Genomic DNA, 142,228 nt, shown 5'->3' with positions numbered 1-142,228 from the left:
GTCTCTAGGCTTAGTTCTTACAAAGCTGCCACACACAATCTGCACACGCATACCTTCGACTTCTCGTGCACGCGTGCATGGAGGTTCAATCCCTAGCACTGAACTTGCTGGATCAAAGGACGTGTGCATTTTAGATGCCGCGTGTTTGCCAAATTGCTCTCCAGAGTCATCCTATCTGCCCGTGTCTGTGCCACTCTCCGAGGGTTGCCTCTTTGGCGGCCAATGCAAAAAGTCTGTACCAAGAAAACAAAGGCAAAGGACCAGGCAAGTTCACAGGCAAACACAGTCTCACCGACAGCACTGGGGGGCGTGCCTGAGTCAGAGCTCGGGTCAGACGAGGTTTGAACAGCAGTCATCTCAGCCAAAGGTGACGTTTTGTAGGCGAGAGCAGGGCATGAGGCGGGCCCAGGGACAGCGGTCCTGGGGCTCCGCTTCAGAATCCCTGGGCTCCTGTGGAAAAGTCACGCTTTGTCTCTCAGTAGCTGTAGGTCACTGGCCGGGGGACCCAACCTTGCGCGCCAGGAAAGATGCTCATTTAATGGGAGAACGATGCTATCACTGAATATGTACTGAGCATCACAAAGACTCCCAAGCCACTCACTGCTTCTCAGTGCCAGAGTAACAATATCTTACACGAAAACTTTGTACAACCTTACGTTTAAAACCAGACAAAATATATACCTCATGGGGAAGGTTGCATTCATATATATTCATACATATGAATGAAGAAATAGAGAACTTTTTCATGCTAATTTTTTATGCCTCCATAAAAATAGGAACTGCTCTAAAGAAAAAAAGAAGTAAAATAAAATAAATTAAACTGCATGCCTAAATTTGAGTCAGAAGTCTAGGTCTTCCTAGCAGGCTTAACTAGAAACATAATTGGCTCTGTACTGGACAGACAGGGAGCTGTCGAGCTGATATTTCATCTCCAGGATCTCTATCAACATTGTCAAAAACACAGACTGCCATGACTTTATCCACAGACCATCAAGAGTCCCATTATTTATTGATATTTCTTCAGTCATGTCAGGAGCTGAAGGCAATGGCTTCCTCCCCGCGCTCCATCTAGAGAATCACACAGGCACCCAGGCTCCGAACGCTCCCCTAAGGCAAAGGCCTGTCACCAGAGAGGAAGCTGTATCCATGTAATAATTCATAACATCATTTGTTTCATTTTGATTAAGATTTAATAATAAAATTTACACATGCCGGTTGAAATGGTACCCACCGTGAAGATGTGTTTGTATCTCCCCTGGAGAGAAGAGAAATGTGGTTGTCAAGATCGCGTGGAAATAAAGACCTCCTTAAGCTCACACGGTACCCAGAGCTCCCTAACGGATCAATCAGGAACGCCGCCCCAGAGAGTTGGCATGGTAACTGGGGTCTGCGGTAGCTCCCGCTGCCCGTGCTCACACTCGTCTAGACATCACGAATCATCATCCCACGCAAGCAGGGGGACATGCTGATTAATAAAATGCCACCCAAATAGTACCCATTCCAGGACCCCCGTGGTTCCAGCGAGTGCCACAGTCACTGATCAGAGAGTCGCCTGCTTTCCGATCGAATCACAGCGTCACTGACACTGCCCTCCACCACCCACTGTCCCAGAGCGGAGCAGAAGGGACGCGTCTGATCAACTCAAGCTAACGTCGGAAGCCACAGACAACGCGACCCTCAGAACGCCTGACATCGTGGCCGCAGATGGGACGAGACAGCTGCGCAGCGGGCGTCCGAGGGGTCCGCCGGGGCAGGTTAATAAGGTGCTTTTTTCCCGCCTGGAGGGAGCGCGTCCGCAGCGCGTGAGCCCCACGCCACCCAGCAGCGTTTCCTACCTGGCCCAGCAAGACCGCCTCTCTCCCGCCGGCTCAAGGCAGGTTGCCCGCCCACGTGGCATGTCACCCGGGCAGCCACCGTCCACAGGGGACCGGAGTCCGCCCTAGCAGCAGCCCAGCAAGGGTGGGCCAGATGTAACCCCAGGCAGAGACCAGAGGGAAAACGCTCCCTTAGGCCCGTTTCTGACAGAGGAATCGCGGCACGGATAACACAGTCCAGCAAACTCAGGGTGAGCTCTGACAGGAAACCATTTCCTGTTTCAAAAAGGTCCAGGCTCCCAGTGAAAGGATGCCAAGCCCACGTCATCCGTCCCTGGTAGTCACTGTCACGAGATGCATCTGGGGGCCGATCACAGCACGGGGCGGAGGAAGAGATCTGTCCGTTCGCAAGGCACCTGTGGGCCTGCCTCTGCTGCCCAGAAGGAGGAAGAGCGGGCATCGGGGGGTTTTCTCAACACACACGTGTAGAGAATGACCACGCTGATAGCTTTGTATGGTGGCCACTGGAGTTCCTGAGGCCTCGTACGACTAAGGGCATCCGCCCCTAAGGACGATGACAACACGGCCATTATCACTAGGAGGTGCTCCTAGGCCCCAGTGTCAGCTTGCGGGGGCTTCCACAACCATGTCCCACAGACAGGGTGGCTTAAACAAGACATGTGTTTTATCACAATTCTGGTGACAGGAGCCTGTGCCCCGTCACACCTCTTTTAAGACCCGTTTGGAATGTCCCCCATACACGGGCACAGAAGGAGAGGCTCCCTGTTCCCAAGGACAGTGCTCTTCACGGGTATTAAAGCTGCCTGTTTTTGTCACCCAGGTGACTCATTTCTGCCCTCCTCTGCTGCCTCTCCTGTGAGACGCAGAAGCCCCTGTACATGACGCTCACCGTCCAGAGCCATTCCTCCCCAAAGGCCACTGGTTGTCAAACAGTCAGTCCCCCAATGGCCAAGAGCAGCTCTTAAAAGTCACAAATGGAGGAAATCATTTTGAATGGTTCGCTCAGACATTCTAAAGTGCTACCAAGGCTACCTAAGGTGAGACCCAAGAACACTGTCCTAAAACACCATCCATGAGCCACCCTCAGCTCTGGCTTCCATGAGAGCAGAAAGAGAGAGCTCACCTGGTTCTCAGTGTTCCTGGTTTGTGGCCAATCACATGAGAAAACAGAGCCAAGCAGGCCAAAGAACAGTTGAAGAACCAGTGATGAAAATAAGTAAAGTTCTTGGTAAAGAGGAACTCAGGTTATCAAGGGACATGACTCAGTAGTAAGCTGAAGCGAAGAAAAAAAAGTCTGTCTTGGGGCATTACAGGAATTCTTGCTTACTTCCAGAAAGTTCTCTTTTCAAAGAGCATCTTGAATCTGTAAAAATCTGAACAAAATACACAGTGAAGAGAGAGTTTTGCAGGAATCTCCACGTTTGATAGCATCAGCAATTACAGCTGGGGAAGGAAGTCGCTGCGGGGGTCACAAGTTGGGGCTCTCGCCCCGGTTTACTGCCGGTTACTGAGTAACCCCATGAAAATCACCCCCCCCCCACTCTGGGCCTTATTTTTCTCCACTGTCAAGAAGGAAAGGTAAAGACCCAGAACGCCTTTCTCTCCCCAATAGAAAATGGTTTTCAGTATCCTTAGGATCTGCCCCCAAACCCCCCACCCACTGAAATGGGTGGCGTGACAGCTCGCTTAGGATCGGGCGGGTTAATTGAACAAATGATTAAACGGAGCGAATCAAGCACGTAAACACGTATTTTTCCTCCAGTAACCGGTTCCGACGTGACAGCCGCTTGAGATGCCCTGTGTATTTGGATCGCTCTCTTATGAAGTATTTTGTTAACATAGTTACAATATAGAATATAAGGGGGGGCTGGGGGAGCCAAGGTCAGCTGTGAAATCAGAAGCTGCCCTTCTTCATCCGCTCACAGAGCCGAGTACCCACTGTGCCGACGTGGCCCCGCGAGCGCCCACGGACTGATGGAGCCTCCGCTAGCAACCCACACGCTCCCGGCGGTCGGCAGGCCGTGCTCCGAGCATCGTGCGCTGCAGGCATTTTCCCTACCTTGCAAAGATTGCATACGGCACAGAGGCTTGGCCCTCTTTGGTTTTTGCTGTCTTTTAATCTAGTCATAATCTAATTGCTGATGCTAAGAGTCCTCTAGCATTTAGAGAAAGCTGAATTGACTTTTAGGAGTTCCTTTATGGACACTTGATTTCAAGAATAGGTATTAAATGGTAAAAATCATCGTACATCTAGAGCCCCTTCCCCGGATTCGGTCTGGCCACGGGCCCACAGGCATGACCTGGAATGTTAGTTCCGTGTCTTGGGGTCTATTTGCTTCCATCCCACCGCCACCGCCACCACGGGCTCAAGGTCGGCCGGACCTTCCTGCCCCCTCCCTGGCGCTGTGCCCTCTGCTCCCACCCCAGGCTGGTCTGTGATGACGGGTTCCAGCCGTGCACGCTACGGGCAGGTGACCGTGACAACCCCTCGGCTGGAAAAGACTCACTCTTGAAGTGTGATCAGGGCCTGGGAAGGTCGCCTTCACAAAGTGGCCCTAACCCAGGTCATGCGGGACAGCCCTCTTTGCCATAATATCATCAAAGAGGCGGGGTGGGGCCCAAGGGAGAGAAAAAGTAGTCTCTGTGCACCAAAGCCAACTGAATAGAGTTCAAAATCCAAGGCTCCCGCTGAGAGCATAGGACTTCTGACATGAACTTTCCACTGGTAATTCATGGGGCATCGTTCCCGGCCAAAAGGCTCTGCAAATTAGTTGTTTTCAAGGGAAAATGTTTTTGTCTTCTGAGTGGTGGCAAACGATTAATATGACCCCTTACACATTTTTCTTAACATTACTCCTCCTCAGATCTTTCCCCTGAAATTCCGTTTGGAGAAACTGAACTCTCCCAGATCACAGGCAGCCTCCGCCCTGAACAGAACGTCAGACAGAAACCGGAAGCGTTAGAATACGGACACTTCCCTGCAGACTGCTCAGGGTACGAGCGCCTCAGCCCTTGGAAACGCTCCCAGCTTTTGCAGAGCTGCACGCAAGCAGATCCCACCGGCTCTAACAGCGTATGAAAAGGAGGGCCCTGAGCACTCTTGGAAATGGAAATGGCTCGTGCTGGTGGACCGTGCCACGGCGCGCTGCGGAAATCTGTCACGTCTGCACGCTGCGTCTCTCACCCTCTCCAGGAGTGGCTAGACATGGGGTAAAATGCATTCTCTGGTGTGAAAACCCCTGATGTCTTTAAGAAAGAATAAAAAGCTTTTAAGAAAAGCATACTGGGCTTCGGAGGTTCCAGGGAGAATAATATTAATCAGGAATTAAATGCCAGCTAGGTTTCCCGGGGGACGTGCAGGCAACTCAAGCAGGCTGACATTTAATTTCATGCACAGAGGCCTCGTTGCAAATGCCTTGCAGCCCTTCACAGCGTCGGCGTGGGGGGGAGTCGGGGAGACGCCAGAAGACGCTGAGCAAGGGCCACAAACGCGCAAGGGCAGGCGGGGGTGGGGTGTCAGGAACCCCTACGCACGCATGTGTTAGGTCAGCAGCGTGAGTTTCAGCACAAACTTCCCACTGGCGCCACTTTCTTAGAATATCTAATCCGAGGAAACAGGGGATCAAGGAGATAGAAAAGCTGCCCCACATCGGGCCCCCAGGGCTGTGCCCAGGCCAGACTGCCAGCTCCGCTGTCCTGGGCCACGCGCCCCAACGCCCGGCTGCCCCCACACATGGCGGGGAGAACCCACTCCGGAAACCCGGGCGCCAGGACTCGGGCCTCTGAGCCGCCACGTGCCAACCCAACACGCCAGCGCAGGCCTGGCTTCTTGCACTAACGTTACCTCGTTTAGAGTGGGGACGGCGAGTGGGAGGTGGAGAAAGAAAGAAACTGTGGACGCCGGCCCACGCCCGGTGTGTTTCAGGTCGACAGAGTGCCTGCGTTCTTCTAGTGAGTGAGTTGGGACCCTGGGCACGGGGCTGGGCAAGGCATCCACTGACAAAGACCCTTTCTTCAAAGTGTCTGCCAAGCACAGACCACCAGTGGCGTTCACAGGTGAGGACACTGAGGCCGAGAGGAGCTCACGCAGGTCACACGGGTAGCAAGTGGAAAACCCAGGATTCAAATCCAGGCAGGCTGACCCCGGGGTCCATGTTCCTGACCATAATATACAAGTGATATCAACAAACATATGCTGGCGAGGATGGGGAGAAAGGGGGACCCTTTGCACTGCAGGTGGGAATGCAGACTGGGGCAGCCGCAGGGGAAAGCAGTGTGGAGACACCTCAAAAAACTAAAAATAGATCTACATTTAGACCCAGTGATTCCTCTTCTGGGAATATATCTGAATGAGCCCAAAACACTAATTCAAAGACCATGAGCTCCCCTTTGTTCATTGCAGCATTACTTACAATCGTCAAGATCTGGAAGCAGCCCGAGTGCCCAGCAGCAGCTGAGCAGATAAAACAACTATGGACATTGACACAGTGGAATACTACTCGGCCATAAAAAAGGAGGAAACTCTACCCTTTGAGACAGTGTGGATGGACCTGGAGAACACTATGCTAAATTAAACCAGCCATAGAAAGACAAATAGCTATGACTTCACTCATATGTAAAATATAATGAACTCACAAGCAAAACAGAGACAGACTCATCGGTGGGGCGCAGATGAGAGCTGGGGGGTGGGGGACCAAGGGAAAAGGAAAAAGGCCTCATGGACGTGGACACAGTGTGGTGACTGCTGGGGGGGACATAAGGGGACTAAATGGTAATGGGAAAATACAATGAAGAGAAAAATAACTACATACGTGATTCAAAATCAAAAAAAGATCATATTTTAAAAGAAAATGTAGATGACTAATTCTTACTATAACGGCTTTGTTTTTATGTTTCGATAAACTAAATTGTAAATGGAAATCTGAGGGAAATGGGGCTTCAGGTATGACGTCGTTCGGGAATCTCGGGAAAACCTGACGTGCGGGGGGGACCCTCCCTGGGCGTCCTGCCCGTTCAGCTGGGAGAAGCCGCTGAGTGCCTGCTGCCCGGGCCAGGGAGGGAGAAGCCGCAGAGGACAGGGGCCAGGGACGTGCCGCTGTCACCGGCAGGCCACCCCTCCTGTGGGGTGTGATGTTGGCGCTATGTGACTACCTGACTGGGGTACCCATGGGTCTGCCTCAGCCTCCCTTCTGGGTGGGTCTGTGAGGGCGTTTCGAGGGGAGAGGAGGGGAGGGGAGGGCCCAGCTCTGCAGACGAACCCAGACACCCCCCGCGGAGCGTGGCAGTGTCCAGGCTGCTGGAGGAGCGAGGAGGCGGAGGAGTGAGGGAGGCTTTGCTCCCGCCTCCCTGCCGGAGCCGCACACCGGGCTGCCGTCCTCCCGGGCCCCTGGGTCCCCAGCTCACAGGCGCGGAGAGGGGACATCTCAGCCACCAGGATCGCGCACGGGGGCCCATTCCGTATAATAAACCTCGCCGCAGAGAGATAAAGACAGAGAGCCCGAGGGAGGGTCTGCTTTCCTGAGGAACCCCAACACACGGGCCCCCCACCCCCATTCGCTCCCCCCGTACACAGACCCTCCCTTGCGGTTAATAAAGGCCTTTCGAACAATTGTACGCCAACCACAGCTCCTAACTGGGGCCGGGGTGGAGGCGGAGCACATACAGCGTGTGAACTGGCTGATCATCGATCACTTTGACATACAAAATGGCATTTTCATGAGCTTCAACTCAATCAGGTGTCTTTCTGGATTGACCCCTGCCCGGTGGAGCTCACGGCTCCTCGAGAGCTGAAGTCCAGGCTGCCCGCGTCCCTCCGTCACCCAAGGACCGTCTGCCGTGGCCCACGCGCCCCAGGCCCCGGGGACCCCCCCCGCCGGCCCCCCTCAGACTCCCACTGCTGCCGGGTGACGAATTCTAACCACGAGCGGAGCTCGCCAGCTTTAGAGAGAAAGCAATTTTCTATCCACCTGCCTAAGAAAAGTCAATTCATTTCATGTTGGGTAGAGTTAACCTGCTATCACAAAGCTCTGTCAGAAAATCCAAAGTCATTTCCGTGGCAGAACTTTGCAGAAATTCCAGGTGGAAATGTGAGCTGCTGAAATTGTGTCCCCTCGCTATTACTCATGTCTCTTCCTTCAATCCCAAGTCCCTTCTGTGCTGCACCCAGAGCCTCTCCCTCTGAGCGGTCTCAGGGACGGGACGGCACCACCCACGTGACCCATTAGACGGGACACACACACACTCCCCCGCCCGATCCCCAGCTGGTTGGCTGCCTTGGTTATTTTAGCTTCTCTCCCTTTTCAAGTGTCAGGATTCAGACTGAAAAACCAATGCCAGTGAAAATCTGGGAAGACAGCATTTCCTCTTGCTGACAGGGACATCAGCCCAGTGCCCTGAAGATGCTGCCCAGAGACACATTTGGCCCTCTGGTCTCCCACTTGGGACATTCCCGGGCACTTCTGCCAGCAGACAGAAAGGCTTGCAGGGCCCTGCCTCGCCAGCGAGCAGCCCCGGGCCTCGGTCTGAAGTTGCTATCGATCAACCTGCTATGGTTGAACTTACACCTGCCATTTGGGAGTGAACAGTCGTCCCATGCAGCACACAGCGATCTGTCTCACTCTGATGAGAGGGCAAAACTTAGCAGGTGCAGTGGAAGGTTTTATTTTCTGTTTTCTACATAAAAATAACACAGGGTTCTGTGTTCCTTCTAGAACCTTCTCTACCAGAAACATTTTAAAAAGGAGGCAGAGATATTCAAGATGTGCTTTTGGGGACTGGCTGGGGGCAGCCCAGCAGCTCATGTGGACAAATTGGTATCACAGGCTGACATGAAGCCACTGTGCCTTCTGGTAAGACCCCTCCCCATATTCCAAATTGGGGTTCACTTTGTATGTCCTGTGAGTGGAGGGGAGGGTGGTGTTATTAATCCTTCTATCAATATTTCTTTATCTTTTCCCATCATCAATTTTTTTGGGTTACCAATAACAATTTAATATCAGCGGCAGGACTTAAAAGATTATAGAAAACAAAATCAAGAAACAAAACAAAAACAGAAAATATGATGCCTATAATAGGCTGAATTGCGTTCCCCTCAAAAAAGGTATGTTGGGTCTTAACTCAGCACATAGCAGAACGTGACCTCGATTGGAGACGGGGTCCTCGAGGGTTGAGGTAAGCAAGTTGAACTGAGGGTCTCAGGGTGGGCCCTGGTCTAGCAATCCCTGATACATTCGGGTTTTTGATGTCACCAATCATGAGAACCTCTAAACCTCTAGATCAGCATCACAGTCATGGTGACATCAGCCCCAGAAATGGCGCTGAGACAGACGATGCAACCAGAGTCGGTACCGGCCTCCTTCAGGGGGACGGGGGGCATGGCCGGGCCCTGCTTGGTGTCACGCGGGTTTAGGGCCCCTGCAGGAGACAGAGACAGCCTCGCCCACGTGGGCTGGGCAGGTCTGAGTGGCCCCCGTCTCCTGGGACCCTACAGAGCAACGTCCCCTCCGGAAAGCAGGGCGAGCAGCCCGGGGCTTCGGCGGCAGCTCCGTTTCCCAGCTCCCGGTCCGCTGGGACTTATTTTCAGGGATGGCGCCCGCGGGGTGATTGACTCGTCGCTGTCCCGGTTGCCTTTTTAGGTTGAGGTATTAGTGTAACAAACACCCACAGCAGCCACGCTTCTGCTCAAGTGGACCAAAAAAAAATATCTAAAACGAAACAGCGGCAGAACCTTCTACTTATTAAAAACATCCTTTAGCCCGGGGAAAGGTCAGAAGCAATATCGGAAATGGGGAAATAGCACTAATCACTGCCACTTCTTAATCAGGAGCATTTCTGCAGGGCTTGCTCTGCGTGCAGCTCTTGGCGAGGCGCCCAGGGGACCGTCTCTGGACTCGGCCTCCTGGGACACACAGCCATTGGGACACCAAGCTCGCGCCAGGCCACAGAGGGGACGCCGTGTGCACAGGTGAGCCGGCTTCCCGGTCTCGGGCCGGGGACTCACACCCAGGACTTGGACCTGAGTGCGGGTCTCGGCCACCACGTCACAGCAAACATGTCCGTGCACCAGACAGTGCACACGGGGCATCTCTTCCCCTCAAAGCCGTTCTTCACAGTGGACACTGTCCCCATTTTACCAGTGAGGGGACCGGGAGTCAGGCTCAGGTGACCTGCAGAATGTCCCAGGATGACCCAGCACCTTCTCCTGTGAAGTCTTTGCTTTGGGCTCCCCTGGCACCACACTCTGCAAGGGTCCCCTTCCTCCCTGCCCCCCTTCGCTGTCCACCGTCCCCTCTCGGTGACCTGTGCCACACACAGCCCTGCAGGCCACCCGGGACGCAGCACCGGGCCCTGAGCAGCGCACCTTCCGCAGCGAGGCTCCTGCCGCAGGTCCCCAGCCTTCCTGCCCTCACCCACCCAGAGCAAGTGCCCCAGCCCTTCTCAGCAAAACTGCTCCCTCCAGATCCACACACACGCACACACATGCACATACTCAGCAGACACGCATGCGTGTGCTGGAGTGTACAGTACTTTAGTTTGTATCTTACTATTTTTATTATTGTGTATTCATATTTATTATAAATCTATATTTAACATGTCACATATATATTAAATGTTGCATATCATTTAATATGTAGAGTATGTTTATTTACATTTATCACTGTCTTATAGTTTATGTTATATGCTATTTTATAAACCACAGCCTGGCACCATGCACCAAGTCTATAGAGAATTGTAAAGTCCGGCTCCTGGAATCAAAACTCCCCTGACAGAAGATGTGACTAAAAAGTAACATATGTGAAAAGATCCCGCAGCTCTAAACATCTTTATGCTCAAGACGGGTCACCGTGCCATGATGAGCCAGACAAACCAACTCGCGTCAGAGCCAAGGGACAGTCACAAAGCAGGAAGGGAGCCCCGTCTGGCCTGAGCTGGCCGGCCCCACCCCGGCCACCACCGGGCCGGCCGCCGCAGCGCCTGAGGCAGGTGTGAGCACCACCATCCGGGGCCCGGCCACCAAGGGCGGGATGTGTCTGAACTTGTTGGGTAAGAAGTGATGGACAATAAGAGGAACAATCCTGCGCCAATAAGCCAATGGAGGCCTTGTTAAAACAGAGAATTGTGAGGACGTTGTATATATAGGTTTGTGGGAAATTTACCAAAACATCAAAAATTTAGCCAGCCGAAAACGATTTCAATGAACTCCCTGTTTTGAAGACTCTCCTTCCAGAAAGGCCTGGTCTGCTGTCAGACCTTCAAGAACAGTCATTTCACAAGACATTGTGTACCCAAAATTCTTCGAGCCCGGGGTGGTAAAATCATTGATGTAAACAGCACACCCACAAATTACTCACCCCCCAAGTGCCAAAGCCACGTTGGGCATTGCCACACTCCAGGAAGCGCGTGGGCATCCCAGATGGTACGTGCAAGATCCGGTAAATAACTCCTTTTCCCAAGGACGTCTCATTGAGACGGGAACTGAACTTAATTCTTGTTTCAGCTCTTGTTTCTTCTCAAGTAAAAGCATGCGTGTATGAGTGTGTGGGTGTGCTCGCGCGCATGTGAGAGAGGTGTGTCCGTGTGCGTGTGCATGCATGTGCGTGTGTGTGAGTACTGTTGACAATGACCTGAATTTACCTCTCCCTTAATATCTCCTCCATTCCACTTTCCGAGTCTCGGTGAGGATGTCGCCATTTTCTCAATTCCCCTGGTACCCTTGATAGTCCCTCCGGCTTTCTAGCTGGCCCTTGGCTTCCAGTATGAAGCCCTTTCAGTCCCTCCTCCTGTCTGCCACCAAAGTGATTCTCCTAAACGGCAACCCTAGACACATCATAACTCTCATCAAAGCCTTCACAGTTCCCTGTAACCTTCGTGGCAGAACCCCAGTTCCTTACCAGGGCAGGGAGGGCCCCTTCTGACTGAATCGTCAGATTAATTCCCTCTGGGCTGCCCTCCCCGCTCCTGGCTGCAGCCCCTCCAAGTCTTAAGACGTGTGTCCTACCCTCCCTGGTAACCAGCTCCTGACCCCCAAACGCATCGTCATGGCACCAAGCGCTTTCTCTAGACCTCTCAGCTCACAACAGGTGCATCATAACGAAGACTTAGTCGAATCTCAGCGCAGTCAGAACCGGAGTGTAGATACCTGGAGAGGTGTCAGGACACAAGGCTGGAAAACATCATGTCTTCAAAGGGAATCAGTCTCCCAAGGACAGTGAGGAGAAAGTCTGGGGTGCGTGAGGAGGAGCCTCTTCACACCAGCGATGCTGAATTCCACTCATAGCTGGGGAGGACACGGATGAGTGGGACCCCCCAATTCAGCCCTCAGCGGTTGGTGAGAGGCCTCTCCGGGACTCATTTCAATGGCTCTGGAGGGAGCAGTTTCTAATACTTGATTTCTCTTCCTTTAAGAATATTGTCACTCTGTCTCGTATGTTTCTGAGCTCTAAGTCATGACCAGGATACCTGACGCAAAGGTATCTTCCAGACCCCAGGGTCACACCCGGCTCCTGCTACCCCCGACACCCCACCAGCACCACCCCCGATGCCCCTCTTAACCTGTCGGTCACATGCAGGTGATGGTGCAAACTTTTCTAAATAAAGCACTACTAGCTGTTGCTCACTGTATCTTCCCTTTCCATGGTTTGAACTCAGATTTGTGTTCCAAAATTCCCAACTTTCCGTTACTTTTGCAAGAGGATTATTTTTCCCCATTTATTTCCTCTGGGGCCAGAGCTGCCATTTGAAGGCTATGAGCAGTTTCTGCTTTGTCCCCAGCTGAGTGGGCTCCCCATGGGCTCCCCCCCCCCAGGCCTTCATTCAGGTAAGCCTCAGCATGGCTCCGACGTCTGTCCTTACAAACCTGAGGTGCCGAAACTGTGTGTCCTGGATTTATGCCTCTGACTTGCGGGGGTTCCCGGCACACACTGTCCCATGGGACGGCTCTCCGTGAGCGTGTGGCATTGGGATGGTCCGTTAGTTGACAGTCTTTTGTCTTCCATTGACACAACATCTCTCTTCCTTGTTCCCTTTTCACGTGCCCGGAGTCCCTCACTATAGCCTCGGCTTTTCCTGAAGTCTCCCATCCAGGGGCACATGTTTTAAAACCCCAAGTCTCGCTGCTCTTGTGTTTCCCTGGTCCCTGCTCCGCGACGCGGGTCATGGCCACTTCCCGCCCTCAACCTCCCGTGACGGGCCACCCCTCTGCTGTCCCAGCGCCCCGCACTGCGTCTGGGGTCCGCACACAGACCCGTGTCCCCCCGCAGGACGGCTCCCGTCCCTGCTCCCTTCTCCCGCTGGCTGAAGCCAGCAGCTCGAAACCAGCCGACTTCTGTACATTTTAAATGGAACTCTCAGGGGTTCTTCCAAGATGCAGCCGAGCTTGCCGGCGGAAAGCAGGCTCTTTAAAAACTGCTTTCAACTCAGAGTTTCCTCCATGTTGTTGTTTATTGCCCCAAACTATCTTCCAGCAAAAGCATTTTTCTTACATGAATAAAAATTTCAAACACTTTACTGGGAACATTAAATTCGGCTTCACTCGGCTCTCCCAGCTGCCAGAGGCGTTTCATCAAAAGCCCTGGCGGGAGCTCAACCCACCCCTTTGCCTTTTTTATTGCAAACATGTTCACAGACATCTGTGACATGAAGGGTCCCACAGCCGCACACCCCGGTCAGGTGACCGAGGGTGATTACATTTAACCTCTGTGATTCGGGCGGAGGGGTTCAGCAAGTCGTCCCAGCAGCGGCCAAAGGTGACGCGCGGTGTGAATGCCAGAGACTGAGCGTGGGGGGTGGGGGGACCGGCCCCAGTGCCGTGTGGTTTTATATTCTTCCATTCCTTTGGCTGTGCTTACAGAAAATAAATATTATTCTCACCACAGTTAAACAGCTCATCATTCTTCTTTTAGATTCCACTACAACCATTAAAATGTCTCCTAATTCCAAAATATCAGTGACATCACCTCCAAATCAATATCAAGTGAAAGGTTACCGTCGCTGGGAGTAAAATAAAACTTCCTGGGCTTCTCATGGGGACAGCTGTGGTAAGAAAAGTCTCCTGTAAGGACAGTTCTGAAGGCAGATACCCATTCTTGCTTCCTCACGCGGCCCTAAGGGGGAAGAGCCCTACGTTTCTCAGGCCGCCCCCCTGGGCCACGTGCCCGAGCGACCTACCCCTCCAGTGGGGACGCTGCCCCGGGCTTTGCTGAGCCTGAAGGAACCATGTGGCTTTGTAATCGAGGGTGTCACCAAACCAGGCCATGGAGTCACGGACAGCCAGCGCTGTGACTTGTGAAGTGTGTCACGTGCCCGTCACCAGTCATTCCTTGTAACATGGGTCAGGAACTATCTTTTTTAATTATTTTTAAAAGCACAGATTTTAGTAGGCTTTTTGGATCACACTTCTGGTTTCTTCCTCAGAATTTCTGTTTGGATTCCATTTTTCCCCTCCCTTCTCCATGCACATCTGCCTGCCGCTTGTAGCCTGTCCCAAGGCCGCTCTGTCTGGGAAAGCCCCAAGCTCATCCACGCTGGCGTTAAAATCTCTGGTGGAGAAGACCCTGTGCAATGACTGACGATCTGGCCTCCAACGGTCCCAGGAGGCCCCTGAAGCCTTGGTGGCAGATCTACAGCCGCGAGATGGGAAGAACCAGCTGCAGACTCGCCCAGACAACCTTCGTGCACCTGGGGGCACTGCCTTCCCGTGTTCCGTTTTTTTTTAAAGCTCTGGTGCACAGTTTTTACACCATGCACTTTAGGGCTTTTAAAGTAGTCGGCATGTCTTCCTCCCACGCCCTCACTTTGTAAGCTCAGAGCGATGGCGGAGGTCAACGCGCCACGGAGTGTGGATGCGAGACCAGAGCAGAGGCGCGTGACTGTTACAGCCGTCGGAACGCGGTGCTGCGTGGAAACCGCTGCCTGGTTTTTCAGGTGCAGCGGTGATTACGTGCAGACAGGCTCGAAAGAACGTTCTTGTCTCCTTTTAGGGTCGCTAACGCCGTCCCCTCTAACCCTGTTTCGGCACAGCCTGCCCCGGCGTCAGCGGTGCACACGCACAGAAAGAAACACAGCGTCCCGTGGCCTCCTACCAAGGACGGGGCAGATCCCGGCTCCCACCCAGACACCAGCAATGCGGCCCGTTGACAGGACACACTGGAGGTCAGTCGGGCTGCCGGAGAGCTGGCACCTCCTCCCACCCCCGCCCCAGTGGAAGGGAATTCTCAGGGACTCGTTCATTGCTTAGAAAAAGACGCAGTGCGTTCATGTCGCTACTGGACAAGAATCTTGCCTGAACTAAGGTTGAGAGCACATCTCGTCAGAGCTGTCGATACCATCAGGTGACATGGCTCACGTCGGCGAGCGCTTTGTACCTGACTCTCCATACGCCAGCGCCACGCCCGGCAGCCCTCGGTGGGCAGCTCTCCATGTCTGCTCTAGGACGGGAGGCTGGTGGTATCGGCCGACAGAGGCTAAACGCGTTTTCTTGGGGGAAGAGGCCATCCTGATGCTCTTTGATGTTAAAATCAACCCCTGAGCAGAAAAGTTTCGCTTTCCATCAGGAAAGGATGGGCCATGAACCTCCTTCACCCACTGCAGAGACCACGCCTTCCACTCCCCGTGACTCTCCACTGGCTATGGTCCGTCCTCTACCTGCAGGGTCCTTGATCCATGTCCCTGGGCCGGTTCTTGGCTGGAGGAGAACAGTCGGTGGGGACAAAGGGAGCGCAGGGAACGGGAGAATGCAGGGCGGCGAGGAGAAGCACTTCCAGAGGCTCCGACTCCGTGATTCACTGTAAATGTCCCCTCATTGATCACCGTGCCACCCGGAGTAGCAGAATGAACTGCCTCGCGCTCTCCTGGATTAATAACCATCTCTGACTGTGTTTAATGCAGCTCCTCTAGGTCAACACCGAGGCGCGTTTGGGTCTTACCCAAGCGCTGAGGGTCACCGCCCCCGCTCTAACCATGTTGGGGTGCGGCCACTGGCCGAGCACAGCATTTGAGCCCTCCTTCATCTCTGCAGACACTCACCGAGTGCGTGACGTGGCAGAGTAGGGAACTCTGGAGAAACCCACGGGGCGCAAATAACAAGCCTTTGTGATCAGAAACACTAGATTTCGAGCCAGAGACATGAATTCAATTACCAGCTTGCCCATCTGGAAGCTGTAGGACCTCGATCTCACTCCATCACTGTTTCTTTTTGTACAAAGGATGGTCATTGTCCCAGCTCACGTCCAGGGGTTGTTGGGAGGGTCACCATGGAGCATCATGAATATGGAGATTCTGCAGGCCACAGAGGGCAACGCAACACGCGGCACCCTGGTGGGAATAACAGCAGGTCTACATGTGCCCTCTGCAGGGAAGGGGAGGATGTGTCCCCACCACTGTCCTTCCCACCGGAGGGCTCCCCCGTCTACCATGTAAATGAGCCAAGGACAACTGAACCTGGGGACTGACTGCGCTCACTCCAGCAGTCAGGGACAGTCACAGGGGACTCTCAGTGAGTCAGTGCTGGTCATAACTGCAGCACTTAACTTCCCCCTCTTTCCAAAAGAGAGTGTGTGTGTGTGTGAGAGAGAGAGAGAGAGAGAGAGAGAGAGAGAGCGCGCGCGAGCATCACATGTCACGCTTTGGGGGTCTCTCGGCAGCTTCGCTCCGTGCTGGTTCACGGGAGGTGTAGACATACAAAGCGTTGTGCCTGCCACCCACGCCCAGGGCAACGGTGCCATGCTGGCTGCTCGGAAGCGTGTTGTCACCCGGGCGTGAAGAGCCTCCAAGCACACGGTCCACAAGGACAACATGAAACAGCGAGTGTCAGCCAGGAGCAGGGGCGCGCGGACCTCGCAGAAGGCGTCCCAGCCCCGCTCAGCCCGGGGCCCGGTGGCAGCTGGAGGAAGAGTCAGCTGTGACGATGGTCACATCCCATGTTGAGAGCAACAGAGCTGGATGGGAATGAGACTCCCCAACTCCCACCATCTGGGGGCTCAGGCGCCGATTCCAGGAATGATCCAAATGGGGTCCTCGCATCCAAGTGAGGCCTCCACACCCCGACCCCGATCAGACGCTGGCCTGCCCCCACGGCCCGTGTGTCTGAGGAAAGGCTGGGGCAGCACCGACTCCTCCCTCACGTCCCTCGTCACCAGGACTGTGAGCACCGCACAGACGCAAATTTCTCACACTTTTCACTGCGCTGGGCACAGCCAGGCTCGTTGACTAGCGGAGTAAATAAAAGGTAGAAATGGGAGCGCAAACATCTCTTAGGAACAGAGCGCAGGAAAGTTTGCTTTTAGGAATTTATCTGGGAGAAAAACTCAGGTGAGGGTTTTTTCTGAGTGAAGACATTAGCATGAAAGGAAGAGGCATGTTAGCTCACAGGACAAGTGTTCTTTTTCTGTTGAATGGTTCCACAGTAAATATTAAGTAATACTCAAGCACAGCCTCTTGGTAGGCGGGCGTCTACAGGTCAGTGTGAAACATCGCGTCCGTTTGAAGGGCAGCCGCCTCTCCTTGCCCTTGGGGAGGACGTGAAGGACTTGAACTCACCACTGAATGGTATGAAAGGCAGGCAGCAGCCGCTGAAACGTATATGTTGAGAGAGAGAAGCAGGGCCACGAGCCAGGGCACACTGAGAGGGGACACCCCAGCCGCTCGAGCCCCCGCACGGCCATGCGGTAGCAGAGGGGCCATGGAGGGAGCCTGAAGGGGCTGCAGGAGGAGATGAAGCCCGTGAGAAAAGACTGCTTGAGAAGCCAGGGTGACACCTGGCCAGCAGTCTGCATGGCAGAGGACAGAAAATCGTAGCAGCACAGCCCACCGGTCACACGTGGTGACAGCCAGCCTTGTTCCAGGACAGAGAGAATGACTTCGTCATGGGGTCTAGTCCCAAAGCCACCACGTGATCTTCCAGTGCCAGGCCTAGACCTGTGGCCCGGGAAGCATGTTCTCTGTGAACATGCTCTCGTCACGAGCGCCAGGCAGGCAGGTAGCCGGTTCCTCCCAGTCCCTGTCTAAAGCTTGTACTGCTTACAGCACAGGAAACAGCAGTGAATGGTTAGTTATAGTTCATTGTTTTAGTAAGAGGATCCTTAGGTCAAAGCAAATCAAAGGGCAGAAATGTGGCTGCCACACCGTGAAGATTCCATTCCATTCCATAGACCTGGCTGGTCATACCTTCCAAGGTCCCTGACCCCCAGGAACAAGGAGGAGCTCTGAGCTAGAGTTGAACCCTCCAGAGCCAAAGCAGGGTGACCCCAGACACACTGTCATAGGTCACATTGCTCCCGGCAAAGGGGAGGGCTGGCCCAGTGGGCATGGGGCTCCCCTCTCCTCCCCAAATTAGTTATGACCTTGCAGCTCCCCACAGGGGGCTTGCAGCCATGAAGACAAAGACTCCTGCTGGGACAGGAGGTGCTTGACACAGGGACTACGCCCCGGCAATCTCCTGTCCCAGATGCGCAAGGTCACGGTAGGTATCAAGGTCACCGGTGGGTATCCTGTAAAGTAGTCGCTGGATGAATGGTCTTAGCAGTTGAAAGTGCTTTGCAAAAAAACACACGAAACATAATTTCATCTCGTCTTCCGAGAAATGTGGGACCAAAACCAAAACCACAGATATAAATGATGATGCTGTGATTGATGAGTGTCTCACTCTACTGTCCTGAGTGAGCCATCAGAACAAAAGTGTTCTTTTATATTCATCACCAAGAAGCCACGCAGCCCCCTGAGACTCCCGCCTGCAGGTGCCCCAGACATCGGACACAGGGTGACTTTCCTTTTTCCTTCCCTTTTCATCCTCACTGAGGACATGTTTGTTGATTTGAGAGAGAGAGGAAGAGAAATATCAACCAGTTGCCTCCTGCATGTGCTCTGACCAGGAATCGAACCCATGACCTTTTGGTCTACGGGACAATGCACCAAGGGAGCCGCCCCGCCAGGGCGAGGGTGATTTTTCTTAAACAGAGCACCTGCCCGATTTGTCCCATTTTCCAATGATTGCCTGACTCCCTTCAAAATGATCTGAAGGAAAACGGAGAACTGCGTCCTTGGTGGAGAAGCCTCCCAGCGAGCGTCTCAGGGGTCCCCCTGGAAACGGAGGCCACAGCAGAGCCCCTCCCTGCCAAATTCAGATGCCGCTTTGAGCAGACCGAAAAGATCAGCAGCTGAGTTCTGAAATGCATTTTTTACTTATGAAAAGCCATTGATAAAAACACAGAACCATCTTCAGCTAATTCAAATTCCTAGGGCCTGCAGAGAGCATACTTTAAAAAATAAATATGTGAACTCCGAGAGGAAGAGCGCTCACAGCCCGTTCTCATAACAGTCTTGCCAGTGATGGCACATCTCCGCGTCACGGAATTGTAACCGCAGCCAAGAAGCTGGGAGACGGCATGCCCAGCACCCTTCCTGGGAGCCGGGGTGCACCCCCACCAGCACCCACCACCCGTCACCGCCCGGCCCTACCATGGGCTTCCAGGCCACCAGCAAAAACTGCCTAGGTCCCCTCCGACCCTGCCTGCCCCTCGCTTGCTCTGGCTCTGACCCTCTGTGCCTGACCTTGACCTTGGCATTCCACATCCACACCCCATGCTGCCCAAGGCACACCCCCTCCGGGCCGCTCTGATCCCACCTCCCAGCCGGGGACCCAGCCGGCCCGGCCACCGCCTGGCCTGGGAGGTCAGAGAAGACTGCTCTTGATTCTGATCCTCCTGCTGCCCACCAGCCTTGTGACGTCACTTCCTGTGTCAAGTCCTCCTCTCTCTGGGCTTGCATGTTGTCACCTGCCAAGTGGGAACAAGCGTACAAGTACCCAGATTGATGGCAAAGGAGGGCGTGACTCGCCGATAAGCGGAGCTGCAGTGTGCACATCGATACAGAAACTGAAACGAGGGTTTCTCCTTCGCTCCTTAACTAGGCCTGGACCAGAGCTCCGACCTACACCGGGAAATGCAGTCTCTCCTCCTGGACTCCGATCGCCGCGGCTCTGCCCCTCCTCCCAGTGCAGGACGGTGGTGAAGGTCATGTGTAACTTAAAGGTCGGTCCCTACAGCCTTCGGATGCAGGGGGAGCTCTGAGGTCACACAGGGCCCCCTGCAGGCAGCCCTGTAGCTGTCTAGGGATTTGGTGATGGGGGGCGGGGGGCCCTCCAGGTCACACAGTGGAAGCACAGGGCTCCAGGCTTGGGGGCCAGGCCCTACATGGAGCCTCCTCCTCAGTGGAAACCTTCCTGTGACCAGCAGCATGGGACCTAGTGAGCAGCAGTGCCCTCGGCAGCCCAGCGACCAGAGAGGAAACGCTCCCAGGGACAGGTCTCCCGTTACCCTCCCCCATGTTGCTTCTTCGCCCAAAAATAAATGTTGAATCATAGGGGGAAAGACAGGACTTATTTTAGGCCCTGTTAGAACACAGAAACAATGGGCAAGAAGCCTATAATTTCAAAGCGGGATACAAGAAGAAACGCTAAGTGTTTATTTTCAGACGTGACAACGTAGTACTGTATTTAGCGGTCACAGCAAGAACTTAAGGCGATTATTTTACTTGAGAGCAGCGGGAAGAACAGCCAACATCTGCACACCAGCATCCCCTCCACCGCTTCCTAAGGCGCGCACACCTCCAGCTCTGGGGACTGCATGGAGCCGGCGCAGAGGCACAGCGGTTTGGGGGGGCGGGGCTCACCCTGTACTCAGTGAGCAAAGTCAGAAGGGAGACTCCTGACTTCTGACTCTTGACCCGCACACACTGTTGGTTCCTGGCAGTCAGCACCTGCTTTAGGATAACCCCCCCTGATAAGACCAGAGAACAGGTCTCCTCCTCCTGGTGCTGAAGTTCCTGCTCCGTGTAAGTGACACCCCTGCCACCAGCCCTCTGCGTCTCTCCCAGAAGCCCACGTGCATTGTGTACCCTTCCATGAGCCCATGAGGATTTCAGTTCCTTGTTCAGGGGTGACAGGGAGATGTCACCCCCTTTCCTGCCTGGACAACCCAGTTCCGCCCCCAGGTATACACATGAGCAAGAACGAACTTCCATCCCAAATCTTAGACACCCTTCCCCAAAGCGCAGGTGAGAGGAAGGCTCCCTGACAGCAGAAAGTGTCTCCCAGCACGCTCACTGTCGGTCCCTCCAACTTCCACTAGTCCTGTAATTGCCGAGGCTCTTCTGTCCCCTCACCAACTTTCCGGGTGGCCCTCGGCAGCTCAGTGAGCCTCCTTTTAAAGCCTGGAGGGCAAAACCGAGACGCTTAGCATATGCAAACCCACCTGTATCCAGGATGCCAAATGCCTCAGCAAAGTTGTCCCTCATACTAATAACCCACAAATTGTAGAACGTGAATAAGTGGCTGTCATGATTCTAACGGAAGCGGGGAACACACAGAACACGCCACTCTCTTCCTGAGGGGCTGCTGGTTTTCCACACCCCAAACGCAAATGACAAAATCCTTGACACCATCCCCGGGATCTGTCCCTTTGCCCTGTGACACCTGAATCCTCAAGGCCCCGAGAAATCCACGAGGAACTCCGGGGAGCAGGTGCCACTGCCACCAGCAAGGATGGAATGAAAGGTCTGAACGGGAACGTCACAGACCTGAGACACACCACATTGTCAGGTCCATCACGTGCCTGCCCAAGGGCCCCTGTCTGAACCCCGACTCAACATTGATGACAGGCCTCAGGGGGAAACATCCCCCGTGCAAATACTAGACCACGGAGATCTCAGGGGTCTGAAGCCCACGGTGGTCTTCCTGAAATGACGTGGGTTCTTTTTTTTTTTTTTTTCTTTTTCAAAACGGGAAAAGCTTCTTGCTAGATCTCTAAGTGAAGTAAAATCGTGATAAAATTTTTGAGCAATACGTAGAAGTTTAAATAAGTACCAGTGCCCTAAAATACTCCTAATCCTAAAAGAACAAGCATTAACCCTTGAGTTAGTTTATACGCTGCCCTGCAAACACATGGGCACACAGAAAAGAGAATTCTGTCGCAGATGACAATTCTGTTCGTATGGCTGTTTCCCTCCCCACTCGGCTGTTTGTGTTTTACAGGAAAGAGAGAAGATGTTCCACACATGTCTTTCTAAGCCATCCATCAGCTGTCTGTCTGTGTTGCGTGCATGCAGTCTGTCTTTCCCAGCTTCCGGATTTCTCGTCTCCCTTACACGGTTTCCTCAATTCCCGGTCACGTGAATTATCCTTTAAGACGTAAGTGGCTTTCGATATTTTCACTTAGGTTTGGAATTGATCTGAAATTTTGTTTGTATATGAGGTAAGAGTCTAATTTCATTTTCCTCTTAATAACTTTCCATTTGTGCTGGCAACATTAAAGGAACACTGTGCATAACAATTGAATTGAAACGGTAACCTTGTCATGCATTGAATTTCTGTCCATCTGGGGTCCCACTGTGGTTCTCGGTGACTTTCACTCCGGTTGGGGCTGGGTGGTACCTTTGACATCTGACATTATTTTCTTGTTCTTTCTCAGATATTTATCTTCTGTGGGGAGCTTTTATCTAAGTTTAATTTAAAAGCTCTATGGGAGGCTTTTAAAAGAAGAAGATATTTTTTAATTTACTTATCTTTAGTACAATTTTTAATGTATTTAAACTTTTATTTTTGCTGATTCTATTTTCCTACATTCTTTAATTTTGTTCTAAATTAGCAAATGAGCAAAATTTCCTTATGTTCTCAAGGCATTTAGGGACAGCTGCTTCACACACCCGACATTTTTTGTGTCATGTTCTTCTTCATACCTGTTAATCCCATGTTACTTAAGAGCTATCAATTCAAAATTACATTTGATTATTATCTGAGAACATGTTCTATAAAGCATCTTGGTTATTTCGGTAAGGTTTTCCTCATGGTCAGTGTGTGACCCATTTTTTAATATTTCCCTAGATACAAGGAAGAAGCAAACCTTATTCTTAATTCAAAGATATATGTTATACATTCACATTTGGTCATATTATTGTTTATCTCTGTCCTTAAGTTTTACCTACTCACCCTGGTTCTGAAAGAAGCACATTACCATGGCCTACTATTTTAATCCAGTCCTTGTTGCCTTCCTAGAAGTTTATATTTATTTAATTATTATGCTGATTGGTGTGTGTAAGTTCACAAAGTTTCTTTCTAATGGCTGGGTATTTTAAGACTATAAACACCCCGCTTGGTTATGTTTAGTGTTTTTATCTTTAAATTTCACCTTGTCTGATACTAATATTGTCATTCCTGGGTTCTTTCTGGTTCCCCTATTTTCCTGGAATCATTTGTCCTTCATTTCTGATTTTGACCTTGTTTCTCCCATCTTATATTTGTTTACTTTCTGGTTTTCTCTCTCTTTTTATTCTGTCACTGAGGTGATCAAATAAATCCTCATGTCCTGTCTGTTGTTAATTTTAAAGGTCCTACCTTCAGCCACTTTCCCACTCGAGACCTCTCCTAAAACTCATTGTGAAACACACTGCTTTTGTCTTATGGGAAAACCAGCCATCAGACAGGCTCTGCCCAGGCGTCTGTCCTCCCAGCTTCCCCTGCCCCTCCCCTCCTGTTGTGTCCAATAAAAATCTGAGCAATACTCCTACCTCCTTCTGCCTACCCCATCTCTCCCCACACCAGCTCCTCACTTTTGATGATATAGTATCTTTAGTCCTTTTGTTTCAGGACTGTTACCAGATTTTAGAAATTACCATATTGTTCACCCTATAAGATGCACCTGACCATAAGATGCACCTGGGTTTAGAGGAGAAAAAACAAGAAAAAAAATATTCTAAACCAAATAGTGTGCTAAGATATTTAATAATATATCACAATCATATTTCAACCATGTAAAGTGAACAGCAGTCAACAGCATAGTAAGAACCATCACCACTGTCATTAACGAACGAGGAGAGACTTGAAGGGTCAAGTGCTCTTCTGGTTTCCTGGGAACCCCAAGAACTCATCATCGCTGGTGTCAGAATCTATGAAGCCCATTAGCTCACAATCACTGATATCACTTTCTTCGCTATCGTCATACTGACCGGACGCCCTGAGATTCAGCGGTAAAGTGGGACCCCTAAGTGTCCCCAGGGGTTTCGCATGGGCCCACCACTTCCTCTTCTAACAGCTGTCGCCACCGCTGACAGGCCAGGTCATACACGTCACAGTCTGTGACGCAATATTCGCTCCATAAGACGCACAGACATTCCCCTGCACACACTTTTGGGGGAAAAAAATGTGTATCTTATGGTGTGAAAAATATGGTAGATTGTTTCTTCTATTTCAGAATCCTTATTTCACACACAGGCCCTAGTCACCCGCTGGGACCTGTTCAGGCTGAACTAACTAGATCCAACTTCCGCGGCCCCGTCTCCTTGGAATCCTCTCCCATGTTGAAGTCTGCGTGGTGAGTCACACGTTGTTTAGTTAGAGGCTATTCTGGGGTGTTGCCTGCAGATGGGGTGTGTGGATGATACAATCTCTGTACGTTTCTTTCACCCTGGCGGGTGATGATATCTCTGCCACCAATAGTATTCTTAGAACAGGAGATTTTTCTTAGAAATCTACACATATTATCTGAGGAGCTTCCAGAGCTGCAGAAGAACACCTTCTATCCTTTCTTTTTTTCCCTTGTAAGTGACCTGCTCATTCATCTTAAAGTATCAAGATTTCCTCTTTGTCACCGGGCGTCAGAAATTAACCAGAACCCACCCAGTTGTGTGTCCTGCTCGTCAGTCCTGGCTGAGTCTCAGTTACACTTTTCACTCTGCAGCCTCGAGACCTACTTGAGCTCAGGGCGCTATTTCATGATTATCTGTTTCATTGTTGCATTTGCTCCCTGCTGTCCTGCTACGGCAGGTGACACTTGTATGTCACATTCCCAGAATGTGTCCTCTTCATCTCTTTGTATTCTCGTTCTGTGTTTTGAGATAGTCCTTCCTCTTAATCTTCCCAGCATCAGCTCCATTCTCAACAACTTTTCCTTCCATCTAATGTCACCTTTTTTTGTTCAGGGGGCCTTCTGTGTGGTCCCGCATCTTCTTATATGTTCTAAGTAGTTGTGTGACTTTGCTTGTCACCTCAGTTTCCTTTCCCTGTCTGTTGCTTAGTCTTTGTTTTTACTCACTCACTGGGGTTCCGATAAAGCTGTTGAGGGGCTTCAAGCCAGGGCAGTCATGCCTCTAACAGAGCATGTGCGTGTGTGTACACGTGGGGGCAGAAATCTACCCGTTGCCCCCCGATCCAGCAGTGTCACCTCCCGCAGGTGAGCTGTCTCCCCTTGTCTCTGGTCTGCAGCCTAGAGAAGGAAGGACAGAAGAGACGTGGCCCCAGCGCGCAGCAACTCTGCTTTCTGGAAGTGTAGCAAATCCTTCTAGGGGTTCTTGTATATGGGAAACCTCTAGCCATCTTCTGAAATGGTCACAGGTCCTTAAAAGTGGAGGCTTCTTGTGACCCCCCCCCCCCCAAATTCCCACTCGAAGGAGTTTTTCCATCTCCAGGCACAACCTGGTGGGTAGGAGGGCTGACAGAGCCAAAGCCTCACTCCCATCTCCCAGGCCACTCCTTCCGATGCCCCAGCGCCCCTCTGACTTGGGACCGGTGTCCAGAGTGAACAGTTGGGACAAGAGGGCATCAGGGATCCATTCAGCTTCTGTCCTCCCACAAATACCTGCTCGCCCCACAGTGAGACAGAGAATCCCGGGAACAGGAGGGAGTGTGAGCACGTTGAACTAAGGAGAGAATGTTCAGAAAGGAGAGGGCAAAGGTAAAACTAAACCCTTCATGGTTTCCTCAGAGCAATTAGGGAGGAAATGTTCGTTTAAAAAAAAAACTCTGGAGACTTTGGAGACTTTCATCATCGTCAGACTTACTTAGGTTCCTACAAGCTCTTCCCTGCACGGCACGCCTCGACTGTGTAACATTTCATTCAGCGGTGTTTCTCTCCTAAGTGGTATCTAATTTAAACATACGAAGTTGCTTCGTTCCAGGAAGACTGAAACTTGGCTCATCACTGCTGGCAGAGCACTTCGGACTTACCCACTTGTAAGGAGACAGAAAAACCAGAAATTTTACTTGAGTGCTGCTTTTTTCTGGGGAGAGACCTCACTTCGCCCGCTCGCCCCATCCATCACGCCTAAGTGCTTTTTTATGAGACAGAAGAGTCAACATTTACCTGGAACTAACATCCTTCGATTTTCATCTGGAATCGAAAGTCATTTGTCATGAAGAGTAAGTAAAAATTTAATCAATTTGAGATCCTTCATGTTTTTTAACGTCTGAGCTGCCACTGTTCCTGCACACGTCGGGAATAAAACCCTGGATACACTGTTGCAAATAATTTATGACTGAATCAACTGTTCAGCCTTCGAAGACAACGGAGCTGCAAAAATGCCGGCTCAGCTTCCGTTATTATGAAGCTGAGGGCTGCCTTTCAGCCCCGAGCAATCAGAGAGCCGGGAAGCTTTTTTTCAGAAGTTCTCCTAAATTTGAAAAAAAAAAAAAAAAAAAAGGAGGACAATTTCTTTGTTCTCCACGGAACACGGTTCTCCTTTGACTAGAAGAGGAACCGCGGGGCATTCAGTGGAGAGCCCAGCAGAACAAGGGCAGCCACGGATCCAGTCAGGGCTTGAGGAAGTGGGGGCAGGCGAGTAAGAAGCCGAAGAGACCAACATTATATTCAATAATTTGACCAAAAGCCTCCGCGTGATGAGCAGGGGGAGGAGTGTCCTGGTCAAGGGTGAACACGAGTGGTTTGCAGCTCGATTGCGAGCCGGAGTCCCAGGGACGGCCGGGCCGTGGCAGCTGCAGAGGAGCGGCGCGCCTTTCCCTGCGGCTGTCGGGCCCTGTTCTGTCTTCGTCTGCACAGCGGCTGGGAGCTGTTTTGAGGTCTCTCCCGACAGGCAGAAAGCAGGGACCCACGACAACATGGCAGCCACCACGTAGCAAACACTGTCCGCTGGCCAGCGCCGCGCTCAGCGCTTTTCTCCCGTGACCCCACGGAACCTTCGGGGCACCTTTACAAAGCGTGTATTCCTGACGCTCCTGGTTTCCAGATGAAGCAGCTGAAGTCGGAGAGGGGCAGCAACGTGTCTGAGGCCCATACTGTGGGCCACCGCCCTGAGCCCCTCCCCCAAGCCTACGTCCCCACGGTGCCCCCTCCCAGGCCCCCAGCCCCCCTGGGACCGCTCCGGGACCGTCCCGCCTCACGCAGCCCCGACGGCTGGCCCCGGCTCTGCGTCTGCCCGCTGACCGGCTGTGCCCACAGCCCTGCCTCACGGGTCGTTCCGTATTCAATGCTGCCCCGTCTGTCAGCCCCCAAAGCCCGCGTGCCTGCAGCAGGCAAAGACGACCGAGGGACACCGATTTCAGTTCAAGGCTGCTTTCCCGGACACAGCTGTCCTCGTGGGTCAGCCACGCTCACGGCCACCGCAGCAGGACCTCCAGCTCTCGCTGCCACACAATGAAGGCAACCAGTCCGTGTGGACAGTGGCGCCCCACCCCCCTCAGCACCTGGACCAGGTAGGAGAGGACGACAGAATGAAGACGTCGGGAGAAGCGCTGCCTGCCAGGGGGTCTCCAATGCGCTGGTGTCGGTACCACCAGGCCCTTGGAAAGCTCTTCGCTGTCAGCTGAGCCACGGAACTCTCCCCCATCACCCTACAACGGTCACGTGAACGAGGTCACCCCTGCTCCCACCGCCACTGTGCAGGCCCTCGACACCGCACGGGGCGAGCGCAGTCCCAGGCGCGCGGGCGCACGAGCGGAAACTAATCCTGGGCGCTCTGTTCAGTCTGGGAGCCCTGCTGCCTTTCTGATTGGGTCTGCAGCAGGGACGGGAGCCATGGTGGCCTCTGATACTTCACGGAGGGAACGCTGGGCTTAAAGAAAACAACTGAGAACAAAAAGGAATGCCATCTGCTTAAGCTGGGCATAAGTATTCCATTGTCTTCCTCACGTGCCTCATTTAGCGTCGTAAGAAAGAGGGTGCACACAAAGAAAATCTGTTCGAACTTATATCCAAATTCAGTCAAGTGGCAGGATACAAAATTAGCATACAACAATCTACCCAAAAAGGAAATCAAGAAAACAATCCCATTTACAATACTATTAAAGAGACTAAAATCCCTGTGAATAGATTTAACCAAGGAAGTAAAAGATCTGCATGCTGAAAACTATAAAACACTGATGAAAAAGTGAGCATAAAGAAATGAATGAAAAGATATAATACCATGTTTATACATTGAAATAATTAATATTGTTAAAATGTCCATACTACCCAAAGAAACCTACTGATTCAGTGCCACACCTATAATAATTCCAATTTTTCACAGAAACAGGAAAAATAATTTTAAAATCCCTACGGAACCACAAAAGGCCCCGAAAAGCCGAACAGACTTGAGGAAGAACAGTTAGAGGCGTCAGACTGCCCGGTTCTAAGTCATACATGAGAGCAAAGCTAAGCAACCAAGAGCCTGGTCCCGGCATGGAAACACGCACCCAAAGCAACGGAACGGAACGGCGCCCAGAACCGGACCGCCGCCCCTACAGCCAACTAGCCCTGGACAAGGGAGACAGGAGCTCTCAATGGGGAGAGAAATCTCCTCAATAAGTGGTACTGGGAAAACTGGACATTCACGTGCAAAAGATTAAAGGCTTGCACATGAGACCTGAAACCAGAACTCCTAGAAGAAAACACAGGGGGAAGCTCCTTGCCTTTGTCTTTGACATTGACTTTCTGTACATGGCACCAGAACATAGGCAACAAAAGCAAATAGAAGCAACTAGAATGACACCAAACTAAAAAGCTTCTGCACAGCAAAGGAAACGACAAAAGCAGCCTACAAAGGGGGAGAAAATATCTGCAAATCACCTATCTGGTCAGGGGGTTAGTGTCCAAAATATAAGAAACTCCTACAACGACACAGCAGCAAACAATGGTTTAAAAATGGGCGAAGAACCTGAACAGACATTTTTCCAAAGACGCCATCCATACACATGGCCAACCGGTCCATGAAAAGATGCTCAGCATCACTGACTCATCAGGGAAGCGCAGGTCCAAACCACAGTGAGACATCACCCGAAACCTGTCGGGTTGGCTGGTATCAGACAGACAAACCCCACGTGTGGGCCAGGGTGTGGAGACAAAGGAACGCGTGTACGATATGGGTCAGGATATAAACTGGTCTAATCATTACGAAAACAGTATGGACGTTACTCAAAAAAAAAAACCTAAAAACAGAAAAACCTCCTGATCCAGCAATCGCTCTTTTGCGTATAAAACAAAAGAAAATGAAATCAATACCTGAGAGAGGTATCTGTCTGGTCACGTCTATTGTGGTATTGTTCCCAGTAGCTGAGATATGGAAGCTCTGAAGAATGTAAAGATTTTAGTACGTTTTTTAGAGTCTAGAGGGAAAGGGAAGAGAGAAAGAGAGGGAGAGAGACATCAACATGTGAGAGAAACATCCATCAGTTGCCTCTCGCATGTGCCCTGACCAGGGACCAAACCTGCAACCCAGGCATGTGCCCAGACTGGGAATCGAACCAGCGATGCTTTGCTTTGAGGGATGACACCCAATGTACTGAGCCACACCAGCCAGGACGGGAGCTCTGAAGAATTTAGAAAAGCCTCTGCCAGCCCATAGCTTAGGCTTAGTTCTCAATCACTCTTCCAGATTTTTCACTAAATTATCAGCTTGCTTTTTTACCAGAGTCTCTGTAATACTTTCACTGGATAAAAGCCAAACCTTAAATTCAGATTTATTGAAGCTTGCACACAACTCTCCAATAAATACACACACACGCAGAGACCAAAGTCCATAATCATGGTCAAATGCTTAGCTCGCGGTTTTAATAAAACCGTTGGCTTTGATTCTACTATATTTGTGTAACCACTTAATATTCTTAACGGTATTATATAACGGGGCACACATCCAAGTATGGGCAATAAATACTGCTTTAACTTTAGTTTCAGTCATCTTGAGCATAATATGATTACAAAATAATTTTTAAGAATTGAATGTTTCTTTCCTTAGATAATCTCTGGGATAACTAGATCATTTAATCTTTTATTCCTAGGGATCTGGATTAAACTATTTCTTTCATAACATAGAAATTATACCATTGTTCTGCTCCCAACCGCTGGTCTACATCAAGGAAATCTCTACATCCAAATGCCTAAAATAGTACCTGGCTTAGAGCCGGTGCTCAGTAAATAAATGTTCAAAAATGACTGAACAATTTTAAAAGTCTGGTTTTTCTTAAAGAAAATAAGAGCTCTTTCAACCAAAATTATACAATAAAAGATCTTCAAATCACTTTCCTGTTGCATATGTGAGACATCACATCTTCACCAGGATATATTCAGATATGAAATGCAGGCCAGCTTTTCTAGCTTACGTATTTGCTGTACACCAATATATAAGAAAAAACTTCAGTATCAGGTATTTTGCCTGAAGCGTCAACGTTTTCAAACTTTAAATAAGCAAAAACCAGCAAGTGAAGGTCGAAAATCTGGGGATATGAAAGCATTGAGCTTGAGGGCGGATGTGGGGGGTTAAAAAGGAGACAGTATTTTCTGAAATGAAAATATAACCCCAGAAAGCAATAACAACAATCATTTTTTAAAGTGAAGGCTATCCTTACACAATTTGACTTCTGTGTTTTAACATTTACCCGCAGTAAGGAGTGTGCACAGATAACTGATGTTTTCCCCAGGTCTGGGCAGGAGCCCGCCACCAGCGGAGAGGGATCTGGAACTTCCAGGGATGGGGGCCCCGCCAGCGCACGCCTGGCTCTGCCCCTAGTGGACAAGCGTCCCCTGAGGCCTCCGCTCAGCGGGCAGTGGAGCAGCCCCTCCCTGCTCGGGCCACTGTGGCTGAGCGGGCCACAGGGCTGTTTTCCAAAGCGGCTATTTATTCTCAATTAGGGTGTGAAATTGCTGGTGGTCTAATTTGTGCATTTGAATGTGCGATGGGTCCATGATTGTCTTCCACGTCCCGTGGTGGGCGCAGATCCCGTCAGGAGATAATGAGCCTTCCATTTCACTCCTAGACAACGCCTTCGGTCGGCGGAGACAAAGACGGTGAAGGAGACAGCCCGCGTCAAAGCGATGCTCCAGCACCCCACATTCCTGAAAGTGCCTGGCCTGCCAGCCTCTTCCCCACCCCAGAGCAGACAAGGCTCAGTGGACGCTGCCACGCTACCCTGTCCCCAGGCCCCTGCGATGGCGGTCAGCCTCGGAGCCACGTGGTCCAGACAAACCCACCGGGCCCAGACCCGCCGAAGGCAGCCCATCACCCGCCGCCTCCTCTCTGGAAACTGTGGCAAATCCCGATGGCAGTGGCAAATCGGAACCTCTTAGCACAACCCCTGGCACGAAATACCAGCGGTCACTGAACCTTGTGTCCCTGAGGGAAAACAATATCATACTTGCACCTGAGAAGAAGAGGAATAAAAACAGCCACACCTCCAGGAGTGGGACGTGCCCTTCGTTTCACTGAAGTCCTTGAGAGCCGTGCTGGCAGGAACGTGGGGAGCGGGCCCTGACGTGCTGACTGGACACCCCCAGAGCGCGCCCGCAGTAGGTGAGGGGTCACGGCCAGCTTAGCCCCCACAGAGCACTGCTCGGCCATAAGAAAAGCAGAAACGTCGCCATCTGCGACAATACGGATAGATCTTGAGAATATTGTGCTAAGTCAGGCGAAAAAGGACAAGAGTAATATGATTTCCCTCTTATGTGACATATAAAACAGAAGGCAACACATGAACCAAACAAATACACAAAAACGCTCACAGCCACAGCAGTGGTCATCAGAGTAGAAAGGGGTCAAATGACAGTAACAGAAGGAGACCAGACTTTGGGTGGGAGCACACAGTGAATGATGTGCCACAGAAATATACACCTGAGACTGACATCATCCTATTCACCAATGGCACCCAATAAATGACAGAAGAATCCTAAAGCCTTCCCAAAGGGCAGACTCGACAGCTGCAGGTCCTGGGTTAGCAGATGTGAGGACGCCACCCTCACCGCTGAATCCTTCGGGAAGGCGTGCCCTCTGATCTGAGGAGGGTGCCCCTCAGTGTCCCTCCGTGGGCTCTGTCACACTGTCTCCCTCAAGAATCAGCCACCTCGGAGAGTATTTCCCAGAGTGCATCCTGGCTTCACGGTGCGCTCCTCTAAGAAGAGCTCCTCGGTACAAGTGTTTGAAACGGCCCCCGTGGAGATTCGGGATAGATTTAGAGAATCTTAAAAACTCTGCAATTTAAAAAAACGTGTTTTCCTCTGTTCACAAGAGCATGTTCCAAGCGTCTTTAACCTCAGAGCTCTCTGAGCGCTGAGACCTATTGGCATGCCCAGCACTCCCTGCTGGTCACGTCTCAGGAAGCTGTGGATAGAGCCCCAGGCCCTCCAATGGGAAGAATCACATCTGTATTTCCCATCACGCTCACCGGACGTGACCGCGTCCCTCGCCGATGAATGCGGGCAGCGCACAAAGTGAGCAGGGCTGCGCCTGCGGCCCAGGGAAATCAATCCCGCTGCTACTTCACTTTGCAGTTGCTGCGAATAGATGCGCGTTCACCGCGGCTCCTGAATTACCTTCGCCGCGGATGCGTGGCCGGATGCGAGCCGACCTGGTCTCAACCAGTATGTTAGGGCACCGCACGTTTACCTTTTAATAACCACGTTTATCTCATTGGTTTGCTTTGTAAAGTTAGTGTTTTGTGCGTTTGGAAACATCATCCTAAGAAGGGGGCGCATGGACTTGACCAGATGGCCAGAGATCAGTGCTCGGTAAGGAAACTGTCTCACTTGCCTCTGAAGGGGCTGGCGGCCAGGCCAGGCCATTGCCAAGTCCTGTTTCTTCAGAGTCCACGGCCGTCGTGAAAGCTGCGCGTGGGCGTACGAGAGCAGTGGGGGGCACGTAACAGGGACCCTGACGTCTGCCGGGAGCAGGGACGGCCCTGTGCGCAGGGGAGGGAGGGCTAGGGGGCCACCCGAGTCTCCGCGCCCTCTTGCCATGAGGGCCTAGGAGGTCTCAAGGTCCGACCGCAACCTGCCTCTAAGAGAAACTGTGCGGAACAGAGGAGGGACAGGAGCCCGCCTTCAAGTGCATGCTTTCTGTGGCTGACTCTCGGGGCAACAGGAAGTGACACCCATATGGGTCACCTGCAGGGACACAAGCACGGCATTCACCGCAGGGGACCTGGAGGCCTCGGGCGGCAGGGCCGTGTCCCCCTGTAGCTTGCGGGTCAAAGGCAAACTCCTGGCGCAGGTGGAATGAGACCCGACGTCTACATCACCGGCTGGGGTGAAACCTCAGAGTGATCTCATCCTGGAGATAAAATTGTCATAAATGGGACCGAACACCAGGATGAAAAGTCACCAGTGTCTTGTTACCGTGGGATGCACAGCTGGAGAATAAACAATTGCTGGGAAGCAATTATTATGCAAATCTTGCTGAGGGGGGAGGGGACAGCCGCCCATGGATCGTTACTGCACTGAACATCCTACGGCTGGAAGAAGAGAAAATTCCTCATCCCGAAGTGCTGGCTTCCTTTTCAAAATGGGTGGCTTAGAACCCCCAGTGTCTGGTCCTCCAAGAGCTCAGTTCGATCCGAATGGAGCCAGGGCAGTCATTTTGCCACGTTCCCAGGAGTCATGAATGTGCAGCCAGGGAATCAGACCTTAGACTGTTAGCTCAGCTTGCCAACTGCCTGCAAGGTCTCGGCTCAGAGGGGCCCCGCCAAACACATGGGCCGGCCCTCGGCTCAGCATCAGCATCTGGCCCAGCGAGCCCTCAGCAGCTGCGATGTCTTTCCTAGCAGGAATATCCAGAGTAGTCGACTTCTCCCACCGTAAGCTACCTGCACACACCTGCTTCCAAGAGCCCTATGACTGACCTTGCTGGGCCCCAGCCCACACGCCACGTCAGCAACACACGTGTGCTGCATGACATCTGCTGATTAAGAAAACACCTTCCGCCCAGCAGCCTGGGACCGGGCAAGCCTGAAAAGGTCTGTGCTTCGGAATCCAGAGCATCGGGGTCCGATTGTGGACCCACATTTAATAACCGCAATGTTGGCCAAGTTACTCAACTTCCCAGAGCCTGGTGCTCCTTTTATAAAACTCCAGGCTTGGCTTGTAAGCAATAAATGCAAACATGTGAAAAACTACTGGTACAGGACAGGTAAGTCTTAATCATGAAAGTATTTTTTCTAGTAAGAAGCTCTTCCACACCAACTGTTTTCATTATTATTGAAGCCAAATACCACACACTCTACACTCGCTGAAATTGGGGATATGTCTACCTAAAAGTTTAAAGCTCTCTACATCGGGGGCCGACTCCACTGTTCTCCAGGGGAAAGTGAGGTCCAGAGAGGGCGCCCCCGGACGTCACAGGACAGTCCTGAGTGAACCTCCGTCGCGATGTATTTAGCATCCCCCACGCTGAAGGGTTAGGTAGTGGGGTGTCCCGTCATAAGCACTCAAGTGAGAAGGAAATCTCAGAACGAAAGCAGCCTTGGGAACGCCACGGCCTCAGGCTCGCTGCCATTCGGTGTGTGTCCTTCCTCTCTGATCACACTCACTCAGCGACTTAGAGCAAAGCAATTCCCTTAACAAGCAGGCCTTTCTCTCTAACTACATCTGTGTGTAACAAGCATAGAAGTTCTCTCCCAGTGCATTCTATTATCCAATGCTAATTGAGGAAGATATAATTTGCATGTTTTTAGAAGGCCGTTAAATGGATTAACGATTACGTGCTTTTGAATTTAAAAGCTGAGTTACGTTAGCAGGAGTAGAAAGAGCTTCGGCAGTTCTGCACCTTGTGTCATCGGCCGGCGGAGGACAGCAAACGAGAAACCAGCGCGGAGAGCGTGTCGGGAACAGCAGCAGCGGCACAGAGGCTTCCCGACGCTCGTGCGCCATCTGCGCGGAGAAATTGTGCGAATGGCCTAAATCAGCAACGTGCGCATTGTAAACCGGCAGTAACGGGATTGCTTTCCCCACAAAGACCATTCCGGGCCAATTATTTACTGTTGCGTACAAACTATGCCGAAACTCAGGAACCGAAGACGGCCCTTCCGTCCTGCTCAGAATGGCGCGTGTCAGGGATCCAGGCAGGACCACAGCCGGGCAGACCTGCGGTGATGGCCTCGGCTCAGGCAGCCGGCACTGAGGACCCACCTCCAAGGCGGTGCCCACTGTCCCGTGGGGCATCTGCGTGCCTGCCCCCCTGCCTCTCTCCCTCACACACTCACGCACACGTGCACACACGCACACGTACACACCTTCTCTACACGGCCCACGTGGCTCAGGCAGCGTCAGGCCACTCGGGTTTCCTACCCGGTAGCCAAGATCCCCCAGAGCCGCAAGGCCACGCGTGCCGTAGGCCTGGGCTCCGAGGCTGGCGTGACCTCACTTCCGCAGCCTGCGTGTGGTTCAAGTGACCGCGGAGCCCACCCAGATCTGAGGCCTCCCAGGGCCTCTCACATCTCATCAGAAAGTGGAAAGTGGAAGAACCTGTGGCCACATCTAGTCCATCCCATACCTTCAAGGCCGCGGTCCTCAGGCAAAGCAAATCCGTCTGCTCCAGGACAGTGAGTGAGAGCTGGAGACATTTCTCTTTATCACAACTGGGGCGGCCGGGGCCACCGGCTTCTTGTGGGCAGAGGAAAAAGGGGTTATTAACACCCTACAACTCACAGGACGGTCCCCCACCAAGCAAATCAGCTGGCCCTAAAAGTCAGTAGTGCCAAGGTTGAGAATCACCCCTTGAAGGTGCTCCTCCACTGCGGGAGTGAGGAGTTACTGTCATGGCCCCTCTTCCCCCACACGCCCCTGGGAGCCCCAGGTTGGTGTCAGAACAAGGCAAAAATCCCCATGAAAGGTGCCATCATTCGTGATTTTAATTCAGCACAAACGTTGAATCCCGGCGTGTGCGGGGTGCAGTGAGAAGCCAGAGATCAGTAAGGCCTGGCTGCCTGACCTCAGGCATAATCCAGGGGGCAGGGGCGGGCAGGGCAGCAGGACTGGCGTGTGAATCACCTGGGACACAGCGAAGAGTGGACAGAATGCCTGACAGAGTACACGCTCCATGAATTCAGAACTTCGTCTTACTTCCTACTTGACTCCCAGCACCTCGATCTGTTCCGGACACATTACGAGGGATCGGTAAACATTCGTAGCCTGAAGGAGGGAGCTGGGGTCCTATGTAAGAGGCAGAACCTGAGAAAATGCCCAGAGGGGCTCCTTGTTGGAAAGGCCAAGTGCACGGAGTGTCACCCGCCAGGAGGGCCTCCAAGGCGTCACTCATCTTCCTAAGCACACGGACATGCTGTGTGTCTCAGTGTCCCCTAGAAGCAGAATCAAAACAGGCCAGGGCGTGGGGGACAGGACTCTGGGTTCTCCGTGGGAAGCTGCGGCCTCAGGGGTCCGTGGCTCCTCTTTGTCTGTCCCTTACATAACTGCCAGGCCGTTTCCGTACGGGCCTAAGCACTTCAACTCTCGTAAGAGGCAGCAAGGAAGGATGCTGTGGTGAGGCAGAGGGGAAGGAAGCGGAGGGAAGACCTCCAGGAGAGCATCCACAACGGGGTGTCCACACTAGACGGAAGTGGCTTCAAATCAGAACAGAGGCTGAGACCCCGAGGCCTCCAACTTGGGGGACAAAGAGCCCAGTTTGAGTCATCTGCTGTCAGGACGGGGTCTGCAGCATTCCTTGAGGAAGACCCCCCTTTCTTCTGGGTGAGGGTAGACGCCATGTGTGCCGCTGATGGACAGCGAGCTCGCCAAAGGATGGACAGGCAGACTTTTCAAAATGCAAGGACAGACAGAATTTTCACTAAGTCAGGAACTAGTGTAGGGAAACATTGATTCTTATTTTCTTATGTTAGGATGGTCAAAATGTTCATCGTAAAATGTAAAACCACATAATCGCTAGAAGAAAACAGAGGCGAATGTTCCTATAACTTTGTGGGAAGGTGCTTTTTAGTTCTGATACAAAGGGCAGAGCCTATCAAGAATAAAGGCTGAAAGCTTGGCTTCCTAAAACATTTCAAAAGTAAAAGTATAACCCCTGCACCTAAAACCCAAAAATTATTTTAATTTAAAAATCAAAATGCAAACTAGAAAAAGTTCACAACAGATACACTATATAGGTGATTAATATGCTTAATATATTTTTAAAACGATTAGAAATAAATAATAATATGACATCCTGACAAAACTGTAGGTAAAGAACATAAATAGACTAATTACAAAAGAATTCCCAATATATGAAAAAAGTGTTCTTCACTAAGTAAAAACTAAAATACAAAATTATCTCTACAATTTGCAAAAAAAAAAAAAAAAACACAGAAAATACAATTTGTTAGATTTTTCTGAGAGCAATTTAGCAAAGACTTTACTATACAACCCTTTGGTCCAAAGACATGTGGGCCAGGAATGTTTTTCATGCTTTTTATAATGAGAAAAAAATTATAAACTAAATGTCCAACAACTGACAATTATTTGCGTAAATTATGAACAATATAAGTCACGCAATGGTCTTTTCATTTATAGTGATAGCATATGTGTACTTATTAACACAGAAAGGTGTTTATGATATATTCATTGAGAAGAGCAGATCCAGAAAAGTCACTATAATATGATGTTTTGTTTCTGAATTAATAGTGGAAACAAAGACTATAAAGTCAGAAATGTCCAGAAACGTCATTGTCATTTCCTCTGATTGGTGTGTGAGATTGTGAGTGACTGTTACTGACTTATTTACATGTTCTCCAATGAATATCATTTATGGAATCCTGATTGCAGCCCAGGAGATGCAGTTCGAGACTCTGGGCCCCGAAGGAAAGCAGACAGCCGGGGGCGGGGGGGTGGGGACACGACACGAGGCTGTAATGGGATGTCCTGTCCCGGGAGGGAAAACCTTCTCCTTCTGCCCTTCTGGATTCTAAAGACAGATTAGCAAAAGGAAAGCAAACTGCTGTCTATTAACATATGTGTGTCCCATACACCTGGGAGAAACTGGAGCTTCAGCGCCATCCTCAGCTCAGTCAAAAGAAGAAAGGTGTCGGGGGCAAGTTCTGCCCAGGGGACCGGGCCGTCATGCTGAGCAGGGCAAGGCGGCTCCGCCCTTACGCCAGCGCCTTCTCCACCAGTCGGACCCCCTTGCGACTCAGGGACACCCCTCCCTTCCTGGTACAGGGAGGGAGACACACTTACAGATGAAGAATGTCCTTATAAACGTAAATTTTCCTTACAGAACAGCAACCCATGCTGCTATCAAAGCTTCTCCTATGTCTATTTCTCAAAAAATCAGTCCAAAATAATCCTACGGGAAAGAGGCATATTTGGGATTGTGTATGCTGGTCTCCTACACCTGTTATTCCTCTGATTGGTCAAGGGTTTAGGCTCAGCATAATGTATCCGTATCAAGTTGGACTCCCAGCCACAGAAATACGCTCTTACAGAGGAGTGGTAAAATTTATAACTTTTAATATTAATTGAGCTGAAACCACTTCTCTCAAGATAAACATTTGGATCGCTTCCCGGCCTTTTGTCTAAGATCAAGTGTAGTATCTGTTGTTATCAGTTTAATATCTGATACGTCCTCTATCCGAGGACAATATATTAAGTGGATTTTTGAAATTGGGAGTTGGAATAGGGGCTTGCTCCGTCCACTCCACGCATTGACCTGGTATTGCAGTACTTCCGGGAACGGTGCACCAAAAAAAAAAATAAATAAACATTTGGTTTATGACAATCTAAGTCATAAGCTGATCGGAATGTTTCAATGCTCAGTTATGTGCACAAAGAACCTGTCAGTCACGGTCCCCCAGGACATTCCAGAAAGAAGGTAAAACAATAGAAAGTTTTACATTTTGTCTTCAGAGGGTATTTGGTTGAATTTTTTAACTTGAAAAATTCTCCAGTTTATTTGTCATTGTTAATGGCACTTCCTTGAAAATTCAACAAGGATCTTGCTGACCTCTCCCCCTTTACAACGAGCTTAATAAAAATGAAATAAAATTTACATTTTAATAGCAGTAACATCTTAGCATCAGAAAATGATTATCTTTCTAAATCTAAAAATAATCCATCTGGGTATTTTTTTTTTTTTTTAGCTTTATTTCTAATTAGACACAATATTTTGAGGACACATTTATCCAATGCATCAAAACTTTAAAACCTTTGTTAAATACCTGAAATTAGTCGTGTATTATATAATTCTCCCCTCTTCTTTGAATGTTGCCTGACAGGTGAGCTGAGATCTGGGAAACAGCAGGAATTTTCACAGGATTCTTGAGATTCTTACCCCCTTCCCCTCCTCATATGGATCAACTGAATGATCCGTCAACAGCAAGAAGAATACTGAGCTCTGTTGAGTCAGCTTTCTATGCGTCGTAAATGAGTGAATTGAATTAAAAGTACGATTTTGTGTTTGAAGAAGGCCCAATCCCCCTGGGGAGTTCCTAGTGCAGAAGTCAGTGGGTGGGGCCCCCTTTGGTTCCTTTACTGAAAACATAAAGCCAGGTACCCTCCGAAAGGACACGCTTGAATCTGAGGCCATGCCTAATAACAGGCCACATCTTATTTTTTTAAATGCCCTTTACCCGCTGCCTGTGGCCTGAGAGGTGCCAGGGCACCAGCCCCACAGGAAACCAGAGGCGTTACAGTGATGGGCCAGACCAAGGAACTGAGGGGAAGATGAACTAAGGGAAAAGCTGGCTTCTGGCAACACGAAACGAGAAATGTCTCGTAAACTCCTCCTGGTGCTAGTTTAAGACGGTAGTTCCTGCCTTCAAGGAGCTTCACAGTATGTCAGGTGTATGTAATTCTAACACAGAAACAGCAAGGGGGGGGGGAGGGGGAGAGGGGGAGAGAGGGGGAGAGAGAGAGAGAGAGAGGGAGAGAGAGTATCTCTAATCTCTATACCGGATAAGGGAGCACATCCCCCACGTTACCTCTCCAGTTCTCCAGGTCTACCAAAAAGAGAGAAAGAAGATTACAGACTTTAACCTTCCAAGTTGAAGAGCTGTCTTTCTATATATATATATTTCCCTTTTTATTCAAGGCTAATAGATTTTGCCCAACCAGACAAAGGAGGGAGTATGTGAAATGCGCGCACACACACATTCTGTAGGCTCGACGCAAAAAGCCAAAAGAGAAACAGCTGTCTGGGTTTAAATCTATATTTTCTTTGTTTTCTCAAATATTTTAGTAATGCTCTGGGGCTTGCTAAATGCAAATATAGGAAAGGAAGACACTCACATGAAAGAAAATGTTTACTTCAAAACAAGTATGACTTCAAACTATCACTTATTACATCGGAATAAACAGAAATGCCATATAAACCTTTGGAATTTTAATACATTTGTATGGCCTCTATATTATTCTGAAGTGCCTCGGCCTTACGTAACTGGGTGAACTACCCGCCTGACTCCAATTCTCCGCCGCCTCGTTAGAGACGAGCTGGACCAAATGACAGCGGCCGCTATAAACCCAAACGCACTTCTGTAGGAAAGGATGCAAGCTCCACCCTGGAGAGTTTCTGGTGCTGTGTATGGCCTGCGGACGCGTTGCACCCCAGCCCACCCTGGTCAGAAGCGGAATAAAGGGGGGGAGGCATTTATTTCATTTGTGTCTTGGTTGGGGAGAACCGGTTATTTGTAAAACCAGTTCAGTCCAAACAATGAGCTAGCAAGGCAGGCGGACATGGAGCAATTCCTGAATCAGGTGGCACCAAGCCGGCCCCCCACCCCCCAAGCCAGCAGCTGAAAGCTTTTCTGTTTCCCACCCGCCGTGAAGGAGGGGCCCACGCGTGGGCTCACGTAGCCAGTGCTGACTCCCGCAGCCAAATGAGGGGAGGAAGACACTCCCCTTCTCGGTTCCTCTGACTGGTCTAATCATTACGTCCACATGAGGCAGACTAGATCAACAAGATGCAATAGCCGAAGTTAATTAGATACATGCGTACGGGAACCCCACATACACGAGAGAGACAGAGACAGCAAGTTAAAACGAGGTGCTTGTGCCACTGAGCTCAGGAGGAGGCGAGGCGCCTGGGCCCTCAGACGGGACAAAAGTCATTTTCAGGATGATAAGAAGAGCAGATGTTCAGTCATTCCAGTTTGCCCTGCCCTACAGATAGGCCATAAGAAGCTGTTTCTGGTAATAACTGCTATTATGAGCAGGGCCCCCAATTTAAATTCTTTAAGGGAGAGGTAACAGCTTCTCGTGAGCCCACAAGGCCTCTGTTGCCTGCAGCTTGAAGTAATTTACACACCAAGTGCACATCCTGGGGAGGCCAGTTCTCAGTCCCTTCCGGTCCCACAGTAGGGAGAACGGTGGAGAGTCTGCAATGGCCCAACAGGAGGGAGAACGGTGGAGAGTCTATGAAACGAACCACAACAGCGTTTCCTGAAAACATCAGATCGTGACCCTAACCCCTTCGGAGATTATTTTGAGACCACGCTGAAAGCCGGGGGTGCATCCCTGGCCTCCACGGAAGGCCACCCGAGGGGGCTGTGACCCGGGTGAAGCCCTCACAGGTCCGCCAGCTCCGAGGTGCCCATGGCTGCCCTCTGTCCTCATCTGAAGCCCTCACAGTGCGGACACACAATAAAAACAGCCCTGACGGCCCGGAAATGTGTGTCGTGATGTCTTCTGAAGAACCACGCAATGGGCATTCCCACCTCCGGTTCAGAATTATGGAAACCGCGGCTGGAAGAGTGTGGTTCCCTATTTGTCCAGGACGCACAAGTAATAAATGACAGAAAACAGCTGGGGCCGGGCAGCGCCGTCCACCGTGAATGTAGCAGCCCTCGGGGCCCCCTGGGCTGACCCATGTGGAGCACAAGCCCGAGACGCAGCCAGGTGTGCTGGCCTGGCACCAACCCTCCCCCGCACACCCCGTCATTCCGGGCTGGTGTGGGCCACAGCTGAAACGGTTCCTCCAAATGCTAACCAGCCACCATCCGACCCCTCAAGCTCACCCCGGCACACACCCAGGAGGACTGAAAACAAGGCCCCACACACCTGTCTGCCACTGGGCGTCACAGGGTCACTCACAGCAGGCAGACAGCGGACACAACCCGAGTGTCCATCGACACGTGACCTGACACACAAAATGTGGTCAATCCACAGAATAAAATGACACTCGGTCACGAGGGGAATGCGCACAGATGAAGGCTACAACGTGGACAGTCCTTTAAATGGCTAAGTGACAGAAGCCATGCACAGGGGACACACGCTGCAGGGTTCCGCGTACCTGAGACCCCCCCATTGGCGAGCTCCGAGAGAATGAAGTGGACCAGAGGCTACGGGGAACGGGAGTCTTTGCTTCACGGTTAGAGGTTCGCACTGCTGCTTGGGGTGACAAAGCTTTGGGAACAGTGGGGCAGCTGTACAACGGTGTGACTGTAGTCGATGCCACTGAGCTGTACGCTAAACAGGTAAAATGGCAGCCTTAAGGGGCGGCTCTCTGACCACAATCAGAAAGACGAAGAAAGGAGAACTCGTCTGAGCTGGAAAATGGCTGGCAGGCAAAAGCCGCCCCGGTGGGGGTGGGGCCCTGGTGAGACACAGGGACGGGGGTCCTCGCGCTCCTGCCAGCCCGACACCCTTGGGGACTGCCTGACCCGCTGTCCGTCAGTGCCCTGCCCAGTCCCCTGGCGGACAGACGCCCCACAGGCCGCCCTCCTGGAGGCAGAGACGGCCCCAAACACTCGCGCTGACATCACCCCAGCAGCCAGCAGCCTGTGCTGTTCCCCCCGGGCCGTCTGCGCGCAGCGGGCTGAGCCCAGGAGGCGGCTGTTTCTCCAACCCTTCCTTCCAGGTCGCTCCTTCTGAGCCCCTCTGCGAGCCGCTGGCCCCCTGCCTGACCTCTGACCCCAGGACACTCCCTGCCTGGTGGGGGGACCTCTGTCCTGGGCCCGCTGAGCCGCCCCCTCCGGGAAGAGCAGCCTGCCTGTCCTTCCCTGACCGGCAGCGGCGTGTGGGGTGGCTTCAGCCACTGCCTGCAGAGCACCTGAGCTCAGGAAGTGGTTTCCACGGGCGGGTCATCGCCACAGCCCCCTGGGGACAGTGACCGTGGAAGCGAGTTACTCACCATGCAGCCACGGGCCGTGCCTGCTCCTGGTCCCTGGGCGCATGTGAGGATGCTTCCGGGTGCCCACACATGTGGCTCCTGTCTGCGTCCGCACGAGCCTCCACGCTCAGGACTCCTCAGCGCTCAGGACACGCCGAGGCTGCAGAGCAGGACGTGCTTCACGGGCGGTGGCTACTGAGCTGCCCGGCGGGGCCCCGCCTCTCACAGCTGCGGCCGATATTCCGCCCCCACGTGCCCCGGACAGGGGTGCGCCCGCTCTTGCGCGCACACATGCCGCTCCCTGAGTCATGAACGAGGGGAAGGTCAGGGCAGCCCGGTCAGATGGGCCTGCAACGCTGGGCGGCGAAGTGGCCGAACTCCGGCACACACGTCCCACTTTACCGGTTGCTGTTGGTGTGGCCCGTTCCTCTAAAGGGCCTTCTGCATCCTGGGACACAGTGACAGGCAGGCCTCCGGGCAGCTGAGCGCGACCTCACCCCTCACCTGCTGAGATACGACGGAGGGGCGAGGAAGCCCAGGAGCCAGCGCACAGCCGCTCCCACGCAGGCGAGTGGCGGGCGCATTAAGCCCCCGTGCACAAGTCAGGACCCGCCCTGGAGACGACTGCACCAGGCACTCTGTCACGTCCCCAGGGTCCCCAGGGGCTGGATCCCGGCCCAGAGCTCTTGGGGGCAGCAGCATGCAAGCACATTGCATTTCTGTCTGAACACAGAGCTCACGGGGCGGGGGGGCAGGCTGGGGGGCAACCCACCTCTTACAAGGGTGCAAATGTCACTCAGGGCCTAAAGCTTCTGACTAGAGGATTGTTCTCAACAGCGGCCACGTTGCCCCTCACCCGGGACATTTGGCAACATCTGGAGACATTGTGAGGTGTCCCAACTGGATGGGGGTCGCTGCTGGCATCGCGTGGGCTCTGGGGACCACCCTCGAGTGCCCACGACAACCCCACCATGGAAAACGGCCTGGCCCAGATGTCAGCAGGGCCAAGGCTGGGGTGCTGCTGAGTGTCTGCGAGAGGAGCCCACGCAGCTGGAGGAGTCGGAGCCGCGTGCTGCGTGGCGGGAAAGGCGGGGCGCGGGCAGAAGCGCCTCAGATCTCCTTACGCTTAGCCCCGCTCCCAGGCCCCCCGTGCAGGCAGGAGCGCCGTGTACGCTGCGTGGGCTCCCGCTGAGCAGAGAGGAGGCGGGGGTGTTCTCAGGGCGCCTGCTCCCGCCTCCTAGACGCTCTGCTGGGGTCTCAGAGCACGCGAGGGCAAGACCATTACCAACACAGGCGCATGGGCCTGGACAGCCACTCGCGTGCAAGGGTCCCCGGCAGCGGGCGGCGTCACCTGCCCTGTGCCCGCGGCCCTCACGTGGCCCCCCTGGCCCGGGAATTCATCCCACCGATTCTCTCCGCCTTCGCCTGGGACCCAGCAGAGGCCCACCCGCGGTGACAGCGACTCTGCCTCCCGGGAGGTGAGCGGCCCAGGGCGGGGAGCTCAGCGGCCACACGCGGCGTCCAGACACAGGCCACAGGGACATTTGGAACCGTCGCCCGGGGGAAACGCATGTGTGAGGAGAGGCTGACATTTGGGAGAGAACAAAATAGAAAACACGTGGGAGGTTGGCGGGAAGGATGAGTTCATCTCTTCTGAAAGGCTGGCCGGCCTCCAGGAGCAGCAGGAAAAGCGAAAACGCGCTGCGGGCTGGGGACAGGGGCTGGTGGCAGGAGCCGCCCGCCCACTCGCCGACAGCCCCCGGAGAGGCGGGCCGGGCGGCGGCCTGGGGACAGGAACCCGCTGCTCCAGCAGAGCTCAGACGGTGGGTGCTTCTCCCCACAGACGCCAGGACCACGACGCACGCCCACACCCCGCGCGTCGCCCATGGACAGCGTCCCATCGCATCAGGGCCTTACAACAGGCACTGAGAGCCATTCGGTGTCAGGTCCCGGGGTGTGGGGTCTGCACCCCAATTTTTTTCTTAAGTCCTGAAATGACGTTGCCTCCGAAGGCAGGTTCCGAAGGGTTCATTCCTTCGTCAAAAGCAAAGCTAACAGGGAGATCCTTCAAGGGGGCTCGCGGGTAATGAGATGCCACGCCCCTCGGCCACGCGTCCTGGAGGAAGAGGCCGGGACCTGCGGGGGAGACCGTGCCCCCCACAGGGGCACCCGCCGCTCCTGCCCCTGGGGAGGGGCTGGACCACCAGGAGCACAGAGATTCTGGCCACGGGGCTGGGATGCCACTGAGTGCTGGTCTCAGGTGAATAAGAAAGGAGGTGGGTTTCTACTTGAAATTCGCCCAGAGCTGGACCGGTGAGGTGTCCAGGCAGATGTCCCTGTGCCGTTGGTGGAGAGGGGTGGCAGACGGCCTCCCAGAGAGCGGCAGGCCAGCGTGAACCCGCCCGGTCTGACCGACTGTCCTGTAGGAGTAGGTCCATAGGTCCTTCCTGCCCGTCCGCTGCTTTAGAACCAAAATCTCATTTTAGAGCTCAGATACCTCACTGGTCCCATCACCCCATAATGGACTCACAGGCACCATGTACATGAAATACGCAGAAATTCCCTGTGATCAGAAAAAGAAGACTCAAAAATCATCAAACTGAAAATAAAGTCACAGGGTCTCTAGGTGTGGATGCCGGTCCACAGTCCACTTTCCATGCAGCCAAACTTGGCTCCCCAGGTCAACATCCTGGTTACGCCAGTCCCCAGCACTCCCCAGGGAGCAAGCAGCATGCTGTGGGCCTGACACAGCAGCGCATTCATGACTCACGGCGCCATCATGAGTGGGGACTTGCTGGCAGCCCTGGGTGGGAAGCAGCTGAGGCACAGAGAGGTCACTTATTATAGTCAGGGTCACACAGCAGTAATGTCAGAACTGGGACAGGCAGCAGGGCAGCCCACACGGAGCTGTCACCCTGCACTGACATTTATTGGTGACTGGGAGCCAGACATTGTGCCACATGTGAGTCATCCAGGCTTCCTCTGCCCTTGGCCTGGAGGTCAGCCCCGAAGCCGAGCCGCTGCCTCTGCTGTCTTCTCACAGACCCGCAGCGTCCTGTCCACCCCCACCCCCGTCCCACGCACACACTCTCCGGGGCCTCGGTGCAGGTGCACACTTGTGGGCACACACAAATGCGTGTACACACGCAGGGCACACACAGTCTGAGCATCTGCCCACCGAGAAATTGTACTAATCTTTCATCAGGACAGAAAATGAGAGTCAGTGGTCATGCTTGCAAAGGAGGATGGACACCATTGGAAAGAAATGCCTTCTCTTTGGCTGGGTATCTTGATTAGTTTATGGTTTGGATTTGGGAACAGGAGATAGAGCTGGGTGTGACGGGGAATAAAGGTGCTGACCTCGGCACAGAACTGCATGAGTTCTGGAAGCATAGACTAGTGGCTGGTGAGGGTCCCCGGTCTGGGGTCAGGGAACGCCTTCCTGAAGAGGTGACGCAGGACCAGACGCTGACCGCTGAGAAGAGTTAACCAGGTGAGAAAGCAGAGAGCCTTCCCGCGGGGGTCAGAACCAGCACAGGTGCTAAAAGGCAGGCAGCTCTGGGGAGGCCCCTCCAGGACATTGGGGCCACGCCTCCCTGGCGGGGAAGCAGGCCAAGGCTGTGCCCGCCGGGTTGCGATTCCCCTTATCCACAAACCACGGGGAGTGCCTCCAAAGTGCCAAGCAAGCTGTGGCCGTTTGCCTGCACAGCCTGGACACGAGCAGGGGAAGTCACCCACGTGGCCCAGCGGGAGTGTGAGAGGAGCTTAGACTCACTGTAAAACTACCTAATAAAGAGAGAAATATTGAGGGGCTTCCGGGCACATCCGTCACGCTCTTTAGTGCTTCTGACTTGGGTTTCAAACCTCTCTGAAGGTCAGCATCATGTGTAAGGCCTGCCCGTCCTGAGGCTCCACTTATCACCGAAATGAGCTGCACTGTGGCCCGTTTAGTTTAACTGCTATGAAGTGACCATTTTTCTCTTAGGAGCTTCTTGTTTCAGTTATTCCAAGCGAATATATCACCCGTTGCTCACTTTGGAGGTTATCTCTACCCACGAGAACATCATCACTTGCTGCTCACGAGATCTGTAGTAATGAACGCTCACTATGAGCACGGTTCTGTTACTCAGACACGGTTAATTAGCACTCCCGGGTGTCATCAACCTTTGCTCCGCCTCCTGTGGTGAAAGCCAGCGATTTATTCATTTCCTCCATGAGGCCCCTCAGAGCAGCTGACAGGGGGCAACCGGGAGAAACAAATACCTTCCACATACTATGGCCTCCATTTTTCTGCCGTCTGACACCCCTTCATTCCTCACTTACTCTGCCTTTCAAAATATCCGTGTCTGTTGACCCCCAAAGAGAAGGAACTTCTTAAACCTTAATCTGTCTTCTAAAGCTTCCCCCACAAACACCTGGAATTTTTCCCCACATAGGTTCGCCAGCAAGAACCCTCCCTTACTGACATGTTTGGGGCAAATGAAGACACAGAGCCTTCTTTTTTCTGTTATTTCCCTTTTTCTTTTTGTGGCCAGGACAGAGCGCAGATTCCTAAATAGAAGTAAGAAAACACATTCACTAAAGAACATCAACACCAAAATATATAACTTATCATGTAAGGACGGCCACTAAATTAAGAAGCAATTTTGCCATAAACAGAAACGATGAGTGTCTTTTCCAAGTGGAAAGGCCCCGACAGAGAGGCTATAAAAATCCCATTACTGTGGTTACATATGCACGTGGCTAGAAATGAATCAATAAATAGACATGTAAGAGGCCATGGATTCTGCACATATGGGGACCATATGCCTCGGGTTTTCTGGGACAGAAATATTATGTCCTGTGTACGCACATGTACAGTCATCCTGGCTGGACCATGTTCCCCAAGTTTGGGCTGAGAAAACATGGCCCCCACAGTGTCCACACGCAGTCACTGTGCAGCCCGAGCTGTGACCACAGAGGTGCTGACGCTGCTCAGGGGGAAGGGCGGGGTCTCTCGTAATTATATAAACTTCACGACAGCAGCCGTGCAGGGAGGAGACACGTAGGAGACATCAGGAGCCTTCTGCAGGAACGTGGGCCACAGCAGGCCTTTGCCAACGCGTGCGCATCGGAGAGAGGGCCCGCCCCAGGCCGCAGAACTGGCAATTAAAGGACAGAAACAGCGAGCGCATTGGCAGGGAGTTAATGAGGACTTCCAGGCTGAGCAATGAGCGACCGCAGACACAGGCATCTGGCGTCACAGAGTGGCAATTCTGAGGCTCCCTGAGAGTGACCAGGAGTGACCTTGGACAAGTGGACGAGAACAAGAACCAGCACTTCCCTAGTGACTCTGGAAACGAAAAGATTGCCTGTTAGTCCAGGATTATGTGACTATAATTTATTTGCTATCATGTATGGTTATGTCTAACGTAGCCGTTTGGTTGCATAGAGATGATTCTCTTCGGCCAATACCTTTGTAAGAAAGCCTACTTAAGATTCAGCCTCTGGAATCACATTCCGTGGCCGGAAGACCAGGCTTCAGAAATTACGAAGTTACTTAGCCGGTTTAGGCTTCATTTTCCTCATCTGCAAGATGGGAAATGATTACAGTGGCTCCCTGGGCCGTAAGGCATTTTCCTGGCCTCCGCCCCCAGCGCGCAGGAGGGACCTGGCGGAGCATTTTGCCTGTTGATAGAAAAGCACATGAGTTCTGACAGAGGTAACAGGATCCGTGGGGAGGGGAGTCCCACCTTTGAGAGCAGATCCAGACGCCAGGCCCCCACACCAGAGCTGACAGTAACTGAGGGTGTCAGAGTGTGTTACTTAAAGGGCAGCCGAAGAGACTTTGCAGCAACCACATAAAAGGGAAGATAAAAGCTTACCGAGACCATGAAACCTCACAGCGAGAACAGAACGGGTGCTTAAAACAAGGACCGAGGAGGGGCCGGCGTGCGCACGGGCTGAGACGGCGGGAAGGCGGGATGGCGGCCGGAGCTCCCTCTCCGTGTTGGAATATGAAGAAACACGCGGTTATTAGAGAAATGCGTGCTGGGATGAGGAACCACTGACTCGACGCAGTTGATGTCGCTAAGTTTTAAGGGGGACAGCCCGCGGGCTTGGTCAAGGACCTGTTCTGGGCGCACAATGGGCGGGGCGTGTGATGAGTGTTGACTCAGGAGACAGGCCGTGAGCATAAACATGGTTTTTAAAAAGCACTCGTGCCCCGGCTGGTGTGACTCAGTGGACTGAGCGCCGGCCTGCGAGCCCAAAGGCGCACACCTGCCTGGGTTGCAGTCGGATCCCCAGACGGGGCCAACGGGAGAGGCAACCAGCCAGGGTATCTCTCGCCCACCGATGTTGCTCTCCCTCTCCTTCTCCCTTCCTGCCCTTCTCTCTAAAAGTAAATAAACTAGTTTTAAAATAAAACAAAAACTAAAAAAAAACACTCCTTTAATTTTCATTGAACTGGTACTGCCTCTTAGCTAACAAACCCCCTCGGGACTCCACGCTCCCCTGGGTCGCAGAGCCGAGGCTGCTCTCCGAAGCTCTCCCGAGAATGAAGCTACCGGGCCGCAGCCCGTCCTCGCCGGCGACGAGAGACCGACATGTGCGGAGCGTGCGGACTCGGGGGTTGCTCCATCCCGGCGTGCGGTCCGCAGCGCGCGCCCCTGCCCTGCCCAAGAGTCAGCGTCCTCGCTTTGCGGGGGCAGGCGCTCTACTGCAGTGACCGCTGCCCAGGGCTGGGGTTCCCCAGCGGGTTCTCTGCGGTGGAGGAAAATATAAAAACAGCCCCGTTGTCCCCTCCCCGTGACGACAGAGCTGGGCAGCAGGGTGGGTTTGAGGGCACGTCTTGCGTAACTGTGCGATCCGGCGAGGACGTCCAGCCCAGCCCTGAGTGGGTCCCTGACTCCTCTCAGAGCCTGAAACGACAGTGTTTCCTCCTTGGGGAAGCGACCCGCACGGCGCCCACCATGCTCAGGGCGACCCCACGCGGACCCTGGCCCACAGGAAGCGCCCCCGTGTATGCGACAGGAGCCTCTTTCCGATCAGAGCCACATCGAGCGCACAAGGCAGGCGGGGTCGGGGGGCTGTGCTGGGTTCCAGCCCCCGCTCAGCCACCGGGTGACTGTGCAGCCTCCGTGAGCCTGTCCCACGTCCCCCAGGAGAGGGGACATAAAACACCCTCTTCAAAGCTGTCCAGGAGATTGAATGAATTGTTGGCTAAAATAACATAAATGTGTTGGCCTGCAGTCCTGTGGGTTAGAAGTCCAACACAGGTTGCACTGGACAAAAATTAAACAGTCTCTGCTCCTCCCTGGAGGCTCTGGGGGGTATGGGGCGGGAGGGGGGGTGTCCTATGTCCTCACCTTTTCCAGCTTCCAGAAGCCACCGCGTTTTTCTCCAAAGCCAGCACTGCAGGGCAAGTCCTCAATCACACCATCCTGACTTCTTCCTCTGCCCCCTGTGTCCAATTTTAAGAACCTTATGATTACGTTGGTCCCCCCTCCCCGATAATCTGGGATAATCTCACCTCATAATGCCTAACCTAATCACGTCGGCAAAGTCCCATATCCACGGTGCAGGGGTTAGGACGTGGACATCCTCCAGGGAACACCGTCTGCCTGTCACACTTGGCCTCAAGGGACCTCATGTTCACGGACAGTCTGCTCCCCACAGTGTCCAGCCTTGATGCTGCCAGGCCGATGTCCCTCTCACCTGAAGCCACGGGAGGAACCTTGAACCTTCTCCAGCTCGTCCTCCTCAGAGGCGCCAGGCACCGCCGTCCTCTCGGGAACAGGAGGGAAAGCGCAGCTGCGTGTTGAACCATCGTGAGCGACCCCAGTCTGGGAGGAAGGGGCCGCGATAAATCAGAACACAGACCCGGCCCCGGCCCTCTTTGTCGGCCTGGTTACTCAGCATAAAGGGACGTCACAACACACAGGCATTTAACCTCAGGGGCCTCATTAACACTCGTGAATGAACCCGCCTGCATGGTTAGTTCATTGCATAAAACATTTACTCCTGGACGTTCTCTGCAATTGTCATCATGCATAAATTATGTTATTGCAGATTTACTACTAAATCATTCCTGGTTCTCCAGGTTGAGCCGAGTAGTTAACATCAGCCCACTTTGTGGCCCTGAAGCCAAGCATGAGGGCAGTGATTTTGTACATTTAACGTCTGCAGTCACATCAGCCCCTGCTGTCTCCTCTTTCACAATCAGTAAGTTCCCAGAATGAAAATAATCATTATTTGGCCCCAAAAGTCAATGTGTGGGTCTAACAAAGCATAAAGAGTCTAAATTTTAAATGAAACTCTGAAACCAAGGGGCGGATTATGCAGCTGATCTTAATTAACTAAGGCAAAAAGCTCCCCTGGGCCAGAAATGCTAGGTGCCTCCTCATTCCGCCGAAGCCCGTGCTGAGGCAGTCACCCCCGCTGACCCAGAAGGGCGCCGTCCCGAGCGCGGGGACCGCGTGCTCAGAAATCAGAAGGGCCTGGATTGGAAGGGCGCCCCCACCCGGGAGAGAGGCACGCCGTTCCCGTGCTGACTCCCTCCTGACAGTGACCAAGAAGGCGACGCAAGTCTCTTACGAACCCTCTGCAAAATAAAAGCGTCCGGCAGACGGCTGGAAAAGGGCTTTCTCTCTAGCTGTCACCGGGACACCGTTATTCCACCAGGTTAACGAGAGAATTGGTCTCTACAACGCGGGTCACGCCACCCTGGAGTCTGCAGCTGACGGGATCTCCACACGGAAGGTCACATCGGCTGCGCATCCCTGTCTGCCTTTCGTCTGCGCTTGTCTGACGCCCCTGGATCCAGGTTCCTGAGCATCTGGTGAGCCTGGAGGGAACGGAGGGCGCTGTAATATCTCTGATAAGGGGGGCCATCCGGGTCTTCTTGGGTTTGCTGGGCACTCTTGCATGTAGACTCCTGTTCCTCCCTTGGTGGCTGGGCTCTGAGCTCTTAACCCTGCGGCTTCCATGCCTCTCCCTTTCCCTAAGTCACAGTCCTGACTCCGTAAGTTTGACTCCTTTTCCGTTTCACGTATAGGAACTGGCGTAGGCAGAGCTTCTGTTTCTCCAAGTCTATTCTTTCACTTACAAACAACTCTATTTTTGGACTCGCTCCTTCTCCTAGAACAACTTTCTAGTATCTTCTAGTGGTACATCACTAAGTAAGCTTCTTTCAGCCTTAGTGCGTAAATCCCCGGGAAAACACACCAGGATCCGTTGGGAATATTGCTTGGGGAGACGTGCGTGAGTGCCTTCTAGTCGGCTAGACTCTGCATCAGCAACAAATGACTCCCGCACCGCAGCGACCAGCAGAACTCCAGGACATCGCTCCATATGGTGACTCCAGGACCCAGGCTGCTTTTCTCTCGACACGTGGCCACCGGCGTTGCCCATACAGGGGGTAAAATACCCAGGGAATCGGGGCAAGCTCCTGGAGCCTTGGACTGGAAGTTCCCCGGCACTTCCTATTTCCTTGGCTTGAACCAGTCTCGGGCCTGGAAAGGGGAGCCTTCTCGGGCCCAGCTGAGCAGAAGCAGGGCCTTGGGGAACACTAGGCACCTGCCGCCTTCCATTAAAAGAAAATTAAAAAGTGGTGGCAGCCCTGAGAGGAGGGAAGCCTGATGTCCTCCCCCACGCATGACTTCAGGGAGTTTCTGTTTGCGAAGGTGGCCATCAATGAAGCCGAGAAGTCCAACACGAGGTGGGTGACAGGAAGAGGCCCCCGGGCAAGTGTGCGCGGAGCGGAAGGGCTGGCAGCAACCTGGAAAGCGAGCCCAGGGGGGGAGATGGTGTCCGCGACCAGAGGCAGAGGACACCAGGCAGGCAGAGAGGCAAAGAACCAGGGTAGCGAGACCCCCACTTCCTCCCAAGTTCTCAGTAATACAGACATTCAAACTGCTGGGAGAGGGGAGGAGCATGTTTACGTCCCAGATACCATCTGCTGACTGAATGCTCAGGTTCATTTTGGTTAATTTAACTTTTTCATAACCCTGTCTTATGTTCCTAGGGTGTGAGCACCTCCCAGTCTGTCCTGTGTTCCATGAGGTGCTGAAAAAGAAAGCCACACAGCTGGTATTTTGAAAAATGAGAGTCTGTTTCTACTCCAGATTCATGAAATAGTCATGCCACTGAGTCACATGACACAGGACCAGGCCGAGCCCAGAACCTCAGGCCGACGCTCAGACCGACGACTAGGCTGAGAGGGACCGCAGGGCCCCGGGGCTCGCCCCCCACTGCACACGGCCACAGCAGGGGTGCCCGCTCCAGCCCACGGTCCTCCCCCACGCGGCGCACGCCCATGCACAGCACACTGTGGTCTCCTGCACTGCCTGCTGCAGGAGGGTCTGGTCAGAGGATAGCCAGGGGGTTCCCAGGACAGCCTGCAGTGCACCCAGGAACAGAACGGGGTAGTGGGAGAGGGTGTCAGGGAGCACTCCACGCGCTTCTCCTTCGCACAGACCTCAGGCATGGCCACCGGGCGTGGCAAAGCCAGGCGTCCTGCACCGGCCCGCGTGTGCGCACTAGACTGGGGATTTCCGCACCGGCCTGCAGAGCGCCTGCCTTTGGCACGAGCAGTGAGCACTCAGGGCAGTGGCCCGGGACTGCACTGCCTGGGCGGCCAGAGGGATCGAAACCCCTTGGGCTTCCGAAGCCACCGCAGGCTGCCTGGCACCATCAGCCCGGCCCGCGGGGGGTTCCTTCCACCTCCTGCAGGTGCCTGAGCCTGTCACCCATGGCCACAGACGCCACTGGGTTTGTCCATTTAACAAAACATCAGTTACAAAAATAGCAAAACGAATATTTTAAAGAAATGAGGCACTACTAAAAAGTCATTGTGTGTGGTGTGTTCCCACGCTTGATGCATTCAGCCTTGGTCCACCCAGCAAACTGAGGAAGCGTGCCAGGCTCCCCGGAAGGAGATTTACAGAGAACACAGTCCCTGCCCCCGGGGGTTCCAGGGCCCCGAGTTTACCGACCAAACAACTTTCTATTTATTAAGGAGATGAGATGGTTATAAATCCATAGTCATCCATATTCCTAGCTGGTAAACGTGCCAACGGCACGCTTATTAAACCATCTGTCTCCATTTGTGTCAGGACTCATTAAAATTATAATTAATCTCCCTGTATTATTTCTCCGGATTCGTCCTAAGGAAGGACAGGTCATTTCTACCAAGACACAGGCAATTTCTTGCTACCTAAGTGTCCCTCCCTGTTCTTCTACGCGGACCCATTCTCCACGGCCCAGACCAGGTCCTTCCTCTTCTCTGCAGCTGCTCAGGCCAGAGTCCAGCAGGTCCTTTTTCTCTGAACTCTGATAACACGAATCTTTAGGGTAATTGATGGACTAGTCATCTTCTCATGTGATCATATCTTACCATGCCTATTGGCATATAAAATTCTTAATGGCAAAAAGCTTTGAATATACCCATCCACAGTACTTAGCATAATATTATACTAAGAGTAGAGATGTGCTGAATGTTTGTACCCCAAAAACTCCTATGTGGAAGCCTTACCCCCCAATGCGATGGTCAGGAGATGGGCCCCTGGAGGAGGCCATGAGGCTAGGACTCCCATGATGCAGTGAGTTCTCTTATAGGAGACCAGAAAGCCTTTCACCCCCCTCCCCTCCCTGCTGATCCCCAGCCCGTCCCACGCTGGCACCATCCACAGGTCAGGAAGAGGCCCTCCCAGAACCCGATCGTGTGGGCACCACCAACTCCACTTCCAGCCTCTCAGACAGCAAGGTATCACTGCCTGCCGCTTAAGCCACGCAGCCACGGTATTTGGTTATAGGAACCAACGCAGACTCAGAGAGCAGTGCTCACAACAATGGTCACTAGGTAATTAATTTTTTTTTAATCTAGAGCAGCTAGCAACCGTTCGCAATAACAGTATGACAGAGCTGGACAGACTGGGGTTCAGTCTCGGCTCTGCGACTCCCAAGCTCTGTGGCCTTGCGACCGTTCACTCCTTTATTCTACATCAAACACAGGGAAACGATAATGTCTATTTAAAAGGTGGTGTTGAAGATCACATAGGTACTAACGTTTTTTAAGATGCTACCAGCTACTTACTCACTATTTGTTTCCCTTTCTAATTGGCAAAACCCCAGTTTTGTTCAGTGTGACCAGACACCCAGGGTAAAATGCTCATTCCATCCCATCTTCAGTTGTAGCCAATGAGACACAGGTAGAGATTTGCTAGATAATTCTAGTTTTTTTCCTAAAATAAATACTTCTCATTTATTCTTCCACTGACTTTCTCCCCCTCCTTCTCCTCTGCTCCTCTTACTCTTCATCCTTTTCTCAGCTTCATCATCTTGCTGTTCCTGCCTGGAAGGTGGGTCTAAGACGGGAGGAAGTGCAGCCATTGAATGGCCGAGAGAGACCCTGAAATAATGACTGATGACCATCACTAACTCGGCCAGCATTGCTGAGAGCCTGCCAGTCACCAGGCACTGCTCTCAGGGCCCCAGAGAGCACAAGACAGCAGCACAGAGCTCAGCTTCTAGGGAAGGGGCAGCAATAACACATAAGAACAAACCCGGCAGCAGGTTAGGTCGGGATAAAAGCCGTGGGGAGGAGAAGAGCAGGAAAACAGACTGGAAGCGCGGTGGGGAGGGGGTGGGAGCAGCTATACGTAGCGAGACCGGGCGGACCTCCCCGAGGACAGGTTTTAGGACAAAGCCTTGGGGAGATGGGCGAGCCGTGCCAACGTCGGGGAGGAGGGCGGGGGCCGGGAGAAGGGCCAGTGTGGCTGGGGGCAGGGGCAGGTTACAGGCCGGAGGGGTGCAAGGCCCGCACCCCGGAGGGCTGAGAGGCCCCTGCAATGCCTCTGGTTTTTCCTCCGCACAAACTGAGGAGCTAATGGAGAGTTCTGCGCACGGACGCGGCGCGTCTGACTTCGGTTTCTGAAAGACCGTTTCAGCTACTACGTTTTGAATGAACTACAGGGAGGCAAGAGCAGGACAGGAAAGGCTCCTGGGGTTTTCAGACAAAAGTCGTGGTTGATGGGACTGTGGTGGTGGCAGTGAAGGAGGCCCCAGGAAGAAACGTGCTGCTGGGTCTGGTTTGACAATCAAGTCCATGGGGTTTCCTGAGCCATTGGGGGTGTACAGTGTGAGGGGCGTCGAGAATAACTCTTCAGAAGGTACAGCCCCGAAGCTAAGAAGCTAAAGGCCGACGTGTGGGGTGCAGCAAGTTTCGGGGGAATAGCAGGGCGGTTTGGTGGGTGTTGGGAGGGAGTTGTCTATCAGATGTCAGAGGGGCAGCATCACGCAGGCCCCCAGGAGTCGGCAGGAGGGGGCGTCTGGGCGTCACAGGCACGTAAACCGTAATCAGGGGGTCGCCAAGGGTGAGCCTAACAGAAAGCCTGGGTGAGGAGAGCGCGTGGAGGAGAGGAGAAGAGCAAAGGGGCTGAGGAGGAGCCGGCGCAGAAGGCGGAACACCGCGTGGGGCGGGCACGCGTGTCCGGGTGAAGGGAGAGAGCCGCGGTGACCAGTGCCGCGGGCAGCCGGGCGGCATGGGGTGCGGGGTCGGCCCCGGCTCTCAGCAGCATGGCCGCCACCAGTGCTCCCGACGGCAGGCGTCTTGCTGGCATCATGAGTTGGGTACGGGCACGAGGGGGGAGGCCTGGCCACAGCGAGGGGAGACCACACTGTCTGTGGGTTTCGTTGCGAAGAGGAGGCGGATGTGGGTGAGTAGCTGGTGGGAGAGTCGGGTCAGGAGCAGCTTTGGGGTTTACAGACGTAAGAACGGAGGAGAACCGCGTCTGTGCTGGTGGGCACGGTCACAGAAGGAAACTTGCAAAGACAAGAGAATGTCTGGAGCGGCGTCTTCGGGTAACTGAGAGGGATGAAACCCCAAGGGGGACCTAGATTTGGCTAAGACCATGAGTAACCCACCTACAGCGGCGCCCCTCCAACGTTCCCGTGGGCAGAAGCGTGGCAGGGCCATGCAAACCCACATGCCGGGCCCACTTCCCGAGGCTCTGATGCCTTCGTGCCCCGGGGGGCCTTAGCCTTTGCATTTGCAGCACACTGCCGGGTGACAGTCTGCTGCTGACCTGAGCACCCCACCTTGAGAGGCACAGAGACAAAGATCAAAAGACTGCGTGGGTGGTCTAGACAGTGCGGAGGGGCAGTCTGGGGACGACTGTCAGAGTTCTTCAGTTTTCCAAGTGAACGGAGAGTCCAAGTCATGATCTAAGAGGGAGTGGGGACCCAAGGTGTCAGACAGGACGTGGTGTGGGGGAAACCAAAGCCCCAGGCTGACACGGCCGCACGGAAGGTCGGGGGGCTGGACCCCCAACGACATCCCAGAGCCCTGCACCGGCCCCGGCTGCTGAGGCTAGACTTCCTGTCCGTGTGAGAGAAGAAACTCACCGGGTCAGTCCACAGACTTTCCGCCGCACGCAGCCCAGGGAAACCCCTCCGTGGCGCCAGGATGGAAGTTTCGAGCACAGTGCCGTCGGTGCCGTACCGGGAACAGTGACTGCTTACCACACGGTGGCGGGGCGACCTTTAATACTGTCAACATGGGCAGCTGCAGAAAAGCGGCAGCATCTCGGCTCGGACCAAAGGCAAGTCTCTTAATGAAAACTTGGAGGGTCTGAAAGTTTGCCGTTCTTAGAAGCAATAAGCTAGCCTGCCCTGTGTCACGGAAGCTGGAAGAAGACACAAGACTTCTGGGTCAGAGACAAAGGACTTTTTGTTTTAATCCTCACTGATTTTAGAGAAAGAGGAAGGAGGGAGAGAGGCAGAGAAACACCGATCAGTTGCCTGTTGTACACGCCCCAACCAGGAGCTGAGCCCACAGCCTAGGTATGTGCCTTGACTGGGAATCAAACCTGCAACTTTTCAGTTTATGGGACGGCAGTCTAACCAACTGAGCCACATCAGCCAGGGTGAGACAAAGGACTTCATGCCCACCGCAAACACCAGAGCTTCCTGCTCTCACTGGTTGCCATGCCCCCGTGTCCCCCATGGGTGACAAAGCAGGCCCAGGTGACTGCCTCCACACAGCGTGGCTGCCCTACTGGAAGGAAACGCAAGGCCCAGCACTTTCTGGGCAGACAGCAAACATTGCCGCAGATGGCAGGCGACGAGCTCCAGGTACGGACAGGGGTCCACCGTGCAGCCTGGCGGGCACCCAGGAACATGCGAGGACGAGGGACATCAGTCCTCTCAGCCAGCTGCCTCCCCAACACTCCATCCAATGTAAATTTTTCTAATATCATCACAGCAGATATCCTGGCCAAGCTGCAGGGATGGGATATGTTTACGGAACTAAGCTTGAAAGTGCAGCAACGTTCAGATCTTGGCAAAGACATTTCTGCTTCTTGAGGAGGCTGTCAGCATTATCCTCACCCCCTCGCAGCTCACCGAAGCCTGGGACCCGGCTCTCCCCGACGCTGAGTTAGCTGCAGCGTTCACTGCCTTGGACTCCGGCCAAATGCTGGCCTTTCAGAAAAGACTCGAAGGCACTTCTGCTGAGTCAGGACATACTAAATGTGTCATTCGCTCTTCCACGTGCTCCTGGTTGTTTATTAAGACGTCTGAGAAAAGTACACGGTGCGAAAGGATATTACGACCAGAAGAAAACGGCAGCGAGGCTTAGAAGGGAAGTACACCGTCAGCTTTCACGCTCAGAGCCCAGCCCGCGGGGGTCCGCAGCACTGAGTCATGAGAGAAACCCCGTGACTTTTTCCCTGCTTTTTGGCCCCATTAAAATGTGTGGCATTTTCAAGATCAATCCCCCAAACCCTGTGGAACAGATCGAAGAGTTCCCAGAAGTGGAAATAAATGAGTTGTTGATTAAGCGTGGTCCTTCATTCTTGAACATGCTGTGTACATGAAAGATAAGTTACCTTGTTAATGATTACCAAAAATATGTAAAAATGAATGGTGATGTACAAAAGGAAAAGAGCAAGATTTAAAGAAATACCACCATTTAAACACAGTCGTGGCAGATGAGTCAGGGTCCAGCCAGAGAGCACAATTGGCAGGGTACATACATAACAGAGGAGTGACGTAAGATGTAAGCACTTGGGGGTGCCACTGAGAAGCCTGGAGCCCAGGGCAGCTAGGAGGGGGAGGTCACCAAAAGGCTGCACCCACGAGCATGAGCTAGAGCTGCCAGCCACGGCAGGCAGGTGAACAAGAGAAGCAGCCATATTTTGTAAATGACCAAGACTTGAACGGACGTATTGCCAAAAATAAAGGTAAGTCAATGGCCAATACATGAATAGAGGCTCACTCATCAGCACGGAAATGAGAATTAAAACCACAACAAGCCCTGGCGGGTGTGGCTCAGTGGATAGAGCACCAGCCTGCGAACCAAAGTGTCGCTGGTTCGATTCCCAGTCAGGGCACATGTCTGGGTTGCAGGCCAGGTCCCCAGTTTGGGGCGCACAAGAGGCAACCACACATTGATGCTTCTCTCCCTCTCGTCCTTCTTTCCTTCCCCTCTCTCTAAAAATAAATAAATTAAATCTTCAAAAAAAATAAAAACCATAAAAGACAACACTGGCGGGAACTACCGCGGCTAGAAGGAAAGGCACCCATGTGACTGGTGCTGAAAGGATGCGCAGCCACCGGCTCCGATGTTCTCCCGCCTCCCTTTGGGATCAAAGTCTCCGTGGTGGAAATGCAGCCGCGAGGCCCGTCCATGTGCCCCTGGACCAGAGTGTCGAGGCCATGGTCCGCCTACGTCTTCACCCTGGGGCACAGCCAGGAGGCGGCTGGTGAGTCGGCCCCTTGCTCCTCAGCCTGGCCGCCATGCCCTTCCCCTGCAAGAGAAAGCCCAGAAAGCCCGTGACCTGCTGGCTCCCAAAGAGCCTGTGGCCACCGGACGTCCAGGCGTCACTGACTTGGGGAGGGGAGCTGGCCCCAGGGAGCCATACATACACGTATGACGTTTGTGAGCGATGCTCCTCTTCCCCAGGGTTGCCTGTCTTGGATCTGAGGGGACGCCCCGTCCCACTAGCCCAGCACCTTGGTGGCAGAGGCTGGGGGCTGCTCTGCGGCTCCTGAGTCTGTCATGTTTGGCCACGGACCCTGTAAGTCCATCCGCCCCGTCTCTCTGGCTTTGGGGTGCTTGTGGCTTCCTGCCAGTGCTAATTTCCAGGCCGCCCTACCCTCTCCATTCCCTAGGTGACGATATCATCCCATTGAGTCCCTTCCACTAAGAGTCCCTGAAATGGTGTCTTGGTTGGATGCCCAAATATAAGTGGACTGGTTATGACCTCCCTTGAATTCTGCATGGCCAGGTAATAAACACAAGCAATTGCCAACTTCTCCAAAATGTTTCCAATGCTTATTGCAATCATAATTAAATATATGGTTAGGAAAAGCTTTCCAGTGACCTTATCAAGTCTGTGCACGACTCTTGTTACTCCTGTAACTGTTCCTAATTTGCTTGTGTTGCTAATTCATGAATATCCACACTCCTCATCATATCAATTGTAAGAGATTTTTAATTGGATTTTATTTCTTATGATACCAACTCCTTATCAAATTAATTAGCCCACTGATGAGAACAACACTCTTAATTTTTGGGTTAACTATTACTCCTTCCTCATTCCTAATCTTATTCCTTTGCTGTCTTATTATTTAGCCTAATAAAGCCTTATCAATTTCATTAATTTTCCCTAAAATAAAGGGATTGGGTTCATTAGTTTGTTTATTTCTTATTATTCACTTCTGCTATTATTTTTTAGCCTGATTTATTTCTCTTTGTGTGTGTTTTTAACGAACGTAAGTGTTTGTGATAACACATTACTCTAAGCACTATTTTGGGGGCATTCTTTTAGTGCTGACATGTGTGTTTATATTTTCATGATACTAAATGCCCTGTTACTGTATTTTTTATCTCCTACAGGGTGAAACATGGTTTGAATATTTTCCAGTTACACAGAATTGAGAACCCTGAAACCCCATCACTATGCATTTCTAACCCCACTTTACATAATGACCTTGGCCTTTGTTTGTGTTTAGCCTGCCGCACGCCTGTGGAATCCGCTGCAGGAACTGCGTGGCAGACAGAGCCGAGGCCCAGGGGTGACAAACTCTCTCCACGGGTGGAGAGAAGAGTCCGTTTGGTCAGGCGTGGAGCTGACCGGCTCCGTGCCCCTGACCTCTATTCAGAAACAAGACCAAGGTCGCCCTCCTGGAGGAACTCTGCCTTTTCTAACTTTTCTACTCTGTCGGTCGCTGCCTGCTCAGTGGTGTGGGCCTCGGGGCCCACGGTCTCCTTCACGGTCATGTTCCCAGCCCCCTTCTCACCCACTTCGATTCCGCACCCAGGGCCTGCCGGGTGCTGCCCCCAGCGCGGGTGGCACAGCAGTAACAAGGCCACCCCGAAAGCTAATGTGCCTTATTGATCAGCCTGAGGATACTGATGAGAGAGCGGCCATGTGCCGAGCTCCACCCCATGAATGCTGAAACAGGCGAGCTTGCCCTCTTCCCAGGAGTCTGGAAATCCTCTGCACTACGGTTCTACCTACTTGAGCTGCATAAATAACCTAAAATAATAAAAATAAAGCCGGCACGACCGGCAGACCTACAATTTTTCACTCATGGAAGTCCTTTTGCTGTGTTCGGTGAGTGCCATGTCTGCCTCGCACTAGCTGACTGCTGTGGAGATGCGTGAAAATACACTCCACGCCTTCAGGAGTCCACCCAGGTACATTACGTACACATACTCAGCTGCCATAGAAACATGAGACTACGGGGAAAGCGCTCTCAGCACATCACACGCGCAGCGCAGGTCAGGCTGACGCGCTGGGTGTCGTACAACCCTCTCACCTCGCCTGGTACCTGACCCTGCACGTGGTCAGGCCAACCTTTTCCAAGCCACAGAAGTCATTTGTTTTTCCTGCACAGGCCTAAGATACACACGCGCAAGGAGAGGAATTAAACTATCTTCTCGGCACCGAACACACACACACACACACACACACACGTAAGCAGTGTCCTTCTGAATAGTAAGGACTTGAGTGCGCGCTGTCAGCTGCGGAAGGAGAGTGAGCGGATCCCAGCACACACTGCGCATGCTGTGCAGTGCCCTGGCCGCGATGCCGCGGAGCGGCCCCCGCCCCAGACGAGCGCTTACCTAAAACCACCGCTGCGCGCACTGAGCGTGGCCAGCGTCACTAAGTTTGCCTCCACGTGTGCAGCGAGGGGCTTCTAGCGGGAACCACGCCAGGTGGAGGGGAAACGGGGCACGCAGAGCTCTGGCCTAGCGATGCCACCGTCTAACAGGAACACGAACACGCCCAGGGCGCGCAGAGCGGCACCACATCCACGGAGGGCGCAGCGGAAGGGGGGCCAGCCTGAGGGGTGGGAGCCCCACCGAGACCACGTCTTGGGGAGTTCACTGAGCAAACCGGGGGGGGGGGGTTCTGGGGAGGGACGAGCACGGCACAGCCTGTGTCCCGAGGAACGGCCGCTGGCTCAGTGTCTGGGGCTGAGTGAGGGGCGGGCCTGGGGCTCCGAGCTGGGGACGCCGGAGGAGCCACGCCTGCCAGGCCCTCACCCGCACGTTCACGAGCGCTGACTTAAGTCGGGAACGCAGTCGCTTCGCAGATCGGAAACCAGCTCCCCGGCGCTGCCCTCTCCATCCCCGTGACAGTTCCGTAGCCACCGACCTGTGCTTCTCAGTCCCTTCACCTTCGTCCCCCAGCCCCGCCCCTCCGGCGACCCTCAGTCTGTCCTCTGTGTCCATGAGTCCGTGTCTAGTTTGTTCCTCAGATCCCACATTTAAGTGAAATCACGTGGCATCTGTCGTTCTCCGTCTGACTCACTTCCTGTCACAGTGCCCCCCTGGTCCATCCGCGCTGTCACAACGGCAAGAGCCTATTCTGTTTTATGGCCAAATGGTGGGAGCCAGGGACACTGCAGTAACCATGGCGGGGCCTCGGCGGGTCCTTGAAATACCCGGGACCACTCTGTAAAGTACATGACGGTCCAACCAGCACGCTGTGCACCTGAAATCAACACAAAATACTATGGAGTGTAAATTGTAACTTAAACTTTTTTTAATGAAAATAAAGACCTAGAACCGCACACAGCGTCTCCTGGGGGAGCCCGCGCCCAGCACACGATGTTAGCATGCGCGCCGGAGTCCGGGTGAACCCCAGCCGCGGACGGCAAAGATGAGCTATGACCGCAACGACGGGCGGCTGGGCCTTGCTCCCGACCCGCTTCCTGTTATTCCCCAAGGATCTGAGCGAGGCAGCGGGACACAGATGACAATGAGCCACTCAGCGTCACAGTTCGGTTCTTTTTGGTTCCCGCTGTCAAACATGGCCAACGGGGGACCTCAAAAGAAAGTTGGCATCAGGAAATTTCACCGATGAGTCCTTAGAAGCCCTGAGTTTTTATTTGTAATGCCCACAGGTACACACCTCGGCTGAAACGAGACTGGCAAAGCTCGGAGGAAGTATGTTTCACGCCTGCACAAGCACATTCTGGAGTTGGCACACGGCCGCACCTCTGCCACCTTGCCTGTCCAACTGCTCCAAGGGCGATCCTGGGTAGGGTCCTGCTCCTTCCCCGACTTGTCCCTGCTCTGCTGAGCCTGCCCGGAGCTCACCAGCAACCAGTAACCACCTCCTGCCCCTCTGACTGGTCAAGCTGGGAACAGAAAATGCGTCTGTTTCACACTGTGGCCCAGTACCTAGCAGGTTCTCAGTGAACATTTGTCAGCAGATTGGCTGAAGTGACTCTAAGTCTCCTGGGAACAGAGACACTTTGTATTTTACAGGCTCCCTCCTAGACCCTGACATACACGCATAGATTCAAGAAAGAAAGACACTGATTTAGATTTAACTTCTGGATTAAGACAGAAAGAGTTTTGAAAGAATTTTGAGATGGGAAAGAAACCAGCGCCAAGAGCTACGTACTCTGATTCATCCATGTGAACTCAGGCCAGAAGCATCTGGAGGGAGCTACGAACTGGGTAGCCGGGAGGTTACCTCCCATCTTACAAGTCATTCAGCAACCACGTCCATGGGTCCTACGCTCTGTGAGGCCTCCAGGGCAGGGCTCCGCGGACCCCACCCTCTCTCCTCTCTCAGGGACAATACCAGATGCCACCACAGCTGTCTGTGCTTTGGTTCCCAGTCGTTGTCCCACGCTGAGCAGCATCTGAGGAAGGTCAGAACCAGGAGGGATGCTGAGCCACATATGTGTCCGATGATTCAGGCGCCCTGCCTCCAGCTTTTCCAGCACTTTCCATATTGGGGCTCAACCAGAAGGCTGGCAGGTCTAGAACCCCACCCTTGGATGCCCCAGTCGGGTAAAAGAGAGTACTCGCTGCCTCCAGGAGACCCATCGGAAAGGAGAAAAACAGATCAATTAAACCCAAGGCTACACAACGGGAGGAAATACTCAACTCTTTTACCAGAACTAAGAGAACCAAGGAACCAGCACAGAGCCAGACACGGGTCAGGGTTCATAAAGACCAGGGCTCACCCAGCTCTCCCTGCTCAGGGGAGCCGTGAGGTTTTTAGGGCGCAGATTTCTTTGCTGGAATATAAAGAATGCCACGGACCCTGACTCCTGAAGAGTAGCCTCTGACACGGTTCCTGAGTGTCCCACATGAGACAGGGGCCTCCATGCACATCTGAAGTGAACTCCTTGCGTCCCCAGAGGTCCCAGACCCAGCTGCAGGATGCACAGCCCAGATGTAACCCACATGAAGAGAATGTGAAGGAGGGAGCCGGGGTCTGGGGTGGGGGATCGGTCTAAGCTCCGGGGATGAAGGTGTGAGAACTGGAGTGTCAGCCAGGAAACATCGTCTCTGCCCGTCCCTCTGCTCCACACCCCCAGCGGGTCTCTGGGGGGGACCACTTGCTAGTCGTCTTTTTCATCTGTAAACTACGGCAGTTGGAATGGCTGCTTCCAAGACCCCTTCCAGCTGCCAAACCCAGTGACTCTCTACAGTTATTGCTGACCACTGACACCTTCCCCTGTCAAGCCATCATCAAGTTGACAAAGTTCTCTAGGAACCAAAAAAAAAAAAAAAAAAAGAAGCTTAAGTCTCTTACGCTTTTAGGGAAAAAATTAACATTTCCAAAAATAAGGTGTCTCCTCAGATAGATCCCCGCCTGGCTCAGTAGGTAGCTGGAACTGTCACTTGAGAATACACGTAAAGGAATCGATCAAGAAGCTTCATAAATATGCGCGCTCTCACCTCCCACGGCCGCGGGGAGGCTCTGCGAAGACCCACGTGACAGCGGCTGCAAGCACGCGGGGGCGGCGACTGCAGAGCCGCCGATGCTGCTGCCTGGAGCTGCGTGCCGTCGGCAAGTCAACAACAGATGCTGGTCCCAGAGGGTCCCACTTGCCTTAGAAAGTCTCTGTGACCCCGCGCTCACGCGCCGCCCGTGTTGACGAGGTCTGACGAACTCTGCAGAAGCTGCGACCCGGCAGGGGTGGGGGAGCCCGCCCCCCGGGGCTGCCTTTGCAGGGGAACCGTTGTTATACTGAAGGCCACGGGGAGCGCCCACGGGCCGGGGACGCCCTGCCCCGGCCCCGCCTAGTCACGCAGGTCAGACAGCACCCTGTCCCCTCCCGCCAGCCTCACCAGGCCCCTCACTCGGGGACGCTATGTGGCTCGGCTGAGTGAGTCGCGAACTCTTGGGACAACATTCATTCAGTGCCCATGGGGCCAGCACTGTGCGGGGCGCAGGAGCCCCAGAAACGAACTAGACCCCGGGTCCCGCTGCGCCCTGGTGGGAAGAGGCTGTCAGCGGAGACAGAAGCGGATGAAGAACGAGCCCACATCAGCTAATGAGCTGGGCAATGCGAGGGCTGCTCAGAAGGTCGCGGGGTGGAGGCGGACCCTTCGAGATGGGGTGCTGTTTCCACGCGGCCCCGAGCAGCCACCTGAGCAGACCGCCGTGGGGAGGTCTGGACGGGGAACCCCACACCGGTTTCGTCCATCTCTTGCCTCCACTCCTGCCAAGGCCTGGCAGAGCTGCGGGGCTGGCAGAGCAAGACCCCAGCCACGTGGCCCTCACCTTGCCAAGGGAGGGGACAGGCAGTGCCCGTGTGGGCCTGTGGTCCCGCACGGACACACGGTCCCTCCTGAGTACGTGCGCCTCGTCCTGGGCCTGTCTCTGCCCTCCTCCCTCCCCCACACCTGCCCCCCAGATGCGCCCTCAGCGCGGACCTGGCTCCACATCCGGGCCATCGTGACCAGCGCTACAACGGACGTGCAGTGCTGACCATACCTCGTCAGCGTCCTGACTTCGGTTCTGTGGGACGTGAACCCAGAAGCGGGCTGCTGGGCCCCACAGCAGCTCGCATGGCATCTAAAGCGGTCAGTCACATCCACCCGCGGCGGTGGCCAGGGGCTGGGTTCAAAGTCTCAGCAAACAAGGAGATGAAGTCCCAGAGCTTTTCCCTAAACAACGTGCTGCTGCCAAAGAAAACGGAAAGGGGAGCAGGAAGGCCTTGCCAACCAATTCACACAGAGGCGTTCGTACTGGTCACGGCAAAGCAGTTTCCCGCTTCGGTGCATTTGTACTCACACTAAGAAAGGCTCTCGAACAAGGTTAGGTGGGGGTGGCGGGTGTGGGCTGGTGGCTCCCAGGCACTTCTCCAAACACCAGTGAAAATGTCCCTCCCGCCAGCAGAAATGGTTCCCAGCGGAGGCTCACTCCATGGATCGTTGTTCCTGCCGACAAAGCCCCACCACACTGCCTCTCAAAGGGAATTTAACCAAAGCCACAAGAGTTTAGACTCCTTTTAAGTGTGTAAGTCAGCTGGTCAGCTGGTCAGCAAGACTCACTGGCTGCGTGCTCTGATGCGGCTGTCAGCAGGCATGGTTTCTGACCCGTCGTGCCAACGCGGGATCCACCGAAATTCACGGGGAGTTTCGAGGTCCCACCCTGTGCCCGCGTTCTGTGAGTGAGACAGTCCCCCATACTGTGCAGAGAGCCCGGGTCCGGAGGGAATTATTCAGGCTTCACGCTCTCCGAGGAGGCAGAAGACAGTAATCCCTGACTAAACAAGCCAGTGTCAGGGAGCCTCAAAATTCACCTAGTCTAGACAAGCGACGATGAAATCCTAGTGTGAGCTATCCTAAAATACGGTGATTTTCAGTGCCGTGTTTGTTTAAAACATCCCACTTTCTCCTTCAGCCTAAAACAAGTAATGGAATACCTTCATTTTGTCCAACAACAGCTCTTAGGGCTTTCCCTCCTCCACAGCCGACAAAGAGTTCTCTGGCCTGAAACACCACTTCTGCTTCCACGAGCCCAGCCAGCTGACTGTCTGGCGGCCCTGCACGGGGACGCACATGACTTTGCGCTCTAGGGACTTCCCGTGCCCTGAACGGGAATGTAAAGAGCCATCTGCACCATAGAGCTGAGCGAGGAATGGCTAATGTCGCAAACAGAGAAGCGAGGCCCAACCCCTTCGTCCCCTCTTGGTGGCTCCTCATTGCCACGCTTCTGTGGGCCATCGCCGTCCCCCACGCGTGGGCGTAAGAGGCCAGCGGACTAGCAGACGGCGCTGCTCCCGGCTCCAGGCCTTGATGCCCTTCCCGAGCCCTCCCACCAGGACCTCGTCCCCGCGGTGCTACTGGCGTGGGCCCTGCTGTACCAGCACACGTCCACGTGCAGCGGCTCTTGTTGGCATGTCCACGTGAGACACGCCACACGCTCTAACACACGGTCCCACGTCCTCAGAGCAGCCCGGGGCGCTCCATTGCTGCCCCCCTTCTAGCACCACAGGCCCCCCACCCCCACAGCTTTACGTTCAGGGACCCACCCCCACTCCACACAGAGTGCTTTCTATAGATTTCATACCTGGTAAAATCAGATAGTTCTAATTTTAGAATAAGGGCTCAGTCATTCTCAGCAAAGCCGCGTCCTGTTGGTGAAGTCCCAGGGGAAGCACCCTGTGCTCAGCAGTGCCAACGAGTGGACGCCTGCACCCGTGGGCTCCTGCCTGTCTGTGGCAGCAGAGACCTTCCGCTGCCAGAAGAGCAGCAGGCCCCTGACGAGGTCACTGCTCCTGGGCTTACTCCTCATTCCAGCTGCAAAGCGCGGCACTGAACATAGACCCCGGCGCGGCAGGGCTCTGCAGGGCGTGTGCAGACCGTGTGGTTTTCCTCGTATTGTTTGAAACATCCTATGTCTTATGTCCAAAAGCACATACTAAGGGAAAGATGTTAGTGACAAGGGAAGAGACACCAGAAGACGTCGCCCATGGAAAGCTGCACAGCAAGGCACCTGAAGTGGCTTAAACATAGTTCTCCTTAAAGACAGCGGTGACTGTGGTTTATTAAAACAACTCCTCACAGACTTCCCCTAGGTGCAAGGATGGTCCAGCACACACAAAATAATCGATGTGATACATCACACTAATAGGGTGTAAAATAAGAATCATATGACCCTCTCAATAGATGCAGGAAAAAAGCATTTGACAAAATTTAACATCCATCCCTCATGATAAAAGCTTTCAAATCAGGCATAGAAGGAACATATGTCGGCATAGTAAAGGCCATGTATGGGGAGTCCACAGATAACATCCTACCCAGAGAGGAAAGCTTGGAATCTTTGCCTCGAAGATCAGGAACAAGACAGGGGTGCCCACTCTCACCGCTGCTATTCAACACGGTGCTTGGAAGTCCTAGCCAAAGCAATCAGATAGGAAAAAAAAAACAAAAGGTATCAGAACTGGAGAGAAAGCAGTATAATTGTCTCTATTTGCAGAGGACGTGATTTCATATATAGGAAATCCTAAAGACCCCACCAAAAACTGGCTTGTGGTTACCAGAAGTAGAGGGGGAGGGGTAACTGGAGGAAGGAGGTCAACAGGTATGAAGTCTGTTATCAGATAAACAGGTCCTAGGGATGTAACGTGCAGCATGATGCTACAGCTGACACTGCTGTGTGGCATGCAGGGAAGGTGTGGGTCAGTCCTAAGAGTTCTCACCAGAGGGAAATTATTTTTTTCCTTTCTTTATTGCTTTTCTGTTCATTCTGTCTATATGAGAAAGTGAATTTTAGCTCAACCTCCACCATACATGTCAATCAAACCATTATGCTATAAGCCTAAACTTATACAGCAAGGTATGTCAATTATTTCTCGATTAAACTGGGAAAAACAAAATAATTTCCTACAGCAACATATACAAACCATTTCAAACAAGAACATTATATTTTTTAAATGCCCAACAAAAAGTATTCTGCATACTTTTCTTATAAGTTTTTGTAGCATTTAACACCTCATCCTGGTTCTCCCGGTAGCAGTAACCGCAGCGGTGGCGATGGTGGCGGTAGTGGTAACGACAGGGGAACAGCAGCAGCACCAATAGCTCAGTGGTAGTCACAGAAGTTAGTAAGGTAGCAGTGGTAACAGCAGTGGTGATAACAGGGATAGAAGTAGCAGTAACGGAACTAGGAGAAGGTCTACTTTTAATCTGCAAGTGTTTCTTAACTTTCTGATGGTCACAGACCTTCCTGAGAACCTTTTAAAAGCCATGAACATCCTCCTAAGCGCGGAGGGCTGATGGACACACATACTTTGATTAAACAGATATTGCTAGCTTGGTAAAATAAATGTTATGGGTTGAACTGTGTCCTCTCATAATTCATACGTGAAAACCCTAATACCCAGTGCCTCAGAACGTAGCCTTACTTGAAGACAGGGTCTTCCGAGAGATGGTCAAGTTAAAACGAGGCCATTAGGATGGGCCCTAATTCAATAAGACTGGTGTCCTTATTTTTTAACAATGGACAGAGACACAGACGCACAGGGAGCAGCCAGTCCTGTGCAAGCTGAAGAGAGCGGCCTGGAGCTCACCCTTCCCTCCTAACTCGCCGAAGGGACCAACCCCACCAGCCTTGATGGGGGATTTCTGTCCTCCGGAACTGTGAGACAGTAAGCTTCTCCTGCCTGACATCCTAGTCTGGGGGCCTTTGCTAGAGCAGCCCTGGCAAACAAGAATGTAATAACTGTGTGCGATCCCTTCATGTTGGTGTGCATCACTGTTCCATCTTCACTGCTGTCTGAACACACCCACGTGGACCTGCCCGTTCCTTTGCTGGCGGGTTGCTCCCGAAGCTCCGCGGTGCTGAGTGAGGCCTGCTGCAAACCCGGCGAGGCGTGCCTCCCAGCCCGTCTGTAAAGAGTGTCTCCAGAATGCCCAGGACTGGAATCGCTGGGTCAAAAACCAAATGTGTCCACCACGCACTGTTCAGAAAGTGGATGTATCGAGTTACATGGCACCCACTGTTATGTAAAGGGTTCTCTCTGCTCCTCAAACTTGCTGAAATTTAATATCGTCAGGATGTTTTCATTTTTACCAATCTGCCGAGGACCACATTGTATGACATTGGGTGGACGGTGGGTGGATGATGGATGGATGCATGGATGAATGGATGCATGGATGCATGGATGGATGGATGCACGGATGGATGGATGCATGGATGCATGGATAGCTTCACTGATTGACTCACATTTAATATTATCATCATTTTGATCTTTTAATTATTGATGATTCAACTTGTAAAAATCATGCAAAATGATTTGATGTTAATATTTTGATCTCAAAAGGTGACAGTTATGGGCATAGCTCCAAATCAGAGAACTTGTTAACAGCCTTTCCAACATTGTTCATTCCCAATGACTCCCCAAAATGTTTACCGCCATGCAGAATTATAAGTTCAGGGTAGTGGCCACAATTACAAGATGCAGGCCTGAGTCAGAGGTTTTGTGGAAAGCAAGTACTAACTGATGTATTTCTAGGCCACTGGAGTGTTGATTCGTGTCTGTGGCCATGATTTTTGGTTATTTTCCTGGAAAGTCTTCATATGTCAAGTATCATGTGGCCATTAGAAATCTCCTCTTTAAGTGATCATTTGCTGCTCTTGTTATGTTTATGCAAACGAACAGGATAAATTAAAAATGGACTTAATGTAGTCCCTTTAAAGACAAGGAGGGTAACCTTAGGGAGAAAAATTATTATACAAGGAAAATCACAATGATCAGTAGTAGAGTATAAAACAGGGCAACTAACCGTCTTAAAAGTTTCTTCTCCAGATTTAGAGACTTTTTTGTTGGTTATGTTACATAAATTAACATGTGTTTTCTGTTTTCAAAGGGCATAAGCCTATGACTGCATTACCTGAGTGATTGTCTGTACGCATAAGCCTCACTTAATCCTCTCTGCAGCGCTGCCTCCTGAGACTCAACGGTTTGGCTGAACTAAATGGCTGGGTTGGGGAAGAATGGGGTGGTCTGTGGGCTTCACTTTAAAACGGGTTTCTATTTTCAATCCTAATGGCTTGGACAAAAAAGGCCCAGAGGTCTGAGAGGGGGAAAACCTAAACTATTTACCTCAGCCCAAACTAAGTATAATGGGCAAAAGGGTTTTGGACAGGCGAGATGTGCCTAGCACACCTTCTTACAAAGAAGCCTTTTTTTTTTTTTTCCCTAATGTGGGACATTGAAAAATTAATCCCTGCCTTTTGTCATCTAGTAGTTATGGATTGAATGATGTCTTTTGACCCTTTTCGCCAAATCTGTTGCCCTCAGAACACAACAAGGACACCAGCCTATTAAACCAAGCACGCCATTGACCGGAGACAGCCAACTGACCTGGAGTCTGCACGATCCTTCCCCATGTGGGAAGGCCACCCTCCCCTCCACACCCCCACTCTCATTAGGGTTTTCTGGACCCAAGGGTAGGTAGGACGACGACCATGTCCAGCTTGAAGCAGCTAGAGGAGCTTGAGACCTTCGCCCATTGTCCTTTACAAGATTACAAAGGGTCCTAATATTTGAGAGGGGGGGGATAGTTAATTTTTACGAATCAGGGGTATGGACTTGGGGGGGATTGCTGGGGGAGGGGGGTGCTGGGGGGAGGGGAACAAGGGGGAGAAAATTGGAACTGTTGTAACAATATAATCAATAAAAAACATTAAAAAAAAAAAAAGAAATCTCTTTTTCTTTTTTTTTTTTTCGGAGAATGCCATTCTTTGGAGACAGTCATCTCCCAGCAACTTCTTGAGGTCAGGGGGCCAAAGCATGTCAACATGCAGGTCAGTGGGACATTAAACACAGAAGCCAGGGGCCAGACTCACCGCTGCCCCATCCACAGGCGATGTCCCTTGGGTGGCACCCAGAAGTAACGGCTTCACACTCTTCATCTGGTCTTCTTGACATGAACGTAACCTTGTAGGATTAAGATATGAGAAATCACCCTTGTCCAATCTCTCTCATCTTTAATATTTCAAACACAGAACAGAGAAAATGGCTTTCCTAAAACCAACCAGCTATGTAGCAGGGGAACCCAGACAAGATGCTGGACTTTCTGAGTCCCAGACATGGCCCCCCAGTGGGGCCACCTGTCCAGTCCACGCTGGGCAGTGAGCAGCCCGACACTGCATAGTTAACGCCCGGGGGAGCAAACCCTCACTCTCTGGACAGACCTACACAGACTTCAGTAGGAATCACTTAATAATGGAGATTGAAGAGTTTCTCTTCAGGCAAAAAATATTCCCTTACCTTTGTTCTGTTTGAGCAAAGAAACCCGAGAGCAGGGAGCCCCGCACCTGACCGCCAGCTAAGCCCAGTCAGGCTCAGAATCACGGGAAATAGTAAATAACTGTTGTTCCCAGCGACAGATGACTAAAACTTCATCCTCAGACAGCCTTGGCGTGTGTGCGTGTCTGCGGGTGTCCGTACTCCCAACCATGTTGTCCTCTGTCACTGAGAAGCACATTTCATTTCCATTACAATTCACATCCTTCCATCATGTGATTTTTCATGACTACATGCTGTCCCCCTGCATGACTGTGTCGTAGGTCACGCGATGGTCCCTGCATGGCTGGAAGTTAAGTGGCTTCCACGTTGTCACTCTTATGCATGACATCCATAGTGAGGTCCCGGTACACACATTGTCCGTGAATGTCCCTCTCCAGTCTGTGAGTGAAGTCCGAACGTGCGATTAGAACACCCGAGGGTTAAATACTTGTTAATGTTCTGGTCAAACTGCCTTGAACAAAAATTGTCCAGATTCCACGCCAGCTGTGAAAAGGGGTGCTAATCCCATGCCCGTGAACTAACGACGCCAGGTATTGGTTTTTATTACCTCTTCCAGTTCGGTAAATGAAAATAGTTTCTCGTTGCTGTTGCAAGTTGCCTTCCCCTGATGGAGGTCAGACCTTTCTCCATGAGTGGGAGAGGCCCCGGGAACCATGCTCAGCCGCCGCCACCAGGTGACAACGCCGTACACAATGTCACCTGGCTGTCAAGATGAACAATGCTCCTAGGGAAACTACATGGAAAAAATATTTTTAATGCATGGATGACAGGAATAATATTACAGTGGGGCCTAAAGAGTCATAATCCATTTTCCTGACAGAAGGAACTCACAATCCATTGATTTAAACTCACGGGGATAGATGATGAAATGCTCAGAGCATTTGTACCTGTCACTTACGTTTGTGACCTACGTTTATAGGAAACTGTAAATCACTTCTGGGACAAACCATTAATTGGGAAAAGACATTTTGACCTGGTCCAACTCCTAAAATAACTATTTTATACTATGAACTTTTAGAATAGGAACTAATTCTAAAATACTGCGGATGAAAAGTTACCCTCGGCATGGAAGACAAGCAATGCCATCAAATAAAGAGCAAATCCCAGCAAACATCATCCATGGGACGTGCCATACAGAATTTTTAATATAAACTATAACTCCACCAAAAACATTTCTTTAATTTTTCCTCATTTGAAATATAATAAACAGAGCATAAGAGCATGTTTTAGAAGATTCAAATACTTAAATTGAACCTAAAGTTACTATTTAGGAGGCTGTTAATATAACTTTAGAATTCAGTTGCATCTTCACATTATTATTAAGAAGAAAAGCAGCTACGTTTTCGCGCACTTTTTTCCTACCTTTCTGTCTCTTTCTTGTCCCCTGGGCCCCGTTTCTGCCCTCTTCGCTCAGCCACGCATGTCTAATGACCATGACTGCCTGTGGTTCAGCGCAGCTGCGTGCCAGGCCCCACGTGAGACCTTGACAACACACCGGGGACAGGACTCCGTAAACACAGGCTCTGCCACTGACTCACATTCCAGTGGGAAGATGGAAAAGGCCGGTGAAATGCACACAAAAGTTGTTCTTGCATTAAATGGAGTAAATGAACAGAACAGGATACAAATGGAGATCAGGTGGGGGGCGGGGGCCGGCAGAGATGCCCCGGACACAGGAGGTAAGACTTAAACTGAGACTGAAGACCAGTGGGAGACTGGTCAGGGAGTGGGGGATGCTGGAGCAAATGGAACAGCAGGTGCAAAGTGGGCCGAGCTCAGAGGTCGGCTCAGGGAGCGCCCGGAGGGAGGGCGGGAACGAGACCACAGAGGTGAGCAGGAGCCAGATTTTAAAATTCTGTTGCTTCTGCAACGAAAATACCTCCCAGATGGACTCCTTCCTCTCGCTCCGAATATGGCCCCAGTTGGCCAACTTGTTTCTGTCCTTCCATTCCCTCCTCCTTCAGTTCAGCCTCAACTCTGCGAAAGGAGTCCTGTTCCCACAGCGCGAATCTGGTCGCCTCCTGCCCCTGCGGACCGCCTTCGGGGACCCCTACCGCCTCCAGGCGCAGGTGCACGCTCCGAAGGGAGGCCACCGTCCTTTCCTTCGTGCTGTGTCCCTCCGCACCCTGAGCATCTGCCATGTACCAGCCGGGTTTCCAGACCTGCTTTTCGAAGCTGAAGGACCTATTGTGGGTGGAGACTAGGGGTCGCACAGAGTGACAATGAACTTCACCGACGCCTTTGGCCACAGTCTCTCGTCCCTGTGGAGCGAGCGACCCCTGCTGGATCGTGAAGCGACAGGCGTGGTGGCACAAGGCCACCTGGACGTCGGCCCAGTGGAAATGACACAGCTAAGTCCTTACCCACAAAACTGATTGTGACGCATGAGCTTTAAAATGAACGTTTCATTGTTTTGACCCCCGCCCAGGGGTGTGTGTGGTGGACGGCGCAGGTGCCCGCCTTGGGGACCCAGCACCCCAGCCCGCGGCCGTTGGGCAGGGTCCTCGGCCAGGACAGCTCGGGGCAGACACTGCGCGTCTCGGAGCGCTCCTGCTCCGGGCTCTGCTCGGCTTGATTCAGAAGGGGGGCAGGAGCGAGAACGCGCCGTGGCCCAGGGGAGGGCATTCAGGGGACAAAAGCCCCCGTCTCTGCGACAAGTCCTGGGGGGCGGGGTAAAGCGCGGGGCGCCGTGGGAGCCCCCCACTCCAGCTCCGACTCGGAGGCCTCCAGCGCGGCTGCGACAGGAAGGCCCGCAGCCCGCGGTGACGGCGCCCGGTCCTTCCTACGAAGCGCGGGGCTGCGTCCACAATAAGGAGAACACAGGTTTCTAACGCCGCAGTCATTCCAGACAGAGAACACGGGGGCACTTGTGGACGCCGGGGAAATGGGGAACGGCTCAAGGGGGGAAAGGAGTGGGCGCGTCCACAAATGCGTCGGAACCGGGAGGAAACGCAGCATCGCGGGATCGCAGACGCTGGCGCCGTTTTCCAAGTGCTCTGATGACTCACCTGTAGGGAGAGATCGCGTTACTGAAGGAAATGATATCCTGCTAATGGCTTCTCAGTAACAATCACGTTCTTCAGAAACTGGTGTGTAAGACAGAATCCAACAGGATCAAAGAGAGACAGCTTCAGCTGTATCATTTGGTGGGAAGTGTTCTGGTCACAAAATGTCCATAATTACTGCAATTCTCTGCCTTGTTTGAGTCCAGAATTACATTGCTGACATTCCTTTAAGTGACAAAAAGCACTTTCAACAGCCAAAAAGTTTTAGACGTGGCCCGTCCGTCGCTCCTGATTGGAGGTTCGTTGGCTGCAGCTGCACATTTCTGAGTTAAGCGCTGTTCCCCCGCTCTCGTTCCTGCTGGAGCATTTCCGTCTCGGTGGCTTTGATTGCCACATTGTGCGCCAGGCTGGGCTCCTGATTAATTCCCGGCGGGAAGATGACGCACGCGCCTTTCAGGGGGCCCTGAACCCCGACAGCCAGAGAGGCCCGACTGCAGATGAAGCGGTGGCTCCGCCCCCCCCCCCCTTCCGCAATTCAGCGCTATTGAAGCGGGGCACAGCTCCTAACCTGCAGGTTTCTCGGGGACCCTGCGAAAGGCTGCGGAGAAGCGTCCTAATGGCTGTCCCCCTGCCGGAGCACAGAAATGGGGGGACAGTCACCGCCCAGGGAGCAAACCGGAAGCCCTTCTGTAGGAAACGCAGCTGAGATGCCTGCTTCACCCACGGCCTCTTCAGAACACCACCTGCCACGTCCTGTGTCGGGGTGCGTGCGGCTGCAGGGCACCCCCAGCCTCGTGCCAGAGTGCGCACTTCGCCTATGGGGGGCCTACAGGGTTTTTTACCATAAGCGTTTCAATTAAAAGTAAAGAAAAAATACGTAAAATAAAATCCACCCACACTGGATTGTGCTGGGGACTGACTGTGTCAACGCACACATAAGTGAGGACACACCTCACGCCCGAATCCCGTCTCTCGCCCACGTGACGCGGGTGTGAGGACTAGAAAGCCTGTGGGGAAACCCGTCCACAGAAATGACGCAAAGCTGATGTACACGGGTGACGAGCTTCTTGGGGACACGTGCACAGGACACTGTCCGACACACCCCGGGTGCGTTTCCCACCCCTGGGAGCGTCTGTGGTGACCCAGATCTTCATTCGCCTCAAAGCCAGCAAATCTGTGACGCCCAAGCACCGTGCCAAGGGCCACCACTGCCTGGCCGCCACCACAGGGCCGTGCTCGTGGGTCCAGGGCCACAGAGAGGCCCCTCCTGGCTCTAAAATGACCCTCCCCAGGCCCTCGGCAGCTGGGGCTGTAACTGAGCTGCGGCCTGAATCGCACTCGTTTTTTGTAATTGGATATTCTCGCACGACCCTAAAATGTGAATATGATGCCTTCTCAGAATTGTTTATTCTAGAGGACGCAAACGCACAAGATCTGAAGCCAGAAGACGCGGGCTCAGCTCCTGGCTTTCTCGCTTCCTACCTGTGTGTGGCGGGAAATTACTTAATCCCTTGCCTATTTCCTCCTCTAAAATAACAGAGATGATCGTAATATGTATCAGCCGTTTCCATTGTTACCTCCTTCACAAAGCCTTCTCTTAACTGCCCGAGGTGGGCTTAGTTGAATGGAACTTGGTGTACATCTCTGACAATGGACATACGACACCTAATTTCATGTGTCAACTTGTCTGGGCCATAGGGTGCAAGAACGGCCTGTCAAACATGATTCTGGGTGTGTCTGTGAGGGTGTCTATGGACGGGGTGAACATGTGCACTAAGTCAAGCAGAGGAGGGTGGGCCTCATCTAATCAGGCGAGTCTGAAAAGCACACACACACACACACACACACACACACACACACCAAATAAAACTGACGCACACACTCCAGCCCTACCGCCTTTGAGCTAGAACATGTTTTCCTGCCTTTGGACTCAACTGAAACGGGAGCTTTTACTGAATCTCGAGCTTATTGGACCAGGACCCGAACCACACCGTCAGCTGCCCTGGGTCTCCAGCTTCCAGTCATAGATCACGTGGCGTCTCAGCCTCCACAATCGCGTGAGTCCGTTCCCTATCATAAATCTCTATGTACATGCACACCCATGGTTCTGCGTCTCTGGAAAACCACGATGCACACATACTGTATTATGATCCTCTGTGTGTTTGCTTGTCTGCGTCAGACTGCCCATAGAATTGCAGGAATTATTTCAAATGCATCTTTGTGATCACAACAGGTGGCTAGAGTAAGTGCTCAATAAATGTCAGATGAATGAATGACCACCTTTCAGACTGTTTTTTGTGGCTGTCAGGAGGTATAAATAAAATACATGTAAGTACCTTAATAACAGTACAAACTCTATACAGAGATCAGATATTTCTCCCTATCAGTCCCCAAATCCATTTTTACTGGAGAAAATTAAATCAAACTAAGACTCAAGGATTTCTAACCTCTCTCCATTTTCCATTAATCTTGATTCGTTTGAAATATAATTAATGGTTGCCTCTTGTCTGTGCAGCATCGTCCTTGGCGCTGAGGACAAACGATGCAGACGCGGCCCCCGATCCCCTGTTCTAGTGGGGAGCAGGACAGACTCCAGACGAGTGAACCCAGAAACAAGACGAGCGCCCCTAATGATAAGACCCAGGGAGCGGGCGGCCCCGGGGCACGCTGGGAGCGGGAACTGCGTAAACGTGTGCTCTCCTCCGCAGTCGGAGAGCCCTCCTTCTCTGTGCTTTTCCAGCACCTTCTTAGTTCTCTTTCAGTTTCTCCCACCTCAGGAAGGGGTGTTAGGCCAACTCGCAATGCATTCACGTTCCCTTTCCTAAAACAGAATTATGATCACATCATCCTTGTGCTTAAAAAGTCTGTGCTCCCTCTCCCCACCACGTAACGTGCGAACGACCCACTGGCCCCCGGGCCTCTGGCTTTGGTCTGAGCTGCCTGCACCCTTCCATCGCATCACTGCCCGGACAGGCTGCCCACCTTCTGTTCACGAACACGCTACATCCCCCCTCAACCCCACAGTGCTGCCCACGCCACTCCCCAGGGAGCCCCTTCTCCTCTCACTGACCTTCACGCCCACCCGTCAGCACGGGGCCCACCTTCTAAGACCAAGGCTACACGGATAATGGGTCTTTGGGACGTGTTATCCGCGTGATCAATCCCAGTGGCACCCTTCCGTCTAGAAGGATCTGTCTGCTCCTCCGCGCCCTACAGCGCTCGGTCCGAGACTGCCACCTGGCCTCCCTCTAGCTCTGCCTTGTGCCATCACTTTTTAGAAAGATGTCACATCCTCCATCTGGATCATTCTTCCTGGGAGGACAAATTGTTTTATTCAACTATGCTCTTCCTGTCCGCCAGCACAAAATGGGGCTCAATCAATGTTTGCTGGACGGATGAGTCTGGGGAACGAGCGCACAGCCCCGCAAGGAGGAACGAGGCGGCCCGGACTTTGCAGGGCCCGCCACTCCCACTGCGGGCGGCGCGTTTATAATAAGCCCTGCAGACACAGTCATCGCGCCTAAGGGGCTCGGTAATAAGCAGGCACCACACAAGCTCTGAAAGGGAGTGTGATTTCCTTTCACCAAGAGTCATCATTTCGGGGACAATTCAGGAAATGATGTGCTGGGTGCAATTAGGAGCCATTTCAACAAGAAGAAGCCGTTTTAAAGTTCTCTTCTACAGAAACTTTTAAGTTTTGGGCCCTGGCAATTCTGCCACCCAGTTATCATGAGGCTACTTCCTGGCAGTAGGGTCCCCCGGGTCCGAAGCAGCGTCGGGGTTTGGCCCTTCTGATGCTGGGGCTCGCAGCGCAGGGGCCAGCGGGCATGGTCGTGAGGCTCTCTGAGGTCATCCAGCCATCGACAGCCCCACGGCTGCCACTCTGACATAACTGAGAGGCCAAGGAGAAGTTTAAAATAAGTGGGAGGCAGCCACTATCCCATCACAGAAACACACACACACACACACACACCCCTCACCTGAACGCGAAGCCCTTGGTCCAGGGCAGGGCAGCAGGCTGGTCTCCAATGTCTTAGGGTTCACCCCACTTTCAGCCTCATACCCACTGGGTACCCTACGTTCCCTCTGGAAGAGGGGAAAAACGGATCACAAGCAGGTGCCCTACCCCCGCGGTCACTGTCCGTGATCCACTGCCACGGGGCAGGTGCCGTCTCCACTGAGTGTGAAGGACAAGAGGTCTGAGAAGTGACAGACACGACCCAGACCACATCTCAGGAACTGGCCCGGTTGCGATCTGAATCTGCATTTATTGACTCCATCCTCCTCATTGTATAAGGCTTCTCTAAGAATCACAGATGTTTAAAGTGACTATTTCAACACACCCAACAGGCATAGCCTGAGCGCCAAGGTGCAGGGTACAGAGCTTTGGGGCCCAAGGCTCCTGGATCCGAGCCTTTAGTCAATCTGTCCCTCGGCAGCCTGTCCTCGGCCCAGCGCCAGCTGACTCTCGCCGTGGCCCTCCCTGCGAAGGTCCCCAGTCTACCTCACACCTGCCATCTTGCAGGTCTTGGCACTAAAAGCCTATGGTGGTGGCTGTCCGTTTCCCAGCACCACAGATAAAACACGTGATCAACACCAGAAGGCCTCAGCCTTTCACCGCTAGTGTTTCCATCTTCTCCAAAGCACCTGGAGACAGCGTCACGCCTACGCTTTCCGGGTTCTCGTGACTGACACTGAGCACAGCATGGTCAGAACCGACAGGACAAGGCAGAGGATGAAATGGGGGCGTGCGATCATAAAGCTTTTTGATAACTGCAAAGCCCCGGGACTGTCCTTCACAACCCAAGACATCTATTAGCTTTTCAGATATTAAGCGGCAATTATCTCCCTGACCTCCGTAAAGCGCGAGGGTGTTAAGGATCTTCCCACGTGTGGTAGAACGGAATGCTGCATTTCAGAAATAACAGCCACTAACGAGTCGCCCACTAAACCATCGGCCATGGTGGCAAACTAATAATGGATTTCATTCATCTGCTCATTAAGCAAATTGCATTTTTATTGGGCCTCTATCATGAGCCAGGCCCTGGGCCCATCAGTGCTCCCGTGGGAAATAAGAGGCCCAGACAGCTGGTCTGCCCCTGCGCACAGCATCACCTCCAGCCACAGCTGTCCCCAGACACAGGGGTGGCCACTCACACCACTCCACTTGCCACAGGACACGAGGTGAACAGAGGAGGGGAGCACTGAGAGATTCAGCAAGCTCGTAGCTCCATGAGGTTCGATGTTTTCCTATATTTTCATCGAAAGTTCCACCTTTCTCCTGCAAGGTAGCCTGGCCTTGTCTACAGGCCCTTTACTGGGAGTCCCAAGCTGATGCTAATGCTCTTCAAGGTCACTCCTAAGGAGAGCAGCAGGAAGTGAGCCCAGGGCAGCGCTCACTAGCTGCGCATGACCATGGTCGCCTGAAAGGACTCTGCATGCGGGGGCATAATCCCAGCACAGCCAGGCAGCTCCCGGGCAGTCACTGCCTTAACGGGATTCTGTGGTTCTTCCCAGTCACGTCAGGAAGCCCCGGCAGAGCTCTGAGGACGAGAACCGAGGACTCGGCCCAGCAGAGAGGCGTTGTTCTGAAGGCGTCCTAAGGGACAGGGGGCAGCTCTCATCCCACTTACCACCTGCTGCAGGCTGAGGGGTGGTCGTCTGTGTGCGAAGAAAAGCACCCCAACCAAATGATGTCCTGGTCACAGCCACATTCTCTTCTCGGCCTAATCCACATGCGTGTTCCCACGCAGACCACGGACCCTTCTTAAATCCAGCATCTATTAGGGGTTCGTTTGTGCTCCCAGGGTCCTTCGCTCAGACTTCCGGGGGAGGATCAGCCTGGGAGGGGGTGGTCAGGAAGGGACCGAATAGAGGTCAGAGGAGGCAACCTCCGTCCATGTTTTGCTCTTTAGCAGAGTTTGTGAGAATTGCCAATTGATGCAGTAAAGGAAGTGACAGATGTATGTATGTTTACATATTGCAAAGGTTTCTAAAAACTTAACATACTTTTTGTACGTTAAAGTACAATCAGGAAATCACTGCTCAATATATGCCTATGAAATACGGTGGGTCCTTACTAAGGAATACTGGCAATCGTAGAATTTACCATAAATAGAAATAGAAGATAGATGATAGACAGGTAGGTATATAAATCTAGATGAACAAACAGATGGACAGACATGACAGATAGAGATGGATGAATAGAGATATGATGATAAACAGACAAATACTGGTGATAGTTTTAAATTCCACACAAAATATTTCAAGTATGGTTACATAGTCACTTTTTAAGTTTGCCACATTGGCTTCATATCACTTTTTTTAAAAGTATTTTCAGTTTCTCTACCCTCCCTCCCTCCCGCTGTACCCAAATTTAACCACTTACTTATCATTCCCATGAATGTTCCTGATGCCTTAAATGCATTTTTTTAAAAATTTCATTTAGTTATTTATTTTTAGAGAGGGGAAGGGAAGAAGACAGAGAGGGAGAGAAACATCCATGTGTGGTTGCCTCTCGCACACCCACAAATGGGGGCCTGGCCCGCAACCCAGGCATGTGCCCCACTGGGGAATCAAACTGGCAATCCGCTGAGCCACACCAGCCAGGGAAAATGCATTTTGATAAGTGCACATTTCAGTAAAATACATGGGAGTTGGTTCTGAAGGTTTTTTAAACCTTATATCAATTGTATTATACTGTAATACTGTTTTCAAGATTTATCCATGTTCATGCATGTAGCTCTGGTTTGTTCACTTTCGTCGTCGTCGTCGGCAGCCGTCCGTCTCGAGAGACGATGGCGTAGCTTCTTGAGAGTCTATCTGCACCGCCGAGAATGGCTGTGCAGTCCGATTCGGGAGTGACAATCCCTGCCGCACTTGTTCACTTTAGTTGCTGCATAATATGAACATTTTATGAACATATCACAATTTTTATTCATTTCCCAGCTAATGAACATACAGGATTTTTCCAATCTCTTGTTACTCCAAACAACTTAAATATTATATACCTCTCCTCGCACACATGAGCATGACTCTCCCACTGACAGGTCCTTAGAAATAGAATTGCTAGATTGTACAGCAGGCAAATTTTCAGCTTATTAGAGAATAGAAAATTATTTCCCAAAGTGTCGGTACAGATTTGTAACCCCACCAGTGGAGTATGAGTTTCTAGGCTCCACATCCTGGCCAACAGGTGGGATCGTCAGATCTTCACATTTTTCCAGGGGAAGCACGTGAAATGGTACCTCCCTCGGGTCCAGTGGAACTCCTTGGAGGGCCAGTGATGTGGGCTATTGTTCCTATTCTCACATCCACCCGTGGCTCCTCCCCTGTGGCCCGTCTGTCCACACCCTGTGTCCTTTCCCGGCAAGTTTCTGGGTACCGCTCTGAATGAGTTCTAGTACCTTCTGGATGCCAATCATTCCTCAGTGATCTCTCTCCATCTGCAGCTGGTCTTTCGTTGGCTTGTGAAAGGAAGCCTCATTTGCATAGAGTCGGCCTGATCCCCATTTTCTTCTACCACTTGCGGTTTTTCCTTTTTATCTAAAATCCCTTTCTACACTTAGGCTAGATCTTCTCTGACGTTTTCATTTCAGATTCGAATTTTGCTGTGCCTTTAGTCGGCATAGGCTGTGTTTCTGCACATGGCATGAAACAGGGGGTCTACTTTTAAACCTCTGCGTGTGCATCTGCGACGCCCCCGGCACCGCTCACTGAACTCCCCGGAGGCTCCCCTCTGACCTGCAGTGTCACGTTGCCCTAAACAGCTTCCGTTCCGTGTGCCCTTGCGTCCGGGCTCTCGGTTCTGCGTGTTTATAAGTCAGTGTTCTACCCAGGAGCCAACGTCACACTGCTGTAATGACTGTAGCTACAGGGTGTGTCTCGGAAGCATGTCCCCCGACCTCCTTCTTCCAAACGCCTTCTTTTTCAGTCTGTCGCTTGGTCTCTCCCTTTGCTTGTTTGCCATTAGACTGCAATGGTGTTGAGTTTCTAGCGTGATTTATTGAGAATGAAACTGTTGGAGTACGTCCTTCCGTCTGTGGAAACGGTAACTCTACCCAATCACGTTCCGATTAACGTCTGTTCAGAAAGTTGTCGGCTTTCTCCGTAAAGGTCGTACGCATCCTTTGTTGGGTTCGTTCCCAAGTGCCGCGCAGGTCTTTTCGTTGGGCAATCACCAAATACACATTATTTAATTAAACTTTCTGGTTGTTGGGTTTTTTTAATTAAATTGATTTTTACACAGATTTTATCCAGAAGCCTTTTTAAAGTCTTCTAATTTTAGTAATTTTATAATGGGTTTGGGGTTTTAATATAAAAAAATCAAAGCATTTGCAAAAAAAAAAAAAAAAAACGGTTTGGTTCCTTCTTTCTAGTCCTTAGGCATTTTTCCCTTCCTTTCCTGTCTCTCCGCAGGGCCGGGGGTCCCCACCAAAAAGTGGCCACCAAGGTCACCACGGACGAAACTGAAGCATTGAGGCGCGTGTTCTGAGATTATCGAACCACGGAGGAAAACGAGGATGTGATCACCTGACGCCGGGGGGGTGGGTCTCCTCAGGGAAAACAGCGGGCTCTCGCACCGGAAAGGATGTGAGCACACGTGGGCCGTGGCGATACCGGGAGAGGGTGACGCAGGGTTTTGAATAAAGTAAGTCCTCCCTCCACGCGTTTTTCCTTCACGCAATTTTTCTACACATATTAAAAGTTACAGCTTTTAAAAGATTCTTAGATTATTTTAAAATAGAGACCATTCTCTTTTGCATACGCTCCGGAACAGCTGGTAAAATATTAATATTATTAGCCCTTGAATATAAATAACCAGCTTTCCATTCTTCGTACTTAGTGGGGTTCTTTGATTATTAATTTCTTTAATATAGAAAAATAAATGTTCGTTCACATGTTCCATTTTTTCTGAATCAGTTTGTATTATATTTTTCTTAAAATGTATTAATATCGTTTTCTGAAATAGATTAGTTCGTATTTGAGGGTGGTTTTTATTTTCCTCTTTGTACTTTGTTTTGTACTTTTAAAATGTCTTACAGAAAGCACGAGTTACTATTGCAATGCACGATAACCTAAGAAGTCTATTTCCGCTTCTGGAGGGAAACAGTGAGGCCTCTGGGGACGCCCTGAGAATGCGAAGGGCCCCCGTGGGCAGACGGCCCCCCCTGCTGCGGGCGACGCGCTTGGGCACCTGGCAGTGGACGTCAGGCGCACCTCGCCCTCCGCTCCTCACCCTCGCGGTCTGAAAACAAGGTGCTTCCTGGTCTCCACGGCCGTGGGCTGTTGGCATCGTCTGGGCACTGGAATGACACTTTCGGAGACACACTTAGAAAGGTCACTTCCCTCGATGGGAAGGAAGTAGATTAAGCTGTTTCAACCAAACCCGAGTGTTCTGAGACCCTGGGAATGTGCAGTTTTAGGAAAACGCTTCCTTCGCTCCCAAGCAGGAGTCATCTGTCAACAGCTGGACTCCCCGCCCGTCCTTCCCCTTCGCCGCACCCCAGCTTCTGCTTTCAGGAGAGTCTCTCAGTGATCTTCACCTCGTGCTTCGAGCTGTAGAGCTAATAGGGGAAACGTCAGCCTCGTTGGTCAGCACTTTCCTGGCAAGTCCTTTCTAACTTCTCGGAGACGGACGGGCCCCCCCACTCCGTCCCCTCTTCCCTGTTCTGCACGCAGAGCTGGTACAGCGGCAGGGAACTCTGCTAATGGCAGGAGTGGCGATTTACCATTTCTCAGGGTCACGTTCCATTCTGGGCCCAGATCAGCCTTTTCTGCCTGACCTCCCGGCAGCCTGCTGGACCTCGCGGCATTCAGCAGCGCCGAACGGTGTCCCTGCACCTCTCCCTAGCTGCTCCGCTCCTCTGGGTGCCCTGGTGTCCCGGCTGTCACTGCTATCTCTGCTTAGCTGCCCCCGGGAGCCTGGCTTCCCGCCAGGGGCCCTGCAGCCACACCTGTCTAGCAGAGGGTCACCAAAAACCTAGGTGTTCTTCCTCGAAGCCGCAGGAGACCACCAAGGACATCCTATGTGGAGACAAAGGCCCTGTCATTCCCATTCTAGGTCCCCTGCCGCCCCAGGACCCTCAGGTGTACAGCCAGGGTTTGAAAGGCGCATTGCCTGACATGAGACGCCTTGGAAAACACTCAGCACAAAGCGAGTTTCTCACGTGACTGTTTCCTTTCTGCAGCGGGACACTCGTTAGACTTACAAGATGTCAGGAGAAGACAACTGTCAGGTCACGTGTGAAAATGATCCTTGCCAGGGCTGCTCCCATCTTCCGTCTGGCTTTAAATCAGGCGAGAGTTTACGTCGGGAGCGCGCGTGGAATACAGAGAGGTCCTCGCCGCCCCCTCGCTGTAGGTGCGCTTCTCCGTGCCTCACGCGTCTCTGCCAAGAGCAGGATGAAGGGCTTGCACCTGCCGCTTTCCTCGGACTGATTCCACACCCCGGGCGGGCGCTGCTTCCCGGTCCTCCAGAGTCACCAGCCACCCAGCGTCCTCGTGCCTCCTGTTCTGCAGACAAAAGGCTTCCTCTCGGACAAAGGCGTGTGGCTGGGGACGCCTCCACTGCACGGGCCTCACAACTTAATCTCAATCCCAGCGTCACTGGGACGGCCAGCCCCCCACCAAGGGCTATTATTTACGCTGAGTACAACCTGTGACCATTTAAGACACAGAGAACATAATGCCCGCATCTTAACCCCAGAGTGTCTCCCATCCCCCACGGTCAATTCCCACAGCTGTGTCTAGGGCGCAGCAGGGAGGGTGGGTGGGGTGGGGGTCCTGGTGGCAGAGGCCCCAACATGGAGCCGTGGCCGTGAAATGGTGGGTTCTGCTTTGGTCGGGGGAGTTTTAAATGCTGTCCGGAGCCAGCCTCAAGGCCAGAGGCTGCCAGCCCCCTTCCTGAGCCCACACGCCACCCACCACTCTGAGTGGGCTCCCACCCTCTGGGCCACGATGTGCCTGCTCTCGTGACCAGGCCCAGGACCGCCCCCAAGGGCAGCCCCTACGCCAGGAGCCATGGCATCATTCCCCTGCTCACCCACGGGGGCTCCCACAGCCTGGCGACCCCGCTCCCTGCCCCCAGCAGACTCCCCTGCAGCTCCAGCTTGGGGCCCCTCCCCCATACAACCCCCGCGGGGTCCTGCAGGAGCCTCGTCCCCTTCAGAGCTGTCATCTCTCCGAGAGTCAGTACGTGTGTCCTGGCACAAAAGAACCTTTAAATCTCATGAGCAGTGGCCGGGTGCGATGTCTCCGGGCCTGAGTGAGCTGAGGAGGCTGCATACTCAGGATTGGGGCCATCGAGGCAGGTGCGGAGGCCTCGGCAGAGGGACAAAGGTTCCCGGGGGGCAGAGCCTCCAACCTCAGCGTGTCGTGTGGGGGCCCAGGCGAGGACAGGCACCCAAGCAGAGCGGCGGGGAAACACAGACTCAGGGGCGGGCCGCCTTCTCGGGCTCCTCCCCCATGGCCTCACTGTTCTTTCCTTTGTAACGGAAGCGCTTTGTGGCAGGATATTGAGACTGTGGTGATACCTCGCTCCTCATCACCCCCTCACCCTCCAAGCTGGGTGTCCGTGCCCGGTTCCAGCCTGATGCTGTCATTACGGTTTTTCCGAATGATGAGGGCGAGAAGTTTTTGAAAACGAAGACGGGTGACCTTGGAGGCTTTTGTGCAGCGTTGTGAACCACAGCCTGAAGTTTGCTCCCAGCCCGCTGCCTGCTTTTATAAGTCAAGATTCGGGAATGCCACCAGGCCCTTCCCCTTGGGTGCTGTCTCTAGCCGACGTCACGCTGGGAGGGCCCAGCCGAGCAAATGCAACAGAAATGGTGCAGCCCTCGAAGCTGGACTGTTCTCAGCTCTTAACAGAGAGTTTGCCAAGTCCTGCGTTGGAGAGAATACTGCATTTATAAAATAGGCGCAGCATGTGCGGTAAGGAACTAGAAAAAAATTCTAATAAAGTAAAAACCTCACCATCAAAACAGAAAAAGAGCCCTGGCTGCTGTGGCTCAGTGGATTGAGCGTCAGCCCGTGAACCAAGTGTCGCTGGTTCGATTCCCAGTCAGGGCACGTGACTAGGTTGCATGTCAGGTCCCCAGTTGGGGGCGCGTGAGAGGCAACCACGCAGTTATGTTTCTCTCCCTCTTTCTCCTCCCTTCCCCTCTCTCTAAAAATAAATAAAGTGTTCTCTCTTTTAAGAATAAAGAAAAAGAAAATGCAATGCAAAGGCTGAAACACAGACTGAGGCAATATTCCAAAGCAGAACAGAAGACTAGGAGATGGAGAACAGAAAAGGTAAGAGACTGGAGAGGATCAAGCCAGAAAGGAGGACAGTTGATTAATAAAAGTTACAGAAAAATAAAAACGGAGAAAATACTGACAGATTCAAAAAATAATCCAAAACCAACCTACACAAGTTCTTAAGAGTAAAAGGACCCCAAAATGAATGGAAAAGATCCAATCCAATGCACATCGTTTTGAAATTTCCAAATACCAAGAAAGAAGAGTGAGTCTAAATGCCTCCCGAGAGAGAAGAAAGAGAGCACAGACCACGCGCGAAGGAAGAAGCGTGCCAATGGCATTCTACACGTCCCCAGCACTGGGGCAGACGCTGCCCAGGGAAGCCTACAATCTGTACGCACCCGGGAGGGGCCGCGGCCCCACGCCCACCCGCTCGGGGGAAACCAGCACCACCCTGCACTCTCTGCCCCCAAGGCTCCACCTCAGGCCTGGGGACAGGAGGGGACGTCAGCGTGCGCGCCCAGCGGGAGAAGCGCAGCTTTCAAACATCACCTCTGAGAATAACTACGTTGGAGATAAAACATATAAAATATAACCCAAAGGTGATCAGCACAACCCAAAACACACGTAGAACCAAACCCCTGAGAACCTCACGCGCACGCCAAGCCCCCGGCACGTCTCAGGACATCGCGGCCGAGGCCGGGCTCACGGCCCACCCCTCGGTCTCCGTCCCCGAGTCGGACCTGCTCTGGACCCCCGTGCCCTTGGGAGCGATGACATTTCTTCTGACGGTCCCAGGCACCTCTCCCCCTGGGACGTGGGCTGTTCCACGTTGTCTCTTGGACACTAAGATGGCCTGCTGATGCCACATGTACTTTCTAACTGTGACTAAACACCACGGCGTTCACACTTAAATGCATTCCCCCACCCAGGCCCCGCCAGTAAGGGAGAAGCCTGGCTATACCACACACGTGCACACACGCGGGTCGCATGCGGATACAGAAGTTCTTGTTTTTACATCATAAGGGCAGAAGGGAAGTAAATGTCTTTTCCTCTTTATTTTGTGACCTTTCATCGGGATGTGTTATTTTCATGCCTTTAAAATTTAACTTAATCCTCTAAATGTTGACTTTAAAGTGACCCAAGAACCGTAACTTCTAATGTGCAATGAGAAGGCATCAAGCAAACTAGTTTTATTTTCACTTCCGACCCCAAGAGCAAACCTGGTGGGTCCCAAATAAACAAACAAACGGCCATTCAGCAGCAGCGCTGGTGCTCAGTACCGCGTCCCAAACCAGCGGTTGACTTTCGCCAGCCGGAGGCGGAGGACCAGGCTGACGATGAAGTGCTCTTCCGTCTCCTCGATCCACACCAGCTCCACGTGCACCGCGCCGGCCGAGTCCTCGTAGTCAATGCAGGACGTCTGTCCCGGGAAACGAGGGCCGTCAGGGGGGCTGGGAGGCGGTCGCAGGCACACCGGGGAACTGAAACACCAGAAGGGCTTCCCATATTCATCCAGCAGAGTCACGTCCATCACAGAACAGCCCTACAAAGCAAGCACAGGGATTCGTAAGGGTGAGGATGACGCAGCCAATTCGATCCGACTGTCGGGTCTAATTAATACCAAACGTATAAGCAAAGCAAATAAGACTCAAGTGAAGGGGGGGCGGGGAAAGGAAAACAGTCATGGGGACTATCAACAGCTGGGCAGGTGCCGGGCAGGTGCCGGGCAGGACGCGAGGGCAGGCGGGGCCTCCTTCCATCACGGCGCCTGAGCCCCCCGCACGTCACTGGCACCGGAACGGCGGGTCGGGGGAAGCAGCGGGAGCAGGAGGACGGCGACCGATGACCGGCACGGGGGTGGCGAGGCACCGGCTCCAAGCCGTGAGCCCCCGGGACAGAAGGGAGGGAAGAAGCGCAGGGCACACGGGGCAGAGGCCGGCGTCTGCAGGGCAGAGGGAGGGAGGCGGCCCTGGGCTGCCCCCCGCGCCCCGGACCAGAAGAGGAGGGTTTGGGAAGAAGCAGCGTGTCAAGTTCAGATGTGCTGGACCGAAAGGACACGGCTGGGTGGGGCGGGAGACGGACCTGGCGATACCGGTGATTATTAATGCGGCCAAGGAGCTCTAAGTTTATTCTCAGCTGTGGTGAGACACACGTAACACACCCGTTTGCGTGTGCAGCCTACAGTCCACCAGCAGCGGCACATCCGCGTCACACTGCAGCGCCGCCACCAGCCGCCTTAGGACGCTCTCCATCCGCAGAGCCGCAGTTCCCGGCCACGGCCACTGACACGGCCCCACGCCCCTCCCCGGCCCTGGCACGCGCCCTTCTCCTCCGTCCCCGCCAGGCCCCTCGCACGGGCGGGGCCCTACGGTCTGTCCTCCGTGCCCGGCTCACTTCAGGTGGCGGCAGGTCCTCCGGGCTCACCCACGTCACTGCCGGTGTCACCGTCCTTCCTTGCTGAGGGGCGGCGACGTCCCACTGTGTGGGCGCCACGCTGTGCCCGCGCCCTCGCCCCGTCGGACCCCAAGTCCCTTCCTCCTCCCGGCCTCGTGTATGATGCTGCTGTGAACACGGCAGACGTGTGAGCTGTGTTTTTTCATATGTCCTATGTACCAGACACTGATCCAAGTAGTTTACACGTATGATTTTATTTTATTCTCAAGAAGCTATGAGCTGATATCGAGGGTAAACTCTCCTAACGCTTATCTTGTCACATACGGCTCAGAGCTTGTCGGGACTTCCGCCCGTGTTAGGGCTTCAGTCATCGTAACTGACTTACCCCTAGAGATCAGCACAGAGAACGGCGTAACCACAGGCGTGTCGCGATGGGACAGGTCAACCTGCCCTCAGCGGTCCAGACACCATTAAATGGCGCCGAAACTCCTGACCACTGTTACCTGCGTATCATCAGCTCAAACGGTCCTGACTCAAAACATGTGTATCTTAGAGAAACGTAAGAAACAGAAACACCCCAAAAGTCGAGAAAAGCAAGATGCTGAATACATACCCACCCCTGCAGGAGGCCTGAGAACCAGCCCACGTGGCCCTAAGCCCGGGGAGCACACACACAGACCGCAGCCGGAAGCGGGTGCACACCAGGGCAGCCCCAGGAGCCCCTCGCAGACTGCGCCTCCGTCCTGACACCCGTGCAGGCCCCGAGCACCGCGGCTCAGCCTGGCGACAGCCCACACCCCGGCCTCCAGCACAGCAGAGACCACACGTCTGCGGACGAGGAGGAGGCCCCCAGCCCTCGCTGCAGCCTCCCTGGCGCTGAGAACGGAACCAGAGCCAGAACTGCGTGCGGGGGGCTGTCTGCTTCCTGCCTGAGCCACCTGGGATCAGCAGCTCTCAGCAGGGCCACCGGTGGCCCGTGCTGGGGGCGGGCGGGGGGGGGCACGGAACACCAGATGCGATCCAACGACTGGCCTAATGGTCGCCCGCCTTTATTACCCAAAGCCTCGGCAAACCCCACCAGCACAGGCTAGAACCGGAGCCAGCAGGAGACACCCGTGGGGAAGGCCGAGAAGAAGGAAACCAGGACGGAGTGGGCGCCAAGGATGAGGCGATGTGGGGGTGCGGGGGTACGGGGATGGGGGTTGGGGGTGCAGGCATGCAGGGATGCAGAGATGGGAGGGTGCAGGGGGTGCGGGGATGCAAGCGTTAGCCAAAGACTGGCTCCCCATTCCGCCCAGGTGGCCAGATCAAGGCTTGCGGGCCAGCTCTAACTCCAAGCGCTCTCTGATTGCTTCATGGCCCACAGAACGGCCCGGCACACGGTGGGCACCTGAAGTCCTTCCACTGCTTCCCGAAGACACGCAGACCCAACCCGAGCTCTTCCCCGCGGGCGTCACCCCTGCGGGAGCCGCCCACCGGCCCAGCGCCCTGCGCGCCCCGGCTCCGTCCCACGCCGCAGGGAGCCACGTCCCCCAGGGCCTCACAGGCGCCCAGGCCTGCCTCCCCGCTCCTCCCAGAACCTCCCATCCTCACCCTCCCTTCCCCCAGGTTCCTTCTCCATGGCAAACCCCTCTGCCCCTGGTGGGCAGGGGAGGCAAGGTGGGGGGCGGGGCCCCTAAGTGCCCCTTCACACCTTCCCGGGCTGCTTCCCACCCCGTTCCTGCCCAGCGGCCCGGCCGCCCCTGCAGCAGGAGCCCCTGAGCAGCAGGCAGAACGGCCTTCCCCGGGGCCCTCAGCTTCCCCTCCTGCTGCCCAGTTCCCATGGGCTCTGCTCGATGCGAGACCCGAGCTGGGGGAGCTCTGCTTCTCCGGAGAGCGACCACACGGCCCTCTGAGCCAGCTGCTGCTCGGCCCGCTGCGAACGGGGCGACCGCTTTTACAGCGACACCGACGCGTTAAGTCTGACCTACATGCTGCCCTTCCGGGTCCTCCCAGTCTACTTGGGCCTCGATACTTTCAGTACATTTTTTATAAGGCCCACCGAAATCCATTTTTAGAGTCAGGTCTGCGGTCTTGAATATTCTTTCTTTAAAGTACTTTGTCATATGGAGCAGCACGGGGCCGGGGGGGGGGGGGGGGCAGCTGGGCCGGCCCCGCATGGCCTGCACGGCCCGGCTCACGCGCACGCGGAGTTCCAGCAACTCCTGGTTCTCTCTGTGGCACCATCGCTTCTCTAGCTGACAACATGTTGTAAGAATGGCGAGTGTAACACTAACACCATACACAGTACGTGTTAACTGACTGATGCCAGAGGTTATTTGTCGTAAGTTTTTGGACAAAAGTTTTATGTGGACTCTCAACTGCATGGGTGGGGGAGGATATGGTCAGCACCCCTAACCTCTGCATTGTGCAAGGGTCCACCGTAGTTAGTGAGGACGATCCTGCTCTTGGCCTCTGTCATCACCACTAATCCTTCTAACCAGCTGTCCCCACGAGGATGGCAGAGAAAGCCTTGTTACTGGGTCTCTGCACTCAAAGCAGACGGATCCCACTGATGTGAAAACCCTACTGCTCCCACAGAATAAAGCTGGAGAGTCATGCAAACCAGGGGCCGCCACGGGCACAAGAACCACAAGAAGAAACAAAACTACGTTAGGGCATCCATCCTTGTGCTCCCCTCCTCCCCCGTCCACCCCCTCCCTCTTCTTCCTCCTCCTCCCTTCCATCCCCCTTCCCTCCAACTCCCCGCCACTAAGTCAACTCTCCCATCCACGTGGCCCAGTGTCTATAGAGGTATAAACTGACTTAACTGTTCAAGGGAGCAGCCACGGCCTGGAAGTCATAACTGGAATAAAAGTTGAATTGGTGGATGAGTAATTAAGACACTTGGAGAAAACGCTACTTGCCTGGTCCAACCTACAGCTCCACCTTCTCCACAAGCAAACAGATGGGCCTGGAGGGTGCGATCAGCCCCACAGGCGCCGCGGCAGCCGGCCCCGCCCTCCCCACGCGCAGCGGCAGGAAGCAGTGCTGAGCCCCACGACGGGCTGGCAGCGGCTGAAGGGCGGGCACAGCCTGCGGCCACCACATCACGCACACCCGGCAACAGCCGTGTTTCATTTTGCAGAAACCGGGTCACTCTAAAGAAGACACCGGTGAATTACCTTTACACAGCCGTTGAGGGCCTCAGTTCTCCAGGACAGGCCGACTTCCCCGACGAGAGGCAGGTGCTCCGTGCTGTTCTGAAAATGTATCACGATGAGCTTCACGTATCCATCTTCAATACATCCTGGGAAGGGTTCACATTTTTAAATCACCGGAGGCCAGTGAGAAGTCAGCGTCCTGCAGGGGTGCGGCCGCGTGAAGGGCACCCCCCAGCTGCGCCCCCGCACCCCCGAGGGAGGGCCCCGGCCCTGCTCAGCCAGGCGTCCGGCTTGGAGGCGGAGCAGCGCACCTGTGCCCAGACAGGGAGCGAGTGGGGCCGGGAAAGCCCAGGGCCACGGCCGGGGAAGCCTGGACACCCTGTCCCCGGGGGAGAGGCTGCCGCGGAGGCACAGGCTCCCCTGGTTGGGGAAGCCCACAGCCGTGAACGTGGAAAGCGAGAACTGGGCGCCTACGAAACAGGGGCCCGGAATCCGCCCAGACAGGACACCGGCTGGGGAGCAGAGGAATGCGGCACACGCGTGGAATGAAGCCGCTGCACGCGCTCTAAGCTCACAGCTGACGAAGAGCCGCCTGGCCACCGAGGGCACGTCACGTCCCAGCGCACACGCCACCCGCTTCCCAAGGCCCCACGGCCGGCGCGCCTGCAGCACGCTGCGCTCCGCGTACCCGCCCGCGGCCTTACACTGAGACGTGACCGCCCGATGCAGGACTGCTTCAGGGACACCCCTGGGCGAAGGTGAGACCTGAGCCCTGGGGCAGAGCGCGGGTTCTCCCCCCCCCCCCCCCGCGGCGGGGGGCTCACGCTAAGTTGCCTTGGGAGCCAAAGCCCTGTTCCAGAAAGTCTATAGTGTCCTCACCCAGGTGTGGCCGAGAGGCTGAGGCCAGTGCCCTGCCAGCAGCCTCCTCTGTGGCCCAGAAGGAGCTTTAACTGACCGGTCCAGGTGGGGCGGAGCAGCGGGCCCCGCAGGGGGGTGCTGGGGCCCAGGCTACGCGTAGATGTTTTTCTCTCTCTCCCTCCCTTCCAGTCTCCCTAAGGTCAATGAGCATGTCCTTGGGTGAGGATTAAAAAATAAAAAAGGTACACACCACATAATCCCATTTATATGAAGTTCTAGAACAAGCAGAATAATCCAGGGTGAAAAAAAATCAGAAAACTGTCGGTACAAGTTCTTGTACTATCCTTACACGTTTTTCTAAATTGGAAATTAGATCAAAACAGAAAGGCCCGGAACAAACAGCACTCGCCACCAGCGAGCTGGGAGCTGTGCCCACCCCCTCCTACAGAGGGCCCTCTGCTCCCCGCACTGGCCCCCCTTCCCCAGCCTCCCTAGGACTCCGGCCAGGCCCGGTCCGGGGTCTCACACCCTCCGTCACCCCCACTGAGCGCTTTCTGCTCTAATCCCCTGCTGCGCACATGCCGACCTTGGCTACCCTGAGTTGCCTCTGCAGGTCAGACCTGGCCCCTCGGGTAGCCCACAGGCTTCGGGAAGAGGGGTCACATCTTCCATGGGGCCTTCACGGCACCTCTAAGAACACCGACACTTCTCACCGATGAGGAGCGTTCACCTCCTCGCCTCGTGAACAGAACAGAGAAAAGGTGGGATGTAAAGGCGCAGGGAGCAGAAGCCGGCAGACGCAGGGAGCGGGTGCCCGAGGGCCGGCAGACAGAAGACACGGAGCTCCCTGACGCAGGGACAACAGAACACAGGGTAACTAAGCAGAGGAACCCGAAGGGGGTGAGACGGGACCCTAGCCCACCACCGGGGGTCAGCCACACGCGGATAAACAGAACAGGCAGCAGCGGCGACTCTCGGGTGTGTGTGTAAATCTCGCGTAAAGAGGTGGGGAGACCCTATAAATGCAAAACTACGTGCCACGGGGCATTAACAATCTGAAGCTGCGGAGAAATAACGGACACCGAGACAGTACAGCCATCAGCGTCTCGCGCTCACGCAGAGCTGGCACTAACTCTTAAGGACAGGAACTCTTTAGTGTCCCCACTCCGTTGGGTCTCTCGCGTGAACCTCCTTGAGGCACGGGCTGGCCTCTTCTCTTTTTCCCTGCTGATTATTTTCAGATACCTGTTATTCCCAGACCCCAATCTACCTGGAATGTAAGTAGCTATCTATACTCAAAGACAGAGATCCCGGAATATCAAGGGAGACGGGGTCTCTGAGCAGGATAAGGATCAGCACTCTCTTCCATCGGCGTTGGCTCTGTAAGAGCTGAATGAATGGAGAGACTGGGAAGCCAGGCCGCCCCGTTCCCTAGGCCAGGCCCCTCCCCAGCCCAGGTCTACAGTCTTTCCAGCCACCGGGGTCTCTACTTCTTTCAGATTAAGTGGGGACCTGACAGGCCACATTTGCTGGTCATGTTGTTCCTCATATTCGTGATAATTAACTTGATTTTAAAGAAAACAAAGTATATACTTAGACTCTTTGAAACTGAAGTCTGTTCATTATCAATAGTGTTTGAAAACAGCTTTTCCTATTAATGTATTTAAAGGTTCAGACCGCTGTTTTCACAAGAGCTAGTTTTATTTCCCATGCACGCCTTTGGACCACTTTTCCATCAGTCTGGTCCATTTGAGTACAAATTCTTTTCTCCAGACTAGTCCCCCCCCCAAAGGCACCTAAGGGACAGTAAACGGTGCTTTGTGTTGGCCTCTCCATCGCCTGTTCTGTTTCTCCTCCAACGATCCAGGGAAACACGCAGGTCAGCCCCACGCTTCCGGTGGTGGGTGGAAGCCAGGCTCCGCTGTGCAGAATCCTGTTCCCCTGGCCGCAGGGCTGAGTCAGGACTGAGTGGTGACACCCCAGAGCCAAAGAGATGGCATGAGGCAGAGATGGCCAAGGGCAGCCTGAGGGGACAGGCACTTGTAATTCCCCCCAGGGAGCTGCTGATCATTCTAGGAGTTAGAGAGGCAAGGCCAAGGTGAGCGGGGTTGCAGCTCTCAGCAGGCAGGGGGGCAGGACAAGGACAGGGGCTCCGTGGGGCTACGGAGGGTGAGACGCTGGCAGCGCAGCCCCAGCTGCATACCCAGGGAAGTGGCGCAGAGGGGCACAGAGAACCCGAACAAGGAGAAGACACCCTCACGGTGCAGGAGAAGCAAAGGCGCAGGAACCGGGGTGGTGAGAAGCGGGCGATCTGAGCAGCGGCTCTGAGGTCTGTGGGCTGGAGTTCTGGGGCCCTAACACCCACTGAGTCCACACCAGGGCACAATCCCAAATCCATTCCTGGGGTTCTTATTAGCCTTGTCATCCTCAAACTGCTCATTGTAAGTAACAGAGTCTATTTCCACAATCGCTTTAATAAATATGTGAAAAAGTCACAATCTGATTTAAATATCTTCAAAAACAAAAACCCAAACAAAATGAGAAACTATATTCTTCCTTTTAAATGATTAAAAGAATTCAAATCACCGAAGAGAAAAAAAACAAACCCAAATTTGAGGTCACACCTGAAACAGAAGCCAGAGCCCAGAAATGCCCGGAAAGACGACAAGCGCGCTCCTGACGGTCTCCAGCCATGCGGCCCCTCCCCAGGTGTCCTGTGTCACGACAGCCAGCCCCAGGGGCACCGCCTGCGAGCTGCAAGGGCCCCGGCTTTCTGCTCTGCTGCCACCGGGCAGAATTCCCAGGGATGCTGGGATGAAGACAACGGAGAAGTCTTTGATACAAGTTCATCACGAAGAAGGTTTACATTAGGGGAAGGACATATGTTTTCAGAACAAAATACACAAGTCACACTGGAACACGCCGCCTGCCGGGGACATGCGGAGCAGGGCCCACAGGGAAGTGCACGGGGACCCACGGCTGAGCGTGGTTTTATGTTAATAAAAGGAAGCACAGGGTTACATACAATTCACAGAACCTGGGTGGGATCCACAGCAACACAGAGCAAACCAAAAGGCAAAAGACAAAAATGAAGAAAATGTCTGCAAAGGACATAACTCTTGCTTGTAAGTCCTGCAGACGTTAAAAACAATGGAATCCATCAAACAGAACCAAAGAGAAATTCCGTCAGGAAAGAAACGTGAAAATCAGGACAAGAGCGGCAGCTCAGGCCACGCACCCGACTGCCTCGCCGTCACCTGCCAGGAGCCTTGTGAGGCAGGTCCTGACGTCACCACGTTCTGCAAGCAAGGACACTGGGGCCCCGGGGGACACAGCCCGTGACATGCAGCTCTGAAGCTGGACACAGGAGGACGCCCCCGAAACGGCTGACTGGTGGCAGCTCTGACAACCACAAACCTCTGCTGCAGTCGAGTTCATGTTTCTAAATAGTCAACCGAGCATTCAAAGACGCGTGAGAATTTATGGCAGACGTCACTCCACCTCTCAGATCATCAGGCATTTTTCAAAGTAATGCCCATGATAACGGGGCCATTGCCATGAAACATGGAGACCGACATGCCCACGTCAGGACAGGTCAATCCATCACGACAAAACCAAACGACGGAATGTCACACGGCTTTGCCAAATCGAATTTTCGGAGACCATTTAGCAAGCTGGGAAAATGCTCCCCGCGTCACTGGGAGAGGAAGAAGCAGGCACTGTTCATACAGCCTGGTCCACAGTTACATCCCTACGCCTGGAAATGGACCACAACACGCACAGTTGTCCTTGGGTGCCTTTCACTTGCTCCTACACATTCAGAAATTCAAACCACGTAAGACGCTGGTTTTTTAATGCATTTTTACAGCAGTGCAGACAGAAGCCCAATGGCGGCGGCAGCGCGCTGGGCCACTGAGCTCCGTCTCCTGGGTTCCCGGCAGCCCCTCGGTCCCGACAACAAGACGGAACAGGCCACCCTGTGCGCAGCGTCTTCCCTTCAGCTTCTGAAAGCTGATGATAATTAGCTTGATACAAAGATCAAAAAATACACATTCCTTCAAACTCTGCATTGCTGATCGCCCTTCTTCGAGCTCTATGCACACGGCAAAGGCCCCCGATGACTGCCTGTCTGCGCCGTCCCCTCCTCCGGGGGCCCGCGGGCCTCTGTGCAGAAGAGGGTGCGCGGCCTGCCCAGCTGCCTGTCCTCCCAGAGGCCTGCGGCCTGGCCACTGTGCTGGCGTCGGGCACCTCGGACCCACTCCTGGCTGGTCAGCGTGGCCCACTGCGCCTGCACGGTGCCTATCCTGCTGGGGTTTACTCGGAACATCTCTTTCCTTCAGGAGAGTCTGCAAGTGTCCTAGTGCCAGGCAGAGGGCACCTGTGTGGCCTTTTCAGGCGGGCACCCATCACACGAGTCCTCGCACTTCATTGGTGAGTAAGCGATCCCACTTGACTGCACAGGAGGGGCTCCTGAGAGCTCCCCCCCATTTCCTCCAACAACACCCCCACACCTGCCCCCTGGGCCGAGTTTGCTCCGTGCCCGGTCGCTGCGATCAACGGCAGCCACTTGCCCAACTGTACCCCGAGTCCCGTGTGTCTTCCTGGCTACTCACTGACCCGGAGGTGGTCTTGGGGACCCAACGCCAACCGTCCACCCACATTTCCCGAAGAACAGAGAGCCTGTAAGCAGCCCTGCCATGCACACTTGTAAGTGGCCGTCAGGTCTCGTTCACAAGTCACTCCTGCATTGCCTGTCTGTGGGTCCCCCTCCTCTGGCCGCTCAGAAACACTTCTTCCCCTGAACTCCCTTTAGCTTCCGCAGGAAGCAAGCCCGCACCGGCCGGGCACATCCGTGCTTCCTGGGGAAGGTCGTCAGGGTCCTCCTGCGGGAACTCTGAACGCAGCCACAAGGGGTCAGAGTGACAGGGGACATAGAAATGCAGAGAAGACGCCCGGGGCCTGGGGCCAGACCAGGGTGAAGGTCCCGGAGAAACAGCCCCGTGGACCGTCAGGAAGAGAAGAAAGGCTACTATTGGGCTGCGCTGAGAGGCGGAGACGCCTGTCCTGGGCACAGCGGCCACGGGAGGGGACACTGTTGCGTGCCCCTCTGTTAGGGAAGGAGGGCCCGGGCTCCCCGACGCCAGGCCAGGCCTGGCCTGCTCTGTGCTGACGGGGCCATGCAGGAGGGCCACACGGGTGGCCCCGGCTGGAGCTGAGCCTGCCAGACTGGGGCTGGCGCCCGAGCCTCCGCCGGGGCCCCAGGAGGCGCTTCCCTGGGGGCCTCTGCTGGGTCAGCGCGCGTCTCCCTGTCGCCAGAGGGCACCCGGAGCCCTCCCCACAGCCTACAGCCTGCGCTGGGCACAGCCCTGCAGTCGGGAGCTGGTCGACAACGAGCGACTTCCTGCCACCCCCTGGGGACAAGCAGCAATGATGGTGGCACTGCTTCTCCTTGACAGAAAATGTCCTTTGAAACGGGGGCCGAGTGCTGGCCTGCCCGGCCGCAGTGACCGCGCGGGAGTCATCGCGAACGTGCCGCCCGGTCCCACCAGTCCTGGGGCTGCGGAGGACACGGGGCGGCTGGGGGCAGCGGCGCCCTCTGCCGGCTCCCGGGGCTGGGACCGCGCGCGGCTCCGGCCGCGACCTCCGACGGCGGAAACGCGTGCGCCCCCGCCGCGGTGCCCCGGGTCCTGCATCTGGTGCGGCGTCGGTCCGGGAGCCGCAGCCACACCTTCCCTCTACAGCCGCCGGCCCCAGGCCCCGCCGGCCGGCAGCCCCGCCTGAGCGCCCCCCCGGAGCCCGCGCGGACCTCGGGAGCCGCGCGCCCGGGCACAGCCGCTCTGCAAGCGGGTGGCGGAGGACGCGGGGCAGCCGCGGGCTGCAGGCTCCGCTCTGGAGGCAGCGACCCAGGCGGGACGGTGTCGCCACAGGCGAGCGCGCGGAACCGCAGAACCGACGCACACAGGCGGCCTCTGCCAGCAGCTCGCGGGGACAGACCGGGCCCCCGGGGATACGCCAGCTCGCGGGACAGACCAGCCCCCCTCCCACAGACCAGCCCCCCGCTCCCAGGCCCGCTGCGAACCTCGCGTGAAGGGATGCGTGTGAACGGAAAGCCCTCCACGAGGGCCAGCAATGCCGGCCGTGGCTGTGCCCGTGGCGACCGTCCTCGTCATCGCTAAGGGCACGGCTTCCGTGCGAGAACCGCAGAGAGATGGCCGTTTCAGGGCAGGGGCAGCGAGCCCCGCCCCCGGGCCGACCCAGGCCTCACTCACCTGGCCCCTGCGGGCTCCCCAGGAGACCCTGCACCGCCAGGTGAGCGATGCCGGCGCACCCCGGCTGGAGCGGCTCAGCGGGCGGCCAGGGTGCTGTCGCGCAGAGCCAAGGTCCCCAGTTCCACTCTTGTTCGGGGCGCCTGCCTGGGTTGCGGGTTGGGTCCCATCATGGCGCGTATGAGAAGCAATGGATGTTCCTCTCTCAATGGATGTTCCTCTCTCACATTAACCCTTCTCTCCCTCTCTCTCCCCCTCCCTTCCCCTCTCTAAAAATAATCAAAAAAAAAAACCTATAAATAAATGCTGGCAGTGAGGGAGCCCCTGAGGACACCAGTCTCGCTGGCACCAGCCCAGAGGACACAGGCGTCTGTACCCTCGGCAGAGCCTGGGGCCCGTGCTGGGAAGAGGGATGAGATCTCCTTTAAATAACAGAATAAAGGTAAACAGACTGCAGTTCAAAGAAACCACTCTGGGCTGGGTGACAGGCAGAGTTTTCACACCTGGGCAGAAGAGGGGGCAGCTCGCTGGGCAGGGCCCAGGTCTGGAGCCCCAGGACGAGCGTCTCTCCAGACCACCCTGCAGCGCCTTCCTGACCTTGGGGGTCCCGGATCCCGGGCACCGCAGAGAGCGCACTGGAGAAAAACAGGAACACCGAAAATCAAACAATCCAAGCAGTCAACTCAGACAGCTAGAAATAAGAGCAAAATAAGCCTAAAGAAAACAAGTGGTTTTCTAGGAAATCATATAAGCACTAAAAGTGATTGAATGTAGAAAACCTGAATATAATTAGATCAGAAACAGATTTTTTAATGAAAATTATATTCTGATCTGTGAGTGTAAACAAAAAACACTAGATATCAAATAGCTGAAACCAGTACTTTAAAAATAAACATACACATGACAAGAGGAGCTTATTTTAGGGATGCCACAATGTTTACCATTAGAAGATATAGTAATAAAATTCACTTTATTAACAGTGTAAAGGAGGAAAAAACATAATTATCAATCGTTGCCCAAGATATTATTAGTAATGTTGACCAGCAACTTCTGAATTTTTTTTTTTAAACTAACCTAGGAATAGAAAGAAACACCTTAACTTGTAAAAACATGTAACAAAAACCTAGAACAAACACACTTAGGAATAAAGCATTTTATTAACTTACAATCCCCATTAAGTTGTAAGTACAGAACAGCTCGGCCTCATCGAGGGGAATGTGCCGCTGGTCTTCAAGAGCATACAGTTACCCTTTGCCCTAGCACTCTGATCCCTGAGGAAGCGTCCCCAGGACAAGCCGGGGAGGCATGGAATGAAGTGCGCCCAAGGCCAGTCAGGGTACCGCCACGTGTAGTAGCAATGACCGGAAGCCCGAGGGAGACCATGTCCAAACCCCTGCCCAGCTGTTTTGTTTTACTGTCAATGTACATATTGAAAACGAGAACAAGAACGACCTCTCTCCCGTGCTAGAGAACGATCCACAGAACATACTATTAATGGGGGGGAGCAAGGACCTTAAAAGGAAGTAGTGGGCCTCATTTTTTAAAAACTGGGAGAAATGCGAAGATATTGATGTATAGCCTTACACAGTCAAAAAGAAACATTAAAGAATAAGCCAAGAACTAGTGGAAAGGCTAGAAGGCTGGGAAGTTCAAGCAGATGACCGCCTAGCCTGGAGGCTCGCGGTCAGGCAAGGTACGTCACGCGCGGAGGCTGCGCGCAACGAGGAGGCGGCCCAGAAAAGATCGAGGCGGAAGCAGCGTCAGCAGCAGCAACAACAGCCATCTGCCTTCACCTGTACCAAGTGCGGCAGGGATTGTCACTCCCGAGTCGGACTGCACAGCCATTCTCGGCAGTGCAGATAGACTCTCAGGAAGCTACGCCATCGTCTCTCGAGATGGACGGCTGCCGACGACGACGACGAGTGGAAAGGCTCACGCTGGAAGAAGGGGAGAACGGGGCGCCGTGGGCAAGAGTAGAAGTAAACCTCTCGGAACCGCCTCATTTCAAACTTCCAACTTTGCCACCATGTACGGGGGGGGGGGGGGGTTAGTGTACAAAAAAGCGAGGCAATCCTGAAAAATGAAAACTCAGCTGAAACAAATCACTAATTTTATATCAAAGTGGGAGCACAGTAACACAGAGAAAGATCATTTTAGGTGAGTTATTTTTGTATTTCTAGTGTGATCTATATTATGCACAAAAGAACCACAAGGAAATTTTTAATTGAGAGTATTCATAAGTTCATTATTAGCAATAGTATCATTTTATTATTTTGAAATTCTGATATATTGTGATGTTTTTTGGAAGACTTTCAGCCTAAGGGAAAAAAATGCAAATATATAATCAAAGAAGTTCATTAAAAACCCCAAGATATCTAATTTAAAGGAATGCATGACTTATATCTTCACATTATAAAATACACAAACTTCTTTGCTCTATCTGCTGAAAACCCGAAAAGGGATGGGAACCCAGAGTACCATGTATGTCTAGGATCCAGACTACGGTCCCTAATAACACCAAGTAGCGGGAACTGAAAGGAACCAGCACTCCTGGAGAGAATGACCCATTCCAGGCCCCGGCAGGGAACGGACAAGCTAAGCCCAAGCTACCTGGTCGTGTTGGGAATGCCAGCAAACTGCCAAAGATGACGGAGTCATGTCAGAAGAACAGAGGAGACCACAGAACAATAAACAGAATAACGACTGCAAATAGACAAATACATCAACTACGTTTTTTAATCCGTGGTTTAGTAATAAACAAGGCATCTCTGGAGACTGTTAGACCACTAACTCACTGTTCTGTAAGCCACTAGAGACAGAATCAGGCATGAACCCTGCCTTTCCTGCACTCACTATATTTCACGGTAACTAGCTGACAAGAGAAAACTCTTTTTGCAGAATAATCCTAGCTAACAGATGCAGAAAAATGACAGAACTCAGCATTTACAATCGCTAATAAAAATAATGGACATGTGGCAGACATCACGGAGAAAGTCATGATGAAAAGACCAGGCTGAACATTCCCTGAACCCACTGATTCTTCTTAATGTAATTAATATTTAGAAAAACAGATACTACCTCCTTCCTGGGAATTGAGTAGAAGGTACGAAGCATTCTTGCCAAAAGGGAAAAGAAAAGCCCGCATCTGACCAAGCTAGAGAAACATGTTAATAGTAGAGCAAACACCCGAAGTGCAGAGCCCGTGTGGACACGTACCAGACCCAGCTCCCCCAACAAGTGACCAGCCCGAGAGAAAGGGCCTGGTCCCCGTCCCACAGGGCGCAGCACCGCGACCAGACGCAAAGGCACGAGTGGGCGCAGGGGGACGTGCCGCGCCGGCACTGGTCAGAACGAGGCTGAGTGCTTGCGTTCATCGATGGAATGAATTTCAGGGCAAAAACTATTGCCAGAAATAAAGCAGCCTGTCTCACAAGCGAGGACAGGGCCCGTCAGCCAGGAGGACACAACAGTCTTCCAGGCTTACGAACGGAACCACGGAGCCTCAGACTCCACGCAGCGGGAGCGGAGAGCGCCCACCGGGCCTGCGGAACTCAGGCAGAGCACGGGCGCGGCTCCGCCCCTGGGCGGTGACAGCTGCGGCACGCAGGCCGCCTCTGCCTGACCCGCCCTGCGACAACCCTCCCCACGACACAGCACGTCCGGTTCTCCGTCAGGACGCAGGGACCGCGTGCCCACACGGCCGCCATTCTCAGACACAAAACGGGTCTCCGCAAACCGCAAACAGAAAGGGGGGCGTGGCGGGGCAGGCGACAGGGACAGGAGCCTCAGAGGAGGGGTTGGGGAGGGGCAGGAAGGTAGAAGAGGAGCGGGGGTGAGGGAGAGGAGCTGGAGCTACGGGACTCGGCACTCGCCCTGCCTGGGGGTTTCGCAAGTCCCTGAGCGACGCAGTGGCCAGCGACGCAGGAGCAGGGAGGACAGAGCCCATCCGTGGCCAGGGACCAGGCAGGAGGCCAGTTCTCCACGCAGACACCTGAAACCGAAGGGAGCACACTGTCACCTGCGTGGGCGGAGAGGTTGCGGAACGTGCTGCACAGCTGGAAGGCCCGGCCGCTGCGCATGTCCACGTGCAGCTGGTAGCCGTGCAGGCCGTGCTCGGGGCTGTCGTCCAGGAGCGGGCCGTGCGCGGGCGGCTCGTAGGGGCTGCAAGGCAAGGGAACACGCGCGCCTGTCAGCGCCACGGGGAGGGGCTGGGGTCGCAAACACTCTTCAAAGACGAGCATCCAAAGCACCAGCCCCTCCCACGCCCGGAGCTCCCTGCCCCGCGTGCTCCTGCCAACGTCTGCAGGGGCAGGCAGAGGCCTGAGGTCCACAGGGGCCCACAGGACGGCTCTGCAGAGACGACTCCGCTCCTCCGTGGGTCAGGGCCCACGGCACCTACTGCCCAGCAGGACAGCACCTACCCGCACACCTGCGGCTACAACTACAACAGCCCGATGGGGAGGGACCCGCAGAGCCCCCGCCGCGCTGAGCAGGCTCCTTCCACGAGCGGGACCTGCCACACAAGGTGACAGGGGCATTCGGGGGCTTTTCAGGTGATAATTAAAAGGGAGTAAGGTGCCTGTCATGAAATGGAAAGCATGTTCCCCACCTGAAGACTCTCAAACTCAGAACATGGCCCGCGCTGTACGGACCAAGCAACACGCCTCCGCAGACCAGCGGGCCACGGCCCGCGTGCCCCCCGGGGTCTGAGAGCTGGCAGGGGTGCGGAGCGGGCGGCCGCGGGCGCCGAGGTGCCCTGCCTACACGTGATACGCCACGGGGGTCCCTAGGCCCGAACAAACAGCAAATACACACTCGTGAACAACCCAGTCACGTACTCAGCAACAGCTGAGCAGTTAGGCCTGGGGGCTCGCGTCTCCCGATGGAGAGAGAACACAGACCCTTGTAGCTATTCCCACGGTATGGAGGTGGTACCAGCTCGTCCTTGTTTATGGTGACTTTACAAGAGGCAGACGCGCCACATCCAGATACATACACAGAGGCCGAGCCGAGCGCGCTCCGCTCCACGAGGTGATGGACGTGAAGAGTCGCCATGACAAAAGCCAGCTCCTCCTCCCCCTGAAAAGTTAATTAGAAAGAACACCTTTTTCAGCGGAAATGTTTCACTTTCACAGGGTCACTGTGAAGATCACAGCAGACGCCCTCAGACAGAGGCAGGCAGGCTGTCACGGCTGCGAGCCGACCGCAGTGCGGGGCTTTACTCCTGCGGGCCCACCCTCGCCGCCTGCCACGGCGTGGACGTCATAGGGACGCGAGGACCACCCTTCACCCCAAGTCACAGAGCAGGCAGGAAAAGGCTCACGCCCTAGCGCCTGCGGAATAGCAAGCACTGCATCATACAAGGTCATTGTGAAAACAGACCTCGTTAGTTCCAGGTCCTTTCCACCCCTCCCCAGAGATCAAGGCGATTCCGGGAAGAGCCTCACAGACACGAGGTTAACTCCACAAATACTTAACACCCGTGCCCAGCGCTCCTCTCTCGAGAACCTGCTGGACTGGGCAAGCCCAGCGGGAATGATTAGATTCCAGCTCCTCCCTCGTCCCTTAGGCTGGGGGACACAGAAATGAGACTGCACAGGAAGTGATCCCCCTTTGTCCCCAGATTCACAGTTGGCACTGCTTGGTGTAGGTGGCCCCGAACATGTATCTGAAGGTGCCGTCCCCGGTGGTCAGAGACCAGCCGGATCCACCAGAGTCCCCGTGACCACGTGGCCAACGGTGAGGGGTGAATCCAGGTGAGGCCGACTGCGGCCTGGCCCACCAGGGGCAGCCACCCAGAAGGGGGAGCGGACGCAGCGAGGCCGCGGCAGGGCGAGAAGAGAAAGGGGCACGAGGGGGTGATGCTGGCGGTCCCGTCCTGCCGTGCCTTCGTGCGCGGACACACACGCCCGTCCTCCGGGTCACACTGGGGAGATAACATGCCCGCAGCCAGGGCCACAGAGGAGCCCGTGGTGAACACAGGATGTCACACTCGGTGCTTCTCAGGGAAGGGCCTGCCCAGAACGCAAGCCCCAGCTGCAGCAGTGGCAGAGGGAGCGTCCTTACGCCCTTCCCCGAGGGCAGGCACACTCGCCGCCACGCCCACAGGGTGAGAGAGGCACAGACTGCAGCAGCGGTAGGACACGGAAGGACGTGGGAAGGACAGACAGGACCGTGGACTGACAGGCGGGACAGGGACACCCCGTGATAGGAAAGGCAGCCTGTCACCTGTGAGAGCAGGCCAGCTAGCAGCCTCCGGGCCGTCGGGGTCACTGCCCCAGAAGGACGCTGCTGAGAGTGTGCGACGGACCGCAGTGAGCCCCCGTCTGAGCGGACGCACACCCAACCCCAGCCACAGTGAGCGGACGCGGGTAGGCAGGGCGGGACACACCAGCCCTGGGGCCCGAGCCTCACCTTCCACAGCCCCAGCAGCAGGCCCGGGTCCAGGCGGAAGATCCGAACGAGCTGGTCGCAGCCGATCATGGCGGAGTCAGTTATGTGGCTCAGACTGTACTTCGCAAGTAGAGAGCGCCACCGAGGCCTTCGCACGCGCGTGTCAGGGAAAGGAAAGGCAGAGGTGAGCCCGCAGGCCCGCGGTCCTGCGCTCCCACGAGTGCCGCTGAACGCGCTCTGGAAGGGCACGCTGGTGATGCGCACGTTGCTGATACGGGGAACTTGGGGGGCGAGGGGCACAAACAACTTTGTGAGGCAAAGGCAAGATGGCCACACCCAAGTGTCCGGCCCAGCCGTGGGCCCTTGTCCCTCCCTCTGGCAGAAGCTGAAGAATCCTGGGGCTGAGGAGAGGAAGGACCCTTCACTCGCTGCCGCTGGCACCCAGCCCGCGGCCGCAGCCCACGTGGGTGCTCAGTGGGTGCTCCTAGCGAGTATCACACAGCAAAGGCGAGACGCTTGCAATGACAGAAAAGCAGTGGGGCCAGTGGCCCGCCTGGCAGTACGCGCTCCTTCTCAATGACTAGCAGCATAACTCAGGCAGCAGAGACTGCAACACTAGGACAGAAAACAAACGGAAGCCAAATTGGGGTTTTCATGAGTGACACACTACGACCTCTGTCCTAGACTCCTTCTGAAGAGTGAATAGCCCCGTTGGGTCAGGAAACACAAATCAGCCCGCCCCTCGTCATCAGACTTGACATCGGCAGCGTGAAACACTCCACAAACACCGTCACAGCGGACCGACGTCTGTCGCTCCGGGAACCGGGAGGAAGCTCACCGGACTTCCAGGGAGAGATGGCAGCTGGGCGTGGGCCGGAGCCCCGAGGAGCGAGGAGCGTGGCCGCGCGGCCTCAGGAGCGCCCTGCAGCGCCTGGGAGAACTGTGCCATGTTCCGGGGGCAGTTTCAAAGCGGAGGGTCTGTGCGCATCCGGACAACCCCGGGGCTGCCAGACCCCGTGGTCCCTCGGTCACTTTCCCGAGACCGTTTGTGCTGAGACCCCTGGTCAGGGAGAGGCATCTGGGCAGCGTGAGCCAGGCCCTGCGTGCCTGGGCCCCCAGCTGTGACGCAGATGGAGGCTGCTGGTCCCCATCGTTCTCACGGGGAAGCAGCAGCACCATGGCAGCCGGACACGCTGGGGCGAAGGAGACGATTTAGTGAGTCTGACGAGAACGGCACAGTTCACAGGGAAATTCAAAGTGCAGCTCACACAATGACGGCTTTCGGGTTCTTGGAAACAGTCCCCATGGAGGAAACAAACAAGATGCAGATGAAAAGGACTGAGTCTCCTCCGCTGTCACTCCGCTGCCCCCAGGACTATATTTCTTTCAAGGGCCCAAGAGCACAGACTCAGTACTTGTTCGCCACGAGTTAGCAGACACCGGCTGAAGACCACTGAGTTTTCACGAAGGAACTAAACTCCATTCCACGAGTGCCCCGGGGACTCTAGACTCCTGTCACTGTGCTGCACCGAGCATGCCTGACCTGCGTGACCCCTTTCAGGACCATCCGTGAAATCAGCCTTTCATGGCCATTTTCACTGGTGTTCACCCCTTTGTCCTGACGCTATCAATAACACCTCGTGATGTGCAAAGTAACACTCCACCCGTCAGACTAGCACGGGGCTGGGGACTCATTCTGCAAACGAGGCTCAGGGCCCAAAGCCTGGGAGATGACTCAGGACACCTGACGTCCAGCATCACCATCTGGAACTTCAGGGCTTTACCCCAATAAAGGCACCACTTAAACAATCAGCTGTGCCGACGAGGTGCCCTCAGGGAACAGCCAGGGAAGTGGTCCACGTGGTCTCCATCACAGCGTCCGGGGCGCATCCTCGCCACGCCAGCAAGCCTGCGTTCACCAGCCCGGGGAAGCCCAAGACTCACGTTGGCCACGTGACACCGGCTCACTGACACGTCCTCCAAGAGCCCGTGCCACAGACAGGAGCCCAAAGCACAGTCCCAGGGAGGCAGTCGCCAAACTGTGACCGCGCCCAGGGAGACCACAGGAGAGCATGGTCCCTCTGCAGAGACAGAAGGCCCTGAAGAGAGCAACTCACCACCTTCCATGCCGGGACATGTGTGTGAGAAGCCAGGGGACCACGGCACTCAAGGGCAGGATGATGACACGGCCAACGTTACCACATGACAGAGGACACAGAGACAGCGAAGGAGGCAGGCACAGCAGGAAAGCAACCCTGGAGGGGCCGCTGTGAGCTCTGCACAGCCATGGATTCTGCACAGACACACATGCACGTGCTCAGGAGTCAGGACGCAGCACACGCCCCGGTCCAGCCTTCAGGAAGGAAGGACGAAAGTAAACAAGTGCGCGCGAGGGACCCGCTGGGTCAGAAGACGCAGCCTTGCCGTGAGCATGGGCCGGGCCCCGGCCACCTCCTGACAGAACGCTCGGCGCTCAGGAAGCATCAGCGTTGCGTGCACACGGGACGATGACAGCGTGTGGCCTCCGCAGCCCCCTCCTCGTCACCACCTCCTGTTCCAGATGAGAAAACGCCAGCAGCCACTACTTGCACAAGGCCTCAGAGCGAGGAACGCACATGTAAGTGACTAATAATTATGATTCCATCACCCAGTGCTGAAACTGATTATTACACCATTTGCTAAAGAAAAGTCTGATGGCTTTATATAGCTTTGTGTGAAAGTGGTTAAAACGAAAATCCTCAAAGGTCAGCTGTCTGTCATCCAGGCAACTCTGTTAACTAGAGTGTCATTCCCTAACTGTCACAGATAACCAACCTAAATTTAGACCTAATCATGCAGGTGACAAGCCCATTCTTGTCCTGCTCTGTAGCAATCCAGGATGAAAGACAGAAGGGGAAGTCTTCAAGATGCAATCAAATTAAAATACACAGGTGGTATTTTTAAATTACAAAGTACGGCCAATGGGTACTCCCTCACAAGAGGTCCTCACCCCAAAGTCCTGCTGAACTAGTACTCACCCGTTTTTGGTGGGAGGTTTGGTCCGGTCCATAAAAACTGGCACCACGCCACACAAATCCAAGGTCGACAACGTGGCCAGACAGGGCCAGTTTTTGCCATACCACACGATCGTGACCGAGGAATCGTTTATGAAAAGATCGACGTGCTCCATGAGGTGTTCTTTTCCGCTCTTCCCTTTCAATACGATCACCCATCCCAGGCCAGATATTCTGCAGGAAGGAAGGCAAGCTGGCAAGGTCTGCCGCGAAGGGAGCAGGGGCTGGAGGCCATCTCCTGCGTCACCACTAACGCAGCGGGTGCCCCAGCACCAGGGTCACGGCTCCCGGAAGGCACCCCTACAGCTCTCCCCTTAGCCCCCGTGTCCTCGCCTAACGAACACCTGCTGCGTTCTCGCTACAGGTTCTGCCCGGGAGAAACGCCCTGGAAGCTTCTGCTTCCCCGGAGTGCAGCGCGGGCCGCGTCTGCTGCTCTCCCCAACCTGAGGGCTCTCCTCTGCAGGAGGAAGGTGTCCCTCACGGTACAGCTGCACAGACACACACACGGCCACCAAGAGACAGGCCGCAGTGGGGGGGACAGCGTCACCACAGCTCACGCCCCAACCTCCTCCCACTGTCAAGGGCGCCCGAGGGAGCACGACAACCCCGCTGGGAAAGACGTCCTACCTGAGGGCCTCCTTGGTTTTCACCGGGAGGCCCGTGTACGGGTTGACGGGCTTGAGGACCTCAGCCAGCACCGCCCTCGTGGAGGCCATCCGTTTGGTGAGATACTCCTTCTTCCAATGGCCAGCTTCCTTATCCTCAACTGACAGCAAGGTCATAGACGTGGCTGTCCTCTCCACCAAATCAAGACTCCAGTTGCATCTTTTAGGTGAAAAGGCAGATGAGTAGATTCTGATCCAAATACAACTGAGGGGAAAGGGAAAAGAGTGACGTCTAGGCGACACTGTCACGCACCTGCGGGCTAACACGCTAACCTGGAGGTGCACAATAACTGGGCAGGACGCCTCCCCCACAGCCAAGGCTCTCCTTCCAGAAGGGAAGTAGATTTCTCTCGGCGGAGACTGAGGCAGAGATAAACTCCATTTCCTGATCCAAAGGTGGCGCTCACATGGACACATTTAATCATCTGCTAATTTATGTCTCCACATTCTGTTCGGTGCAGAAAAGGATGAAACGGCCCGTGGCCAAGAGGGAGCAAACAGAAGGCGGTCCTCCCACAGACGGGAAGACCCCGGACTGCAGGGGGTCTGAGGGGGGCCCCAGAGCCTGGAGGGGAGCGACTGCGCTGGTCACACAGTGCCAACCCCAGCGGACACATCTCAGACAGCTGACATGGGGGCTCGCCTCCCTGATCCGGCACCACGTGCGCTTCCCAATGAGGCACGCGCAACCAGACCCTTCAACATCTCTTTGTTTCCTAGTAGGGCTTTTCTTTTCTTTTCTTTTAAATTGTATTTATTTATTTATAGACAGAGGGGAAAGGAGGGAGAAAGAGAGGGAGAGAAACATCACTGTGTGGTTGCCTCTCGCACGCCCCCAACTGAGGACCTGGCCCGCAACCCAGGCACGTGCCTGACTGGGAATCAAACCAGCGACCCTCTGGTTCTCAGGCCGGCGCTCAATCCACTGAGCCACACCCGCAAGGGTTCCAGTAGGGCTTTTCAAGTTACTTCTCACTCCCCGGAATCCTTTCACGCCAAGCTGTTTGCCTTCCAGTATTTATGTTCTCAGCTCAGAAGTTGGGCCCTGGCGCTCACAGACTCTGCAGAAATAACTGGCCATGGAGGGGACAAGCCTAGAACGGGCGCTCGTGCCTCCGTCCCCAAATACTGCCACACACTCCCTTCTGTAATTCACGTCCCTGCAAGGGACCACGGTCACACGCTCCCTCACTTAAGTCACCAAAAGAGCAGGCTGAAGAGCACAGAAATGGCTTACGGATTGAAGTACTGTGCAGACTGCTCCTCGTGATTACTTATAAAACACAAATGTCAAGTTTAAGGGGCTTTATTAGTCTCTAAAAGCCAACTCCTCCACCTCTCGACCACCGCCGCTCCACCCTGTAAAGCGCTGAGGTGGACTTGAGGACAAGAGCTTCCTGACCTCACCTGACGACCAGTCAGGCACAGCGGTGCGGAGAGCGGGGCCGGTTCGCTGTCCTGACGCCCAGGGTCCCGGTGCGCTGGAAGACACCCCACGTGGCGTGCGGGCGGCCTGACGCCTGCCCCAGTGGCCCCGGGAGAGCCGTGCTCGTCCCGAGGGCTCGCTGCATGGCAGGGAGGCAGCCCCACCGAGGTGACAGCCCGGGGGTCCCCCGGGAGCCATGAGTGTGACCGGCTGCAACATGAGCTCCTCCCCCCCCCCCCCAAGAAGCGACGTGGAGAGCATGCCCTTAGCTGCCCAAACTCCGCTGGTGTCTACGCACCAGTTCTGCATCCTGCCCTGCACATACGGCTCAGCCCACACAATGACGACTGCCCTTCAGAGGAGAGCGAAAATCAGGCGATTTCACCAGAAGCTCGGGTTTTGGAAGGACAGCTTCCAAGAGAGCAGGACGGGACCTGCTGAGACACGACAGAGCCACCTGGCTTCCTCCTTACTTGTCACTGGCCAGGTGATAGAGGCGCCTGTTCACACATCCCGTGCACAGCAGGGTGGCGGCATCCAGGTAGCACAGGATCTTCAGCAAGATTTCTGAGGGCATGCTGCGGGGCGGGGGACAGATCGGTGGGTGTCTCACCCAGAACCCGCTGCCGCCCCGCCTCAGAGAAGGCTGCCACAGACACACGCCACCAGCCCGCAAGGCCAGCCCACCCTCATCGCCCACGACATCCCGCGGCGTGCTCTGGTTTTCACAACCCTCAGGCCGCACACCACTGCCACCCACTGCGCTGGGGCCCGGCGTCCACTTGTTCCCTCGACAGCACAGACCCCGGGACGTAATCCGTGGCCGGTTTCCTGGGCCTTCGCCCCGAGACCGCGAGCCTCACGGGAACACCCGGGAGCAGCCGGCCCCGGGCCCAGTGTCTGGGACAGAGAGCCAGCTGCGGGGATACGGGGCCTGGCCTCGCACGCCTCGCTGCTCCCCACAGTACAGGCATTAAAGCCGCAACGGGTGTCCCTAATGCTGTTTTTTCTTTCTGGCTTTTCATTTCCTTTCAAAAACGCACTAAAAGCGCTGTGCCCTGTTAGCTAAGCTAGTTATGATAGCACTAATGGCCGGAAGCCTGAAATCGGACACCTTACATTTTAATCTGAATTTTGCAATTTGTAGCCTCTGCGAGCCCCGCTTCCCCCGCCGTAAGCCGCCCATGGTAACCCCACGCCTGCGGGGCCCCGCGCTGGGCGGAGCTCCGTAAATCTTAGGGCGCTAGGAGTCCACGGGCGCCTTAGCGTCGCTTTCAAACTGTGCTTTTTAAGAAAAATAAAGATTCTACAGCTCCTGTTGCTTGTTCCTGAGGCTACAGTAGCAAGTCTTGCCATGGCAAACCGGGTTCCCAAAATCCCCGAAGCTAAGACATTGCGAGGCCTCCTGAGTGTCTAAGAGGGCACTTGAAGCTCCCTTCTCCGTTTCCAAGGGTCTTTGTCAACGGGAAAGTGAATCCTTTTAAAGAGCGTTTTTAGAAAGGAAACATTAAGTTGACTTATCACTTTTAGCTTCATAAAATTAGCCTAATAACGATGGGGTGACAGCTGGTGACTCACACCGAGCCTCCTCCACGAGTCCACTGTCAGAGGGCTCACAGCAGCAGCCTGGCGCACGCGGCACCGGAACGGCGTCTGAGAGCCCCGCGCCGAAGCCCCCCCAGGAAGCGCGCGCACCCTGCGCCCCTCACCTGTCCAGCCGCAGCGCGCAGTCCGGGCGGGGCCCCCCGCGGGGCCCTCTGCCGGGGGCACACGGCTTCCCGGGAGCCCAGAAGGCCGCAGCGCCCACACCGGGCGCCCTCCTGAAAGGAAACGTGGGAAGTTCGCGTTACCGCGATGCAAGGGAACTGTCCGCTCCCCAAGATGGCGTTGCTGGGCCCACGGGCTCCGAAGACTGTGCCCGGGGAAGCTCGCTCTGCAGGAAGGGAGGGGTGGGGACAGGGACGCGCCGGGGGCCTGGAGCCTGGGCTCCCGTGTTCGCTAAGGCTGAAGGCCGAGGCTCACTCTGCCCACGGGCTGTCGGCGTGGAGGAGGTTCAGTAAAATGTGCTTCGTGGGAACAAGACGGAAAGAGGAGATGTCCTCATTGCCCGACCTCGATAACACGGCCCAGAACCTCGTGAAAATGCCACTGGCGGAGTGGAACCCTGAGAGCGTGAGCCAGGCCCGCCCCGGGGCCCACGGCAGGTCCCAGCTCTCACTCAGCGGCCGCGGCCACGGAGGTGCCGCCCGCTCGCCCACACGCGTGTTCGTTTTCCCTTCTCGCGTTCAGTGGCTTATACTCGGTCCCCCGTGTTTTTTATTTCAGCGGTACCTAAAACAACCGAACTGCGCACTCAGTGTAAAGATGCGATGAAATCGGGGAGACTATACCATGCGATCGGTTCTTCCCAGAAGTCCCTAAAGGGATTTTTATGACGATCCGCCTTCGGAAGCAGTGGTGCTCCCTGGCGGCGTGGCAGGGGTCGGCGCCACCCAGAAGGTCACTGGGCAGCAGCGGGCACAGCGGCGCGGGGGGACCCCCAGAAGGAGACCCTCTGAGTTTGCTCAGAGACACAGACTTGGCCGTGACCCCGCGGCGCGGACAGTGCCGCGCGGCAGGGGGCGCGCCAGGACCCACGCACCTGCCGGGGGAACCCGCTTAGGGCCCCGCGCCCCGCGCTCACGGCCCGTGGGCGGGGCAGAAAGCCCGTAACGTTTCCACCTCGCCACGTCCTAAGGTCACACAGAGACGAGAGGGGGCTCCCGGCCTCAGAACGAGGACGGGCGCTGGGGGTGCGCGGCGGAGCGGAGCCCTTTCGGGACGGGCAGGTGGCGACCCGTGGGGCGCACCCGTCTGGGCAGGTGCGGCCCATTCGCGCGGCGGGTCCCCGCGAGGCGCTGCTCGGGGGTTGGGGCGCTGCCCACGTTCGCACCCCCACAGTGCCCATTAACTGACCTAACGTAAAGGGAAGGTTTCCGGGGGGCTGCTCTACTTGTAGCCTGACTTGGGGTGGCCCACGCGTCCACGTTGAAGACACTTCCTCCCGCCGTCCTTCCAAACCTTTCCCACACTGACAGGGGCCGCCGGCAACGCGCCAGAGACGACCCAGTGGGCAGGAAGGGGACGGGGCGGCGGGGCGGGGGGCGAGGGGCACCGTCACCTGAACCCGCCGCTCCCGGGGGCCTCGTCGCCGCCCCCGAGGGGCTGGTGCAGCGCCTGGAGGCCGAGCCATTGCTGCTGCAGAAGCCGGCCGCGTCCGGTCGCCATGGACACCCGGCCGGGACGCGTGGGCGGTGCGAGCCGGGGGAGGCGAAGAGAACCGCCCCCACCCCGCGCCCACCCGACGCCGGCGCGCTCCGCGACACGCGTGCGCAGAAGCGCCTCTCCGCCCCCTCCGCGAGCGGTTCTAGAGACTTCCGAGCGCTTCGAGTTTGGAACGCCGCGGAGCGAGTCTGCCGCCCTCGTTCCTGCCCGCGTGCTGACTCTGGGGTACTTCGCGCTACTGCCTGTCCCTTTATTTTTTAGGAAGAAACTGAAATTCAAAGGCCACATCATTTCCCCGCAAGGGAGGACAGAGCCACCATCAGACCCGAGGATTTCCCGGTCACACAGTCCCCTATAAAGTGTCACTAGGATACGCAGTTCGCAGTTGCTACTTTGGCTTCTGGGAGTTCTAGAACTACGACCCGACAACGCGAACCCTGCCGAAACCCACTACGCGCAGCGCATGCGTAACAGGCGGCGCAGGGTCGTCTGGGAGACAGCGAGAAGGCCGTGGCGGTCTGGCCGCCTTGCCCTCTGGGAGATGTAGTCCTCGACTCTTCCCCGCTGCAGGAACTCAGCAGTCCTCAAACTACTACTCCCAGGGTTCCTGAGGGTTTCCCAGGGTGCTTTGCAAAGGCATGGCGGGGAGAGTGTGAATGTCAACTTTAGAAGGTAACCAGAGCCCTTTGATTGAACTAAAAAGAGGACCGAAGAGGAGAGGTGGACAGCAGCTCCCCTCGGGAGGCTCTTCGTCTCAACAACGCTGCCGGGGCTGGCGTTTGGGTCGAGCAGGCCGCGCAGCCTTCCGGGCGTGAATGTGTGCGCTGGAGCACCCGGCCGGCCGGGCGTGGGGCAGCCGGTGAGGCTCTGCTGGCCGAGGCGGGCCCCTCCCTGCGTGCAGCGGGTTTCCGGGAGCAGGATGGGTGCGCTGCTGCGAGCCGTGCAGTACGCGGAGAAGCTGCACGGGTCATCGGGGACGCGCCTGCTTCCGCCTCGCTCCGTGCTGAGCAAAGCCTGCCTGAGCACCGAGCGCAGCTGGAGATGGGCACCGCACGAGCGGAAGCCGGTGCGGCCCGGCCGTCTGCTGGGGGTCGCCCGGAGGGCCGTCTGGACGCAGGGACAGGGCCCCCGGAGAGCGAAGGAGGATGTCGGCAAGCAGGTGTCCGTGCACGGCCAGAGGGGGGAGCCCGCCGTGTCGACGGCACAGAAAGGTAAAAGGGGCTCTGCAGTGAGGACCGGCCTCTCCGCGAGCGTGGCCGGAGGGGCCCGCGCGCTTCTGTGCGAGTTCCGTGCTGGGGATGTCGCGTCAGGTCACCCCAGTGACCGGGCGGCTGAGCACCCGAGAGGACGGGCCTGCGATCTTCTTCGTAGATTTGAACTCAGATCTGAAAGTCGATGTCGGTGTAACTTGGTTGAATTACGTCTAGAAGATCTTCTCCGCTTCATTAGTTTGGGCGTGGAGAGAGCGGTGTAAACGTAACCATCGTTTAGGCCCTTAGACAGGTGGGTTGCCCGGCGTCAATCCATCCATCTGGCTCTCCCATGCAGCCCTTCAGACGTTAGTGCTGTAAGGCGGGGCGCACCTCCCCGACTTCACACAGCTGAAAACTGAATGCCAGGTTCCCGAGGTTCCGCGTTCGGGTTCCCAGGCCCGTGCTCTGTAGGACAGACGCTCACAGCGTTCCTGAGCTGCAGTGCGGTCTGTGCTCAGCACTTGGACAGGTGCTGACGGGCGTGCCAGAGAAGTCCTGAAACACAGAGGCTACCGCGTAATTGAAAAGGAGATAGATACAGAGAGGGAAACAAAACCGTGCAGAAAGATTAGCTGTGCCACAGAGAAGGAGGACTAGGGAGAGTGTGATCAAGGGTCATTGGCTGGAGAAAATAGAGAAGAGAAATGATTAAGTCATAATCCATAGTGATTAACTCATGTAGTTCAGCTCAATAGCCACGTTTCCTGAGAGGCGGCTGCTGTGCCCAGTTACTGAGTTAGACCTGACACCCTGCAGGCTCAGGGTGTCCACCATCCCACTCCCCGTCCCCACGACCTGTGCAGTAATAAGAATGTATAAGATGGGACATGCGAACTGTCATTTTGTCAGGGAACGTCAGCAAAGTTTTCACAAATGACGTAAAGAAGCATTTTTTTTTATGTTTTCATTTCACAAATAACGTGAAGAAATAAGTAAAAAGGAAGCAAAGAAAGCAGTGCAGATACCCGTGATCATACCACACACAGATGACTTTGATCATTTGGTTTCTGTCATTTCTGTGCATGTATTTTATAACAAGTAATTTAGTTGAATCCTACCAGTTGTTTTTGCAATTGGCTGAATATGTCAAAAATGTAGTTTGTCATTCAAAATAGCGTGATGAAGAGTTCAGCGTGAAGGAACAGCCCGTGCACAGAGGTCAGAGGCGCAGAGGGGTCAGCACGTGCCAGCCCCATGGCTGCGGCAGCAGCACAGTCACACGGCGGGCAGGCCTGCTGCGGAGCCTGTGGGGCCCTGGGAGCAGCACTCCCCCGCGTGGGTACAGAGAGGCCCGGCCCGCCTTGTGCAAGGGCGGAGAGGATGCGGTGGTCTGCCTCCTGCTGGCGAGGGGGCGTCCCGCACGCCCCGCAGTGTACTCCCGGAAGCTCTGCCCGCGTGGTCAGGCAGCCCTGCGTCTCTGCTGGGCTTGTCCGCACACTCGGAGCGCACGTGTCTTAGCAAGCCTCGCAACACACGTGCCGCCGGTAGCTGTCGGCTGTGACGTGGTGGCCCGTGCTGCAGAACACCCAGAGCCGCGCTGTCCAGAGAAAACTGCAGTGCCGGAAGCGTGCTGCCTGCGCGCTGCCCCAGCATGGCAGCCACTAGCCACCGGTGCCTGCTGAGCACTGGAATGGTGCCCGTCCGGAGGAACTGAGTGTTTGTTTCACTTTAAGCTAACGTAGGTTAGTTTTTGAATTAAACTTAAAGGGCCATGGGTGGCGTGTTGCTACTGTATTGGACGTCCCGGATCTGGAATGTGCAGCCCACTTAGAACGATATTAGGACAGGGCCAGACCGTGCGCAGACACTGCTATGATCTGTTCTCTGTTACTGCAAACTAGCACCGTTGCTCCTCCTCAGTGGAGGGGGGATCAGTGCCTTCTCCCCATTGGTGGCCGACTTCGTGAGGCTCTGCTAGTGCGCCCCCCGAGTCACCCTCTGTGTCGAGGCCACTGCTTGGGTGAGTTTGCAGCAGCCGGCCGTCACCCTCCGGGACCCGTGGGTTTTATAAGAGGAAGACTGGTGAATGATGTGGGAATGTGATGGAGACCGTCACCCCTGTACCCTAGGTCTCTCTGCCGCCCCTCTCCAATGTGATTCGGGTGGGCTGTGCTTTTGGTTTGGTTCTGAGTCTCAGGCATATTTGGGAACAGCTGCTTCGGAGCACAAACCCGCCTCACCAGAAGTACGGGAGGTTCTTGCGTGTGTCCAGCACGCGTGTGACTCCGTGCTCTTTTCTCTTTACAGTTAAAGAAGCGGGAAGAGATTTCACCTACTTCATAGTGGTGCTTATCGGAGTCACCGTTACAGGTGGAAAACAGCAAGTATAAGACGCCCCGAATGTCCGTCTCCCCTGCTGTCTGTCCCGCCCGTGCCTCACTTGACCTCCTTTCTCTGTGACTTGCAGGTGGCTTGTTTTACGTGATTTTCAAGGAACTCTTTTCTTCATCCAGTCCTAGTAAGATATACGGGAAAGCCTTAGAAAAATGCAGATCACATCCCGAGGTGAGTCCTCAAGATAGAGTCACACAAACTCTAATAACAGGGAGAAGGTGCCGGGAGTCGAAGAGGAGTGGGCAGAATCCACACGCCGGTTCTGCGCTAGTGAAGTTCACGGAACGATACATAATGGCACTGGCTCGCTCTCCTGTACTTGAAGTGCCCAAGAGCACCCAGAGACCCGCGTGGCGTGTCTCGTCCTGACTGCACAAGAGCAGTCGTTGTTCTAGTCCCCACAGATCCTGAGTGCTTAGCCCGGACCAGCGGCTTAAACCGCGCACGGCTCTGGGTCTCGGGTCATACGTCGTCCCTTTCTGTAAGGCTTGTGTGCTGTGTCTGGTCCTTCTTAAGAAACCTGGCCCGTGACCCCTGTCGCAGTAGTAATCCTTACTGCGCGCACGGCCGACCCAGGGGCGGCGCTTGTCCCCGCGGTGCTTCGTGCTCACTGAGCCCCGCGGAGACCGCCTGTCGGGCCCTGCTCCGTCCCGTGGGCAGGAGGGGAAGCTGACGCTCCGAGAGGAAACGGCGTGAGCGGTGGCCTGACAGTGTCGGGCGTCTCTAAAAAGACGGACACTGGCCGTGTCCTCTGCACGCTCGGCCTCTCCTAGAGCTTCAGCCTTTAGAATGAAACAAAACACAGAATCCGCCTAGTGGGCGGGTAGCAAAGTCAGAACTCAGTTTGCCACCTATAAGAGCTCTCCAGATAGTAACTGAGCACTTAGTTTTGCCAGCATTTATGAAGTTCCCGCTCTTTGCCAGGCACTGCCTGGTTGGAAAAGAGAAGACCCTCGTGTTGTGACACTGGTGTGTCGAGTCTGTTCTGTTGTCAGAACAGCTGTCCCATCTGTCCCAGCCCCACACCCCTTAAGTCTCTCATCGTCCTGTCCTTCTCGTTTATGCACGAAAATGTGATACTGAAGGTGCCAACACAAAATGAGATTTTATTGGTTTGATATCAATTTTTTTTAAGTTCCAAGATGTTTGCATTTTAAATTCAATAAAAATTATACTTTCGTTTTGTTGGGAGGTGTCCCATGAGGGGTAACTGATTCACGCCCGCAGGTCTGGTTTGCTTACTTGGGCTTTTGTTTTCACTGGGTCCGATGACTTAAAAAGTCGCTTCGTCTCATGGCTTCTAGTATCGGACCCCGTTGGGTAAGCGTCACCCAGGACGTCCGGGCGGTTGAGCACGAGAACACTGGCTGCTGGCCTGTTCTCCGTGAGCAGCGGGAACAGCGCCGGCTCACAGCGCTGTCCCGCCGCGAGCCCCGCGCCACGGGGTCGCCTGGGCCAGGCTCCGCGCGGGGGCACCCCGGTTAGCCATGGGCTGGGCTTTGCGTTGTAACGTGTTTCATTGGTGGAGTTGCCAGTCTGACAGGGTCCTGGGCTTACCGGTTTTTCCCTAAAATCCCTTGCTTTGTCGGGGAACGTCTTCCTAAGAAACTTAGGACGCACGCTGAGCCGCGCGCTCTCGTCCCCGCGCAGGTCGTCGGCGTGCTCGGTGAGCCCGTGAAAGGCTACGGCGAGGCGACGGCGCGTGGCCGCAGGCACCACGTCAGGTACGCGCTGGCCCGCCCCGGCGCTCGGGCCGTTGTGGGGGCGAGGCCTTCAGGCCCCTGTGCTTTTCCCTTCTCCGCAGTTTTATTGAATATTCAAAAGACGGGCTGCACCACATCCGCGTGAAGTTCTACATCCAGGGCTCGGAGCCGGGGAAGCGGGGGACGGTGCACGTGGAAGCGAAGGAGGTGCGTGCGGCGGGGCCGCCCGCTCCGCGCGCGCGCTGCAGGCCACCGGGGCGGGAAGGGTGCCCTGGGATAACCTCTCTTTTTTACAGAACCCAGAAGGCGGTGGGTACGAGTTCCGATACATCTTTGTAGACCTTGAAGCCTACCCTAGAAGGACTATTGTCGTTGAGGACAACCGATCCTGAGCCCGGAAGGAGCCCGCACACGCGCGTCTGCGGCCGGGGGCTGACTGGCGCACCCGCCCTGACCCCCGCGGCCCCTCCTGGGGTCGGTCCGAGGAGGACAGCGAGGGGGCCGGCTCCCGCCCTGCGCGGTGTGGCGCTGAGACAGCGGGACTAGAGATGTTCTGGAAGAGAAAAGAGTCATTAAATAGCGTGCTTTAGGCGATGCCGGGCAGTGTGTCTGCTCTCCCTAACATCACCCTTCGTAAGGCGTTTGCGTTAGAAAGTCTGCATCATGTAAGCAGGAAAATAACCCAGTATGGTGTGCTTTTCTGATGCTTTATAGCCACATGAAATCTGGAATAAAATTGAAACTAGCGTGTCAGAAGCAGCTGCCTTCCGTGCCCTTGGGTGTCTGACCTGAGACGGACATTTGAGAACCGCAGGGGCCAAGTGATAACACTTACTCGTCGGTGGTCACAGAAAGGCCGTGCACGCCGTGTGAGTGGGAACCCAGTGTGTCTCCCGTGTCCCCTCTGTGCGTCACGGGCATGGGACACAGTGGGAAAGGGAACTCGAAAGCCGGTGGGTCTGCCAGGTTCCCGCCAGGTACCTTCTCCTCGTCCAGCCTCGCAGACGAGGCTCGTTAGAGTGGCTGGATGAGGTGACAGGCGAGTGCCTGGGCCACAGAAGGTCCCCTGGTGTGTCCCAGCGCTTCAGAAGCCGCACTGCGGCGTCACGGCCAGGAGCGCTGTGGGGATGGGGGTCCCGCGAAGCGTCGGAAGGCCTTCGTGGCCACGGACACCCTGCTTGATCTGAGGTGGGGAAGGGGCCCTCACTCACAGGAGCGTGACCACGTGCTGTGCGCTGGGACAGGTCTGAAGGTGCCCTTGTCTGCGGCGGCGGTGGTGCTCTTGCTTCAGGGGCCGTCCGCTGGGGGCCTGGAACGGCGGGTCAGCTGGGACAGCCGGACCCCCAGGCAACCAGCCTCCGGGGTTCCGTCCGTCTCCCTGCCTCGCTCAGTTCATGCTTCAGTTTAACAGCTTCTTTTACATGTTATTTATATTTAATTTTAATTATGAAAAATCCCAAACAGTCACAAAATGCAGAAAAGATCACTGCTGGCGCCCCGTCTCCCTGCCGTAACATTTTAAGTGGCCGGGCACTTCTGACTGGACTTTGTGCCCAACCCTGTGTTCCTGTCCCTGCCGGTCGACTGTCCGCTCGGGTCGCAGGCTGGGACGTCCGCTCGCTCGCCTCCGCTCTGCACAGGACCCGCCCGAGCCACCGGCACCACGGCCCGGCTGCGGCACTGCCGCTGAGGCTCAGCACGGGGTGTCTCCCCACCTTGCCTTCGGGCGCCTCCCGTTGCGGCAGGCCAGGCCCCTCCGAGATCGGAGCTCATCAGAAAGTTATTTTCACAGTCACATAAAAGTTTTCAAAAAAAACCCGTGCACCCAGGCCCTGAGTGACCCCGGGAAAACGTCGTGTGGTTGTCATAGTTTTAGTTCCCTCTGCCGCACGCACCGCATGGTAAAGTCTCTGCCCTTACAGGGAGCGTCTTTAACCGGCCCTGGCACCCGGCTCCGATGCTGGCGTCCGCCCGTGGGCTTGCCCTGCCCTCAGGGTCCTTTCTGAGACTGCAGCAGCCCCTCGTGTGGTCAGTGTGAACTAGAGACCACTCTCCCCCAAAGCATTTACTCCCCAGCCCCAGGCAGTGCGCCCCTCGTCGGAGGTGAGTCTGCGTGGGAGCCGTCTCCGTGACGGGGAACTGTGGGCAAGAGCAGGGTTTGTCGGGGCCGCCGCCCCAGCAACCAGGCTTCCAGCCCCGCGCGGTGCCGGGGACGGTTTCCCTCGTGGGGGAACCCCGCGCCCTAAACCGTTCCCCTCCGTCTCCTCCCAGGGCGGCTGCCCGACTACTGGGTCACAGGTTTCCACTTGGGGTCGTGTTTACTACACTCCTCTTCGATATACTTAACATGAAGTATTCACGGGGTATCCGTGTGTGTCACCTGTTGAGTTCACTCATTCCACAAACCGCCGTTGAGGACATGCTGGATGTCAGAGCCCGTGCCAGGCGCGAGGGCCCTACAGAGTAACGACCCCTGTCCTCGATGTCACGCCTTTGCGCCCTGACATCCAAGAGCTCCCCTGACGGGCCGTTAAGATGGGCGCGTGTGTTTCTCTCCTGAACACTCAGCTGCTTGCAGTTTTCTTACCACGTGACATTGGGCCGCGTGCACAGTCCTCACCGGGTGGGGAAGCTGCCGCTTCGGGCACGAGCTCTCCTCCCTCGGCGGCGTTTTCCGCAGCCGTCGACGGAACTCCATGGAACTGCACCACAGTTGGGGCCACGCGCACTTTTTATGGCCCCTCATTATCGGCAGCGTGTCTACAGCGCACGAGGAGAGACCGCCGAGCCCCCCGCAGCCCCAGGCCACACGCTGGCGGGCCGAGCGCTTACCGGGCATGACCGCACTGGGTCCTCGCAGCCACGGGGGCCGACCAGGGGCTCCCGCGTCACTAACGGGACCGGGGGGCTTTCCTGCGCCTTGGGAGCCAGAAACAGGGTTTCTCACGCATTCCGTCTCCGAGCGCCTTTTAACGCCTCCGGGGTCCGCCCCCACGCGGAGCCTGGAACGGACTGACGCCATGTCGGTTCCCCTCCCCCCACGCCTCCCCGATCACAGATATGACACGTGTGTTGCAGACAAAATGTAAACAATCTGCCAACAAAACAGAAGGTAGGGGCAGGCTGAGGGAGAACTCTAAGGAAATAATGCGTTCCCTCCTGCTCAGTGGGCTCGTCACGGGGCCGGCAAATGCTGGGAGAAGTCACAGCGTGTGACACAGCCCGGGCTCGAGCCAGCACACGAGCCCGCAGCTGTGCCCGGTCAAGGCGGAGCCAGGTAACCCAGGATGAACTTGGCAGCTCAGCATCCTCGGCCCCGTAATGCCCACTGGTTCTGGGGACTAGAAGTGGGCGTACCTTTTAGTGCCCCCCACTCAGGAGGCAACCAAAGCATCTACTGGGCAGTGACCGGCTCAGAGTCACCCGCTCGGTGTGACCCCCGAACCAGGGACGTGACCCCAGGCCTGTCTGCTTCTCGGGCGTGGGTGTTTGACCAGTAGTAACACAGTCTTTCGCTCGCTCTCTCCCCGGCTCAGCTTCCTCGTCCCTGAGGTGGGGACAGCAATGCCGCCTCTGCAGGCTGTCGTAGGGGTCACAGGAGGGGTGGAGGTGTTTCAGCGGGGCGGGCAGCTGTCCCTGCACCTCTTGTCTGCCCTTGAGGCCGTAGATAGAGGAGGTAGCATTTTCATTTCTTTACCTCCAGCTCTCAGAGTATTTGGAAGACAACAGAGTCTCAAAACTTGTGTTAAATCCGGGCCTCAGAAACGTCTATAGCTCTGATACCTAAACAACACATGGCTCAGAAGGGCCTCTAAAAAGCCGCAGAGTGCCCAGCGGCTGGAGTGCTGGCCCGTCCCACGGCCGCCCTGCATTATTAAGACAGAATAACACAGATCCAGTGCCTCTAGGAGGTTGAAACAACCCCAGGACCCTCCTCTCTGCGTCTCTCCCCTTCCCTTTCTTCCAAGAACAGGTGTCCTTGGGTTTAGGGCTCATTGTATAATCCAGGATGGCCTCATCTCAAGATCCTTAATTTAATTACATCTGCGAGTGACTCCAGATAAGGTCGCATTCATCCACCGGGTGCAGGTATTAGGACATGGGCATGTTTGTTTGTTTGTTCGTTTTTTGTTTTTGTTTTGGGGGGGCACCATTAAATCCACTCAGGGCCCAAGAATCTGTAGCTTTTAATGGATCCCCCCATGCCACAGGACGGGTTGAGCACAGCTGGCCGTGAGCATGCCCACCGTCGGCTCTCACTGCTTTAGTGACCTCCTCCTCTGAGTTCCCTGCATGTGTTGGCCTCGTCTCCACTGAGGCTGTCCGTTTACTGGGGACAGGAGCCAAGCGGGGATCCAACAGCTCACAGCCGTGAACCCGCCACCGCACTGGGATGCTGCCCAGGGCTGAACTGCAGCGGCGATTTCTCTGGAACTCAGACGTGACCTCCTGCGCCCTCCTCAGCTCTGCCACTCGGGGGTCTGCTCCCACCTATTCGCACACCATCCCCAGTCACTTACTAAAACCCACTCACAGAAGGTGCCTCCATTTCTGAAGGGTGTTGAACCTGCCGCAGAGGTGAACGATGGGACTGGACCTGGTGGGAGCAAAGACAGTCACCATGCACACAGCTTTGGCTGGGCTCCCGGGTGCCCGAAAGGAAGTCTGAAACTGAGGGTGAGACACGGTCTCCAAGTCCTGTGCCCCCCACCCTGAGCTGTCTCTCTGCTCCAGGCTGCAGAAAAGCCACTCAGAGCCAAGTGCCAGCAAGTGGAGACAGCAGGCCACAGCTACCCAAGCACTCCAAAAAAACCTGAACTTTCCCAGAGCTGTCTCCCTTTCCCCCTGAAAGCCAAGCAAACTCGGATGTTACTCCACAGTTACGATGCTCCCCTACGGCTGATCAGACATTAGTAGTTCTGGTTAGAAATAACCACGGGGATTCAATGGCCCACGAGGCCTGCGGTCACTGCCTGCTCAAGGTCAACACTGCGGTGGATTTCTTGAGTTCAAAAAAATAATTCAGCCCTGGCTGCTGTGGCTCAGTGGGTTGAGCACCGGCCTGTGAACCAAAGGGTCGCTGGTTCGATTCCCAGTCAGGGCACAGGCCTGGGTTGTGAGCCAGGTCCCCAGTTGGGGGCGCACAAGAGGCAAGCACACATTGATGTTTCCCTCTTTCTCCCTTCCTCGCTCTCTAAAAAATAAAATCTTTAAAAATATATTAAAATAAAAATTAAATAATTCAGGTCCTTGTTCCCCTTACCGCCATTTACCGACGTTCCCATGAAGGCCTCTTGGCGTGACTGCCAGAGGGAAAGCTCACGTGTGACTCTTCCACCCACCTGCGGTGGACTTTAGAGATACCCTTCGGCTCTTTATGGAAGTTATGACATTTCGAGGTCATATTCATAGAAACCAACAGTACGTCACAAGTCACAAGAGACCAGCCTTCGGATCTGGGCATCTTTGCAGAACGAGAAGGAAGGTTGAGCTGTACGATGTGTGTAAAGGGTTTAATTTGTTAGCTCCTGTCATCCAGGTCAACCTAATCTACGCGGAAAAAGATGTAAATCCTTAGCTCAGAAGCGTTTTTACCGTGCCAGTCAAATACCTTGTTTGAAATTATAATGAGCAGAACTATTTGGAAAAGTATTAAAGCTATTTATATGCCTGTTTTAAAGGCTTGCCATGGAGTTCAACTATTGTATGTGTGGAAGCCGTGGTCTGGAATCATCACCGAAGGAGAATGGGCTCCTGATGCTATGACGCCTTGTCTCCCACCCCACCTTCCACACAACCTCACTTTCCGCCATCGCCGCCTCCTCCCACTGCCCTGGCTCCTCCTCGTGACTGCAGCTGTGGCGGCCCTGCCCTGGGGTGTCTGCACGTGTAAGAGGACATGAGTGCCCCAGCAGTGGGGGAGGGGAGTCCCCGTCCCCTGCGGGAGGCTCTGCTCTCATGCCGCGCCCCCCCATGAGCTCCTCTGAGGGGCCTCCCTTCAAGTACAGCTGCGCAAACCCTGTAGGAACCAACGGTCAGGTACCCTACATTCCCACGCTCTAGGAAAACAAGTCCTTCTGAGAAACCCCGACAGTACAGTAAAAATCGGAATCATATTAAACTAGGATTTGAAAATTATCAAATTGGTTCTCATCAAGGAGTTAGGACAGGGTTCAGCTTTTGAGCTAGACAAACCCAGGAATGAAGTCCTTATTCTGCCACTGATTTGGCCGAGTGACGTGGATAATTCTACTTAACCTCTCTGAGTCTCGATCAGTCTGAAGGTGACGTGGGACCAAAAAGGGTGAAGGCCGAAGGGGAACACGCAGAACCAGCTGACAAGAGCCTGGGACACGGGCAGCTCATAACAGGCTCTGCAATGACCTCTCCTGTCTGCTTGCCTTTGCGCAGAAAAACATTCACATGGGCCAAGACTAGATGCCTTGGAAGTAGATGCCACACCTTCTCTACAGCGGGCACGTAGGACCACAGAAACTCAGCTTTGTCCCGCAGAGACAGCCTAATCAATGCGTGTGACGCAGGCATGAGGTGTCACAGAGCAGTACACATACGTACATTTTCACCCGCCCCTCAGGTGCCCAAGACCCCCTGAGAGAACCAGGGTTCTCTGGGGAAATGGCTGATTCCAGGCAGCAAGACCTGAGATCAGCCGGAAACATCTCCTGCCGAAACACAAGGAAGTGCCCAGGGAGCAATGGGGACACGTCAGAAGAACACAGGGGCCATTTGCACGTCGCCGTGAACAGCAGTAAAGCACTACCCACTGAATAAAACGGAATGCCTACTGATGGAAATAAGGAAATTGAAAGTTTCACGATGAATGGGATTTTCTGGGAGGTTCCCACCGCAGACACATGATGTTAGACGCCCCCGAATTCAAGACATTTTGCTAAATAACTGGCCTGCGATGTTCAAAAGGATCGAGGTCATAAAAGCCAAGGAGACATTCCTGAGACACTCCGCTGGCCCGAAGGAAACTAATGAGATAACACACCAAACATACCGTGTGAGCCTGACATGTCCGACTGTAACAGGCAACATCAGAACGACGGGACACGCATGGGGAGGCCGAGGATTACATGATAGCAGTAACGAGTCAGGGTTAGTCCTCCGATTCCGGAGGCTGCGTTGTGCTGTGAACTGTTTTGTGTGAGACACACAGGTGTCTCTGGTCGCCGTAACAAGCGCCACAGACTGGCTTCAACAACAGAAATTAAATTTCCCATAGTTCTTAGAGCTAGAAGATCAAAGTGTGTTCAGGGTTGGTTTCTTATAGATCCTCTCCCCCTTGACTTGTGGGTGGCCACCTTCTCCCTGTGTCCTCACGTGGTCTTCCTTGTGGGTCTCTCGTCCTCACCTCCTCTTCTTGTAGGGACACCAGTCTTACCTGAGGGGGGCCCAACACTTGACCTCATTGTCACTTAATTACGTCTTTCCTTCAAGACCCCATCTCCAAATGCCGTCCCATCCCGGGGTCATGGGGCTCGGGACTTCAACTCAGGAATTTTGAGGGGACATAAGTCCACCCATAAAAGTAGGAGGAAGTTCTTGTTTCCAGGAAATATGTACTAAAGGACTTGATGTCCCGGGACATCCTGTCAGCAGCCTATTCTCAGATGATGCAAGAAAAAAAAAAAAAAAAAGAGTTGCTTGTATTATACTTCCTCGCAACTTTTCTGTAAGTTGAAGATTGTTGCCCCCCCCCAAAAAAAATTTTTTTTAAAGAAAAAGTCAGCGAGGGGAATTTCAAACTTCCTTACTATGTAGGGGAGTCTACCAGGACGAACAATTATAAATGATGCCGCAGCACTTTGAAACCTCGGCTCCGAATGTACGTGAGCTCTTCCTTCCCATCCTTCAGCAAGAGTGATGTGGTACTGATTTGTATAACCCGTCATCAAACGTTGGCGTGAATTCTTAACACGCTGAAAGAAAATGACCCTGGAAAGCATGAAGTATTTACAGCCCGCTGTCTGCTCTGCGCTGCCTGAGGAGAATCCGCACCTGTGCACAGACGCGCCTCAGCATTTGGGGACAGATGGCGGAGAGTAATAAAAAGACGGAGACACTAGAAGGCAGAAAGCGGAGCTGGATGCCCAGCGAAGGGATGCCGCTTTCCAGGGGTCGCTAGTGTCCTTGTGATCTTGAGACAAAGAACTTGAACTGATATTGCAGTTTTAATGTGTCAGACTCAGTCCGTTACCCCCCTTAACAGTGCATAAATCTCTCCTGTCCCCTGCAGAGGTGTTATTGCCCAGGAAAAGGCCTGCCAGCGTGCCAGCATTATCAGCCCACAGGGCCACTGCATAGGTGTGTGATGCTGAAGCATTATTAATCCCCTCACCTCCGCAGGACAGTTGACTTTAATGAAGAGGCCATATGTGCTTGTCCCTGTTATGTGAATTCCGTCCAAAATATTGTCACCTTCCCTCGCCTTTGCTCTGGGAATTGCACGCAGCCCTGATGCTGTGACCTACCCCCTCTTACTCTCTGCAGGGCCATCAGACCGAATCATAGCATCATAATCTTAATTGAAATACACTGTCCAGCGACCCCACCGTCACATAATCAGCTACCGCTCGGGCCCCACCGACTCGTTCACCTTGGCTCTACCACAAACAGAACCACATCCACCCCTCACCAGTGGGCACAGGCCTAAAGGGTTAGTCACCACACGCGCGCGCACACACACACACACGGACGTTCCTGACTCGTTAGCGCCAATAAAAATCAAACATGACCTACTACATTCACGCCGCTTCACGGTGCCTTTGATATTAACCTACCCTTCCTGAGCATCGTTACAAACTCGCAGGCCTTCAAACATGATTCTCACTGGAACGAAGGGGGCCGTTTCCTTTGTCATGCTGAATGTTGTACTGGATAGTTAGGTGATCCCGAACCCCTTTGTGCTGGTTCGTTTGTCCCGCCCTCACTCAGAACCCCACACAGGAAGACGTCACCTTCTAGGGGCCCCGGTTGGCAGGGACAATGTGAGAAACTAACACCCGGGCACCGAGCGAGCCCGTGGGGGCCGGGCGACCAAACACGGTGCTCCTGCTGCCTGTATGTGGCCGCTTCTCATGACAATCCTGGAGCAAGTGTTTGTTTTCAAGGTTATAATTTTAAGTTGTTAACTTTAATTTGATTTAATTAAGATGGAAATTAGGTTAGTTTCAATAACTTTTTAATTTAAATGTTTGTCTGTGTCTATTGTAGTCCCTCTAAGACACACACACTTTAATTGTTAAACCGCTTTCCAAAGCTCTGAGCACGCGTCCTTCTCTCCAACAAGCATCCCCGCCCTTGCCCGCGGCCGTTCTGCCACCACTGTGCTGCCAGGCCAGGTCACAGCGCCTGCTGTCCCGGTGTCTGCAGACCGAAACCTTAAACCTACTCCTGGCGCTCAGACTTGGAGTAGAAGGCACAGCCGGTGGGGAGGGAGGGTCTTCAGGGGAATGAGCCCTTCCCAGGGTCCTTAGGTCCCCCCGCCCCAGGGCCAGCCACTCGCCACAGTCCCAGAAGGAGGCTCCAAGAGCCTCCCTTGAAAGCTGCCACTCTGAGGACACCTCTGGCCACCCTGCCTCCGGGAGGCCAGTCCCCAGTGCCGGCTGGGTCCCACAGAAAGTCAGCCTGTGGTCTCCAGAAAGCTCCCCCGCTCCTGCGTTTCAGGGGAGGAAGTGGCTCTGAGGTTTCCTCACTGCCTCGGGGTTCCCCACAGGCACCTGGAAGGAGGGGGCTTTGATTCTCAGCCGAGCAGGAGGAAAACCCGCTTTGGACACACACGTGGCAGCTGGCGGACTCGGAAGGTCAAGGTGCCTGATTTTATTTACTCCCCCCACTTACCGTTCTTCTCTGAAGAAACACAGCGCGCAGATTAGGGAGAGGAGGGCAACATGGCTGGTGCCCCTCTCTTAGTTTCTTTGAATACGACCCTTGATTACGCATAGTGATGACTTGTGTACCGTGGCGTGTCATTAACACGGACAGAGGTGTGACATTAATTTAAAAGGCCTCATCGCGGGAGAAGCGGGAGGATGCAGGTGGGACCCCGTCCATTAGCTGACGTCGTCCAGGGTGAGCTGCACTTTCTGCAGAACCCTCCAGAAGGGGCTGGAGGCCGTTGCTTAGGGTTGGTTTGTTTCCTTCAAGAAGTTAAGTCCAGCTGTTTATATCAAAACCCTTAATTAATAACATGCTTGTTCTATAGTCTATCTGTTCTAGATCTGGACATTTATGTTTTTTAAAGAAATTCATAGGTTCCCTAGACCCCAGACTTTTCTGCTCCCAGAGATGAAGGTAGCCACTGTTAAAATTCAGGAACCTGCTCCATATTTGTATAACATCACCACCTCTAGGTGTCAGAAAATAAAGCTTAGGATCAGAAAAATATTTTTAAAAACATGAAAGCTATTAAAGAAAACATTTTAAATTTTTATTATTGGATAAACATTTGGAGGTAATGATGAAGTGTCAGGAAAGGCACGTGGCACATGATTGTCACAGTAAAGCACCGGGTTGAGCTGACTCTCCCCATCGACTTCCTTGTCCTCTGTGACAAATTTCACACAATATTGAAAAAGGGAAAAACAGACAAAACTACATTAAGCTAATTATTTTATCCTGGTGCCTTTGAGGTCCTAATTACTTTATTTTTTAAACTCCTAATTGGGTTCACTAATTTGTTTTATATAATTAACATAGAATGGTTTTATGTTTTTTAATTGTTATGATTGATAAAAAAAATAGTATTCCATATGTTCTAATTCTTGAAAACAGATTCACGGCCTCAGAGTGGGCGGGGCTGAGACACCGGCTGGGGTGGGGGTGGGGCAGGCTGGGGTCACTGATTTGTAAAGACATGCTGCTGTTCACCGAGCGTCCACAGGCCTACAGAATGAACGGGAGGCTTTCTTTCCTTGAGCCTTTCCCAAAAATAAAGAGCCTCCACACTCGGGGACACCCAAAGAAAAAGCAGCAGCTGTTCATAGTGAGTATGAGGTACTCACATCCGGTAGGGGGTTGTCGGCTAAATTCATATGTAACAAAAACACAAAAAAGCTGAGAGTGAGCCTATCTAGGAAGCTTTTAATTTTTCAACAACTTTGAATCTCCTGCTGCCCTGGTTGACGTGTGAAGGCCTAGAACAAGGACCCGCCAATTGGGTGTGGTTTCGTCAGGGGACATGCTTGGCTCACAGGACGGAAGAGCGCAGGGCTGGTGGCTCGGGCCTCAGGCAGGGTGGAATCCAAGAGTCCAACCTCCACAGCGACACGGGGTTTTCCAGCCCCTCCACCAGCCTTCCGAGGTGCCAGCTTAATCCCCGTCTGGTCTTCCCTAGCCTGCGAGATGTCTGCCAATAGCACCAGAGACAACTGCCTCCTCGTTTACAGACAGAGGGATAAAGAGCCTCTTCCCCAACCATCAAAGCTTCATTCTCTCCGCGCCTGCTTAGACCATGAACCCTCCTGACCATGTGGCCGGGGCGGGGACAGCATTGTCCTAAATGGTTAGGAGGGTCCTCATTGACCCCTTAACTAATAGCTCTATAATCACTACCCACAACTAGAGCTGGGTTTGGGGCTAGAGGAGCTCAAATAACATGGTTACTAAGTCATGGGGAGGGTGAAATGGGTCTTTGGGGGGCAACCACAATTGGCTAATTTTCCCATCCAGTTATTTTTCCACTGAATAACAGGTGGCATGTGGGGTCTCCGGCCTTTTATCCTGCCTATGTGGGCCGCAATAAGCATTTCTGAGGCTGTGCAAAGCTTCATACGGTGTTTGTGGTGGGTTGATATCCTCCCAAAATGCGCTCACCCCCCTGGAATCTCAGCATGCGATGTCATTCAGAAGTAAGGTCTTTGCAGATGTAATTAGTTACAATGAGATCATACTGGATTAATGGCTCAAAACCAGCCACATGGGGGATTTAACAGTCCTGGGGGGCATTAGTCCAGCGTGGGTCTCACCTGGTTAAATCAGACATCAGCAGGACCAGGCCCTCAGGGAGCGTCTGCTTCCCTGGCCATTTGGGTGGTAGGCAAATTCAAATCAAATGTGACTGGTCTCTTTATAAAAAGAGGGGGAAAACGCAAAAGTCCCTCCCCTCTTTGTGTGTGCACGTGTGTGCATTTGTGTGTATGTGTTTCCACTGTGTGGCAGACAATGTTGGGGCCCACGCACAGGCCCTCACTCTCACCAATTTAACCTCACGACCTCGTATTAACTCCCTGCACCTGCAGATGTCGGCAAACCACAGGTCCTAGGCACCACCGCAGCTTCTGCCATCTGGAAACTACTCCTTTTCTGTGGCTGCCATAACAAGCGACCACAGACTTAACGGCTCACAGCCAGCCACATGGGGGACTTCGCAGTCCCCGGGTCATTGGGCCAGCAGGGGGCTCACCTGGTTAAGTCAGGTATCAGCCGCGCTACCATCCTCCCTCCAGGCCCTCAGGGAGGGCTGTTCCTGGCCGTGTGGGTCGCAGGCAAATTCATTCCTTTGCAGCTGAGGGACCACGGGCACTGTTTTCCTGCTGTTTGCCCAGCTCCGAGGGCCGCTCCCATTCCCAGGCTCCTGGTCCGTCCTCCACCTGCAAAGCCACCCGCAGTGGGGGGGCCGCGCCCCACTCACGCTTGGACTCTCTCCGCCTTCCGGGATCAGACCCAGCCAGGGGCGAGTCGCCGCTTGAAGGAGCCACGTGGTGCGGGCGGCGATGCGCGGTGCCAGGCGTCCCGCGCCGGGTTTGAAACGCGGGCCGGGCCCTCACCCACGGGACACAGCGTCCCTGAGAGCTCCTTCGGGGCGGAGGGAAGGCGGCGCCTTCCGGGCCGCGCTGGGGACGGAGGCGAACGGACACATCAGTGCAGCGGGTCCTGTCTTTACCTAAAAGGTGGGCAAGCTGTTCATCATGGCGTTTTGTACTGATTTTTATTTTTTTAAGTGTTTCTTAAATAGCTTCGTTATCTCAATTACTGTGTTTCGGGCACCCTCCCCGAGGACCTGGGGAGAGCACCGTCCTTGCCTCGGCCCGGGCACACGGGCTTCCAGAGCCCGACGCGGGGGCTGCTTCAGGTCACGGGGTGACTGCACGGGGCCGAGCACGAGGAGCGGAGCCTGGGACCGGCCGTGCGGAGCAACGACTCGGACCAGGGAGCTCCGGTTTCTGTCTCCCGGCGCGTAAGCTTCGGGGGGCTTTCGCCACTTCTCTGTTCTGTCTCCCAGGGCTTCGCTGGGCTCAGCGACGGGTGTGCCTCCAGGGAGAACAGCCATCTCGGGACAAGTTCTGTCTCCGGAGCCTAAAGCGCGTGCTTTAACCCCCCGGGGCCACTAGAGGGCTCTGGCACCCACCGTAACGAACAGGGCACTCGCGGAATTTCAGAAATCGGTCCTTCATGGCTCTGCAGAGGCATTCTTGGAAGGCAGTTGTTCCTTCAGGATAGCTTTTATTACAGCCATTTGCTTCTCCTGCATCCATACTATATATTACTCACTTCAGCTCCAAAGTCCCCCAGCACGTGCGATTAAACGTGACGTGTCTCACGTGCCACCAGGCACCCGACACGGTCTTACATGCTGCGGCCTGCGCTCCGCAACAGTCTGTGCGCGCCGGGGAGGCCGCAAACCCAGGCGCGGCTCAGGTCTGCTCTCCAGGCACCGTCTGCGATGCCGGACGGGAAGGAGACGTGGAGATGTGAGACAGTCAAATGCAGGCCTCCGTGACGTTTTTAAACGAGAAACTTAACGTTTTATAGGCCTTTAAAGATACTTTTAAGTTTTGAAATGGTCAGAACAAAATGCATGTTCTCTCAAAGCCATGTCGCGGGGCCTGGTCGAGGACTCGTCCCCACTCCCGCAGGGAGAAGCCAGCGGGGTCCCAAACAGGCCTGGCTGTCTCTGCGTCGCCTCTGGGTGCAGTGGGATGTGTCTTCTCGCCTGTTTTGCCCACAGGAGCCGAAGGAGTCCGTCCTTCCACAAACAAGGGTGGAGCGTGAGCCGGGACGTTCCTGCCAGTGCAGAGGTCTGAAGGCATCCTGTGTCACACGGTCCCCGGGCTCGGGCGTGGAGAGCTCTGATCAGCAGTCACAGGACTTCTGGAGGCCTCGGGTCGGCCCTGTGTCCCCAGAAGCTCCCAGGGCTGTAAACGGGGGGCGTGCGTCCGCTCGATGCAGAGACCAGCCTGGAAATCAAGTGCCCGACGCCCATCTACTTCTTGCTCTCAGCGTCCAGAGCCAGCGGGCTGAGGTGGCAGGCCCCAAGGGGCTACCCCCACTCGAGCTCCCGACTGGGCCATCAGGGATCCGCAGGCAGAGGGAGAGGAGGGCCAGCCACGCCCGGGAGGTGACATGACGGGGGGGGGGGCAGCATGCTCAGGAAACACTGGGGCGGTGTGGCGTGGTCCCCCACCCACAGCACCTGCCGTCCAGGCTCCTGAACCACGAGGCTGCTGAGCTTCCAGAGCCCGGGGTCAGAATAAGGCTGTCCTGGAACTCTGAGCAGAAAAGGACGGCCAGGCAGACAGAAGCAGCAGTGAACAGGGCGCCCCGGAAGGGAGGCGGCCAACATGACAGTCCAGCTCGGGAGTGAAAGCCGGGCCCTGAGGACAGACTCCTAAATGCCGGGGTCCTGGGGAGGGCACGTCACTCAGACGGAGAAGCGGTGCCGCTCTAGGGCTCAGATGACAGCGGTGCCAAGACACACGGACACCTCTGCACCCTGCACTGAACCCAGGGCAGCAGCGGCCCAGGTGGCCAACCTGCCAGAGTTGACCCAGCCACAGTGGAGTAACTTTGCCTGGCAGGAAGTGGCTTCTGGGCTGGAGACGCAGGTGACATGTGGCCAACCCACCCTGCCGGGAGGAAAAGAGGCAGAAAGGAAGCCAACAATGGGCTCCCACGACTGTCTAGGGGGCCACACTTTCCCACCGGGGCTGCAGACACAACTGTAGGAGCTCTGATGGGACCCAGAGCGCCATATTAGTGGGGGGAGGGGCCAGGGAGGCCCAGGTGACAGATGCTTTGGGGAGGTTCTCTGGCCACAGTGGAACACGGAGCTGAAACTAAGCTCCTCAATGGGGAGAGCCACGTGTGTTCATGTTGGTGCCCCTTTGACCATGAAGGAGGCAGAGATTGGAGTGATGTGTCTCTAAGCCAAGGACCCCCAGGAGCTCCAGAGATGAGCAAAGACCCTCCCCTAGAGCCTCCAGTGGGAGGTGGCCCTGCCACCTTGATTTGAGACCTGGCGTCCAGAACTGTGAGCAAATAAAGCTGTCACTTTAAGCCACCCCATCTAGGGTACTTGCTATGCAGGAATGAACCTGTTCTCAGGCTGCTTATCAGGATTAAAAGAGATTATGTAAGTGAATGCTCACCAAGTGTCCCTTTCCCTTCCTCCCCACCCCCCACCACTGGGGATATAAATAAATTCAGGAGGGGCTTTGATGGCCTCGATGTTACCTGAGAACTCATAAAGGTAAGAGCTCCTGGCTTTGATTAACCTGGTTTACAATGTGGAACCGAAGTACACACAGCTCCGGCCTGCTCCCCCCGACGTCTTGTCCCCCGGCACAGATGCCCGCTCTGAGCTGGGGACTGGAGGTTTCCAGTGACCCGGATCCAGCCAACTCGGCGCAGGACGTTTGGCAGGAGCAGAAAGAAGGCGGCTGTTCTCATCTGTGGTGGCCAGTGCCCTCCCAGGCCCCCAGGGCTAGAAGACAAGGGACACAGGCCAGGTAATCTCCAAGTTCCCTTCCGTCTCTGACTTCTATGGATGTGTGAGCTCAAAGCCTCCAAGATGGCGGCACCTTACCAGTCTCGCTATGCCAACAAGGACATCTCTGAAACATTCAATGTCATCCATGTCGTCCTCCAGGTTTAGAGACAATAGTACCCAGCTCCTTTTAAAGTGCAAACATATATCCACACACACAAGGTACTAGTGAGAGCAAACCAGTGCATCGGGGAGTGACTGCAGCTCGTTATCCCTGAGCAGGTACAGAAGTTACAAAGGAGAAAGGCTGACCCCAGGACAGCTCTCTCTTGAACAAGAGCTGTGGGGGTAACGCACATTCAGCCACTGACAGTCAGACAGCAGGCGGCTTCCCAAGGGGCTCCGTGGCTTTACGGAGTTCAGTGCCGAAGGGATAGAGTCCTTATATCTAGATTGTATTAAAAAATAAAGAATACACCCACGTGAAGTTGGCGTTGTAGGTCCCTTTAAAGTTTGAAATGGTTTTTTCATCAAACATCAGCCTGAGAAGAACATTAGCCTGAGTCTACATAACAGGAGAAAGGTCAAGTACATTCTGAGAATGTTTCTAAAAGTAAACGCCTCAAGAAAGATAAGTTTGACAGCTCCTTGTATGTCTTTAGAAAATTATGAACTCATCTGAAAGTGTAATTTAGTAGTTGATGAATATAAAAACACGTTTTTCTAAATGGGAGCATTTCTTTCTTATGGCTAAACAGACGGCATGCCTCCCGTACAGACACGGGTGGCTTCCGAGTCTCGCCCAGTGTGAGGAATTCTGCAGTGACCCCGGGGCTGCTGACGTCTCTTCCTTACCCTGTTTTCTTTCATCTCCTTTGCATGAACACCCAGAAGGGGAGTTGCCGGATCACAGCAAGTTCTATTTTTCATTTTCTGAGGACCCTCCATACCGGTTTCCCGAGGGCCGGCAGTGGTCTGCACCCCCGCCAAGAGGGCGCGCACTCTCTCTCCCTCTCCCACCCCCTCTCTCTCCCTCTCTCTCTCTCTCTCTCCCTCTCGCTCTCTCTCTCTCGGTTTTGACGACGGCCTTTCGAACAGCTGCACGGGGATGTCTCCCTGGTTCCGATTTCCAGCTCCCCACGACCAGTGCAGCTGAGCATCTTGTCACGTGCCACGTTGGTGACAACACGGATGGGACTGGCAGCATGAAGACGAAGACAAATACTGCATGATCTCCCTTATATAAGTGGGTTTTTAAAAATAAAAGTCAAAGTGGTAGAAACAGCAGAGAAGAGGGGGTGAGGGGCCGTGGTGCGGGAAGTAGGGAGAGGCTGGCGAGGGGCAGCAGCTTTCAGCCGTGGGATGAATGAGGGCTGAGGGTCCGATGCTGCTGACTCTGGGCCAGCATAGCTGGTAACACGGTACCGCATCATTGACAGTGGCTGAGGGGGAACTCCGCCGTTCTCACCCCCCAAACACGGGTGTGCGAGGTGATGGTGGTGCGCTCGGCGGGGGGCGCTTCCGCAGCGCACGCGTCTGTGGGTCACCGCAATGGAACGTGACGCACCTCACCACTTCACGTGTACTTAGACCTCCATACGGCTGAAATGGGAAAGGTGTTTTTAAACTCTAATTGAGGAAGGATGCTTTATCCTCAGGATCGTGCTTAGGAGCGTGGAGTGCTGCACAGATTCCAGAGAAAAGAAAGCTGGAGCGTGGCAATTAGTCAGCGTGTGTCTTGGGGGCATGAGGACCACCGTTATTAGAAGAAGCGTCGTGGGGAAGCCCAGGTCCCTTCTCATGGACACCCGTTCACCTTCTAATCGTGAATTCGGTTCCCAGGTCAGACACAGCAGATCTGTGTGTCCAGATGCTGTTCGGGAATAAACTGACATTGTGTCTAAGAAACACAGCGTGTGGGAGTCAGGCTGAGGGAGCCTCGGGTCGGAAACCGGCTCGAGCAAGGTTAGGCACGAAGGAAACGCAGAGGGCCCTGGGACCCACGGTGGGCGCACAGCCAAGGACAAGGAGAGTCGCAGCTGCAGCTGGGCCTCAAGGACTCCTGGGGCAGGCCTCGACCCAGCAGGATGTCCTCTCTGCCCTGGGCTCCCTTTGCCCTCAGTGCCTGGAGACAGCTGGCCGCTCTGCCTCAGGGCCTGGCTCCTCCTCCAGGAAGTCCTTCAAGATAACCCTCCCACACCACAACTGTGTTCCCAGTGAGAGCCCAACAACTCTGCCAGGGCCACAAGGACCCATCCCCCAGAGCAGTGGCAGGCGGGGTGGGGTGGGGAGGTGGGAAGGACATGTGTTTCAGGGGGGCAGGTGGCCTGCTCACCTCCCAAGAAGCCTAAGTAAAGTCACCGGTCTTAGGTGCTGAAAATTCAGGCCCTGGGTAAGAACGATACTGCCCGGTACCCTTGATCACAAGTCCGTCGACAACAGCTTTGCATCTTGCCTGGGAAGTTATGGCCCAAAGCAGAATATCTTGGAGAAGCTCATTTTTTGTTCAGTATCCAAATGACAAGTAAGCAGGCTGATCTGGGAGTGATTTGGGGAGTTGATTTTTTTTTTTTTTTTTTTTTAGGACAACTTCCTGGGATCAGAACTTGCTACACATTTCTAATCGAGAGTCTCAGTGCTGAAGCTGCTACTCAGAAGCACTGTTCTCAACAGGTACTGAGGCTCACCTGACACATTTCAGGTTTTATGACAGATACCGGGGGCCCGGTGAGCAGAAAGACCTCGTGCTTCTTAGGGAGCCTTCTGGGCTCACTGGCTAAGTCACTGGGTGCATTAGCCTCTCAAGACCCCCGTTTCTTCACCAGAATAATTGAGATAATTAACACCCACCTTCCCTGCTCTGATAGGGAGACATACAGCCTGGTTCCTGCCACTCTCTAAAACATCCAAGAAGTTCTAGTAGGTTCTTTTTAATGTTAAACATGTATCACTCTGATAATTTCATTTTGGAAATCCAATATTGTTTGCCTTCAGTTTTCCATCACACTAGATTTATAATAATTGTTATAAATGCAAATAATATTTGAAATGTGACTGAGTTTGGGACAGTTTCAGTTATCTCGTTAAATAAGTTAATAGTTAACCAAAAATATCAGGCCTCACTTATTCTGCACAGAGACTTATGGTGATAACAGCAGGATGAGGACAATTAAGTCTTTGAAAATAGAATTAAAGAGTTTTTTAAATTTTAAAAATATTTTTAAGTTTCTGATGTAAATAATGTCACTCGAGCATAAGAAACTACATGAGGTGCAGTGGTACCCTGACCTTGTTGACTGACACGTTATTTTTTAGTCAAAACCTAACGAGAGGCAATCAGTCGTGATCCCCAGGTTTCAAGAGCACTTCTGAACTTCCTGGAAATTAAAGGCTGTCGTCCATAGTTACGTGGCCTGGGCAGGAGCAACTCACTTGATCTCAGATCCACGCAATCAGAAGGACTTTTGTCTTTCAGGGGCTACGAATGAGCACCCAGGAATCCCTTCTAGAAAAATGGATAGAATAAAGGCAGACGTGATGGGGGAGGGACACGGGGGCGGGGCAGCGCGCCGCAGCTTTCCACGCACACGGTTACACGGCGGCTGCGCCGGCGCACGTCGGGGGACGAGACATTTAGCTTTCCTCTTCCAAGGAGCAAGTGCTTTAAGGTCTTGATTGTAGTCAACGCAACACACATCCGTGTGGAAGGACGAAGAATGGCGTTGTCCCGGGAAAACCATCCCGGAAAACTAATACTAACGTGGGAACATTGTTGCTGAGCCCGAGACACATGAAACCCGAAGAGGGAGCCACACCACTCTGATGGTGGGAATCAAAAACCCCAGGCAGGACGCCTGTCAGCGTTGGTGCCGTGAACACAGGACAGAGACAGCTCCTGCTCATCCTCCTCTGTCCCACCCAGTGCAGAAAGCACAGGCCGCCTCAGAAAATAAATACAGGATTCCCTCACTTATCACGGGTACATTCTAGACCCCACCCCCATAGGTGAAAATCCGCGAAGTAGGAACCTTACACTTATTTTAGTGTTTACATATATACGCATCAACACCAGTTGTGCCAGCAACCCAGTTAAGACCCAGCAATTCATCAACAAGATGGAAGATGCACTCGGCGAGGGAGTGGCGGCAGATGACATTATCGAATCCAATTGGCCACGTCTCCGCGACGCCATATACAACTCCGCCATTATTGCTTACGGGAAGAAAGAGCGGAAGAACGCTGACTGGTACGAGGCTCACTGGGAAGAAATGGAACCCGTGATCGAGGCTAAGAGGAAGGCCCTACTGGCTTACAAGGCCACGCCCACTCCCAGTACACTTCAAGCTCTACGGGCTGCCAGGAGCAAAGTCCAGAAGACCGCCCGCCACTGTGCCAACACCTATTGGCTAAACCTGTGCAGAAGCATCCAGGAAGCCGCCGATATAGGCAACGCACGAGGAATGTATGAGGGTATCAAGAAGGCAACAGGCCCAATCCCCTCCAAGATCGCCCCCCTTAAGTCCAAGACAGGTGAGGTCATCACTGACCAGGAACAGCAAATGCGGCGGTGGACCGAGCACTACCTCGAGCTGTACGCAACGAAGAACACCGTAACAGACACTGCTCTTAATGCCATCCCAGACCTACCAGTCATGGAGGAGCTAGACACCCCACCTACTGCGGCAGAGCTCGGCAAAGCCATCGACCACCTCGCTTGCGGGAAAGCACCAGGAAGCGACGGAATCCCTCCAGAAATCCTAAAGAGCGGGAAACCAGTCCTGCTACAGCCGCTCCACCATCTACTCTGTCTCTGCTGGAAGGAGGGTTACATCCCCCAGGATATGAGAGACGCCAACATTATCACCATGTACAAGAACAAAGGAGACCGCAGCGACTGCAACAACTACCGGGGCATCTCTCTCCTCAGCGTCGTCGGCAAAGTATTCGCCCGGGTCGCTCTTGCCCGCCTGCAGACCCTTGCTTCCCGCGTCTACCCAGAGTCCCAGTGTGGCTTCAGAGCTGGCCGATCAACAGTGGACACGATCTTCTCCCTACGCCAGCTGCAGGAGAAGTGTCACGAGCAGCATAAACCACTCTACCTCGCCTTTATCGACCTCACGAAGGCGTTTGATCTGGTCAGTCGAAGCGGACTCTTCAGCTTGCTACGGAAGATTGGCTGTCCACCACATCTGCTTGCTGTGGTCATGTCCTTTCACGACAACATGCACAGCACGGTGTCCTACAACGGCGCAGCCTCTGAGGCCTTCCCAGTCAGCAGCGGAGTAAAGCAGGGCTGCGTCCTCGTGCCTACGCTGTTCGGAATCTTCTTCTCCATGCTCCTCCAATACGCCTTTAAGGACTGCAGCGAGGGTGTCTTCATTCACACCAGATCCGATGGCAAGCTCTACAACCTGGCCCGTCTACGAGCCAAGACCAAAGTCAAAGAGGTGCTCATCCGTGAGATGCTCTTCGCCGACGACGCAGCTTTGACATCACACTCCGAAGAGGGACTCCAGCAGCTAGTCACTTGTCTTTCCCACGCATGCAAGGAGTTCGGACTAGCCATCAGCCTGACGAAGACGAATGTTATGGCTCAAGGCACGGGGACTCCCCCATGCATCACCATCGACGGATACACCCTGGAGGTTGTCAACGACTTCACTTACCTCGGGTCCACCATCTCGAGCTCTCTGTCAGTCGACTTGGAGGTCAACCGGAGAATCGCCAGGGCAGCCACAGTTATGGCCAGACTGAACCGGCGAGCGTGGAACAATTCCAGCCTCACTGAGAAAACCAGACTGCGCATCTATCAAGCCTGCGTACTCAGCACTCTCCTCTATGGCAGCGAGACGTGGACCACCTACGCAAGGCACGAAAGGAAACTCAACAGCTTCCACATGAGGTGCCTGCGACGCGTCCTGCATGTCGCCTGGCAGGATAAGGTCCCCAACACCGAGGTGCTGAAGCGAGCCAATATGAGCAGTTTGCATGCAGTTCTTAGCGAGAGACGCCTCAGGTGGCTCGGCCATGTCAAAAGAATGGATGC

The 142,228-nt window shown here is 54.2% G+C and overlaps 2 protein-coding genes and 1 non-coding gene across 3 annotated transcripts; 2 read left to right on the top strand and 1 right to left on the bottom strand.

Annotated features, from left to right (window-relative positions):
* Positions 1–38,332: 38,332 nt before the first annotated feature.
* Positions 38,333–38,523, top strand: LOC150002445 (U2 spliceosomal RNA). The gene has a single exon (XR_016512851.1). It is a non-coding gene; the product is annotated as a U2 spliceosomal RNA (small nuclear RNA).
* Positions 38,524–88,857: 50,334 nt separating this feature from the next.
* FBXO15 (F-box protein 15) lies at positions 88,858–113,679 on the bottom strand. Its single transcript, XM_090285391.1, has 9 exons — positions 113,605–113,679; positions 112,369–112,473; positions 110,432–110,674; positions 109,769–109,978; positions 106,773–106,899; positions 105,355–105,437; positions 104,377–104,519; positions 93,256–93,380; positions 88,858–89,240 (listed from the first exon to the last, which is right to left on the bottom strand). Exons 2-9 carry the CDS (start codon positions 112,470–112,472, stop codon positions 88,971–88,973), a joined length of 1,305 nt encoding a protein of 434 aa, XP_090141517.1. The 5' UTR covers position 112,473; positions 113,605–113,679; the 3' UTR covers positions 88,858–88,970.
* Positions 113,680–115,874: 2,195 nt separating this feature from the next.
* On the top strand, positions 115,875–121,205 carry TIMM21 (translocase of inner mitochondrial membrane 21). Its single transcript, XM_090285390.1, has 6 exons — positions 115,875–116,370; positions 118,660–118,722; positions 118,820–118,917; positions 120,397–120,470; positions 120,551–120,656; positions 120,746–121,205. The coding sequence occupies exons 1-6, from the start codon at positions 116,079–116,081 to the stop codon at positions 120,839–120,841; spliced, it is 729 nt and encodes a 242-aa protein (XP_090141516.1). The 5' UTR covers positions 115,875–116,078; the 3' UTR covers positions 120,842–121,205.
* Positions 121,206–142,228: the final 21,023 nt, after the last annotated feature.

Source organism: Furipterus horrens, unplaced genomic scaffold (assembly GCF_987537825.1).
Source record: "Furipterus horrens unplaced genomic scaffold, mFurHor1.1.pri manual_scaffold_8, whole genome shotgun sequence".
In the NCBI taxonomy this organism is placed as follows: Eukaryota; Metazoa; Chordata; class Mammalia; order Chiroptera; family Furipteridae; genus Furipterus; species Furipterus horrens.
This window is presented reverse-complemented; position numbering and strand designations above follow the sequence as displayed.

Coding starts and splice junctions, on each gene's coding strand:
- FBXO15 (XM_090285391.1), bottom strand. CDS start 112,472: ATGCCCTCAGAAATCTTGCTGAAGATCCTGTGCTACCTGGATGCCGCC. Junction 106,900..109,768: donor AAACCTCCCACCAAAAACGG/GTGAGTACTAGT, acceptor GCGCGTGCGAAG/GCCTCGGTGGCGCTCTCTAC. Junction 104,520..105,354: donor GCGCTCGGCTCGGCCTCTGT/GTATGTATCTGG, acceptor CTTGCCTTGCAG/CCCCTACGAGCCGCCCGCGC.
- TIMM21 (XM_090285390.1), top strand. CDS start 116,079: ATGGGTGCGCTGCTGCGAGCCGTGCAGTACGCGGAGAAGCTGCACGGG. Junction 116,371..118,659: donor CGTGTCGACGGCACAGAAAG/GTAAAAGGGGCT, acceptor TTCTCTTTACAG/TTAAAGAAGCGGGAAGAGAT. Junction 118,723..118,819: donor TATCGGAGTCACCGTTACAG/GTGGAAAACAGC, acceptor TGTGACTTGCAG/GTGGCTTGTTTTACGTGATT.